A 121,896-nucleotide genomic window follows, 5' to 3' on the forward strand; every position below is an offset into this window, starting at 1 on the left:
CCATGGGGCATCAAGTCTCTACATGATTAGAGGAATCTTGTCCCACTGAGGCCAGAAAAGCTAGTCCTTTGCTACATATGTGCCAAGGGCCTCAGACCAGCCAGTGCATGTTCTTTGGTTGGTGGCTTAGTCTCTAGGAGGTCCCAAGGATCCAGTTAGTTGACCCTCTTGGTCTTCCTATGGGCTTGCCATCACCTTCAGTTCCTTCAATCCTTCCCCTAATTCTTCCATAGAGGTCCCTGACCAATGCTTGGCTGTATATGCAGCTGTCTTAGTCAACTGCTGGTAGAACCTCTTAGAGGACAGCCAAGCTAGGCTGCTGTCTGCAAGCACAACACAGCATCACAGTGTCAGGCTCTGGTGCACACCCATGGGATAGATACCTGGTTGGGGAGGTCACTAGTCAGCCATTTATCCAGTCCCAAAAGGATATGCAGGATATGTACTTACTGATAAGTAGATATTAGCTAAAAAGTACAGAATACCCATGAAACATCCAATAGACCATAAGAAGTTAAACAAGGAAGAAGGTCCAAGTGAGGATGCTTCAATCCCACTTAGAAGGGGAAACAAAATAAGCTTGGGAGGCAGGGTGAGGGAGGGACCTGGATGGAAAGAGGGGAGGGAGGAACAGGGGGACAAGATCAGGTGTAGGGGGAGACAGGAGAGAATCCTAGAGGGCTAGGAGAATGAAATATGGGGTGCTGGGGTCAGGGGTCTCTAGAAAGTCTCAGAGACCTGGGATAAGGGAGGCTCACCAGGACTCAATATGGGTGACCTTAGCTGAAATGTTCAACAGTGGGGATATGGAACCTGAGGAGACTGTCACCAGTAGTTAGACAGGGCCCTCAGTGGAGGGATGGGGACTCCAACTCACCTTCAGAATTTTTGACCCAAAATTGTTCCTGTCTAAAAGACATGCAGGAACAAAAATGGAAGAGAAACATTTTTGAGAAAACAGCAAAAAACAAAACAAACAAACAACAAAAAACAACCACCAACAACAAAACAAAACAGAAAGCAAACAAAACTGATCCTCCATCCCCTAGAAGCCATCAATTGGCAATAGCTGTTCAACTGAGACCGACATTTCAGGCTCAATTCCCCTCTCCAGGATAGGATTTGAGTTTATATCTTTATGTTGTTGTTGTTAAATTTTCAAGTATTTTGACATATTAAGAACTAAACATGAAACTCAAAGAAGAAAAGAAATGTAATAGGATAAAAATTGATAATTTTATTTTGGTTTTCTTTTTTCTGTGCTACAAAAATAACCTCAGACTTATAAGTTACTATTTTTGAAAGAAGAAATTTCTTTCACTGTGAGATATTTTGAATACTTCCTTGGTGCCCATATATTTGACTCTGAATGTGATGGTTATACATTATTTTCATCATGTTGATTAGCATTGACTAAGCTTAACAAAACCTAGACTACCAGAGTGTATTGCCAATGCTTCCCTGTTGCAAAAAGTTGTTTTTATCCAAGGACATGAACATATTCGCCAGGATAGTATGAAAACTGACAGGTTTCAGAGTTTGACAGTGTGAGTTAATCCAATGCACTTGTTCTCAACCTGTAGGTCTCAACTGCTTTGGGAATAGAATGACCTATTCACAGTGGTAATATATCAGATATCCTGTATATCAGGTATTTACATCGTGATTCACAACAGTAGCATAATTATAGTTTTGAAATAGTAATGAAATCATTTCATAGTCCAGGGTCACCACATTATGAGAAACTGTGTTAAAAGGGCATGGCATTAGTTCATTGAGAACCACTTCTCGAATGTGGTCAAGTAATATTTAAGCATTTAAGTAATTAACCATAAAAATATCAAGTTGAATCAGTACTTACCCATTCTTTCATAAACTTTTGTAATTATAATTACAAAATCATATATAAATATACTTATGATACAATAGTGGTATTGGATATATCTTATAGTTTTAAATTTTAGTAAATAATATGATTTATAACTCCATCCCAGAATGATCAGTACACTTTGGCTTAATTCCAAACACCTGTCCACCCAACTACAAGCCTTGGAAAACACTGAAAAGAACTTGTTCATTGCCCCCAATTTCTATGCTTCATAATCTACTCCCAGATTCCCATGTGTATTGAATTTCCTTCAGCATCTATTTGTTTTTTCCCACATTCTTCACTTATGAACTAATGTCAAGCAATGCTTGTATGTTGGTGCATTCCATTCATGCTTTCTGTAAGACAGATTTAATCAGCTAGTATTTGTAATGACTTTCAGAAGACTTAATAAATTTAAATACAACTTTAAAAATTTGAAATTTGATGAATTTTGGCAATGATATAGATATGGGAGAAAAGCAACTAGAAGACATTATTTTCACTTTATATAATAAACATCTTTTTTTTCACTTGTGAGATTATAAGAATTTGTCCCTTTCCTTGTCTCCCTTCAAACCTTCCCATATATGCCTCCTTTCTATCTTTCAAATTCATGACCTCTTGCTACTCATAGTTGTTACATGCATATATATTGAGCAGTTTGCATACATGTATATTTACTCCTAAATTTATTTAATATTACTCTCAGTATGTTTTCAAGTCAGACCATTTGGTATTGGGTAAGTTATTGGTGTACTCTTCTCTGGAGGGTATTATTTCTCCCGCCCCTGACCCACAGTATTCCTCAGCTCCATATAGCTCATCGTGTAGGGCTCAGTCCTTTGGAGTTCTTACCCCCATACTCTTTGTCACGTCTGTTGGTGTCATCCTGGTCTCGCTCACATTTGGGCAGTCATGTCGGTGAGGCTTTATGGCTTTAGCTTCTGATATTACCAGGAGACACAACTTCACAGCGAACTCCCCAGGCCTCTGGTTTTTACAGTCTTTCCATCCCCCCTTCTGCAATGTTTCCTGAGTCCTAGGTGCAGAAAGAGTCTAGATGTATCCATTAGAACCGTGTTCTACAAGTCTACAGTTGGATTAGCTGTGGCTTTCTATAGAAGTCTCTGTCTGCTGGAAACAGGAGAAAAATAAACACCTTTAATAGAAAAATCCAAAAAAAAATCTTAAAAAATTGTTTCAAATTTCAACATTTTCAAATGGCCCAGCACACATTTATTACTTGCTTTCTGTTTCTAACTGATGAGCACAGCCAACAAAGATATAGCAGCATAGTGAGCACCACAGGATGGATACAGTGCTGACATATTTTAATTGTTGCGGGATAATTTTAAAGGTTTATGTCGTGAATTTTAGTCTTTCTCATCTGGTCCATCTGCCATGTTCCTCTGCCTCCCACTGACATCCTTCTTCTGAAGAAGTCTACCTCGTCCTAGCCTGTGCTCTTTTTGTATATGGCCCATTACGTTTAATTAGAATTTCTTCCCTAAGTGTAGGTAGAAAGTTAATTGCTGGAATATGGGAAATCTATCTGTGGCTGTGGTATTGAAAAAAATATTACTCTTTTGTCGATCATTATGGCTAGCTAATAGTACTCAGAGATCCGTGAAATTTCACAGATCCCTCTGACTTCCATTGAGATGCTCCTGTTGCTTGACAAAACAATCCTCTCCCAGGTATGTCACCAATAACAGCAAAGAGTAGCTTCATGAAACAGCTTGATTTCTTGGTTTACTTATAGAAAAACATAATGATCTGCCAGTTTACATCACTAAAAACCCACAACAGCGTAAACAGAGATATACGAGACTGCATGTCCGTAGGGACTGCCACCATGCAGCGTCCTTCCTCCCAGCGATTGTCTACTTCCTGTTTAAACATAAGGTGGGGTCACATTAGTCTTGAATGTTCAGTGTGCTTCCTGAAGCTTCTTCATTCCCTTTCTGAGCCTTACAAAGCTTCCCTTCTCAATGTAGGCAGCAATGATTCAATTTGGAATAAATAGTTTCACAGTAGATACTACAAGTGGAAGACTTCACGCCTGACCACTTGAGATGGCCCATGGCCACAGGATGTAAATGACAGTGTTTTAGATAACTACTTTCAAGAATGTATATAAAGTTGTACATAAAGCATAATGTATTTGGTGCCTACGTTTTGATTCTGTAACTAAGATGTCTCCTTATGTACATACAAATGTTCTAAAAACTAGAGGATATTCCCTAATCCAGAATACTTTGCTTGCTTTTACTTTTGTTCTTTAAATAACAGTTTCAGTTTTAATCTTCTAAATCATCAGTGTGAAATGCTGACATATAATACACATATTCAAATTCACTAACTCAAGGTATTTGCTAGAAGCTTTGGGAATTACCTGATGGATTTTTCTTTATTCTACTTGATTACAGCTAAATTCATCTTCATTCTTTTTCTTTTTGGATATTTTTATTTACATTTCAAATGTTATTCCCTTTCCAGGTTTCCTGTCCATAAACCCACTATCACATCTTTCCTCCCTCTTCTTCTACGAGGATTTTCCCCCTCCCCAACCACTTTCCTTCCCATCCTGACATTCCACTACACTGGGGGGGGGGATTCCAGCCTTGGCAGGACAAGGGTTTCCCCTCTGATTGGTGCCCAACAAGGTCATCCTCTGCTACATATGCAGCTGGAGCCATGGGTCTGTCCATGTGTAGTATTTGGGTAGTGGTTTAGTCGTGGGAACTCTGGTTGGTTGGTATTGTTCTTACGGAGTTGCAAGCCCCTTCAACTCCTTTAAACCTTTCTCTAACTCCTTCAATGGGAACCCCCTCTCAGTTCAATATTTTGCTGCTAGCATTTGCCTCTGTATTTGTCATGCTCTGGCTGAGCCTCTCAGGAGACAGCTATATCAGGCTCCAGTCATCCAGTCAGCATACATTTTTTTGGCTTCATCAAGGTTTGGTGAGTGTGTGTGTGTGTGTGTGTGTGTGTGTGTGTGTGTGTGTGCTCCAAACTTTGTCTCCATATCTCCTCCTATGAATATTTTTTTCTCCCTCTTAAGAAGGACTGAACCATCTGTGCTTTGGTCATTCTTTTTTTTAAGCTTAATGTGGTATACCATGTGTGTTTTTCTATGATTGGGTTACCTCACACATGATGATATTTTCTAGTTCCATCCATTTGCCAATGAATTTCACGAAGTCTTTTTTTTTTTTTTTGATAGCTGATTAGCACTGCATTTTGCAGAAATACTGCACTTTCTGTATCCATTCCTCTGTTGAAGGGCATCTGGGTTCTTTCCAGATTATGGCTATCATAAATAAGGCTGGTATGAACACAGTGGAGCATGTTTCCTTTTATATGTTGGAGCATCATTTGAGTTTATGCCCAGGAGTAGTAAAGCTAAATCCTCAGGTAGTACTATATCCAATTTTCTAAGGAACCTCCAGAGTGGTTGTACCAGCTTGTAATCCCACCAACAATGGAGGAGTGTTCCTCTTTCTCGACATCCTCACCAGTATCTGTTGTCACCTGAGTTTTGGATCTTAGCCATTCTGACTGGTGTGAGGTGGAATCTCAGGATTGTTTTGATTTGCATTTCCCTGATGATTAATGATTTGAACATTTATTAAGTTCTTCAAGCCAATTCGATATTCCTCAGTTGAAATTTTTTTGTTTAGCTCTGAACCCCACTTTTAATAGGGTTATTTGACTCTTTGGAGTCTAAGTTCTTGAGTTCTTTGGATATATTGGATATTAACCCACTATCAGTTGTAGGATTGGTAAAGATCTTTTTCAATCTGTTGGTTGCTGTTTTGTCTTAATGACAGTGTCTTTTGTCTTACAGAAGCTTTGCAATTTTATAAGGTCTCATTTGTCAATTCTTGATCTTACAGCATAAGCTACTGGTGTTCTGTTCAGGAAATTTTCTCCTGCGCTTATGTGTTTGAGGCACTTCCCTACTTTCTCTTCTATTAGTTTGAGTGTATCTGGTTTGATGTGGAGGTCTTTGATCATTTGGACTTAATCTTTGTACAGGGTGATAAGAATGGATCGATCTGGGGTTGGGGATTTAGCTCAGTGGTAGAGCACTTGCCTAGCAAGCGCAAGGCCCTGGGTTTGGTCCCCAGCTCCAAAAAAAGAAAAAAGAAAAAAAAAAAAAAAAGAATGGATCGATCTGCATTCTTCTACATGCTGACCTCCAGTTGAACCAGCACCAGTTGATGAAAATGCTATATTATTTTTCACTGTATGGTTTTAGCTCCTTTGTCTTAGGTGTGTGGGTTCATTTCTGATTCGTCAGTTCTAGTCCACTGATCTATCTGTCAATACCACACAGTTTTTACCACTATTGCTCTGTAATACAGCTTGAGGTCAGGGGATGGTAATTACCCCAGAAGTCCTTTTATTGTTGAGGATATTTGTCCATATCCTGGGTTTTTTGTTATTTCAGATGAATTTGCAAATTGCTCCTTCTAACTCTATGAAGAACTTAGTTGGAATTGGATTAGGATTGCATTGAATCTGTAGACCACTTTTGGCAAAATGACCATTTTTACTATATTAATCCTGCCAATCCATTAGCATGAGAGATCATTCAATATTCTGAGGTCTTCAATTTCTTTCTTCAGAGACTTGAAGTTCTTGTCATACAGATCTTTCACTTACTTGGTTAAAGTCACACTGAGGTATTTTATATTATTTGGGACTATTGTGAATGGTGTCATTTCCCCAATTTCTTTCTCAGCGTGTTTATCCTTTGAGTAGAGGAAGGCTATTGATTTGTTTGAGTTAATTTTATACCCAGCCACTTTGCTGAAGTTGTTTATCAGGCTTAGTAGTTCTCTGGTGGAACTTTTGGGGTCACTTAAGTATACTATCATCCACAAATAGTGATATTTTGACATCTTCCTTTCCAATTTGTATCCCTTTGCCCCTCCTCCTTGGGTTGTCTGATTGCTCTGGCTAGGACTTCAAGTATTATATTATTGAATAGTAGGGAGAGAGTAGGCAGCCTTGTCTAGTCCCTGATTTTAGTGGGATTGCTTCAAGTTTCTCTCCATTTAGTATAATGTTAGTTACTGATTGGCTGTATAATGCTTTTACTATGTTTAGGTATGGCCCTTGAATTCCTGATCTTTCCAGAACTGTTATCATGAAGGGATGCTGAATTTTGTCAAATGCTTTCTCAGCATCTACTGATCGTTTCTTTGTGTTTGTTTATATAGTGGATTACATTGATGGATTTCCATATATTGAACCATTCCTGTATCCGTGGGATGAGGCCTACTTGATTATGATGGATGAGCGTTTTGATGTGTTCTTGTATTCAGTTTGATATGATAGGATGCATGGGATTATTTCAGTCTTCTAGTGTCTGTTGAGGCCTATTTTGTGACTTATTATATGGTCAGTTTTGGAGAAGATACCATGAGGTGCTGAGAAGAAGGTATATTCTTTTGTTTTATGAAATGTTCCATAAGTACTTGTTAAGTCCATTTGGTTCATAACTTCTCTTAATCTCTCCATGTCTCTTTTTAGTTTCTGTTTCCATGATCTGTCCATTGCTGACAGTGGGGTACTGAAGTCTCCCAATGTTATTGTGTTAAGTGCAATTTGTGCTTTGAGCTTTAGTAAGTTTCTTTTACAAATGTGAGTGCCTTTTCATTTGGAGCATAGATGTTCAGAATTGAGAGTTATCCTGGTGGACTTTTCCTTTGATATGTATGAAGTGTCCTTTCTTATCTTTTTGATAACTTTTGGTTGAAAGTCAATTTTATTTGATATTGGGATGGCTACTCCAGCTTGTCTCTTGGGACTGTTTGCTTGGAAAATTGTTTTCCAGCCTTTTACTCTGAGGCAGTGTCAGTCTTTGTCTCTGAGGTGTGTTTCCTTTATGCAGAAAAATACTGGGTCCTCTTTACATATCCAGTATGGTAGTCTATGTCATTTTATTGGGGAATTGAGTCCATTGATATTAAGAAATATTAAGGAATAATGACTGTTGTTTCCTATTATTTTTGTTGTTAGAGGTAGAATTGTTTGTGGGTCTATCTTCTTTGGGGTTTGTTGCAAGAAGATTATATTCTTGCTTTTTCTAGAGTGTAGTTTCCCTCCTTGTGTTGGAGTTTTCCATCTAATATCCTTTGTAGGGATGGATTTGCAGAAAGATATTGTGTAAATTCGGTTTTGTCGTGGAATATCTTGATTTCTCCATCTATGTCAAATTTTGCTGGTTATAGTAACCTGGGCTGACATTTGTGTTCTCTTTGGATCTGTATGACATCTACCCAGGACCTTCTGGCTTTCATAGTTTCTGGTGAGAAGTCTGGTGTAATTCTGATAGGTCTACCTTTATAGGTTACTTGACCTTTTTCCTTACTACTTTTAATTTTCTTTCTTCATTTTGTGGGTTTGGTGTTTTTGACTATTATGTGATGGGAGGAATGTCTTTTCTCCAATCTATTTGGAGTTCTATAGACTTATTGTATGATTATGCACATCTCTTGCTTTAGGTTAGAGAAGTTTTTTTCTATAATTTTGTTGAAGACATTTACTGGCCCTTTAATTTGGGAGTCTTTACTCTCTTCTATACCTATTATCCTTAGGTTTGACCTTCTAATTTTGTCCTGGATTTCCTGGATATTTTTGGGTTAGGATCCTTTTGCATTTTACATTTTCTTTGTCAGTTGTGTCAGTATTTTCTATGGTATCTTCTGCCCCTGAGATTCTCTCTTCTATCTTTTGTATTCTGTTGGTGATGTTTGCATCTATAACTCCTGATCTTTTTCCAAGGTTTTCTATGTCCAGGGTTGTCTCCCTTTATGATTTCTTTATTGTTTCTGTTTCCATTTTTAAATCCTGGATGGTTTTGTTCAGTTCCTTCACCTCTTTAGTTGTGTCTTTCCTGTAATTCTTTAAGGAATTTTTGTGTTTCCTCATTAAGGACTTCTACTTGTTTACCTATGTTGTCCTGTATTTCTTTAAAGGAATTATTTATGTCCTTCGTAAAGTCCTCTATCATATCATATCTCATCATGAGATAAGACTTTAATCCAAATCTTGCTTTTCAGGTGTGTTTGGATATCCAGTATTTGCTTTGGTGGGAAAAGTGGGCTCTGACGATGCCAAGTAGTCTTGGTTTCTGTTGCTTAGGTTCCTGTGCTTGCCTCTCACCATCAGGATATCCCTTGCTGTCTCTGACTGTGGTTTGACCCTCCTGTAAGCCTGTGTGTCTACACTCCTATAGACCTGTTTTCTTACACCTGGATCTGGGTACAGAGAGCTGTAGGACCAGTCCAGCTCAGGGTGCAGGCAGAAATCGGAAGGGTCCTTTCTCAAACTGCTTCTGGATTTGTGTATCCTGAGGCCTTCAGGTGGGTCCCTCTAATCATAAGAGTTGGTCTTTCCTCTGCCCTCAGATGTATCTGTGATCCTAGTGACTGACTTTCAGCTCTGGGTGCAGGCAGAAACTGAAAGTATCCTGCCCCTGACTGCTCCTAGTTTCCTGTACCCAAAGGACACTAGTCTGGTTCCTCTTGGGCCAGGAATGTGAGCAGAAGTAGAGTTCTCCCTGGGCTCTCAGGAATGTCTGCACTTCTGAGAGTCCAGCTCTCTCCCCCACAGAATTTGGATGCAGAGAGCTGTAGAACCAGTTTAGTTCCAGGCACAAGCAGAAACTCAAAGTGTCCTGTCCCAGACTGCTCCTGGATTTGTGTGATGTGAGACCTACAGGTGGGTTGCTCAGAGCAGAAGTGTTGGTCTTACCTCTTCTCTTAGGTGCATCAGTGCTCTCATCTTTAATCTTATAATTGCCATTCATCTCCGAACTATTTTTCCAATGAAATATTTTGTTCTTGTCAGTTTTCGTTTACTTTTTAAATTGTGGGATTTTTCTAATTATTAATATTTCTAAAATATTTAAGCAAAGAGGACTCTATTTTGTATGTTGTTTTTTATTTAAGTCCTATTTTAGAACAATAATACTCACTAGGAATTTACTAAATAATAAGAGTAGTGCACTGTTTCTGTGTTAGTGGTAATCGCTAGCCCACTGTCTACAATGCCTTTGAGAAGTAAATTACAGCCAGGTCACTTTATGAATCCTGTGGATCTTCATAGTGATGGTGTGTGGTCAGCATTGACAAAGGGTAACTTATTTCCAAGGAACTCACTGTCCATCTTTCCTTTTGAAGTTAAGTCCTGGTTCTGCCTCCCAGCCTCATGCTTCCAGAAATGAGACTCAAACTCAAATTACATTTACAAATACTTTAGCCATAAAGCTAGGCTCCACTCTGAGTAGATCACACCTAAAGATATCCATTTATTTTAATGTATATTTTGCCACATGGCTGGTTACCTGAGCTCAGGTACCATGTATCAATGTAACTCGATAAAGCACATTTAAAACAATCTTTGGGAGATATCAGATCCCCCTTCTGATTATAAGCATTTTCTTCAAAGTACTGTTAGACTATTTTATAATGGCTTGATCTGTAGGACTATATACTATAACCAGAATAGGCTTCCTGCCATAAAACCATAGAATTGTTGTATTTTAATAGACTTATATGTCTAAACATCATCAGCTTTGATCTGTAAAGGCACTTCCAATACAGCCATTAGCTCTAATAAATGTGCAATCTCACCTCACAACTCAAGGTAGAAATCCACTGAAACTCCAAGCATGTATCAATTGCATGATGTGTCAACACATGTACATATCTCAATTCTCCAAACACTATAAAATGAATCCTTTGTTTGACTTTGCTTTAAGTTAGCATCAATAAGCAGAATCTGGATCCTTAATTCAATATATTGCATCTCTATGGGCTGGCCTTCTAATTTCTCAAGCCCCTATGGAACCTTCCTATCTGAAATTATGCTGATTTTTTTGTTTTGTTTTGTTTTGTTTTTTGATGCTATTGTAAGTTCCAGATTGGACTCCTTTGAGAATTTCCTATTCTGACTAAAAGATTATTTCAACCTCTGTGTTATGGTCTCTAATCTCTTATCTAATTTCTCAGTGTCTTCTTCCACCATGTCTGTCTTATTCTGATCTCTCCCAAAGAGGAAATACAAAACTGTAATCATTGTAAAAATAGCCATTTGTATGCTGATAAACGAAGCGAGATCATAAAGAATCCAGATGCAGTATGTCATTGTGTTTTCCTGCAACCTAAACACACACACACACACACACACACACACACACACACACACACACACACACACACTGTTTTTCTTTTTAATTTCAAAATTTCTTCCTAAGGATTTTATTTTCTTACATTTTATTTAAATATTTCTCTCTATATTTCTTATATTTGGCCTCCCTTGTCTTTTATTATTCTTTAAATTCAATACCTTATCTATTAGGCTCTTGGGACCTTTCAGTTTGTACTTTGTGCTGTGTTAGCCACAACCCAGCTGTTCAGCTAGCTCAGAGCTCCTTGTTTGACCTTTGGCCAGTCCTGGCTAGACTTCTCCAACTTGTCCTGCTTCTGTGCAACTTTATGCCTTCATCCTCAGACATCAGTAATCTCTGGCCCATGTGTTCTGCCATGCTTGTCTCTCACCAACAGAGGGCTGTAGATTCAGTAGACCCAGACTAAGCTGCTGTTTTTCTCCATAGGCCTCAGTATAAGCAATTCTTTCCACCAAGAAGAGTGCTGGCTTTCCAAAACAGCATGCATCTCTTGGGAGAAACACAGCCTCTGTTTCTATCACCCACTGAGCAAGTTGGTCTTCACAAGCAGTAACTTGAAAGCTATGTTTTTGGGGAACGTTTTGGGTTATATCTCTACCTGGTAACTTATCGCAGATAGTTCAGTTTTATGCCTCATGTAAGGTGAGCCAAAATGAAATACAACCAATTAAAGCATGTCCTTAGCTAGCTTAAAGCTAAAGGAGACTCAGACTATGGTTATTTTATTTAGCTTTGACTGGTGGGTAGCCCCTAAGCATTAAAATGCTAGCTGTTCATCTCATTTCCTTTACACGAAAATGTGCGTTTAAAAAAGTGTATGTAAGCAAGTAGAAAGAGAACCCATCAGTAAAATGGATAAATAGCAGCAATCAATATATTAAAATGTTGCTTCCAGTCTCAACAACAGTCTCCTCTCTATAGTCTTTTCCATTTATAAAACTAAGAAAAGATCATTTTCTCTGAGTTCCATTTGCAATAGACCAAAATGCAATGTTTTTTGTCATAGAAAGTAATATCTACTGTCAGCCTTTTCTCTATGACACCAATTCTACAGCATTTTTGTTTTGAGCCCGTGACTCTCTATAGATCTGAAAGGAAATGATTTTCTAAATACTGAAGGTTAACAAAGTTAAATGAAAATGAGTAACAGAATACTTGAAAATTAATAACATCACTTCTTTATTAAAAAAATAATGGTGTGCTGCCCCAAGCCATTGCCAGTATGGCTGTTGTGTCATACTGCATCAGTAGGAGGCAGAGAGAAGAAAGGGTATGTCTACTATACTCAATGTTCTGACCTGTGAACATCTGAATGATGAGTAGCCTAATCTTCCCTGAAAAAAAGCTAGCCCGAGGCAACCATCAGCAAGCCAGAGACAAGAAGAAACATACCTGAGACCATTGGCCATGGGTAGGAAAGACCCTAAGACAGACAACCATTGCAAAGGGCCACTCAGTTGACCTGGGACAGGAGCAAGCCTGAGATGACCACCAGACTGGCACTATGGGGTCCAGAAAGGGAGCTAGCCTGAGATAATCCCCAGTCCAGTTACATGCAGGTCTTGGGGGCAGATTGTGCCAAGATGAGCCCTGCCCAGTGCCATAATGCATAAGAGAGTTATAGCACTCCTGACACCATTCCTGAGATGACCCAGACACTTGGAAACCTTGACCACCACAAAGAGAATCAAGTAAATGGTGTAGAAATGGATGAGAAAGAGAAACAGAAGGATGTGGCCACAATGAAGAAAGGCAGAATTGGAAACTCAAGAATAGTGAGAAATAGCCTGTGAGTAGCCAGTGATGTCACCTGAGACCATGACGTGTTCATGGCCCTGCAACAACAGTGGTGTGTTACCACCCCAAACCAGCCATATGCCCCTGTTCTGGGCTGCCACCAGGGACATGCTGATGTCTGAGGGCTGTGCAGAACAAGTTCCACCCCTCATAGGGGCATCATGGGAGACCTGGTCCCTGAAGCCTGAGAACAGGAGAATTGACCCAGTCCCTAGACAGCTACAGTACACAGGAGAAGGTCAGCACATTTCAGGAATTGCATGTGATCCAGACCCAAGGATATGACCATGGGAGAGCTAGCCTTACCACTTGTCTCCAGTGAGATGATGCATTGAAGGGAGAGACTTGCCACTTGCTCCCCACCCTCCGAGGCAGGCAGGAGACCTGGCTCTAGGGTCATGAGAGGAGGATAACTGATCTTGCCCCTCACCAGTTGCAGCACTTGGTTTGTGGGGATGTGGGCCAGTCTGCCATGAGGGTGTGATCATGGCAGTGCTGACCCAGCAGCTTGTCTGTAGTGCAGAGGCATGGGGAGGTAACGAAGCCCTTCTAAATCCTTGACCCTTGCCACTTATGGCAAGCAGAAGAGATGGCTCTACACCTTATCTGGGCAGCATGGTAGAGCTTGCCATGGATGTGAGGGTTGCAGATGAGTTTGTCCAAAGGCATGAGCACAAGAGCCTCTTGTCTGTTGTGAGGTGGCATGCAATAGGGTCACAAGATTGCACTGGCTAGCTCCTTTACCAGTGCAACATTCAAGAGAGAGGCCCCTGTACCTGTCCTGAGCAGTAAGGTAGAGATGGCCTTGTTTGTGGGGGTTGCTGGTGAGCCCAACCTGAGGGCATGAAAGCTGGACCAGTTCAGATACTTCTCAGGCTCAGGTTCAGAGCTGTGGATTGGACCACCCTAACATCCACCCCACTGATGACTAGCTAGAGTGCATGAAGGGTCTGGTCCTACAGATCCACAACTACAGGATCTCCATAACACAGGCCAATGTGAGGATATCTGAGAGGAGTCCCAGTAAGGTTCCAATACTGACAGAGTAGAAGAAGCCAGGGTCCTAGTACCAAACCAAAGAGTCATTGCAATGAACATTTGCAAGGAAAAGACTGAGAGCAAAATGGTACACTGTGGGACATACTGTGACACAACTCTGACAGTGAGGTTTTTGGTTTTTTTCCCCTGTTGGGAGGAACTGTTAAAAGGTGGAGGGCAGGTACAAGAGGAGGGAAAGATGAGTGTGATTGGAATGCACGGTGTGAAATTCACAAAGAACAAATAAAAAGATTTAAAAAAACTAAGAGTAGGAATGGGGTTGTCTCTGACTCTTTTGTCTGCTCTTGGGACCCTCGTCCTCCTGCTGGGTTGCCTTATCCAGTCTTGATATGAGGGTTTGTTCCTATTCTTCTTGTAACTAGTTTTGCCCTGTTTGGTTGATATTCTTGGGAGATCTGATCTTTTTTTCTTTTTTCTTTTTTTTCTTTTTTTTTTTTGGGAGCTGGGAACCGAACCCAGGGCCTTGCGGTTGCTAGGCAAGCGCTCTACCACTGAGCTAAATCCCCAACCCCGATCTGATCTTTTTTGAAGAGAAAAGGAGGAGTGGATCTGGAGGAAAGGGTATGCAGGGTTAGAGGAATTTTGAGGAATGGAGGAAGGAGAAACTGCAGTATGGGTGATAACCAAAAATGAATGAACGAATGAATGAATGAATGAATGAATGAATGAATGAATGAATGAATGCTTCTGCTGGAAACATATATAAACAACTCAGACACTGAGTCATAAGGCAGCTCCAGGGAATATCACTGGCAGCATGTATTGAGCTCTGACTGATTCCCTCCCCTTAAAGCCAGTTAGAGCACAGATTTAGGGACATCATCTCTGCATACAGTTGACCCAAGACCCACATACTGACCTCAGGATATCTTCCTCATCCATCATCTTTAAGTGCAGATCCCAGGCAATTTTCTGCTTTCTTTTAAAATCCACATCAGAGATATTTTAATTAAAAAATATAGACAGTGTATCATAAAAAATAAAGATTGTTTTTCCTGTTAGTAATCACTTTCGATTGCTTTGCTGGCAAATCTTATTAATTTTTGTCCTTTCTTTTTTCCCTTGTTGGTGGTTCTGAAGATGGAACCCAGGGCCCCGGGCATACAAGGCAAGCGCTCTAACAACTGAATCCAGCCATCTTCGTGTTTTCTTGAAGTCAATTCACCTGTAGTTTTCACTAACTTCCCTGCATTCTTTCTAGTCACTATCACACATACTTGGTGAGTGAATACAAATTTCAGAATGAAGTCATGAACCCAGTCAGAAGAGACAGCTAAGAGTTGGCTATTCCAAGGAATAGGTAATGCAAGGACTATTCATAAAAATACTCACATGGGAACCACAAGTCAGTGCTTCGGAATGCTGGAAAGAGTCCACTAGTTAATAATCAAAACCCAGGAACCCAGGCTAAGCTTGTGCAAGGTCATACTTAATTTTAAAATATGATGCCATCCCAACAGGAGAACACCAAATATAAATATCTTTTGAAACTATTCATGCTTGAAGTTGGAAAGAGCTAAGTACATTTTCAATATTCTGATAGAAGAATGTAAAAAAGCATGCACATGCAGTCTGTAGAATGATTTGAACATGTTACCACTTGTCTACCCACTTACCATTCATTAATAAAAAATTAGCTATAAGTATTGGATACTATGTTTCAAATATTAGAAACTAAAAATTAATAAAAATAAACTCTCCCTTATGTAACTAATATTTTAACAGGACTGCACAGAAAATGGATAATATCATTAAGAATGAAAGAAATTATATATTGAAATAATACAAATAAAAGGGAAGGAAACTAGGAACAAGGCGAAGAAGCATAGTGGAGTTTTGTCATTTAAATTAGGATGTTAGGATCAACAATAGTGGAGAATGGTATTTCAGTAAGGGCTTAAATAAAATATTTTGGTTTTGTACATTTAAAAATATAAATATGCAAATTCATATGTTGTAAAAGATAGATCGGAAGAAAAGTCTGAATGAACAATTCCCTAGAACTGGATTGAGTTTATTGTTGGGTTTCTATGTAGTCACTTGAGCTTAGAGCAAACATACAAGTGGAAGGTCCTTGTATCAACTGTTTCTAACAGAAAGTGTGTGAAACTCTTCCTTCCTTGGTTTTCCACTCTGCATCATGTGTTATGGGATATTGTGCAATCCAACCATAGAAAAAAGCCATCCATATAGAACAGCAGAGAACAAGGGCTCAGGCAGAATCATAGAGCTGGCTAAGATTTAGAAGCTCCACATGGGGACCACACCACAGTTTGTTATTCTAGGCATGCTTACATGAGAATTTCATTGCATAATAGCTTTGAAATTAGAATGTCAGTACAAAGGTGAAACCCTAGATGTCTGCATCTTAAAGTAAATCCATGACACCATGAGTTTACTCAGGCTGGTTCAGGTGACTATCACTGTTCCAAAATAATGCGACAGGAGAGAACGGCCAGTGTGGTTGATCTAACAGAGAAGTTCAAGGAGAAATATAATGATGCAAACCTAGCAAGACTGAGTTTAAGAGAAGTAAAAGATGGAAAGAAAATCTAGTAATGAAAGTAAGAAACAGATAAGAACACTTGCTACTCTGATGTTGAAAGTTAGAAAGATTCAAAGTAAAACGTAGAAGAGGGGGAAGGATGTAAAACAAGCAAAAATGGACAAAAGGAAGAAGAAATGGAAAAGTAACTGAAAGAAAGAGTCTTCTCTGCAAAGCCTTATAGAGGTAACTATAATCATGCCAATACAGAACTGTGAGCAAATGTAGTGATACACAGGTCTTAGGAGATGGAAGAAAGAGGATCAGGAGTCAAGGTCATCCTCTGTTACACAGCAAGTTTGAGGATAGAAAAGAAAAGGGAAAATAAATGAAATGAAAAGTAATATTATTAGACAAACACAGGCAAAATCCATAAACTTAGCGAACAATTATAGAGTATGGACTATGAGCTTCCCTCTTTGCTCTGTACTGGGGTGGTAAGTATGTGAAGACAAATACTGTATCCACGATCACGTTATCATTTAAAAATATAGGTAGCAAGCAATGTATACCACAAGAGAGAGAGAGAGAGAGAGCAATGGGAGCATCCTGCTATTCCTAGATTCAGACACCTTTAGAGGAATATTGACTGGAGAAGGGTATGCATGTCCTTGAAATGTGCATGAGAACAAATGAAGGAAGAAGATGAAGAGGAGGAAGAGAAGGAAAAACAGGACAAAGAGGAAGAAGAAGAAAAGGAAGAAGGAGGAGGAGGAGGAGGAGGAGGAGGAGGAGGAGGAGGAGGAGGAGGAGGAGGAGGAGGAGGAGGAAGAAGAAGAAGAAGAAGAAGAAGAAGAAGAAGAAGAAGAAGAAGAAGAAGAAGAAGAAGAAGAAGAAGAAGAAGAAGAAGAAGGAGAAGAAGAAGGAGAAGAAATAATTAGTGAGTAGAGGGAGGAATTAAAAGAATAAACCAAATCTAGAGAGATCCTGTAATGTACTGGAGTATCATCAATCATGAGGAACTGGGTAAAATAGGAACCCTTCCATATTTCTGAAGCGTAATGGCACATATCAATAAATATTCATGTAGCTTAATGAGCTATAGCCAGGGTAGGCACTGGGTTCTAAGCTAGAGATGAAATAATTAAGACTGTGGTTAATTAAACTACACTGCTAAATGAACTGCGTAAAATGAGAAGACCATCTTGGTGTTTTCTAAGTTGATCATAATGTATGTTCATATACATAAGTAATTTTTAAGAATTAGAGAGGAATATTTTGACCATTTCTCATCTGGTTAAAAATATTACTACTGTAGAAACAACCTTCACATCTTAAGCATTTTAGATAGGCAGATTATTAAAAAAAAGTTATATGTGCTTGCTAATTAACCATGTTGAGTTATAAATTCAACTTTAAACCTTTGAAGTTTTTAAGTTACTTTCCACAGTTAAGTCAAATGGTTTATTTAAAAATGCCTAATTTTCGATCAATTCATGAGCATTTAGCGTTCGATGTATACGACTTGAAGCTAGATGCCATTACAGATATTTCTGTTCTGAATAAATGTCATGTCACTGGTTAGATTATTTTCACATACTTTTAAAATAGGTGGTAAAAATAATAACACAACAATAAAGATGAAAGAGCTGGAGCCTTCTAGTTTGTGAAGTTATGTTTACAGAGTCATGTGCTTTTACACCTATAAATACGGAGGTAGAGCTAAAATAATTCCCTATGAATAAATCTTGCACGTCATACTTATGACTCTTCGTTTAGACTCTCCAAGCTGCTGAAACAGTGGATGTGCACTCAATTAGAAGGGTACATGAAGTCCCAGGCAGAGATACTTAGCACTTTTGTAAACAATAACTCATCTCCGTATTGACTGCGGCAGAATGCCATATCCCTGAACTTAAAATTGGCCTTAAAATAATTAAGGTCTGGTCAAATGGAATAGGAACATTATTGTTAGTAGTTTATTTGATGTAACATTCAGTTCTTATAGATAGTTTCTATTTACTACCGAATACATATTTATTTCTTAGAGGCATAAAAGAACAACCAATTTTCATAAATAGCAAGGAGTAACTTGGCACATCACCATCAAAGCCATTTTGTGTCATTGTTTCTCAATGCTAAGAAACACTATTCTCACTGTCCAGCCTCTTAATAATAGTATATTGCTCCTTCAGAACATCTCACACTTTGTAGTCCATGACTTTAAATTTTTTCAACTTGGATAATAATTTAAAATTTTTAACATCCCTTGCAATTCCATATGGAAAAATTTAGATTAAAAACTTAATAAAAACAAAGGTCAGAGAAATATACCTTTAATGAATAAATTTGATAATTCTGGTGAACATAAATAGATATTATATTTTAAATAAATGATATATCAATTGATTTTTTGCTAAGAATTTGATAATTCTTACTTCATATATAGCAGTAAACTATTTTATTTTCAATATTTAGTGATCATGCTATTCCATAGAGTGTTCTATTACTCATATCCAAATAGATATTCTAAGAGGAAAATAATGAAAACTGTGAGCGATTGCATTTTCTTTATTTGCAGAAATAAAAGAAAAGTTGGAACTTTTATTGCCCTTCTCTCTCTCTCTCTCTCTCTCTCTCTCTCTCTCTCTCTCTCACACACACACACACACACACACACACACACACACACACACACACACACACACACTCCTAAATGGAGAAAATGATTTAAAATTTGGGATTGGAAATTCCCTATCCAGTTGGTCATACTCCAGATATGTTTTCACAAACAGTTGGTGTGAGATTAAACAGTGTCCACACAGCTAGCAGCTCCTGATTTCCCTTCTACTATACTCTATGCATGTTTTCCATCCTCTTGGTTTAATCTGCATGCTTCTAATGTATAAAGAATAACCGAGTATGAAGGTTTTCCTGAGTTCTATGACTGTGTGGTCCGAAGGGAATCTTGAGGACATCAAACTTATGGGTTCGCGTGAGAACCAAAATTTCCAATGACAACATGAAATGCAGAAGGCATGGGATCAGTCTGTGTTCTTAGGTAGCTATACTGGTTCTTTGGGGGGGAAACAAAATGATTAACTTTTTCCATAGTTAAAATATTAATGTTTCTAAATTAACAAATAAAATATTTAAGTAAAGCCATTTTAAAACTATTAGAGGGGAACAAGAAACTTTGAATAATTTAAAGGAAATCCAGAATAGATAAAACAAATCAACATGGTAGTTGAAGTGTCTATAATATAAAAATGGAGAGTTGAAATATCTTTAATTGATCCTATTTCTTATAAAGATTTGTGCCAACTATTTACCAGTATGATTGTCACTCTGTCCTGTAAAAAAACAGCCTGCAAAAGACAGTCTAAAATTGGAATGTAGTGCAAAGGTAGAAAAACTTGGCAAGCAAATATCAACCAGCAGCAAAATGTTTTCTAATCAGACTTAGGACCTGTTCTACAAGGGGGACCGTTAACCTAGTACTGCAAACCTAGCCAACTATTCAGAGAGTGTGAAGTCATGGGTCTTAGAGGAGAACATAGTAGAACATAATACTGTTAGTGTTTCAAAGCAGCACAATCCCTAACTACATACTTCATATGTGTCCTTATTTCCACAGATTAGTGTAGTTCTTATTCCTCATCAAGGGGACTTCCTTTTGCAACACGTAAGAAGCATTGGAAAAAATAACAACCAATCAAAATACAGAGTTGTGGAGCCTAATAACAATGGATACATCTACAACACAACTCCTGTACTACTCCTGTACATACTACTGTTATATAAACTGACTACAAGAACAGCTGTGTAAACTGTTACGAGCTGTTATTAAGGACTATATGGAAACTCTCACATATTTTGATTACATTATTTCATACAGAGCACATATTAAATAATATAGAAAATCCTTGTTATAAAATATATTTGTGAATGTTTAAAAATATTTCTTTCCTGGAAATTACATGAGCCAAAATTTTTGAAATTATCTAGCCATTAAGTGCCAAAAATGTTGATTAATGTTTATATGACTAATTCTTTGGAAGGCAGAGAATATCTACAGAGTAAGATTTAAATATATAATTAATGAAAGTGAGAGACTAGCAAGCCCGGAAGTATAGAAGCTGTCTATTTCTCTGTTTATCCTAATGGCTAGAGTTTTGATTTCAGAGTTGAATGCATGAAATTGATTTAGGATGCAAGGCTCTGAGCTTCTGTAGAATGAGGAGCAGCAGCATCAGTAACAAGTTACATAGCTGAGAAGTCCAGTAAGCATAAGTGAACCAGAGATAGGCTAAACATATGGTTATGTCAAACATTTGGCTGAAATAATCAGAAATAATTGTATCTCTGTGTAATTCTTAAAGTAAGAACTAATGGCTTCCGACCAAACGCCACTCAGGATTGAGGTCTTGGAGAGATATCACACCACCTGTCCATTCCTGAATCTGTAATAAATTCATTAAACAGATGAAAACAGCCAACGAGGGAGTCTATCTCTAGGAATAATATTAAGGTGTCGTAATATCCCTGAGATTACTAATTAGAACTAAAGTGAACAACATAACTTCTCTTTGCGTACACACACAACTCATTTCATATGGTTTTAAAGTTCACATGTCTTTAATATAAAAACTCAAACCTCAACACTAATAAATAATGGAATAAAACCTGCTGAAAATGTTGTGCTTCATAGAGCATTTATAAGAAATTATAAATTATAAATTCTGATAATAGAAGAATAAATTACCATAAATACAGTTAAGCTTCTGCTAACAACATATTTACTATTAAAAGATCAAAAAACATAGAAAGAATAAGTTTGCCAATACTTATAAACATCAACATATCAACATGGTACTATCAAGAAAAGAATCAAATATAAAATTAGGTAATGATTAAGAAGCAAATCAAAATTAGAAACAGTTAAAAATTGTATGAAAATGGGAACATCACTATTAATAATTAAAGCAATAAACATTACCATAATGCTCAGACACAGACTTTATCATTTGAAGAGCAATGATAAGGGAAAGTTTAATAATGTATGGTTGTTGAATCTATACAGGAATGTCTTTGTTCTAGGGCAAAAATAAGATAATCTTGGGAGATTTTAATTTAATTAATATTTAAAATGCCATTCAATTGCACACACAACTTTTACCTATTTAGCTAAAAGAACTGCACCGGAGTGTGGTCACTGAGGATGGGCTTTGTACACTACTGATTTCTATGAAGAAAGATTAGTACAGCATGTATGTCTATCATATCAGGGAGTGTAGATAAATTGGTTTATCTATTATCACAAAATATTCCATAAACCAAAAAGAACAATGTTCAGCTGGCATAAAAGAGGAAAAATTGGGATTCATTGTTAGTGTGTTCTGTTACTGTTGTATAGAAAGAATTGATTTGATTCTGTACTATAGGTGGTTATATATGTACGTTTATCTTTTCATAGTTCTCTTGGAGTTTCAACACACCATCAAGCCAAACTATAAAACACATGTGTTTTCATTAATTCTTGGAGGTTCCGATTTCTTATAAGGTTTCTTGTGTCGAATTCAAAAATAATTTAATTTGTTTACTTTTCCCTTGTTAATTTTTTAAAATTAAAATTAGATTCTTTTATGCAATAATGTCTTGACTATAGTTTTCCCTCTCTCTGCCCCTTTCAGTTCCTCCCCCATCTCCTTTTTTCTCCAGATCTGCTCCCATTCTGTTTCTCCTTAGAGAATGAAATACAGTAAGATGAAGCAAAAGCTGTCATATCCAAGTCGGACATGGAATCCAACGGGAGGAAAAGAGTCCTAGGAGCAGGCTAAAGTCAAAGACCCACTATTTCTCAGTTCTCACAGTCAGGAGTCCCATAGTGCCCTTTTTTAATTTTTAATTATACTGCATTTTCTCCCCTTTAAATTTACATGTATTATTTATTAATTTATTTATTCACATTCCAAATGCCTCTCTCTTCCCTACCCCTCCCTCAGAGAGACCCTAACCCATTCCCCAACCCCTCACTTCTGGGCATTCATCCACACACAACCTGGCCCATCGATTATCTGCCAGACACGTGGTGTGAGGTGAAATCTCAGGTCATTCTCCTGATGATTAAGGATGCTGAGGATTTCCTTAAGTGCTTCCCAGCCATTGGAGATTCCTCTGTTGAGAATTCTCTGTTTAGCTCTGTACCCCATTTTCAAATTGGGTTGTTTTGTGTGTCGGAGTCTAACTCCTTGAGTTCTTTACATATTTTGGATATTAGACCTCTGGCAGATGTGAGGTTAGTGAAGTTTTTATCTGTAGGCTGCTGTTTTGTCCTCTTGGCATTGTCCTTTGCCTTACAGAAGCTTGTCAATTTCATAAGGTCTTATTAATCAATTGTTGATCTTAGAAACTACTGAGCCACTGGCATTCTGCTCAGGAAATTCTGCTCTCTTGAATCACTTCCTTCAAAGTTATTTCCTACTTTCTCTTCTATAAGACACAGTGTATCAGGTTTTATATTGAGGTCTTTGATCCCCTTGTATCTGACTTCTGTGCAGGGTGATACATATGGATCTGTTTGCATTCCTCTGCATGTAGACATCCAAATAGTTTTCTTAAAAGTCCATAGCCATGGCATCTTCTCATTCATGCTTTGGTCTCCCAAGACTGTAGATGTAAAATGTCTTCTATACTCATCTCGATGTGAACTTGAAAAGCAAACAGTATTTGCACAGCACCATTACTTTAGTTTACTTTGAAAGAAAACAATGAAGTTTGGCAAGGTGATTGAGAATCATTTTTAACAATATTTTAATAGTTAACATATATTACACACACACACATGTGCACGCACGCGCACGTGTGTGTGTATGTGTGTGTGTGTGTGTGTGTGCATGCATGCATGTAATCCCATGCAATGGTGGAAGAAGAAAAACTGTGTAGTTTCACCTTATCCATAGTAATACAGTTTAGCTTAGCTTGGTATCTGCTTGAAAATATGGTGAAGATAATCTAGAAGAACTTATCAAAAGTGGACAAAAACAGGTGATAGCTATTTCTCTTCACTGAAAATGAAGTGCATAAATATGAGGTTATTCACTAAAATGAAATGCTTCAACACGTTGGTCCGCTTACACTGTGTCATAAGCAGTGTTTGCCTCCAGAGTCAACAGTTGTTTTGAGTATAACAAAAGAATAATTGATAATTGTGTAGCTTCCTTTTTTTGTAATCTTTATGAAAATCAGATGAAACACCTAAGTGAAATGTGACTTGGAGTACTCTTGTCAGAAGCTGTGTTGTTTACTCCAGATTTTCTTTTATTTCCCATTTATAACTTCCACAATATGAAGCATTTCCCAAACGCTTTGTCATTTGTATCATATTCTTTTGAGCTGGGTGTTATTATTCCGGCTTATAAGTGAAAATAATTGAAACTTGGAATGCTCAATACCAGGACAAACAGGGGTAACTCCAAATACAAAATGCCCTATCACAAATATAGCCATTTAAATATTATTGTACTTAACTCTTGACAGAAAATTTCAAACGAAGGGGCAAGAAGCACATAGTTACTTGAAAAATCAAAAGTTTTATTGAACTCAACTATAGTAGTATTTGGAAGAACTGGAGGTTGGCTATAAAGGAATAAGAGATCTGCAAATACCAGGCACAGGAAGAAGCCACCGGTTCTAAGGGTAATGTGGATACCCTGCTGCCGTGATAAAATGAACCCACAAAAGCCACTTAAGAGAGATGGGGGTTTACATTGATTTACAGTTACAAGTTATAGTTCATCCTGCTAGATAGTGACAGCCACAGGAGCTCGAGGGAGTTGTTCACAATGCACCCACAAACAAGAAGCAGAAAGTGATAGCTGCTTGCTTTCTAGTGTCGAACTGATATTTTCTATTATATACAGTCCAGGATCACATGTTCAGGGAATGGCGCCTTCCACATATCTATCAACATAATTAAGTTTCCCTACCACCACCCCCATGGAAGATACTAATCTCTATCAGGCTGACAATTAACGTGCATAATTACATAAAATTGTGACCATCACATGCAACATATCATACACAGGAAACAGAATCTAAAATAGGACTCTCTTGTCCAGTGCCGGTGTACCAGGCATCATTGCAAAGGGCTCACTCAGTGAGACACACTGTGTGAGGAAGGGCTTGGCTGGGAGTCTGCACTGCAACCTAAGAAATCATCCTCCAGGGTCCTGAGGAGGTACCATGGAGAGCTGCCAGATGCCAGTACCACTCACTCTGCAGGGACCCTCAGGAGAAATGTTACAGAAACCAAGAGCCATTTCTCTCTAGTTTCCCTCCAGGGCCCTCTCCTATCTCCCCAAAGCTTATCACTTTTGCTTTCTCTCAAAGGAGGAATGTTCTGACATCACGGGCTTAGCGACAGTGAGTGGAATGGGGACAGATAGCGGTGGAATGACAACCAGTGCATTTGTACATTAAGAACACTTAATGGCTTTGTGCCGTCTGGTTGCCAAGCTAGAGTCTAAGAAATACAATTAAATCTTGGATGAACTCATTTAAAAATAATTTTATGTAATTAGTTCGGAAAGACAATGCAAAGCTAAATGCTTTCTCCATGGGGTCAAAGAATTATGCTGGTATTCTGATAATTAAAAGAATTGAATTTGGTGTAAGTCTATTTGGATCAAGTTTTTTGACTCTTAAACTTGGAGTAAATATATTGGTCAATATACTCAACATTCTTGTGTCTCTGCTAATTCATTAAACAAGCATAAGAAGAAAAGCCAAACCATGTATTACCACATCTGTTTCTCATGCAGGTTACATTATATGATGGTTTCAATTAGCCTAGAATATGATGGGCACATGCATGACACTCACTTCTAGAATCCTGTTTATTGTCATGGGTTACTGAGATATTTTCCTCATTAAAATACCTTAAATATCTAGAATAGTGAATTTAAAAGGTATAAGAAGTTTAGAAATAAAAGCCAGCTACTCATAAATTAACAGAGGTCAGACAGCCCTCAGAGTGTCTGCAGCTTGTGCAATACAGAGCAAGGGTGACAGATGAGGACCTGGAGAGGAGATGATTAATAAATCATTCTGTAAACAAGCTAGGCCCTTTCTTCACATGTCGAAAATACAATAGAGAAATAAGACATAAAAAATAAGAGTCCACAGTAAGTTCATCTACAGAGTACTCGCACTGTCGTATCGAGTGACAAATAACCACATATTTCCTACTTGGAAAAAAGTGTTTATTCTGCTTGTCGTGTGTCCATGGTTTTTTTTAAAAAAACCCAATAGAAACATTCTTTTTAAAAAATGGGGCCTTGGTAACAAGACCTTCCACCAATTCCAAAACCCACAGTTGCTCAGTTCATTTGTATAAAATAGAAGAGTGTTTACATGTAGTCTATGAATACCATTCTATACACTTTAATTTTCTTTAAAATCTATTTATTTTGTGTGTTTTTGAGTGTGCACCCTACAGAGCTCTAGAGAGGCCATTAAAGATTCTGAAACTGGAGTTTCTCTCAAAATATTTCTGATCTGCAGTTGTCTGACATGTAGATCCAGTCCTAGGATACAGGGCAACTGCCTATCACTTTCTATTGAAAAAATAGAGACCATTTTACACATTATCATCATCACTGATAAATCTTCCAAGGAAGAACAAAAATTCCTTCCTTCCCAGATTTTTGTTCTGTGTTAATGTGTATGTTACCGAATCTACAGTAATCTACATTGTTAACTGGTGTGAAGGCTGAAGCTGAAAAAATAATTGTTATAATCCTATACCAAAAACATGAAGACCCAAGGCCAATCCCCCTAAATCCATGGAAAGTTGGGGGAAAAAAACCATAAAGGCCGGATTTATGAACCCAGAGTAGGAAAAGGAGAAACAGGGAGATCCCTAGTGGTCACTAATTAGACATCCTAATCTATAACTTTTATGTCTGTCCCGTTGAGTGACAGTCTCAAATTTTATGGGAAATTATATACAAGGTTGACAATTGACCTCTACATGCTAATACATGCATACATATACATACAGTTACACATACATACTATAACACACACACGCGCGCAAATAATTGGTCTATGCTATACAGCTATTTTTATATCATTGTTTTTACTACATTGATATTTCTAGCCACTTTTAATTGAGATGTGAGTTAAATAGAATGATACACAAAACACCTTAACCATAAGCACCTATGTTAGCCATTTTCACCACTGCAACAGTACATGAGAAAAGCAAGTGAAAGAGGGGAAATGTATTTTACCTGACAGTTCTATGGGTTATAGCAAATTTGCATTTGACTCTATTATTTCTTAGTGAATATGGAGTAAGGTAGACCATGAGGACATGTACTTGAGCAAAGATGCCCCGACCATAGGATAGAGAAGGTGGACAAGACAAGACAGGAAGGACTAGGGACAAAAGTGATCCTATTAACTCATCCCTCCAATGACCTACTTCAGCCTCGCTGAGTTCCCTAAAAGTCCATTCAGCTTTGAATTCATCATGTAGCTATGATTAGAACCTCTATGAGCCACTTGTTACTAAGCAAGGCTTTAGCATACACCCAATTCCATGAGCATTGTCTCATTTCAGTCACATTCTTTGTCCAGAATGTTCTCTAGTGCCAACTTCCATTCAATCAACCTCAAGCCAGAAGTAATTACAATTTCATTTTAATCACATGTATCAGTTTTTTCTTATCCTAGAATTCCATATAGTTCAGTTGTCAATTTCTCCTTTCATTCTACATGCTTTTACAATTTATCTAATGTGACATATGTTTGGGTCAGCCCTCTTCCTTTTGGATGTAATTTTTTCATGAATACCCATAATTGTTATTTCACTCCCTTGACTGTTAGTGACCAGGCAGATTTTTGTTTGTCTATCATTGATAGCCAAGCTGTTTTAAACTATCTTACAGAGATCTGGGGGACCTGGATTTTCATGTCTTGAATTGGAAATATGCTCATAAAGTCCTGATTAATAGGAAACTATGGAATTCTTTTCCACCATCGCCTTTGCCATTTGCACTCTTATCAGCAAATTGAGAGAAATTCATTCCTCCTACATATTTCACATCATGTTTAGTAACTGCTGCTGGTATATAACCATCCTAGTATGAATAAGTCTTATTTTACTGTAGACTTAATTAGCATTCATTGTCCTGAGGAGTTATGTTGTAAATACTTTCCATAGGTTATGATGTACATTTACTTTGCTTTTTTATTCTTGTTTTTAGAATGTTTGATTGTTTTACATTTTTGTGGGGTTTTTTTGTGAAGCATTATTTTTTCTTTTCTTTTCTTTTTTTAGAGAGACACTAAATCTTGGTATCTAGATGAACTTCAATTTTTTCACCTCAAATCTTTCTTCAGCTCAAAACCTTTCTCTTTTCCTTGGGGCTTAATTATGTATTTGCTTGCTATTTCTTTCTTCCTTGGAAACTGTTACTTTTCTTTGATCAGATATCTGTCCTTCATGCCCACCATTGTCTAAGTGATATTTCTCATTGTTGACTTTAATCCTGCAATATAGAATTTAATATTTTCCCACATTTCTTTGAGTGGAATTAATTTTTACATCTATTCTCTACTAGCTCAAATATCTTTCAACTCTGTCACTGGACTTTACATTTTCCTAGTGTGTTTTACTTCTATCCTTTTATTTTTCATGTTTTCAGTTCATCCTATTCTTTTCATAGAAACATCTATTCTAGTTTCTAAGAAGCAGATCTGCTGGATCTTCCTGTAGGTCAGGTTTATAAAAACTATCAGATATTTGACAGTGTCTTAATTTTTAGACTGTTTGCCTCTCTCAAGAAAACTAAAATTATATTGATACATTCTTATGTTTTCATGCACATAATATTTTCATGCAGGCTAAAATGCATTATATAATTTTTAAATTTCATCTAACATTACTTCTTGAAATATTATTTATGATGATACTTTCAATGTACCTTCTCTATATTTTTCAAAGTGCATTATTATCCTCTGTAGTGAGAACTTTGTTTTCTTAAAAAAAAAAAACAAAACAAAACAGTTACATTATATGAATATGTTTTTATTTTAATCCTAAGGGTGAGATTTGGGGCTGCTTTAGTTTGTCCGCAGTCATTAACTATGGTTCTCTCATGCTCTAGGCAGGGTATGATTGGTTTTGCCATCTACAGATATTTAATTCTGGATACTGTGGAGAGGGCATAAGTTCAAGAGCCCAGAGGAGGGCTTGTAGCAGCTGCGGCTCAACACTGTTGCTGCCTCTGCAGTTGCATTTGCTGCTGTGTTTGCTGTTGCTGGACTGCTAGACTGTTGACTTGCTCATTTGCTGGACTGCAGGATATTCTAACCACAAAGATTGGACTAGCCGGAAAAAACTGGACTACCCTAATCAGCAGGAAGTGTCCTATAGAGAGGTTCATTCCTCCTTTCCCCCTCTAACCATTTTTCTATCCTACCTAGGGTTGGGCAGTTGGAAGAAATTAGGATAGATTAAGAGTCAAAAGGTAGGTAGGAGTATAAGAACCCAATGATAAACAAATATGCCGATAGTCATCTGTAACCAATTGATTGTGCAGTCTCATACATCTGGCTGTTGTTAGTAAACTTTGACACCCATTTTTGTCATGATAGGCACATATCTATAGACTGCCTACGTTCTCCATCCATTCTACTCCCAACTTCTATGAGATCAATTTTCCAGTTATTTCAAGATAATGTAATTTAAAGAACTATACTATTGACTTCCCTCATCAAGCAGACAAATTGGTATCTGAATTTTTTGATTTATTAGCTAAAATTGGTCATTGTGGCATTTATCTCTGACAAGATATATCAGTTTGTCTTATTCTGTCACTAAATACACCCTACAACTTCAATATACCTATTTTCTTTGCTTTACTTTCAGTTACACCCAATTCTTTAATATTTGAGGCTCTAAAATTTTGGTAATAGGTCTTGAAATATCTATTCCATATCATACAGCCTTGCTTTATGTCAAAAGACTCGGTAAGCAGTCTTCCCTTTGAAAAGTATGTAACAAGAACTATTATTGAGTTCTATTGTGCACACTCTGAAGTGATTTCTTGAAAAACTAGCAACCAAGCACTAAATTTCTGTTCAGAGGGAAGTAGATGTTAACAAGAGAGTTGTGATATGGATTTATTATAACTTGTAATAGTCCAGAAATTATATTGTACAGGTTTGTGGAAAAAACACTTAGTTTAGGCCTAGCAACACAGAGTGGTCTAAAGCTTTTTCTTCACTTTGGGAAAACTGTCCTCCTCGGACTGTGAGGGTGCTCTATATCTTATCCAAAGTGTTACTTGCATTTATTGCTCTTACTGATAACCAGTACTGAAAATTCTATAGAAACTTCAGCATATCTCACTTATCACGCCCATCTTTGCATTGGTTAAATACAGTAAAGAGAGCCTTGAAGACAACAAAATATGTCAGCATAACATTAAGGAATAAAATTTCATCACTTTCCCTTGGATTAATATAACCAAGAGTAAACCCAAGTTAAAATCCTCTACTTCTCTCCCAAAGACTTCCATATGTCTGTAGTTTGTGGTTTCTGGCTTGTCCTGAGTCTTTCTGTTGTATGAATATGATATGTCCCCATTCCCTGTGCATCCACAGTGGCCTCATATCTAACTATCCCTATGTCTATTATTGATGCCTTTTACAAAGAATTCTGTTCTATATTTATTTAAAAGTATAAAAAAACATCTTGTAGGGAAGGAATGAGAGATAGTTTATAAAATATTTCACAGAATTTTTACAAAGAATTAAATTATTTACTCCAATTGATCCCAAAGCACTTGATAATGCGAACATAGCCTTTCAAGTCCCATCTATATGCTATTTTAAACATTTGTGACAGATGCATGTTGTAAAAGATTGTTCTCAACCCGCTTGTTTTTTTAACAAGTGATTACCATAATACACACACACACACACACACACACACACACACACACACACACACACACACACACACCATTCACACATGGCTGTCTAGATCAGGGTATGAAAGAGTACATAAAAACTAAAGCTATATTTTAGCTTGGTTTATAAAGGGTTATTATGGAAAATCCCAGGCAAGTAAAAAGTAAGTTTGGTTGTTATATTGTTTGCTTTATTAAGTAATTATTTTACTGATTTACATTCCAAATGCTGCCCCCTCCCATAGCGCCGTCCCTGAGTTCTTTGTTTATTTGCTCCCCTTGGCCTCTGAAACGGTGCTGCTCCCTTAGCACCTACTCCCCATCATGCTCTTTCACAGGAGCATATACTCTACAGAATTAGGTACATCCTCCCTGCTGAGGCCAGACAAGACAGTCTGTGCTACATATGTGCCAGTTTGTGTATGCTCTTTGGTTGGTCGCTTGGTCTCTGGGAGTTCCCAGGGGTCCAGGTTAGTTAACACTGTTGTTCTTCCTATGGGGTTGCAATCCCCTTCAGCTCCTTTAATTCTTCCCCTAATTCTTCCATAGAGGTCTCTGACCTCAGTCCCATGGTTGGCTGTAAGTATCTGCATATGTTTCAGTCAGCTGCTGGAAGAACCTCTCAGAGGACAGCTTTCTTGCCTTCCATCTGCAAGCACAAAATAGCATAGGAAATAGTGTCAGGGGTTGGTGCCTGTTAAAGGCAGGGTAAATGATTATACTGAGTTCACAACAGGATAGCAGTTAAGACTTGGGTGGTTTTAAGATACACTGTGAACTAGAATGTGAGATCCAGGAAAAGTTCAATTATCTTTTTTTTTTCTTGTTGAATTATTTTTTTTTCCATCATTATTAAATTGGGAATTTCTTATTTACATTTCAAATATTATTCCCTTTCCCGGTTTCCAGGCCAACGTGCCCTTTACACCTACCCTACCCCTACTAGATGGGTGTTTCCCCTCCCAATCCTCTCCCCAGTATCATCCTCCCCACAAGAATCCCGTTCACTGGGGGTGCAGCCTTTGCAGGACCAAAGGCTTCCCCTTCCACTGGTGCCCTTACTAGGCTATTCATTGCTACCTATGCAGTTGGAGCCCACAGTCAGTCCATGTACAGTCTTTGTTGTTCATATGGGCTCTCAAGCCCCTTCAGCTCTTTCAGTTCTTTCTCTGATTCCTTCAACGGGGGTCCCAGGGTCAGTTTAGTGGTTCGCTGCTGGCATTCGCCTATGTATTTGCCATATTCTGGCTGTGTCTCCCAGGAGAGATTTACATCCAGTTCCTGTCAGCCTGCACTTCTTTGCTTCATCCATCTTATCTAGTTGGGTGGCTGTATATGTATGGCCCACATGTGCGGCAGGCTCTGAATGAGTGTTCCTTCAGCCTCTGTTCTAAACTTTGCCTCCATATACCCGCTTAAGGGTATTCTTGTTCCCCTTTTAAAGAAGGAGTGAAGCATCTGCATTTTGGTCATCCTTGAGTTTCATGTGTTTTGTGCATCTAGGGTAATTCCAGCATTTGGGCTAATAGCCACTTATCAATGAGTGCATACCATATGTGTTTTTCTGTGATTGGGTTACCTCACTCAGGATGATATTTTCCAGTTCCATCCATTTGCCTATCAATTTCATAAATTCACTGTTTTTGATAGCTGAGTAATATTCCATTATGTAGACGTACCACATTTTCTGTATCCATTCCTCTGTTGAAGGGCATCTGGGTTCTTTCCAGCTTCTGACTATTATAAATAATTATGACTGCTGTGAACATAGTGGAGCATGTGTCTTTGTTATACATTGGGGCATCTTTTGGGTATAAGCCCAAGAGAGGTATAGCTGGGTCCTCAGGTAGTTCAATGTCCAATTTTCTGAGGAACCTCCAGACTGATTTCCAGAATGGTTGTACAAGTCTGCAATCCCACCAACAATGGAAGAGTGTTCCTCTTTCTCCACATCCTCGCCAGCATCTGCTGTCACCTGAGGTTTTGATCTTAGCCATTCTGAATGGTGTGAGGTAGAATCTCAGGGTTGTTTTGATTTGCATTTCCCTTATGACTAAAGATGTTGAACATTTCTTTAGGTGTTTCTCAGCCATTCGGCATTCCTCAGCTGTGAATTCTTTGTTTGCTCTGAACCCCATTTTTAATAGGGTTATTTGTCTCCCTGCAGTCTAACTTCGTGAGTTCTTTGTATATTTTGGATATAAGCCCTCTATCAGTTGTAGGATTGGTAAAGATCTTTTCCCAATCTCTTGGTTGCCGTTTGTTGATATAGTAGATTATGTTGATGGTTTTCCATATATTGAACCATCCCTGCATACCTGTCATGAAGCCTACTTGATCATGATGGAAGATAATTTTGATATGCTCTTAGAATCGGTTTGCCAGAATTTTATTGAGTATTTTTGCATCAATATTCATAAGGAAATTGGTCTGAAGTTCTCTTTCTTTGATGGGTCTTTGTGTAGTTTAGGTATAAGAGTAATTGTGGCTTCATAGAAGAAATTCAGTAGCACTTCATCTGTTTCCATTTTGTGGAATAGTTTGGATAGTATTGGTATGAGGTCTTCTATGAAGGTCTGATAGAATTCTACCCTGAACCCAGACCTGGTTCTTTTTGGTTTGTAGACTTTTAATGACTGCTTCTATTTCTGTAGGAGTTATGGGGTCATTTAAATGCTTTATGTGTTCCTGATTTAACTTCGGTACCAGGTATCTGTCTAGGAAATTGTTCATTTCCTCCAGATTTTCAAGTTTTGTTGAATATAGGCTTTTGTAGTAGGATCTGATGGTTTTTTGAATTTCCTCTGATTCTGTTGTTATGTCTCCCTTTCATTTCTAATTTTGTTAATTTGGACACACTCTCTGTGTCCTCTGGTTAGTCTGGCTAAGGGTTTATCTATCTTGTTGATTTTCTCAGAGAACTAGCTTTTGGTTCTGTTGATTCTTTGTATAGTCCTTTTGGTTTCTACTTGGTTGACTTCAGCTCTGAGTTTGATTATTTCCTGCCTTCTACTCCTCCTGGGTGTACTTGCTTCTTTTGTTCTATAACTTTATGTGTGCTGTCAAGCTGCTGATATATGCTCTCTCTTGTTTCTTTCTGCAGGCACTCAGAGTTATGAGTTTTCCTCTTAGCACAGCTTTCATTGTGTCCCATAAGTTTGGGTATGTTGTACCTTCATTTTCATTGAATTCTAAGAAGCCTTTAATTTCTTTCTTTATTTCTTCCTTGACCAGGTTATCATTGAGTAGAGCATTGTTCAACTTCCATATATTTGTGGGCATTCTTTCCTTATTGTTATTGAAGACCAGCTTTAGCCTGTGGTGGTCTGATAGGACACATGGGATTATTTCTATCTTTCTGTATCTATTGAGGCCTGTTTTGTGCCAGATTGTGTGGTCAATTTTGGAGAAAGTACCATGAGGTGGTGAAAAGAAGGTATATTCTTTTGTTTTACGATAGAATGTTCTATAAATATCTGTTAAGTCTACTTGGTTCATGACTTCTGTTAGTCTGTCTATGTCTCTGTTTAATTTCTCTTTCCATGATCTGTACATTTATGAGGGTGGGGTGTTGAAATCTCCTATTTTTATTGTGTGAGGTGCAATGTGTACTTTGAGGTTTAGTAACATTTCTTTTAATTATGTAGGTGCCCTTGTATTTGGAGCATAGACATTTAGGATTGAGAGTTCATCCTGGTGGATTTTTCCTTTGATGAATATGAAAACTTTTCCTTATCTTTTTTGATGACTTTTGGTTGAAAATCAATTTTATTCGATATTAGAATGTCTACTCCAGCTTGCTTCTTCAGACCATTTGATTGGAAAGTTGTTTTCCAGTCTTTTATTCTGAGGTAATGTCTGTCTTTGTATCTGAGGTGTGTTTCCTGTAGGCAGCAAAATGCTCGGTCCTCATTATGTATTCAGTTTGTTAATTTGTGTCTTTTAATTGGGGAATTGAGACCATTGATGTTGAGAGGTATTAAGGAATAGTGATTGTTGCTTCCTGTTATATTCATATTTGGATGTGAGATTATGTTTGTGTGCTTGTCTTTTTTTTGTTTTGTTGCAAACTGATTAGTTTCTTGCTTTTTCTAGGGTGTAGCTTGCCTCCTTGTGTTGGGCTTTACCATTTATTATCCTTTGTAGGGCTGGATTTGTAGAAAGATATTGTGTAAATTTGGTTTTGTCATGGAATATCTTGGTTTCTCCATCTATGTTAATTGAGAGTTTTGCGGGATACAGTAACCTGGGCTGGCATTTGTGTTCTCGTAGGGTCTGTATGACATCTGTCCAGGATCTTCTGGCTTTCATAGTCTCTGGTGAGAAGTCAGGTGTAATTCTGATAGGTGTGCCTGTGTATGTTACTTGACCTTTTTCCCTTACTGCTTTTAATATTCTTTCTTTGTTTTGTTCATTTGGTGTTTTGTCTATTATTTGATGGGAGGAGTATCTTTTCTGGTCCATTCTATTTGGAATTTTGTAGGCTTCTTGTATGTTTATGAGCATCTCTTTCTTTAGGTTAGGGAAGTTTTCTTCTATCTATGTTGAAGATATTTACTGGTCCTTTGAGTTGGGAGTCTTCACTCTCTTCTGTTGCCACACCTCTTTTTGTACCCACTGTCTCTGCCTCTGTCTCATGCAATTCATTGTATTATATATGTCTTTTTTTCTATTTTAATTGACTGTTAATAAAAACATACCCAGCATGTGTGTCCCTTCCCATTTTTAACTAAGAACATTTCTCATCATAGTATTTCTTTTCATGGATCGAATTAAAATATTCACTAGGCTTATTTCATCCATTCATTCTTTATTAGAATATTTACATGTGATCAAATTTAAAGTATAGAAATGATCTACAGGAAGTGCTCAGGAAGAAAGCTATGTTTTTTTCTTAGTGAGTGTTAGATCATTTGCAAATCTTTCAATGTGTACTAACAGTGTGAGTCAAGAGGGTCCACATTTGGCTTATTAGTCAAGTGTTTACAAATGTCTTTGTCCCAGACAGCCCCAGCTTACACTGTGTGTTGGCATAGTTATTAATAGTGCTGATTTAATTCTCTGAAGTTCTCTAGTTTGTATTTTCAAATACATCACCACTCTACATAGATTATGAGATACAATTTAAATGAATCATATAAACATGATCACCTTATCTTGCTTCCCTAGAATCATGACACACTTTTAATGTGACTGAATTGAGCAGGTAAAGATGATAATTAATCAACTTCAGCCACAATTCATTTTTACTAAGACTTTGTTCCTGCTTTTAAAAAAAATGCCTAAATGGATCAACATGGCACGTATGGTGTTAAAAACCGATTGCTTTGTTGTAACTGGTATGCAAGTATATTATATGTGCTGGTAATAAATTACATATTTTAATTATAAAACTGATAGATGGACCCCTTTGGTCCAGAGGTTTCAGATATAGTAACTGAAATATAGTTGTCCCAAGTGTAAAACAGAGTCCTCCTGTCTGTATAAGGTCCCAATAGCTTTCCTGCTGCCCTGCACAGACAGCATAGCTATTGCAGGCATACACTAAGCCTTCACCTCACCTTCTATTAATATGAGGAAGACTCTGTTCCTCACAAAGCTTATTACCGTGATGTATAATAATGTTTGGAACTTTTAAATTACAGTCAGTACGAATAATGTTCCTCAAAATGTGTACCTAAGGAGTCAGCAGAATTAAGATCAATGCCCATTGTTTTTGCTTATTATTAACGTTTATCTTTGAAAAAGTTATTTAATTTTCCTAATCTTCAGTTTTATTAGAAATAATAAAAGCATCAATTTCTTGTTTTCTTCTGAGAGTAAGATGAAATAAATGTAAATAACACAAATCAAATCTATAACGTAATCCCACGTAGTTCAGATGTTATTTTTAAGGGAAAAATTACAGATATAAGAACTTACATTAAATTTCTTGTAAGGTACTCTTTCTAGGATTTTAGATTCTTAACAAAACTGAAGAGAATGTACAAAATTTTCCATCTACCTCCCCATACATAAACCACATCATCAATGTCCTTAAGCAGAGTAGAAAATTTCTTATAATTTTGATGAATCCACACTGACACAATTTGATCACATAGCTCTATACATTAATATTGATGTTGTTCATTCACTGGGATAGAAAGGTGTTTAATACCGCACCTCCCTAGTACAGTGTCATTCAGAAAGAGCCTCTATTCCAGCCTCATCACCCCCCTTCCACTTAAAAACTTTTAGTTTTCCATAGTTTTGTCTTTCCCAGAATTCCCTAACATTGAATCCATATATAATGCAGATTTTTGCACTACATTTAATATTTTATTTTCCTCAATGTCTTTCTTTAGCACTGAGTAGAATTCTAATTTCATTTTTAAATATGACATCTTATTTTATTCAAAAGGATTGTTTAGGATGTCTGTTCTGTCATGCAATCAAATGTGCAGTTTTGTCTACCTTATTTCAAAGGTAAAGAAAGGGGCTCAGAGGGAGTAGAGCATTCTAATTTCTAACTGTACAAGATTGTATTGATCAGTGAAGGACAGATAAGTTTGTTTCAAATTTTGGTAAATATCTCTTAAAACATTATCTCGATTTGCAGGCTTTTGGGTAGAAGTGTCACTTTAACTTCAAGTTGGCATATAAGGAAGGAAACATTAGTCATATGAGCGACCACCAATGATCTCCCACAATGGCTCTTCCTTTTACTGTGTTACTGGGAATGGTGAAGGTTCCAGTGCACTCAATCTTTGGAGATATTTGCTATTTCCGTGTACTGGCTGTATCAATCTTCTTAACAGTTAGGCAGTCATACCTCACTGCTGTTACTTGCATTTTTCTGATGATAAATGGTGTGAAGTCTTATTCACATGCTTATCTGCCATCTATAACCACTTCAGGGGATGTATGTTAACTTCCTTGACTCACTTTAAAATTTTTAATTCAACGATCTTAACTAATGTATATAATTATAAAAGTTCTACATATGAATGGATACTGGGTAATGCCTCAATACATATATACATTGTAGAGTGTTTAAATCAGGCTAAATATATTTATTTTAATCATTGGTTTTTCATGGGTTGTATAAATCAGAAACGTTGTATGAAACCTGAGGATTCAAGTCAAGAAAGTAGTCATTAAAATACAAAAGATTTCATTTGAGAAGGAGATGACAAAGGCTGATATCAGATATTTGAGCAATTTACCTTATTGCAAAACAGTATCATTAATAACCAAATAAAAGAATGAAAAAATAAAAATAAAGTTAACCTCATTTATATATTAGAATCTGCCTCATAACTTATAATATTAGATATACTATCTATTTCTTATGAACACAGTGTATTAACATGATTTCCTGAGAAATATTATTTTGGAGTAGTAATATTGTAAATGCGATAATTAACTTGCTGTCTCATTTAATCCTGGTAACAACCATATAAAGACTCTTGAACTTACTCTTAATTTAATCAAAGACGAATGCATCAGAATGTGTATGAATGTTCAACTTATCCAGGTAACAGAACACAATTTGTATAAACCTGTGCTAAGACCCTCTGTGACATGAGCAATGGTCAGTGGGAACTTCCAAGTGATAAAAACATTCTCAATACAGAAACACATGTCACAGGTGTGGACTGGGTACTTGAAATGTAGTTAGTACTAGTGAGAAACTGAAATTTTAAAATCTCACTAAATATTAGTAATTTAAATTTCAGATTGCGTCATGCCTAGCAGTGGCCATACATACTGGTCAGTAAACCTTGAAATAGATGACACTGGAAAATCCTGTGGAACATTCAGGACCATTAAATAAACTTTTTTGTAGAGATAATAAGCTGCAATATCACTAGTTGTACTACTTTTAAATAAAAACTAATATTGTATTTGAAAGGTCATATATGCTTATCTTCCTTGGGTATAATATGATTATAAGCTCACTTGCATTTTGGAAGAAATTAACAGTATAAAAGCAAGATGCTTTCTTCAAGTTGCAGGACAATTTCCTTTGTTTGGGTTTGTTGTGAGTCCAGTTACTCACACATAGGACACGACTCTAGGGAAGTTATGGAAGAGGTGTTAGGTGAGTGAGTAGGGTCCTCATATTTATTTAGAATGTGTTAGATGGGGGCAGAATGAAGCTTAAGGATAACATTAGTTAACTTCTATCTGTCTCCATTTGAACTAGCAGGGTGTGCTGCGAAAGTGCTACAGTGGCAATGGTATGTAATAGAATTCTCTCAGGAGCATGTAAGATGACTTCTTGCCTGCCTACTCTATCTTGTGCCAAATAATTTAAGGCTAATATTAATATATGTGGTTTTTATTTTCTCCACAGAGTCTCTTATCCCCTTCTTCCTTTCCCTCTGCTGCTAATTAATTAATTAGTTAATTAATTAACAAAATACTCCTTTCCCTTCTAAACCCTACAGCATGGCTTTGCTTTATGATAGAAGACTTGAAAAAGCAATCATTCTTTTACATATCAAGAATGTGAAAACTGTAAATTAAAAATATCTATGTTGATCCCAGGGTTATCCTCCTATATTCCAGCTTATACAATCTGATGTAGGAGGATCCCAAATTCCTTGCCAGCACATTGCACACAGGGAATACCTACCTCCTTTATAAAAGAAAATAAAACAAAAATCAAAGTTCCCTTCCAAAGATTCCAAGTTAATTACCTGTATCCCAACAGAATAAATAAGATTTACTTTTTTATACGTTTTTTTCAAATCCTTTACTCTTAAATGAGTAAAAGTATCTTTTAATTACAAGCAATTGAAGGCTTTAATAACCCCACTTCCTCCATAATTTACTTCTCAGACTATGTTGGGAAGTCGGTAGTGGCTGTGGAAGGGAGTTCGAGTGACCGGACATGTGTAAGAGCCCGGCATACATGCTCAGGGCAGTACTAAGCAGTATGACCTCAGAGACTCACTTCTGAAAAGAGTGGTTGACTCAAGCCCCACCTATACAGAGCTCAGCTCCTAAAAATAGATGCTAGGTTGCATCCTTTGGACACAGGGCTAAAATAAATTCAGCAGCGCTGTCTACTTGCTTCATAGACTCTTCGGTGGAGCTGGTCTCCACTCTGTTGGTTGCTTTCAGGGGACTGGGAAACTTGCTGTATCTCAAACAGGGAGGAGCCTTCCGAGTGAAGAGTTGCAAATCCATAGAGCATTTCTACGGAGATAGGGTCAATTCTGGTACAAAGGTATGTGTAACATAGTCGTGTGCGTGCCAAGGTTATAAAACATTCTACTCTTACTGAGGAGCAGAGGAGATCGAAAGTCAATTGTCATCATATGAGGGAAGACGATTGGGTTGGATCTGTTCTTAGGGTTGTGCTTAGCATTGTTGGATATGAAATTTAGGGCCTCAAATGTCAATCCCTTTCCAATAAATTAGTCTTACGTTTAATATTAAAGAATAATGAACTTAATAACCAGGCACAGCTTAAAAGTTATCCTACAATTTACAGCCAGAAGCGAAACTGACAATTCTTTGTCTCTCATGTGCACAAAGTTAAAACAATACAGATTAAGAAGTGTGAATGATATTCCATGAAATTTGATGAGGAACAGGAGGGGTCTGAAATATTTTCAAATATTTCAGCGTACTCAGAGAAATGCAGGAAAGGTATTGCTTCTTGGCTATAGTTTGATTTTGTAGTTCTTGCTCCAGGTGCTTCCGTCCTCTGGGAATCTTACAGGAGTTAAGGAGTAAAGAATCCGGTTCTTGTGTGTTTTCCAGAATTAAAGTACTGTCGGTTGGATCTGTCAGCCCTAATTATGGTAACTGCAAACTCAAATAGAAGATACTGAGATAGCTCTGTGACGGTGTCACGCCCTATATACACTTTCAAATGGATTTTTTTCTGCCTTCAATTGCCCGCGAACACATTAATTTGGTCCTGTTGTTCTGTGTTTGGATGTTAAGAGATTGGAGTGATTTGGGAGTGACAGTGTGAGAGATTCTCCTGAGGGACGGTGGAAAAGCAAGGACACTTTAAGATTGCATAATGCAAGGTTTAAATTTAGCCAGCTGGTGCCGAAGTGAAGGATATTTTATTTTTACCAGAGCTCAATTTGGTCACTGACGAGCTGTTGGTTGTTTGAAACGTTTTAAAATTTTTGAGTTAAAGTGTCAAAAGGCAAGTAAAATATTTACTTCAACTGTATCCAGAGTTATGGATTTTTTTAAATAAAAGGATACCTGTTGATAGTTTTAGATAATATAAAAGGGAGTGGAAAAATGTTGGGGCAGAAATCAGAACCTCTGCATTGTGTGTTTAAATATCGCTCTGCTTCTTCACTTGGTATTTGAATATTTTCCCTTCTTGGTATCAGCGCAGCAGCTAAGATCCGTTTCTAAATATCACTCCGAGCTTCTCGGGGCAGTGTGCCACACGGCACGCTGCTTAGAGTGAAGACGCGGTCTGGCTTTTAGATGGAATGGGGTTTCTTTCTTTCATCCAGGATTGGGCATCTTTTAGGTGCAGCTTCCCTTGAGTCTCTGAAAAATAAAAGTCGACATTCTCTAATGATCATGAGAGCCACGGCTTCAGAATAAGTTCCCGAAAACCATGTCAGCACAGGTGCCTGCTGTCTCCTGTGATTACAGGGAACGGCAGTGCTGCCTGTGTGCTGGGCTGCGTTCGCTGAGAAAGTCCACCAGCTTCATAGATAACCTGCTGCTATTTACAAAAGTTCTGTCCCTGCTGTTTAATCCGTTCCAGAATTCCAACTCTGACTCTGGATTTGCTAAATTTGAAAAAAATTAAAACTTCTACAGAACAGCTTTGTTTCTTCCTACTAGAAAACCATTAGGCTTAATGGAAGAATTTCAAGTCTGAGTTTGATGGTCTCTCCCCTCCATATCTCTCCTCCATCTCTCTCTCTCTCTCTCTCTCTCTCTCTCTCTCTCTCTCTCTCTCTCTCTCTCGGACACGCACACACACAGCACATACACAACACACAAACACACAACACAGAAACACACACACACACACACACACCACATGTACACACAGAGAGACTCATCAGTTTATGTATTAGAGGAGTCCACTGGTAAGGTCTATTTGATAGCAGGGAGCCTACACTTTATGAGGCAGGGTTGGCAATAAGTAGATACCAATATAGTTCTAAGATTTTTGATTAACAATCTGTGTGAGATAGGACTTAATATAATTACCATGTCCTTTTTTATTTGCCTCTCCTCCAGTCTTTTGAAAATATTCAAGTTACCCTTTCAAATTTAATTAAGTTGTAATTTGCTTTTTTCTCATTTCTTAAAAAGAAATTGGGTCATTCAACTGATGCACTTATCCTGTGCAGAGGATTGACAAACTTCACCCTTTTCAGATCCAAGAAACCCCTGCCTAAATCAATGACCTATTCCAGAGGAATACGTGGTCTCTATATGGTTGCATTAGGTGTTTTGTTTTCTATTTCCTGATGCTGTTTTACAAGACATACACTGCATCCTTTCCAATTACACACAGTTCTTCTATTACCCTAACTCCACCGGGCATCCCACAGACTCGACCCAATTCTGACACTACTGCTTCACTTAGGAAGTTCCCCCAGAAGCTGCAGACTGGACCAGAGTAATCCGCCTCAGATAACACCTGAAACCGAGAGTCCAGCCTTCTGGCCCTTTCTCCTCACAAAACTAGACCCTCTTCTTGTCTGATAATTAATAAAAACGGTCATAGCGCAGTCTTCCCACTACAGTGATGTTGTAAAGGGCACAATTACTCTACTATAACATGGCAGAGATGCCCATGGCAAAGCAATGGGAGAAAGGTGATGTCATAGTCCCTTACCCAGGCCGCTCCTGAAACTAAGGGGTCTCTGGAGTCAGAGGAGGACCAAGCTCTGGCACAAGTTCCACAGCCACCAGCAGCAAGGGTGGGTGGAATGTCTGTGGAAACTAGAGCAGAGAAAGACTTTCAAGAAAAATCTTGGGGAAAGGGAAGTATGTGTTTTTCTAATCAGCCTACACTGGTGTTAGTTACTGGAGGAAGTTTTGAGACAGAACAGGCCACAAAAAGAAGTATCTACTTATTCTGGAAAGGGTGGATGGAGTACTAAGTGGGCTCCTTAAAGGATTTGTAATCAGGCTATTTACTGATTTATTATTATTATTATTATTATTATTATTATTATTATTAAACAGATAACTATATTAGCATGATTGTTGAAATTTAACTTAAGTATTAAATATATTATGCATTCAATATAATCATATATTAAATATATATGGGGACATGGAGTATATTTCATTGGTATATCTCAAAGGTATTAACTGGTTAACTGCCCTTATCTTGACTATTTTACATCCTCCATGTGTGCAATTAAACTTAGGACTCTCACAGTTTTTCTCCTATTATTTAGCCCTGAAACTACTCAGTAGGGTTTCTGTGGCAGAACTCAGCTTCCAGCTCATGCAGAGGGCCGGAACAAAGGGGCTGGAATATATTCATCTTTCTATTCCTTGATTGCATTTCTGACCAAGCTCCTATCGTCTTGAAGAAAGGTACTGCTCTCCGATCCAGATTCTTAGGCAATGCCATAAACAACATCACCAAGTATGTTCCAAAAAGCTTGCAATGCCAAGAGCCAAGAAAAAAGAACAGGTATTTGTTCCAAAGTATATGATAAATGTCCACAGTCAGTCCTTCTACTGCAAATCAAAGGTTTAAAAACATTATCTGTCCCCCTTGGAATCTAACTCTTGCTAATTTTACTCCCCAGAGACGTTTTCCATTTGTAACCGTAAAAACGTAATGCACAAGAATAATTAGGACATGAACGTAGCAAGCATTGCGTTTTCTTAAAATCGGCAAATATAATCCTTGGCAAAAGTTTTGATACATGAAGTGGCAGTGAGTTCATATTTAATGGCATTTAAAATTTGGAGAAACCACCAATTATGACTTGAAAACAGTTTAGGGCAGTGGTCCCAACCTACATAACGCTGCAGCCCTCTAACACACTTCCTCGCGCTGTGGTCACCCTCAACCTAAAATTATTTTCGCTCTTACTTTGTAACTGTAATTTCGCTGCCATTATTAATCATATTGCAAATATTCTTGGTGATGGGGTTTTGTCAAAAGGGTCAGGGCCCACGGGTTGAGAACCGCTACTCGAGGAAAAGCACAATAAATAAGTCAAAGTCCCACTACTGTAGTTGTACCACCTAAAATATTGCCAAAATAATGAAAAGTTACCATGTTGATAAACAGCCTGGTGGCTGTTTGGTTCAACATCTTAAAGTCCTAAAGTACAGAACAGAGACCCTGGAATGAGTTACCCATACAAAGTCTCAAGACAAAACCCTAGGAACCCCCTCCCTTGAGCTGAGCTTAATCCCAGTGTTAACTTCTCTTTCTTGGAGTCTTTGAAGCATGGTAGCCCTGCACTATGCAACTCCACAATAGGACGTGCATTCAGAAACACATCTTGGTAAATCCTTGGCTGTTTTGTAGAGATAGACAGACAGACAGACAGACAGATCGATAGAGATAGATAGATAGATAGATAGATAGATAGATAGATAGATAGATAGATAGATAGATAGAGATAGATGATAGATAGATAGATAGATAGATAGATAGATAGATAGATAGATAGATAGATAGATAGATAGATAGATAGATAGAGATTGATAGATAGATAGATGATAAATTGTAGATAGACAGACACAGATGATAGATAGATAGATAGATAGATAGATAGATAGATAGATAGATATAGATAGATGATAGACACAGATAGACACAGACAGACAGACAGATAGATAGATAGACTTTTGTTTCTTTTCATACTGTGTTTCATGTTTTTCCTAAAATTAAAACAAATTACCTAAAAGAGAACATGATCACATATGCTATAAACACTCAAAAAGTAGCAGGTACCTTATGCTCGGTTTTTACCCAGTGTTTGTGTGTCTTCTCTGTAGATGAGGTCTGCTCCCTCACCGTGGATGGTTTCTCTTTGCAAACATGCTTTGCAAAAGAGCATTTCTCATTGCTCTTTCTGGCAAGCTCTCAAGTCCATCTTTTCCTTTCCTGTTTTACTAATTGGACAGAAATATTTCGGCATTGCCTGGATGTATCTGATTGTTGAAAGGTATATAATTCCGTAGTGTGTCGGGTGTGCACGGAATATAAAATAAGCAGAGCACGAGAATTCACTTTGGGAACTTTCACTCTTTTGGGAAGATCCAGTGGCATATTTTCTCATGTTGGAATGAATTGTCATAGATAGTCTTACATGGTAATTACTAGATTTAATAGTAATGCCTCATGTCTCGTGTGCTTTAAGACATGAATTAGTATCACACCTTCCAACCACATGTTTGGGGGTTGTCAGAAGTTTAATAAGGTTAGATTGAATATAAAATGTTTTCAGACGGCAATTGTTATTTTTGTTTTTAATTTACAAATTAAATACTTAACGGTGTTGAATTTAGGTGCAGGTAGATTTCATATTTTGATGTACCTAGGGTTTAGAGGAACAGAGTCATGATTAAAGGACTAACTGCATTATAACTACAACAGCAGCAGGATTTGGGTTTCGCTTCTTTTAAGTCAGTACTGACATAAGAATTCAGATTTGTGTTAGCTAGTTTCTAAGACATTTACATAGACAATGAAAAGCATATGGACAACCAACTATATGATTAAATGTGTCCAGGAAGCAATGAAAAATATTTTTGTAAAGTTAAAGCTCCCCTAATGATGTGTGTTTGATATTTTTGAAGTCTATCCAATTGTTCTAGTGAAGCGAGTCCATTTGCAGACATAGAAAGATTATAGTGAGTTCCTTCTTATTAGCAAAGGTTCTCAATGGTGTCTGCAAACTCCTTTTAGCTCTTTTTCCTAGCTTTGTTTATGTTTCTGTTGCATAAAGACACATGTCCCTGCATAAATCAGAGGGCAACGGGTAGAAGGTAGGTGTTTCTCTGCTAGGCAAAATCCAGCAGGAGTCACCTTTGGAACACAAACAGTGCAGCAGATAATACCAGAAATCCACCAGCAAAACAGTGTGTAGAATTTTCTCTGTGTTGCTCCTTCCCAAGGTGTACATTAAAAATGCAAGAGAGCCACAACTTCTTTAATAAGTGGCATCCACTGCGTCCTGCAGGAATGCAAGACATTTATTTTTAGGGATGAAGTTGTGTGAACATGTCCACTTTCAGTCACTCACTCATTCCGGAGTTGAAATAATCCCAAGATTCATCATCACTCCATCATACAGAACTGAGCAACGGTTAACCCTTTGGCTCCAAAATTTCAGAGAAATGAAATTCCGAAGGCATATGTCTGCATCTAAGAAATGTCTTCTTTCTCAAAAAGAAATCTAATCCATCACTAGCTGTTTTTAATTCAAAACAAGTATTTATAGTTCCCAGAGTCCAGCTTCTAAATATAAGCAATAAGCCACCTCTTCAACATTACTCCTTTTGCCTTTCATTTACTTTGTCGCCCAGTCTAACTGACCACAGCTTCCTGGCCCTGTCTTTGTGGTTAACTATTTCCTTTCTCTCAGTGAAGCTCGGTTATCCTTCACGTGTACACAGCATATGTGTTTTGTATTTTGTTTACATTCCCTTCTGTAAAATCCAATAGGACCTGTGTGCCCACATTTCTCTGTATTTTTTTTCATATTCTTGATTAAGAATAATTTGGCTGTTCAAAGAGCCATGGGTAGTGCTCAAATAATAGCCAGTATCTATAATACCATAATGATATATCCTATTATTTTGGTGTAATAATAAGTAAGTGTGACTAACATCCATGCAAATATTTGTGTTAAGACTTAAATACAAATGATAGCAAGACAATTGCTACAGAATTATTCTTCTAGGGTATATGTGAAAAGGAATTCTAGGGTAGGTACATAAAATTGCATTTATGAATTCAATCTTAGCATTTGGTCATTTGAAGTTAGAAAATGATTATAGGAATTAGAAAATGTAAATGATTTTCTAATCTCTCTCTTTCTCTCTTCCTCTTCTTTCCAACCTAATCTCTCACAAATGTATGAAAGACCTCTGAAATATGTTGCTTTACTCTAAAACTCTGACCACTCTTGATGTATGTAAGGTTCCTTCAGTTGATCAGAGTCACATAAGCTTTATGACTGAAGCCATGTGAAGTCCACATCACATTGCTCTGGAAATGAGAAATGCTAATGGGCTTACCCTCATGGGTCAACCCATGAACTTTAGCACCAGTTCTGTGGACTACCATTCTGCTTCTTGCCTTTACAAAGTATTGACATTGAGCCAATGGGCAGCTCTAGCCATTACCTGATGAAAATTAGACGCTGGTAGAGTTCTTCTCACAGCATTGCTCTGAGAATAGATTTACCCATATTTGTAAGGTGACCACATTTGTAATGGCCACATATTAAGTGCTACATAAGAACTGGTCTTTCGGGGGTTGGGGATTTGGCTCAGTGGTAGAGCACTTGCCTAGGAAGCGCAAGGTCCTGGGTTCGGTCCCCAGCCCCGGGGAAAAAAAAAAGAAAAAAAAAAGAAAAAAAAAAAAGAACTGGTCTTTCATATCATAATTAGTGTTTGATAGTGATATTATTGTAGCATAGTAATTACTGCGATTATGTTCCCAGAGAGCAAGGTAAGAAGATCAAAGTCTTAGGTTTCTCTGTGTGCTTAACTTTCAAAATAGCAATGTTCCAGGAACCTGTCTATGAGAGAGAATTGTCTACCTGGTGGAGTACGTTGTTCTGTTGTTAACACCATCCTCACTTTTCACAGGCATACTCTTCAGTTCAAATTAAATTTCTGTGCTCTCCGGAGCTGCAGAAAGCTATTAAGTGCCCTCTTTCCTTTATAATTATCCCAGTGCTTTAGATGAAAAGCCTTCTGTCATTCTTGGTGTCAGCATCACATTCCTGCAAGAAACTAAGATCTGCACCAATCTTAACCCCAGTGACTCCAATCTTCCCTCTAGAGGAACTTCAGTCTTAGTTAATGTTCTATGGCTGTCAAGACACACCACGACCATGGCAGCTTCTGTAAAGGGAAGCATTTAATTGGGGCTTGATTACAGTTTGGTCCATTGTCGTCATGGTGGGGAGCATGGCAGCGTGCAGGCAGACATGGCGCCATAGAAGTTACTGAGAATTCTACATCTGGATCTATGGGCAAGAGGAAGAAAGAGACTCTGGTGTAGGCTTGAGCTTTTGAAAATCTAAACGCTCACCTCCACTGAACACTCCCTCTAACAAGACCACACCTCCTAATCCTTGCAAAGCGTTCGACTTCCCAGTGGCAAAATGGTCAAATCTATGAGCCTTATGGGAACCAATCTCATTCAAACCACCACAACCACCCATGGCCACATGGGACCTTGTCAACATGTTGATCTAATTGTTGTGCTGCCAACATGTTCTGAGAAAATGTTTTCGATCTCATGGCACCTTCGACTCTTCAGTCACAATGGAATCTGACAGCAACTCCCAGGTCGTTCTACTCCCAGTGCACCTCCTGCCATTTTGCTGGTCTCTGTTTCTCTGTCTTAGCTCCACTCACATTAAGTGAAAGACAGGACTTCTCACTCGGGAATGAGGAACTAATAAATAAAGCTGGAGACCACATTGCTTGCTTTCAAACTAGGCAAGGCAGAGTCCAGTCAACTTGTTAAGAGAAAGCAAAAGACAGTGAGCTCGTGAAATGGTGCAAGACATCATAAGTAAGTCAAGAAAATCAAGAAGAGTAAAACAGATAAAAGGGGAAGAAGCAAATGGGGTGCCTGGTACAGTTGTCCACATCTGTAATGCTAACACTTAGAAGGCTGAGGTGATATGGAAATGTAAGGTTCCTTCAGAAAGCCAGTTGTGTCAGAGGGTGATTTCCTGGGGCAAGCACACGAAGTAGTGCTTTCCTGAAGGGAACATGAATGAAATGATATTTTAGTGAAGCAGACACATGAAGAAACGTTTCACTAGAGCAGACATAGGTGAGAGGATGTTTTGCTTTGGAAAACATGTGAAAGGACACGTGATGAAGGATTCTTCGCTAATGACACGCATGCATTGATCCACCTTACATGAATACTTGAGTTCCATTTGTCGTGATTCCACAGAGAGAAATGCACCAAAAACTCCTGGTGGTGTGCTAGTGGCTTCTTGCTGCTTCCACAGACTCGGGCAGATTGGCAGAGTGATGTCAGCTGATGCAGACTCTTGTGGAATTCAGCTAAATCAGACTCACATGCTCAGGAAAAACATGTGGCGAGACAAGACCCTGTGGAGGACACATGATGTTAGGAGGGAGTATAAAGAGGACCCAATAGACTGTGAGAAGGGCTGGTAGAGCTTTCAGTGCAACGCTTCTTGGTCTCTCTCTTCCTTGTACTTCGCTTCCTTGATAGAAGCACAGCAGAGAACTTCTCCTGATGTTCTTCCTGCTGGCCCAAATCCTTCCGGCTGACTTGTGCTAATTCAGTCGAGGTTTGGCTGTTCCCACTGGATCTTGCCACTCCTGCTGCTATCCCAACACTACTGAACTGGACTGCTGGTGTATCAACAAAGTATTTTAGAGTGATTCGAGCTGCTACTGCTGACCCATGAACTGAACTGCAGATTTTCTGACAACGCAGATGGGATTTGCTCCAAAGAACCATTTCTAAACAGGTCCACTCCCCCTGTATCATAATAACCTTTCTTTTCCACTGCCTCTGGTGGGTGATGAGCTTGGAGGGAGGTTAAGAACTATCATTAAAAGTAGCCCTTGAAAGAATTAAAGTTACACTGAGGCAAGGAGACCATCAAATGTTGAGGACCTGTGTGAATTACAAAGAGAACTCCATGCCAGCCTCTGTACAAAGTCAGACATGATGGAAGATTTCCAAGGGAAATTAGACAGGGAAGAGTTGGGACTGGATTTGATGAAGGTACATTGAATATGCATGTGAAATTTTCAATTAAAAACAATCAAAATTAAAGAGACAAACATAAATAAGAATTAAGAGGACAAGATGTGATGGACACTCAGATCAATGCCCTAATGGCATGTGCTTCTTGATAAAGGCCAAGATCAACTCAGGAGTCTTGGAAGACCCCGCTTCCTGTTTCGGAAGTAGTTGTCAGTGCTTAAAGTAGCCATGCTAGACCTAGTCCCCACCCACCCAACCTGGACCTGCTGTCAGCTACCCTCCCCTTCACATGTCTCACCTGGCCCCACAGCATTATACTGTCTGCCTCACGGAAAGTAAGTTCAACTACATCCAGTCAACATGTCCTGAGTACATTTCCATTCCCAAGATCATGCTTGTGTGTGCATATGCATATGTGAGGGCCCTTAACGTTAAATAAAAGATCACATGACTATATGCATGCTGATTGTAGAAGAAAAACTTTCCTCAGGTTTTGTTGAATTCTTACTGTATTTAGCATTATTTCTGACAATTCCACAACTGGAAAACTTGAAACTAGAAACAGATTTGTGAGAAATAAAAAATAAAAGGGAAAGAAAGAAAAAAAAGCAAGCCCTGCTGGCTTTTTATAGTTTTGGTAACATAGAAGAATTAAGGTATTGGTTAATTTTAATTGATGGGAAAAAAGAGCATGACCAAGGCAACTTATAGAAAACAAAGTTTATTTGGGGCTTATGGTTGCAGTGAATTAGAGTCCATGTCTGGAGCCCTGGGAACTCCCACCCTCAACAATAGCAGGAACCGGAGAAATCTAGCAGAAATTGGTGCGTGTCTTTAGAAACCGCAAGGCTGCCTCCATCAACATTCTTCTTCCAGCAAAGCCAGGCCTTCTAATCCTCCCTCAAAGAGCACTTACAGAACACGTATTCAGATGGCCATACTTATAAAAGACCTCTCATCTGAGCCACCACAATATATGAATACAAATGGTCTACTTTAGGAGTAACATGGGCAAAATTGAAAAAGATAGAAAGAATGGAGCCTTATAGATTATCTATTTGGGTGCCACGTCTATGTGTGTATGCATGTGTGTGTGTGTGTGTGTGTGTGTGTGTGTGTGTGTGTGTGTGTGTGGTGTTTAGATACTAGTATAAGTGTTTTATTTGTGTTCAGTATAAGTCTCTCAGTAACTATATGCTCAAGCCTGAAATTATATAAAATTTGATATATAATATAATCTAATCTGATGCTTTAAATTTCTCCTGTGATCCTTTCTCTTAGGCAGTTGAATTCATGGGGTTTATCACAAAGGATTCATACCTTGCACTGATAATGAGTGTGATGTTTGGGACCGGTAGCCACAAATCTATTGGGGGCTTTGGCTAGTAACAGGACCTGGTACCTGGGAACAGGCGAAATGCTTACCATCCCACCATCCCTTTTAGGGTCACTGGGGTTTCTAGCCTTAGCTCAATCAGGAGCCAGGCTGCCTTTCACAGTCCCACAACTTAGCAAGCATGCTCTTTTAGTGTATCCTGGGACATCCCTCAAACCCAAAACTCACAGACCAAGGAGATCCATGGTGCACCATGGAAAGACGGGTGTAAGCCTACATGAGCAGCATGCATAGGCACACGTATTAGCTTTGCATCTCCTCTCAGTACTTAACCCTCAGGACACGGAGCTGAGAGTGGTGATGAAGACATGGCTGTGTTGGAACAAGAAAAAAAAAGCTGGCAAAACTTAACTTTGGCAGGAAGCCCAACATTTCCTGGGTTTAGTTTCCCAGCAAACTTTTTTTTTCATTTTTAATTTTCACCTGCTCATGTGGTGTACACATTTCCCCCATACTTGGCCATGCCAAATTTTGATTGAAAAATTGAATTTTATTGTGGGAGACTCGTGTTTTTGCACAACTGACATTTGTTTTTATTTTCTCTACAAACTTTAATTTTACCTAACTTTCCTGATTTTCTTAATAACTTCCATTGCAGAATTTAAGACTTACTTTCTGAAAAGAAAAACCCAGCAAAAATAGAAAAGAAACGATAAAAGCCATTGAACTGAAGGCATTGGATTTTATAATGTTATGTCAAGGTAATTCAGAGTATTCACTGTAGATGTCTGCAAACATTTTAAATAGTTGTAAACTGGCTATTTTAATCTGAAGTATCAGTTTGCTTCTTGGGGGAATTTTAGTTCCAGGTAATAATAAAAATTTAATAACCCACTCTACAAAACTCTTTGGATAACGTTGCCACTCACTGTTAGAAAAACACCTGCCTCTGCTTTCTAGAAATAGTCTTTATTTACTCAGTGCTCACAGAAATACTAGTAAAGAGCATTTCCAGTCACTGTCAGCCATTGTAATTAAAAATATGTGCTGCTGTTTTTAAAACAGATGAAATTGATATTATTGATATGAAACTGTGGCAGAGATGATTAACCTACAGGTCAGTGATTTATGAGAGAGGCGATATTGTGTTGGCAAGCAGTTAAAAGACACAGTTCTTATTAAGTATCTTAAACATTAAAAATAGCTTTGAAAAAGAAAGCAAAACAGAGGCTTAGCTTGATAGAATAAGTCCCCCTTTACGGGCACTGCCCTAATACAGTGGGAAAGCAATCCAAATCGAAGAGATCCACTCAAGTTTTTGATGGAAAAAATCAATACATATTAGTCAAAATACACAAAGTTGTAAACTTATGAAGACTTTACATGGAAATGTATGAAGTCCAATACATGATAACTTTTGCTGCTTCGTATATTTATCCTCCATTTCTTAACTTTTCTTCCTGTGTCCTCTACTGCACATGAGTTTAAATACCATGAATCCAGAAAGCCTTTACTTGAATGTGTTAATTAAATAAGGTGTTTATGAGTGGAGCTGTGTGAATCTGCATGGCAGACAGCAGGTTTCAATTAGATGGTGTCTAAATGCTAGCTTTAATACTTTTTTCCTTTAAAAGCAGGGTGAATGAAGCCACAAATACTGAGTCCCCCAAGTTACTGCCTACTTAAAGGGTTAGGCTTTGAGTAAGAAGAAATCCTAAATGCCATAGTTTTAATAACAAGTAACTATACATAAATTTAGGGCAGGTGAGAATTAGTAACTTTGTATTCCATGTGTATCCTAAGCAGGGGAGACTATCAACTCATTTCCACTCCTTAGACTGTGGCTAATACCACCATAGCATTAGGGATCTGACATCACAGATTTTTGTTGAAATTACAAACTGCAGTTGGATATAAAGGGTATTTAGGTCATGGTAAGTGTGTCAGGGGAGGTTTATCCAGCACCTGATTAATTGGAAGTTGATACATTGGAGTTATTGTAACTTTATCTGCAATTTGATACATGCTAACAAAGGAAATAGCATTTTTTTCCCAATTAAGTGTCACAGTGTATATCAACTATACCCTAGGGCAGGCCTGATAGCCAGAAGTAGTTTAATTATACAAAATAAACTCTAAGGTATGTTTATGAATTTTTGGGGCTTGTGCTTTTTCCTTTCCTTTGTTTTGGTTTTGTTTTTTTATTTGGTTTGCTTCATTTGGTATGGGGTGGGGTGGGGTGGTGTGTGTGTGTGTGTGTGTGTGTGTGTGTGTGTGTGTGTCTCATAGGACTTTTACCTGTTTAGTTGGTTTTTCAATTTTGTATTTTGTGGTTTTGTGGGGTTTGTGTTTTCTACTTTGTTCTACTCTGGTTTGGTTTTGTATTCTTTTTTTCTTTTTTAAAGAGAAAAAGAGAGAAAGAATATAAAATTGGGTGGGGAGGGAAGTGAGTAAGATCTGGGAAGAGTTTGCAAAGGGGTAAATGCTATCAAAATATATTGTATAAAATTTTAATTAAAAATAAAATAAACTATCATTTCTTTAATTTATAAACATTTTTAAGTTAAAAATAATCTAGTCTTTATTTTATACATCTTGTTTCTTTTACCAAGTGGGGACAATAATCAGAATGCAATCTTGGCAATACGCACACTGGACCAGGATGTCAATTACCTCTTCTTTTGTTATTACAACCTACGGCTTTTAAGAAGTTCTATTCCACAAGGGATTCTGTATACTTCTGCTTTCCATTCGCAGCTTTATCCTCCTATCCAAGAGGAGCTAATGTAATAGCCATATTGTGTTGGATGTGTTCAATGCTTTGTGTAGAGTTTTCCTGAGCACATTAGTGCTTTCAAAGAGTGAAATGACTTCCAGAATAACAGGGCGTTTAAAAGCAATACTGTATTTTTAAGTGTGTGTTGTGTGTGTGTGTGTGTGTGTGTGTGTGTGTGTGTGTGAATTTTCTCTTCATTTCCTAGCTGTTCCAAATAATGTACAACAAAAAAAATCAGAGGGATCAGTATGGTTTTCCTGCTTTGACTAAGTCTATCAGTCATTAAGTTCAAAAGGTTAGAATATCAAAGTACAGTGAAGTTTGAGGACTTGACAGAGAAAATATTTTTAGATTAAAACTTCTAATCATTAAAAAGTTTCCTCAGATTAAGAGACTGGACTTCTCTAAGACAAAATCGGATTGATTTAAGTACATTTTACTTTTCAAATGAAGTGTGTTATTCTTTGAAGAAAAAGCTATTTAGTTAACAGCTAAGTTAATGAGACATACTATTTGGGGACTTGGAACCTCCTTATTGTGCTTCAACAGACTACATTTCATATTCTCTTCTTAACAGAGAGGTGAAAGTTAAAGGAGAATAAAGAATTGGGAAATTTATGAGAAGGGATGAGATTCCTATTGGTCCTACATGCTCTTAACACAAGCATTGCTCAAGGTACTAGAGAGTAAATAACTAGTCTGCTAATTTCTGCCTATATTCAGCAACTTTAAGCATGGACTTTTCAGGAAGATGTTCATACACACTCCAAATTATTCAAGTCTCATCTCTATTACATAACAACTGCTTGTTTCTCATCTCTGAATGCTTTTGTAGTTCATCGTGTCAATTTGAATGAACTGAGAGCAGATTTGTAAAATATAACTCTGAGTTCTGTCACAGAGCTTCGTGACCAATTAGATCACAAAGGTTCTAAGCTAATGGATGGATCAATCCCTTGACAGAGTCTTCACATGATCAGAGGAGATTAAAAACTGGGAAGTAGAGTCTAGTAACAGAAATAGATCCATGGAAATGTGAGTGACAACTGTCTTGCCGTGAGCCCTTCTTGTAGACCATTTTTCCATTTCCTGATGCTGATATGAACTACTCAGTTTTACCAAGTTTCCCGCACCATGATGGACAGAGACATTGAAACTACAAGCAAAATAAACAGTGCCTCTTTATAAGCTATTCTTTAATTTGGCCACAAGATCAAACATAATACAGATCAATACAAATGCTGATGGTGTTCTTGACACCAAAACAAAACAGCTCCATGCAAATGGTCTGTAAGGTTTCCCAAGCCTGTAATAAATGCTTGTTTGTTCAAGGAAAAGATATATTTTATGATAATATGTAGAGGTCATTCCACCTACCAATGATCTATGTTTGACAACAATGTCATTTTCTCTATATTCTAGAAATCCCAAACACACTAGGGGTACAGAGAGATAGTTTGACGTATTTAAAAGACATAACATTTTCTTTTCATCATCTTTTCCCATGATCCCTTTATGGTTCAGATGAGCATATTGGCTTCCTCTTTCTTGAGACTTAATTTCTAGCCATGAGAAATACTAAGACAAAGCCTTCTCAGAAGACACACGAACATACAAGAGGCATTATTTGAAGAGATAAGACTCTGAAAATTTTAGGAGAATCATAATGAAGTAGCAGTTTGAGAAATATTTCAGAAACAAAGTGGGGAAGAAGTTTCCTCTAAAGGCAGAAACACGGTAAGAAATATAAATGTAGAATGATATGAATTCTAAGATTTTTTTCTAGAACATAGAACGTAAGGAAAACAAGATAAAAGTCAATTTAAATTGAAGAAATTCATAGATAGAAATAATGTTTATAACCAAACTAATCATACACAGCAACATCTTTTTACTTAGGATATACTTTCTTCACAATGTAACATTTGAAGCACATGATTACTTAACGGATAACAACACAAACAATATATGATGAATTGTATATAAAGAATGACATACACTTCTCTTTAGTAGGTAGTTACAGGTCAAATAGAGTTGAGTAGGAATCCATGTAGTGACATCTGATCTAGTTCAGGACAAAGGTACAAAGTTCCCTGCTTGTGGGACTTTGTAAATTAAAGCACACAAACAACCCTTTTGCACTATTGTAGTGATCGTTTATAGTTCTTAAAATGCATAAGAGCAGAGAGAACATGAATAGTCATTTGGAGGAAAGCATGACCCATCAAGTGTGACATCCTTGTTGTCTCTGTGAATCTATTTTCATATGACTCTTGGAATGCTTGCTTCTACCAACTTGGTTCCTTATCTAGTGCCAACACCCCAATTTTTGAATATCACATACATTTACCAAATAATTTTCCCTTTTATATTTTTCTGCAACGTAGTAGTTTTTCTGTATGTGTAGTATTTTCCCTTGCTGCAAACCTAACTCTAAGTTACCTAATATTTTATGTCTGTGTCCTCTTTGGTTTGGACATCATGTTAGATATAAGGATAGGATACATTCCTTAAGAAATGAAATGAAATGAAAATATGAACTGTAGAAGTCAGGACCAACTCCTATATTTGCTACATATTGATGTTGGTGTTTATAACTTTTCTTATTTACCACCCTAGATCTATGTATCTATATACCTTTTATAAGTCTATGAATCCACATATCTTTATGTGGGGTATACAATAATACTTGGATAGTTGGAAGACAGAAAAAGCATTTAGTTTACTCTATTAAAGACACTTACTACATTGAACACTTTCATTTTATAAGATTACATATAGTCTCCACAGGCAGTTATTAGGTCTCACTGTATAGGTAAAAAAAAAAAGAGTTTTAAAAAACATTAAGCAATTGATTTAAGGTCAAACTAGAAATCACAAATTATGGACGGAAAGAAGATGGCTACTCTCCTAGTGCTCCACCTTTTCAAAGTAGGTCCAACCAAGACTGTTAGAGACAGATTTATAAATTTTTTCTAGAATGAATTATATGCTGATGCAAGATGAAAAAACTGGAAATAAACGTGCTCTAACACAGACTCCATAAGGAATCTCATATGTATATAGAAGGTATAAAATATATGTATATATATATATATGTAAAAAAATTCCATAATGTATCTTAGGTATCAGAACCAAGGGTTTTCTAATTCAACCTCCCAAACACTTGATTTAACATGTTCCGTCATGTCTGACTAAAGTATAATATAAGACCCATTATCTGAGTTAAGTGGGAAAAAATTGAGCTGCCATTAGACTATCTATGATATTTTAATTTCTTTACCATATTGGACTGTATTCATTTTCATCTATTTTTATGTACAGATCAGTGTAGTTTGGGGTGTTGGCAAAGATGTACAGTATATGCCACCAATTTCCTAAAGATAACTTATATAATGATTACTGCATGTGGAATATCTTCAGACAAGCTGGTTTCTTCAGCAGGACGGCCATCTGGGCTTTTTTTTTTTTTTTCTTAATTCAGGAGCCAACAATAAAATGGCACAAATTGTTTTATTTCTAGTTTTAGAAATAAGGTCAGATTAACACTTCTTAGAAGAACATATTTCTTGAGAATTTTTCAAGCATTTTTCTTTCCTTCTCTTTCCAAGAAAAGCATGACTAAGTACAATGATTATTAATTTGTCCCCATAATGCTGACTAGCTAACGACTGCCTACCCTGTAAGGACAGAGTACCAGATTCCCTCAATAGGTAGGAGAGAGCAGATTCAAGCCAAAGGAAAAGAGAAGCGTCATTCCACCCTTCATCCAGGGAGCAGAATAAATCACCAGGAAATGAAAGCCATGACTTCTGCTCCGCATTTTCTCCGCCTTACAGTCAAGCCCATGCATTTCCCTGCTCTCTTGGTTCCATCCCTAACCTTTCATTGGTGCGATCTCTGTAATCACCAAAGCAATGCAAGTGAACAGCCTCCTGTGGGTTCCACTTCTAGACACAAGCTTATACGAAAGAAAAGGGAGCCAGTCATCGCTGCAGAAGCTCAATGCACTGTTTTCCCTCTGATCTACCTCAGACTAGACTAAAATCAATATCTAGAAGGGGTTAATATGCAGATATAGGTGAAGAAGGAAGAATTCATATCCTTAAATAGAAAATCTTCTTGGGAAGAAACATAACACTTCAGAACAACTCTCTTTACGTGAAAGCATTGCAGACAGGAAGAAGTACATACGCAGAAATGTAAGGAGGTTTCAGTCACTTTGTATTTGGTTCTATTGGATACACACACGTGTGTCTGTATGTAGAGCATGTGTATGAGTGCAAGCTTCAGTGCGTGCATGTATGTATGATGGCCTACATGTATGTGAATGCCAGAGGTCATCATCAGGTGACTTATTGCTGCTTGTTTGGAGAAATATCTCCACAGGAAGCCAGAGCTCGCTGACGTGCTTAGTCCGCTGGCTAATCATCTGGAGGGGTTCACCTATCTGCCCCTTCATTGTGTGGATTATAATTGTGAATACTCAAGATTTTAAGAATATTTTCACTTTCACATGTGTGCAGTGTGTTTTGATCAAATCCACCCCTTCGAGACACACACACACACACACACACACACACACACACACATGCACGCACGCAGGCATGCATGCACTCAGGCATGCACGCACACACGCACTACCTTCACTCAAACTCACACCAGAACAGCCCTATCATTTCTTCCTCTCAACATCCCAACAGCATTATCTCTTTGGTAAAAACACTGAGTCCATTAGCACTGCCATGGGTCTATATAGGACCATCCCCTGGAAGACAGACAATCTACAAAAGGCCATATCCTGAAGAGAAACTAGCTATGAACCCCCATACCTCCTCAGCTGTGGGCAGGGCTTCAGGAGGCCTTCACTCATGCCAGCATTCTGACTGATTGGGTTTTGCACAGGTCTTGTGCACGCAATCATAGTCACTATGAGATCTTGTGAGCAATGGCCTTGGCAATTCTAGAAATCATTGTTTCACGCAGTCCTCCAAAACCTTGACTCTTACACACTCTTATGTGTGTTTGAGTAATGAAAAGGCGGGTCTTCAGTCTTACACAAAAGGCACTTAACCACTGAAATGTTTTCCCCAGCACTTGATTTTAATCTTTTGTTCATTACTTCATCAGGAAAACAGGAATGAAGTCCCTACCAACTATGGGAATCAATGTATAATGCAAGGAAAATGATGCGCATTTAGTCACTCATTAACGGACAGTTTATCGTGGTGTGAGATTTCTCTAGAAAAGAAAAATATAACACCGAAACTCATGCTAAGAATTATAAACCATCCACAAGCATTTAATGGTTCAACTTATTTGAACTTTTCATTGAAACTTAAATCATTTCATCCAATTATTGATTTTTTTTAAATGGGCCAATTCTCTAAGCTAAGGAATTAATTTGAAATATTTAATAGGAGTGTAATTAAATTCTCAAATATGCCCAAATTCGCAGTATTTTCACTCTAATGATTATCACATTTCTTCTTAAATTCTGTTCATTCACAACTGCTTTCCTACCGGAAGTCATGGAAAATCTTTACAGCAATTTATTGCATACAGGCATACAGGACAGATTGAATTGGCATGACCCAAGCAAGCTCTCTCTCCCTCTCATCCTTCCCCCTCTCCCTCTTTCTCACTGTGCTCTTCCTAGACAGCTATCTATACGTGTACAATGAATGATTGTGTTTGTTTCTGTCATAGTTAATGTTTATATTGCTGGATAATCACCTTAACCAAATGCAACTTGGGGAGGAAAGGATTTGTTTCATCTTATGCCTTGTAGTCCATCATCCAGCAAAATCAGGGCAAGAACCTGGAAGCAAAACAGGATGCAGAGCCCATGGAGGAATACTACTCACTAGGTTGCTTCACAAGTCTGCTTTCTTCTATACCCCAGGACTAACTGTCCAGGGCTGACACCACCCATAGTAAGCTGGCGGCTTCCATATCCATTACCAATTAAGAAAATGCACCAAAGGTTTGCCCACAGGACAAGCTTATGGGGGCATTTTCTCCATAGAGGTTCCCTACTCCTAAAAATCTCCAGGCTGTGTCAAGTTGACATAATTTTCTGAAGGGAAAAGGCAAGAGTGGATCTGGGGAAGTGGGAAGTAGTGGGTGTTTGATTATGAGGAACGAAAGGAGGAGAAACTGTGGTTGCAATGAAATGTATTAGAGAAGAATTTTAAAACAAGGCACACAATTTCCTATTGTTTTGTCAGAAATGACCACGAGCTTCAGGAAAATTTTATCATGTAGTTGTAAGAGTTCTGCATCCCAAGGAGACTCATTGTGCAGAAGTCACGGTGCCTTCTAGGAGAAGCTCCTACAAGCAGCTTTACAAGAGGATGTATCCCCTGCTTTTTCTGGCTTCCGGAATACAGATCCGTCCTATATCACTTTTACCTCCAACAGTACAAAACCAAACTCTCTCTCTCTTCTCCTCCTTCTCCTTCACACACTCTTCCTTCCCTCTAACACTCCTCTCCTTCTTTTTCCTCCCACCATCTTCTCTGCCCTCCTCTCTATTATCTGTCATCTATCTATCTATCTATCTATCTATCTATCTATCTATCTATCTATCTCCACTCTCTTCTCTTGCTTCTCTTCTGTTCTTACTCTGTTAATACCTTGTACCTCTCTTTCACATATGAAGTTCATGGGGACTGCAATTTAACCATATGAAGAATCTAGGGAAATCATCCCATATCAAGATCATTAGATCCATAGCATCAGCAAAAAAATCTTCTGTTTTTTATATAAGTTAATATATCACAGTTTCTAAAGGCTGGCATATAAACATCTTAGATTTAGTTTGTGCAATTTAGGCTGCCTCTTCTCTTCTTCCTCTCCTGGGCTACTTCATGTATCAGATGCCATCTGGTATATGGTAAAAAAGAATTCTAATTACAGAAGACCTGATAAAGAGAACAGAGCTTATCCTCTACAATGAAGTGAAGAGACACACCCTCACGGGCAAAAAAAAAAAAATTCAATACAATTGGATGCAGGAGTGGAATCAGGGAAAGTTACAAGTACACAGTCAACAGCATGATGCATTTGGTGATGGTAAGGTGATGGGGTGAAGGATCTAAGAGGCAGTCTGCTCCTATGCTAGACGGACGCCACAGAATCATTTTTATGCTGCCGTGGCTTCCACTGGCACTCATTTCATTCCCTTGCCCTCCCTCATTGAGATAGGAATTGTGATTTATGCAAGATTGAATTGGATACCTGCTCATTCGTTTTATTATCTATTTCTTGGTTTTATAATACTCAAATACAGACAAGAATATAAAAAGACTCAAATTGGTTACATATTTGGCATGACAGGTGCACTTTAAATGCTTGGAGAGGTGAGTTTTTCTTATTAGCTGAAATATATGCAAATATTAAAATTATAGAAAAATGTATTCCTGCTAATGGGTCTGAGCCTATGCTATGTCTAATGGTATCATTTTCTGCATGCAAATCCAAACTTGGTTATAGGTCATATATTTAGATTTGATAGAATTTAGCTCAGCACTTTCCCAACTCAATTCTAAATCAATTTCCCGAGTACTAAACAGTTGACTTCTTTATAACACATCCAGAATAAATAGCAGGGCGGCTGCTCTGTCAGTATGAAAGAACTTGCCTTCTTGAAAGTGGTGGGCAAAGGAGAGGGGGATGGGGTGGGGAGTTCGTGGAGGAGAGACCTGGAAGGAGGAAAACATTTGAAGTGTAAACAAATAAAATGATTGATAAAGAAATAAAAAGAGAAAGTGGTATCTAAGACTCTTTTGGCCTTACAGAGATCCATGGGACACACCATCACATTCTTCGAACTAAATTGAAGCCTTTAGTGTTGACACTGTAGAAATTTCAGAAAAAATAGTTCAGGTTGTTTTCCTTCTATAAAGTTTAACTTGCTATTGAACCTTGGGTCTCTTTGAGTCATAATCACCAAGGTATTAGCCATCTAAGAGTCTGTTTGTTATATCTGGATATGAACTAGTTCACAACAAGTTCAATATATCAGTGTTCCACAGAAGAACAGAGCTGATAGAATGAATTTTTATGTATCTAAAGGGAATTTATTAGATAAATTGACAGGCTGTAATCTGGCTAGTTCAACAGTGTCTGTCTCCTTCATGAAATGTCAGGAATCTAACATTATTCAGGCCATGAGGCTGGATGTGTCAGTTGCTCTTCAGTGTATGTCAGAATCGCAAAGAATTGGGTTCTCATACCAGAGAAGAAACGTCTGGGTGGAAGAATATGTGAACACGCCATTGAAACCGAAAGCAAGCAAAGAAGCAAACTCTCCCTCCTTCTACGTCTTTTTATCTCGGCTGCCACCAGATGGTGCAACCCAGATGTGGAGTGGGTCCTCCTACCTCAAATGACCCAATCAAGAAAAAAATTCCTCAATATTTCCCAAGCTTCTTGGGTTTTAGTTGATTCCAAATAAAGTCAATCTGACTACTGATATTAGCCATCAAAGTCCTGTCCTTGACTTTCCCTTCAAGTGCTAACTAAGAAAACCACTAGTTGCCTGGTCTGGGCACACGGGCTTCCTGACATATGACTGAGAAGTGTGACTAAGCCAGGGAACTGGACACAGAGCACCAAGCCACTCCTCCAGGGGGGCAGCTCATGAGCCACGTGACAAGGAGAAAGTTTTAAATCTTTCTGTATCTCTACTTCCTTGCCCTGAAAAAAACAAAGTTTTTTTTTTCCCTGCTCTTATTTTCACTTGTAAAGCATTTCCAGTTCTTTTTCTCATAGTTCAATGGCGTTAACATTTGGCTGGCTTGTCGGTTATCTTTATCAAAATTGAATACTTAAACCCATCAGTTATTCTCCATCACTAATTTGCCTTCCTCCTGCAAACAGTCTAAAATATTTGATCCTGAATTTTTGTTTCCCACATCCAATCCCAGTTTTGTTCCTGCTATAAACTTTGTATAGTTGTATTGTTGTTGCCCTTGTTGTTATTGTTCTTCTTGCTGTTTGAGGTGGTTTTGTTTGTTTGTTTGTTTGTTTAATATCAGGACATTCTATTGAAACCATTTTAAGATGCACCCATGGTCTTCTAAAGATTCCCATCATCTTAAAAATATTTAACTCTTCAACCTGTACTTTATTTCCAGTGTAGTGAGGGGTGAAGATCTCCTAAGGGTGTCCTCAAAGTCACCGCCCAACCTCTCCCACACAATCGCTTGGCCTTGCTGCTGTTACATCCTCTCTGCATCTCCTCCTTGCACACAGGCTTTTCAGATGCCATCCCTGACAAGGCCACGTTGACATCACAGACGGCTTATGTGCTGCCTGCAAGCTCCAATGTACCTTGTACATGCATGCTACCATTTGGGACTATAAATGTCTTCCTCCCAGGAGGCGAGAGCTCTGGAGCATAATGGAGACACACTGTGATTTTTGTAGATAACCTGAAGTAAGCCCTGTTAGCTACCTTATTAAAATCATGTCTTCTTAATTTAGTCTTACAAAAATGATAGGTGGAAATTGCGGACACCCTTCTTCCCTGCTCTTGTTCTGGCTGCTGCTGGTGTTGTACTTCTGTCCAATGATAATGAGCATACAGGTCCACGGTTATTACATAGGTATTGTATTTCCTCAATAGATTGCTTCCGTATCTTATTCTGGATAATTTGTCCCCATGAAGACATTGCCTGCAAAGAATAGAGCTTAGGAAGTTTTTCTTTATTAGTATTTAATCTATTTCAGCCAGCCTTTCTTTCTAAATGGTTTTAGATGTATTGCCTATTTCTTATGAGTTTACTTTTATCTCTGTTTTCCAATATTAAGTTTGTTATTAATTCAAGAACTACCACATTGGCTTTTACATCTATCTTCATGTGGAAGTACTATTTAAAGTGCGTTTCCTTGGTTTTGCCTGTTTTTTGTTTTGTTTTGTTTTGTTTTTTCTTAACATGACTAATATAGATGGTTTTATTCTTTCCCTCATAGTTTTCTGTTTAAATTCACATTGGTTTTTTTTTTGGGGGGGGGTCACACAACTAATTTTCATTAGTTAATAATTGGTTCTCTAGTTCCTCATGATATTCAGTATATAAAATATATAAACACAAATATAAATATATAAATACATATGTATATACATATATATGTATATAAATTCAGTCACTAAAAGTGTCTGAAGGTTGTTCTTTAATCACAGAAACTCTTCCTGTCCCTGGACAATTAGAAATTTCTGATTGCATCATAAACTTGAAATTTTCACTTGAATTGTTACTAATATATTGGTTACTAATATATTTGATTAAGTTAACTTTTGGGTTGCATTAACTATCTCCATTTACATTGAAACTTCATTTTTAACCATGTATTTCCCCTACTATATCTTACAGTGTGATGTGTGCAGCTTAGATTTCCCTCTGATCTCTGTGTCTGCCATCTGCTTTCATGCTATTGCTAATATGTCACTCATTCTCAGTCTGTAACCTGCCATAGTGCCTTCCTACTGCTCACGTTTTCCTCAAGACTCTGAGAAGCTTTCTTTCCCTTTGATTTCACCTTGATCTCTCTGCTAACAGGTTTTCGAGATTAAAAAGTGCATATATTTTCCATCTCACTCTATAGGGTTTTTGTTCTCTCAAGACATGCTTTTTGCATTAGTGAATATTGATACCCATTGTCTTCAACGTCGGTTTTCATTGTGACATTTAAATATAGTATATAGCTTTCCATAGTCCATTGTGGATAGGAAAACAGGGAGATATAAGCCAAATAAGTTTCAGTTATATGTAAATAAGCCAGTTTAACAGTGTCTAATGTCTAGTGCTTTTATTTCAACCCATCGAATCTACTGTTTTATTATGCACTCCTCCTTGCTGTAATACTTTTTCCGGAGCTACGGTTTGGGAATATGCCTGCCACATTTCAAAAGCAATAAGAAGTATTACATTTAGAAAACATGCTGACAAGAAGTCTGGCTTTATAAAAGAGACAGTGACAAAGCACTTGTCCCTGTGAACCCTGCCACATTGGGCATTTTATGTGTGGACATTTTATGATTCTGGCGGCATTACGGAGTGACACATTGACCCTGAATTTATGTATCAGGCGGCTGGCCTTTAATTCACATTGCTACTGTATAAAGATATTAGGACTGAATTTGCAACTTTTAATATTATGAAAGTAATTGTCGATGAGACGTGCTTGCCACTTTTTGCTTTTATGTAACGTATATAAACTGTTTAACCCCAAACTGGAAACTCTCTGAACAGCTAAGCAACAACAGTTCATACTAGCTTTAGAGATGACCCTTTGGGGACAGTTGTTAATGAGAGTAGCTTCACACTGCTATGTGCTCTACCTTTGACCACAGACTCAGGAAAGTAGGAGAAACCCCAGGCTGAAATAATTTCATCCATTGTTCCTTACTATATTTAGCATCTGGCAGCTGAGACTCATTATTGTGTCCAAAGAACCCAAGACTGGTAAACACACAATCTTCCTTAATCCCTTGTTCGGATGTGACTAATTGGTCAAGAATGCTCTGAGCACAAACATTGTATCAGTGTACTTTAAAAACCGCTGTAAACATGAATTCTCCAGAGAGGCAGGTATAATGAATTTCTGTGGCCTGGGAACAAAATGTCAACTGGGTTTGTTTATTTGTAGAAGTTGTAGAAGCAAAGCGTATGTGTAAATTCAAGCCCCATGATGTTTTGCGAGATAATAAAGCAAGAAAGGACATGGTGACTTGAATTTTCCGTATTATGGAATGCATTATGTTACAGAGGTGATCACTGACGTCTTCTCCTAAGACAAATAGAACAATGAACGAAAGGCCTTCCTGTCTTCAGTGTCTGAAACTTGCCTTCATGACACTTTTTATTTTTTTAGTATTTAATTTTCTTTCAGAGTTATTCTGTGTGTTAGTTCTTTTTATGTGGTTTATTATGTCACATAAAGAATTAATGTTTTAATGAATTGGCAATCGCGTTGGTATAAGCAATAAAAGAAACTCGGTGTACTTAGGGTATGATGGATTCTAAACAGAGTGGCGCCATTAGCTCTGGGAACAGCAGAGGACCCTCTGTCCTCCTTTGGATGGAGCTTTACTAGTCTGTACAGTGAATTAGCTGGAAGGCCAATGGACAGAAAACATCTAACAATTGTGTGTGCATGTGTGTGCATGCATGTGTGTGTGTGTGTGTGTGTGTGTGTGTGTGTGTGTGTGTGTGTGAGAGAGAGAGAGAGAGAGAGAGAGAGAGAGAGAGAGAGAGACCTTAGTACTTATGAGGCTTCCTGACAGGGCTTGTTTAAATATTTGGGGTTTCCTCTTCTCCACCTAAACCTTTCGGCTTGTTCTCCGACATATTTACAACAATTGTTATCTTTTTTTTTTACTTTTCCACAGACACTATGTGATGAAGAACTTATTTATCTGTTCTCTCATTACCTTCTACTTTGAAAAACATTCTAAACTCATTGAGCTCTTCTCCAGACTCTGTCTCACTCACTCAGGGTCCTTGCAGCTCACTGTCCCCTCTTCCTCCCTATGCATCCCAATGGAAACAGATGTCTGGTCAAGGTTGAAGGGCTGTGTTAGATATGACCAGACCAGCACCATGGTAAGAGTCCCTGGTGCCTTGCAAGAGAATAAGGAAAGGAGCATCACTCAGTTGCGCTGTGAGGAAACTGGCAGGTGTTGACTTAGAAGACTGACAGGCAGTGTGGCTTCCTGTTAGTTCACTGTGATTATTATACCATGCCCAGAGCTGAATATGCAGTTGCTTACGAGTGATGGACAGGAAGATTGGAGAGCTCATCAAAAATGCAGCAGCATCCTCACTGCCAAAAAGGCCACTGGGCAATGAGGTCCAAATCTCAGAGCACTCAAGCCACTGATTGCTTTAATAATAACTTTGGACATCTTTCTCAGAGCTTAAATATGATAAGAGTTGAATATTTCATATGTAAACACTATCTGTAAATTTTAGCAAAAATAAGCATGCTAGGTTAGGCCAAGATGAACCACAAAGGGGTGAAATTTGTGACTTTTATACAAAATATTCATATTCGTTATGAAGAACATTTAGCAAGTCATATGTGTGGGTATGTATGTATAATCTCACATGAAGTGAGACCAGTGAAATTGAAGATAACCGAATCTATCTGTGCAAATGAATTAAACACTCAAAAAAATAGGATATATCTATTTTAGGATGGTGATTTGTGGGGATCATTTTTCTCAGAAACATTGTACACTTGTATAAATCAAACTTTGGGATGGCAGTTGAATTTCAAATAGCTGATCTTTGAGAATACATCAGTGTACTATAGTCAATCGCAGTATTTATAGAATACAACCTCTTGAAACTCTATAACTTGTACCTTATAACATGGCAAATAAAGTACCTTTATTAAAATATAAAATATTTACTTGAATAGAAAGTCACGAACACTTAGACAGGGAGCTGAAATGTAAGTTATTTTAACTACCTCTGAGTCACAGAAACTGTTCTTATCAGCCATTGTGTAAATAAATCTCAAAGACACCCAAAAATTAAAAGTGAACAAGCCAATAAAATGTTTTAATGTGGAGGCTGAGGGCTGAAGGGAAAGAAGGAAATGGGATGGCATGTCATTGCTGGAGTGATTTAGGCCTTGGTCCAAAGTGGTTATATTAAACCAACCTACATAATAAAATACACCAAGCAAATATACATTCTTTGTCCCAGAAGCTACAGGCTCTAAGAGGGAGAAGCTTGGGGAATATGCTTAAGTGGTGAATATATACACATTCATACACACACACACACACACACACACACACACACACACACGAGCACGTATGTGTGTACACATGCACATGTTTGTGTGAACACACACAGACACACATTATCTTTATTTTTAAGATTTATTTATTTATGTTGTGTATATTAGCATGCTGCTGTTGTCTTCAGACACAGCAGAAGGTGGCATCGGATCCAGTTACAGATGGTTGTGAGCCACCATGTGGTTGCTGGAATTTCACTCAAGACCTCTGTAAGAGCAGCCAGTGCCCTTAACCACTGAGACATTTCTCCAGCCCAACCCCCATCAGACACACATTTTCAAAAGAATAGTAAACCATATAGCAAAATGCTAGCAGGAAGGCACTAGATTAAATAAAAAACGTGGCTTTGAAACCGGTTCTAGCATATGTGATCTAACGGGGTCCAGACACATAACTGTGAGATCTCTTATGTTCCTTCCATTGCAAGGTAATATTGAGACATATGTCGTCTTTTGTCTAAGGATGTGCTTAGATTGGGTTAGTCACGAGAATCCTTCGGCTTAAGGCTGCCATCGTTCTGTAAACTAGCAAGCAGTCCTTTGCTCTGGTACCCGGTGTCCAAGTCTTCCATGGTGGGCAAATGGTTCAGTAGGAAAAAAGGCCAAACTCTGATGAAGTTGTTTCTAGTGATTCTGTTGTTGTTTCTTCCATAACATCTGCCTCCAAATGAAACGAAAGCATCTATAATCTGCAGCCTTTCATTTTAGCTATGTGTATCTTCTTCATGGTTGAGCCTAAGGAAAGATAAAAAGAACGATTTTTTACTTGCAAATACTCCAACTATATTGAAACCCTGCTGCTTAGGAATTTTGAGATCCTGGGAAGTTTTGTGTTGGTGTTTGTCATTGATGCTGTTGTTGTTTTAATTACTATGCAATTCTCTTTCCACCCATGTAAAGTTTAGAAAATAGCATCTATCCACAAGGTTGTGAGAGAAACCATTTGGACGTTTATTCAGTATTTAGCATAAAGGCAACATATAATGATTGAAGAATGTTAATTGTTAGACTACGTATGTGTTAATAAGTCATCATTTCTCATCATACTAACCTCAGAAGTAGAAGAGATGGGCAATAACGTTTCTTTGAGGATATCTTCTTGTATGTATATTTTTTAACCTTGCCCTGAAACTCTGGAGAAAAGAAATTGTCAGAGAAACTTGAAAGAACCATAATACTTTGCAGTCCGGGTTAGGAGACCAAGTACTCTAGAAGCCATCACTGTTCATAAGTTGATGCTATTTTCTTCTCTTGCTGACACCTATCTGAAAATGCTACATTTGTTTTCAGAGACCTTCAACCTTACTAAGCCGGGAGACGTGAGTACTGCTGGGACTGAGGACCAGTCGGATCTCCTAGAGGCGCTGTCCCTGAAGGAGAGGATGGCTAGGTACCAGGCAGCTGTTTCACGGGGCGACACCCGCAGCTTCTCGGCTAATGTAAGCAGCTCTGTAGAATTTTGTGGGAGTGATATGCATGCTGTCTGTCCATACTTCTCCATTACTTCTGAAAAACAAGAATAGCACTAGTTGAAAAACAAAATAGTTGAAAAACTAAAACAAGTACTAGGTAGGCACTGGGACAATTTTGGCGGCACCAAAAAAAAAAAAAAAAAAAAAAAAAACATTAAAACGGAAATCTAGTTCAGAACGTCTGACTTGAAGCCCGGATGTGCTGTTTGACGGTTGCATGAACTGGAGCTATTCTCTTGACCACTACCAGAGCTTCAGTTTTCTGCACTGAGGAATGGGAATAATATTTGAACATATAGGGGTCTTAGGGAAGAACCAAGGAGCTAATTTATGTGGAAGGCAGGAGGCACTCTGTAAATGTGTTAAAATTGTCATCATTGCCAATTAACCCATAGCTACTATCCTCGGGAAGGTTGAGAATTAATTTCACATCTTAATAATATGGGCTTATGTGTGGCCTTCCTTGGTCTTGTGTATCATTCATTTAAATTCTCTCACAGTATAATTTCTTTTGCTTTTCTCGGGATGCACCAAATCCATTAGGTGAAGCTTAATCAACATAGAAATGAGAGAGATTATCGATGCAGGCACTTCTACTGAACCAATTATGATTCTGAGAAACTCTGAGATTCAGAAAGATCGTCAGTTTGAGAGACAATCCGTAATGAGTGATGTTCAAAAGAATTTGTAGAATTCTGTAATCTGTGTCGTTCAACTTAATGAAATATAAGAACGTTCTTTTATAATTATAATCCCCAAATTAGCCATGTGTATGAGAGAGAGACAGACAGACAGAGACAGAGAGATGGAGAGACAGAGAGACAGACAGAGAGGGAGAAAGACAGAGAGGAAGAAAGACAAAGAGATGGAGAGATGGAGAGACAGGGAGACAGGGAGGATCCCAAAGGTAGGATTTAAAAATAGCTACTCAACATTTACAAATTATTTAGAAGCAAGGCTGACTGTGCCAAACTCATTAGCAGCCCTGCAATTGCAGATGACATTTAAGTTTTTTACATAGTCATTAAAGTACATTTTAGATACTGCATAGATTTGAAATGAGTGCAGAGAAGTGACAGGAGTAACTAGACCACTTCCCAAACCCCATCAGCTCAACACCATTCGGCGCGCCCCCTGCTGGGGATTTTAAACCATGACTACAGGGAGTTTTGTTTTGTTTTGTTTTGTTTTACTATATATTTCTTTACTTACATTTCAAAGGTTATTCCCCTTCCCGGTTTCCTGTCCATAAGCCCTGTTCCCCTTTTCTCCCCCTCCATCATACGGGTATTCCCCCCATACATCCCCCTTATTGCCCCCCCCATATTCCCCTGCACTGGGGGTCCAACCTTGGCAGGACCAAGGGCTTTCCCTTCCACTGGTGCCCCAATAAGGCTATTCTCTGCTACATATGCAGTTGGAGCCCTGGGTCAGTCCATGTATCGTCTTTCGGTAGTGGTTTAGTTCCTGAAAGCTCTGGTTGGTTGACATTGTTGTTTTGATGGAGTTGCAAGCCCCTTCACCTTTTTCAATCCTTCCTCTAATTCCCTCCAAGGGGGTCCTGTTCTCAGTTCAGTGGTTTGCTGCTAGCATTGACCTCTGTATTGGACATGCTCTGGATGTGTCTCTCAGGAGAGATCTATATCCAGTCCCTTTCTGCATGCATTTTTTAGCTTCATCAATCTTATCTAGTAGTTTTGGTGGAGATACATATATATATATATATATATATATATATGCCACATGTGTGTCAGGCTCTGAATGGCTATTCCTTGAATCGCTGCTCTAAACTTTGCTTCCATATCCCCTCCTATGAATATTTTCCCCCTTTTAAGAAGGAGTGGGAGGGAGCATCTGAATTTTGGTCATCCTTCTTCTTGAGCTTCCCATGGTTTGTGGATTACATCTTGGGTAATTTGAGCTTTTTGGCTAATATCCATTTATCAATGAGTGCATACCAAGTGTGTTTTTCTGTGATTGGGTTACCTCACTCAGGATGATATTTTCTAATTCATTCCATTTGCCTATGAATTTCATGAAGTCATTGTTTTTGACAGCTGAGTAGTACTCCATTGTGTAGATGTACCACATTTTTTGAATCCATTCCTCTGTTGAAGGACATCTGGGTATACATGGTAGTTTTACAGTGCTAGGAAAACAGTCGATATCATGAGGTATAAAATAAAAACAACAACAAGAAAAATTATTAATTTGCAAGTTAACAGACTGTTTCTAAGACCGGAAGATGCCTCATTCAACACTAGCTATTTGGTAAACAATGGTTTTACTTAGGAAGACTCAGATTGTTTCCCATAAACGGATGCCATAAAATCATGGTATGATTTGTATTTCTAAAGTGCTTAACAAAAGTAACTGTTTTAAATAGGCACACAGCCCGTTTGAAAGGCAAAATGTTTCTAGTAATCAGCAATAGTCCTATAAAAGATGTTAACTCTGTTTAGTCATTATTGAACTCTGCTATGTTTCTGCTGCCGGCTTCCCCTTTAGCTGTGAGGAATGCCGACATTGCCCTGGTGTCCTCAGTGTGCGATTACCCTCTGTTCATTGACGGGTTTGCATCTTCAAATCGGCAAACTACAAAATACTACAAAGGAAAAAGTGCTGTGACCTTTAAAAACTAACAAGAATAAAAAAAACTTTTTTTTTGTAGTAGTAAACCAACTGTTTCTTTTCAGAAAACAATCCTATCAAGAATGTAGTGGGATGAAGAATATTTCTATCATTTTTGATGCTTTGTTACTGTTTCCAAACAAAATGCTTTGAACCAGAATCATTTCTCATGCTTCATAGGCATCTGACGGTCTTTACCACAGTGATCACAAATGAGGTGTAACAGCCCAGCCTGCCTTCAAGATTTAACTCAGATCTCATTGTAAGCTGAAAGTGGCCCTGCCCTAATTCATAAATTGTGAAGAATGCACTTTTGGATTTGATTCACTCCCCATGGACTATGGTGTGTTGTATCCGGAGGCTATCGAATGTCTTACTAAATCTTTATTCTTTGATACAAAATAAATAAATAAAATGGATATGGATAAGTTAAATAATCCTATTCAATAAATAACAGAAATTAAGGCTGGTGTGAAAATGTTTTATATAAAGGCCCAAATTATAGGTAGAAAATTCAGTGAAATTATTTTTAAAGGATTGCACAATTATGAAATCAAATCGCCAGATTCATGATGCCAGTGCTCTTGTAACTATAAAGTTCCTTTGTCATACAAGAGAGTATTATGGCCCTCGGACTACCATACTCAATTTGCCTCAAATGTTATGACCACAGAAATACAGCAACACAGAACATTGATGAGCTCACAAAACTCCCAATAAATATAGGGGGGGGAGTAAATTAACAGTTTTGTTTGTCGGTGGTGTCAAATGCTTCGTCGCTTAGCCCAATGCGGCCACTTGTGACTCTACACAGCTGCTGCAAACATTGCAAATGGAAAATCTGGAAGTCACAGGTTCAGCCCAAACTGACTCCAACGTGTCTCAAACTTGCTTGAACACCTATCAGTGACCAGCGGTGTCCCCTTGTGTTAACTGCCAGCTGGTAATGGCGGCTCTCCATGCACGCAGTGCTCAGGAACAGGGGCAGCCTGTGGGTGGCCCTAAAAGAGAGAGGGGTGTAAGGCGTACAGAACAACCAATTAAATGCCAGATCCTACGCTGCGACTCTTTATCTTTTCTAACACAGACCATACATTTGTAACAAAAAAAAATATTTCTCTGTCTAGTTTATAGAATAGAAGCTTCGGGAACTTTAGCTAAGCTTTTATTGGAGATAGGATTAAAATTGCCATGTGTCCAGCTTCCCAAACTATGTTGTTTCTTGTTAGTCTTGCCCGCCCCCCAAAAAAACCAACATTCTATGTCATTGATTAGGACTTACATCTTAAACTGACAGCCGTGTGATATATTTACCTAGGTCTAACTGCTGAGCATTTAAATTAACTCATTATTATCGACATATCCATTAAATTCCAGATCTTATTTCCCAGTCGAAACCCGAGAAACAGAATCCAAGTAAATATAAAAAGATTTAACACAAACAAGTCTAGTTATGAGGTCATTAAAAACAACACAGATTACTTGCAGCGTTCAGAGCACGGTGCTAAACAAAGCGAGAGCACTAGAGTGATCCTGTGAGCAGGTGTCACTCCAGCAATGGCCTCAAACTGCATATCCAGTAGTCTCACTTGGGTAGACCTTCTCTACAAGACTACTTCAAGGCTATTTAAGAATCATTTTTGTCCTCCACTGGGGAAATCTATCTGACTGGGTTTGGCAAACGGCTAGAGTGTGTCACAGTAGGGCCAACACTAGCTAAGGTAGCAATGTTTACGTTTATGAAATCCAGCAGCTGTATGTGCTTGTGTATGTGTAATGTGTCTACTCCCAAAGTAGATGTCAACGGAAAGGGATGGATATAGCTGTATTTCAATCCACATGGTAGGTAAGAAGCAAGCTGTACAGTTCTTTGAATTAATGATTATTGTACGAGTATCCAGTTTTTGACACAGTAAATGGGGCTTAAAAATTAATTTGCAAATGATTTTGCATATTGAATAGGTTTTTAGATATGAAAGTTCTTGACAATAATTACAGTAATTCCTGTAATTTAAAACTTATATTTTATTTGCATATGATCTTCCAAGGAGAACATTTATTCCAGATAAATTTGGAATAAATTTAGGGTTAAAGGAAATAATGTGGTCTTAATTTACCCTTCTGTTTCTTTACTTTTTTAAACTTCAAAACGGATCTAACTTTCTCACATCCTTAACAGATAGCAAATATCAGTAACTGGGTAAGAATTATATTTAACGTTTTAAACAATTGCAGAGTACCTATGGGATACATAGAAAGTAGACAACTGTATCTCTTCCCATTGAGCAAACACTCACATTGTGAAATGACTGAGAACGCATGAAGCTAGAGAGAAAGTTGCTATGGCAATGCGAGCACTTCACTGTCTGACAGGAACTCATACAACTCTGCATGAGTTCAGACTAGTACTTACATATCATTTCCTAAGATATTTTCACAACCTTTCAAGAATCTCCCATAGTTTGGTTGAAGATTTCAGGCCCCTGGGCACCCAGATTCTGACAGATGTGACTCTATTGGTCAGGACACCTGTGACTTATATAGTATTGCACTCCCTGGGCTATTTATATCAGCACTGGTGCAGACCTCAGGAGTCCTCCTGGGGTATGAAATGTCACCGAATCTCCATCCACTCTCATGTAGAACTAGAAGTTTCCCAGGCAAAGGGCTGGCATGGGCTCAGGTTGCTTGTCCCTTGGCATCGCATCTGGGTTTGCCTGCCTGCTGGGCTAAGGAAGTTGTGGTGTCATCAAAACCAAAGCCCTAGGCTCTTTTGCACTTCTCTGTGAGTCCTGTGATCTGACAAGGTTCCTGGGTGCCCTGCAAGTTCTTTCCCAAACTATGTGCTGAGATCAGTTTTCTTGTCTAAAAATATGTCCTTCTATTCAAATCTCCTGTTCCTGCCACTTGGTCCTGACATGCCAGTGCTCAGAGCAAAATTGAGACGTGCCAGTTCTGGTGAACAGTTACCTGCCTATCCTGTTGAACTAGCAATTGAGACAGACAGGTGCCATTCAGATTAAGATTCAGACAGACAGATTTAATACCTTCCCTTAATGGCCTGCATATAAGGACATAAGATGTTTCACATCTCTAAATCTCAGGTTCTTTAGATTGAAATGTAGAAATGGATGTCTGTGACTCACAGGATAGGAGGAAGCACGATTTGATAGAGTATGTATGAATGTATGTCAAAGCCCCTGCCACCGTACCTCCATAAGTGGCTGTCTTTACTGACAGTTTCAAGCAGTTTTACATAAGCCCCTTTATTTGGTGTATCCAAAATAGTTGAAATAAAGTTTGCTGTTACTAAAAACGATTCTTTTATAATTATCTGTGATAACGTGTCTGCTGCCTGTACAGATGTTGGAAACTTCATTGACAGTTTTACTTTGAGTTATAACTGATTTCGTTATTTTTATACCCACCAGTCATCCCCTATATTATTGGAGGAATACAGTACCCAGTCTAATCTAGATACCAAAATGCATCTGAAACACAGTGGTTTTGCTCAGTCACGGTTTTGGAGGCACAATATAGAAAATGTCAGGTAAAAAGGAAAACAACTGGACGGTTTCATTTCAGGGGAAAGGCTATGGCAATCGTTTTGTGTAAATATCTCTCTTCTGGGGTTCTACCCACCAATCATGGCCAAGTATAGTGAAAAAGTAACCCAAGAACACTATATATATGCAGACAAAACCCTGAGTTACCTTCTTAAATCATCATAGGTCATGGAAGAATCAGACTTGTGCACCGTGCCTGGTGGTTTAGCCAAGATGAAGAGACAATTTGAAAAGGATGAAATGACTTCAACCTGCAATGCCTTCTCTGAGTATCAATACCGACACGAGAGCAGATCTGAGCAGGTAATGCCATCGTGGGTGATATGCAGATCATTTAGAGCTGAATATGCTTTCACCAATGCAGAAATACTCCCTCTGTGGTGATAGAATTATTTTCACTGCTCATTTTAAAAAAAATGATCATTTAGAAAATCGTTTAAGCATATTGATGTGTTGGTTTACTTACTTAGAATATTTTGCCATGTGAGCGATGCTAGAATGTTCTCTTTCAGAGTCGTACATTTCAGACAGAAATGAAAGTTAAATAGTGTAACTTACTCCACAAGCAAACAGAAATGCTGAGAGCAATGTTTGCACGGAGCGTCTACTGGTTGTGATTCATGATAAACTATTTGCTAGCTGTGTGCATCATTGGAATATGTAGCAATATTCAGAGTTTGTTGTGGGGAGTTTTATCTTGTTTTCTTTAATCATCAAACGTCAAGCAGTAGACCCCAGATGTTACATAAAAGCACGTAATTTGACTTCTGTTGCATAAAACTTTCCCATTTCATTACCTCGGGTATCATAGATCATCAAATATTTTCATGAGATATAATGGTTTTTAAATGTGAAAACCCAAGTCATAAAATGCATCAGACAGGCCTTGGCACTCAAAAAAATTCACAACTTCATTGTGAACAGCTGCACTGTAGGCCTTTGTCTCCCATGAGGAAGGAGGGAAGTGGGATGCGAAATTTTGCGGTAAGAAACAAAGAGGGTGTGTTTTATTTTCTAAACCCTGAAGAAGATGCGGAGTTAAATAAATTTTATAAATACAAACCAGTTGGGTGCTGTGTGGCAAGTAGCTAAGGCGTCAGGTGAAATGGTTGAAAGTCCAATACCTTAACAGCAGTTTTCCAGTTCTAGCTTTATCTGGAGGGTAAAACTGTGTAATATACTTAACTAACTATGTTTATGGGAGTAATTCTTTCTAATGATGCCTAAGAGCATAGAATGTGAGCAAGATAGTAAGACATGATGTACCTGTGATTTCATGGATAACTATCAGAACACAGGAAACAGAGTGGGCCAAGTGTAGACCATGCATTTAACTGAAAGATATCAAGACATAAAATATAACTATGTTAATAACTTAAACAACTAACTCCTAATAGAAGCAATAATACTTCTGTAGTTACTTTACTATTGGGTAAATCACATTACATGTCCAGATTTGTGGTTCGTATGTCAGAGTTCAGTCCAGCCTCTACCACTCACCTATTTGAATGGCATGGGCTTAGAGGCCTCTTCCTTGGTATTTGCGCTTTGCAGTCGCATAAAGCTTTTCCACTCTAGTTGGAAGGGCCCTGGGCTTAGTTTAACACTATATTCTCTATTCTGAAATTCTCAATAGCTTTTGAACAAATAACTCCAAGTTTTCGTTTTATCTGAATATCTACATCATTGTGGAGTTACACTCACATCTGGAAGCACAAAACGAATCTATGGTTCACCCAAATCTCACTCACAGATTAGTAATTGTTTTTAGCTCCTGTGGTGTATGAACACCGACTTGGACTGTTCGCTAATCATTAAGTTTTGAGAAAGTTTGCAAACAGACGATGTTTATTAGTAGCTGGAAAGTTGGCAAAGTGTGGCCTCTTTATGGTAGTCAGGGCACAGATAGGGGTCCAAGCTCCTATTCCTTTAGTTATCTGTGTGACAGCAGGGTCTTTAACTTCTTGGCAACTTAGTTTCCTTATTTATAAAATCAAGATTATTATAAGCATATAGCTCCTGGGTTTATTTACAAAAATAAATTGGTATTCATACAGATTGAAACAAAGCCGAGAGCTTGAAGTGGGGTCGATCAGTGTTGGAAAGTATATACTGTTTTTACATCGACATCACGATGCAGTCATGTGATCCTTGACTTTGCAGTTCCTTGGGCCTATCCTCTTTTGGCTTCCATAGGCACTGCACACACATGAAGAGACCTACACAGACAGACAGACAGGCGCACACACACACACACACACACACACACACACACACAAACACACACACACACACACACACACAATTAAAATAAAAACGAAAACTGTAAATGGCAAGCCAATGCCTAGACCACTGTATGAACTACGTGATTCTTTTGTGCTGTGAAACACTGAAGCACATTGAAGCAATGAAAACCATGCACAGAATATTTAGATTTAGTGACCTGTCTAAGCTTCAGTTTTATCATTCTACATTTAGCTATAGTAAAAATGTCTGACAATTCCCCAAGGATAAACACATCTAAGCCACTACAATGCACTTCACAATATATGGCAATCACAAATAGATTAAACTTGTAAGCAGCATTGATTGCCCACTGCATGTAGAATCCTGTGAAATAAATCACTTCTGCCTTTAAAAAAAAAAAGAAGGCATTAATTTAAATCTTGATTAGAAATATGAGATAAATGTCAAGTTTGGTTTTAGAGGAGAGAAAGTGAAACCTGTCTTAGATATCCACTTAAGCTTTTCAAATGGCCCAAATGCATCCAAAACGTGTGTCCTTTTATCCACAGGGATGGAAGAAAATAAACAGAGCGTTAATTCTGCCCGTACCCAAGACATCGTTGGCTCGGTTAGCATTTGCAATACTTTGGCTTTACTGAAAGTACTTGGTACCTAGCTCCCTGATCAGTCCTCCTTTGGTCAAACATATTTAATTGGGTGACATGCAGTAACTAATATTAATTGAGAGACGGATTTAATTAGGGTGGAAAATAAAGAACATTGGTGTTGGATTTCTGACAATATTTAATGTCACTGTTAGTAATGTTTTCATTAGTTGCAATAATTAAGTCCAATCTGCCCCTTTCCTTCTTGTTGTATTGAAGTCAGAGGGTTCAAGGTAATTGGCTCTTTGGTAGCCATTTGTCTTAGAGATGGGGTTTGAAAAAGGAGCTCTCCGAGAAAGGTTAAGTCCTCTATATTCGCTTTACACCTGCTGGAAGGAGAACTGTTGGTGGCTTTTCATGTGACAAAATGCCTGATGGTAGAGAAGGTCCGGTTTATTTGGACTGACAGTCTCAGGGGATTCAGTCTCTTAAGGTGGAGAAGGCAACTGGTGTGGCTTGGTCTGTGTCAGAAGACTGTTGCTTCTCACGTTCTAGAAGATCAGGAAGCAGACAGTTCAGGGCTGCAGCCAGAGTGAGAGATGAGCAGTAGCCCTCCGACTGCCAGCATCCGCAGCCTTCCTTTGCTAACAAGCCAACAAACCAAAGATTTCAAAACCTCCCAGAACAGCGCCAAAACTGGCTAGGAAGGAAGTGTTCGAACCCATGAGCCTGCATGTCGCTCAGTGAACCAAGACACCAGAACATTCATTGATGCCAGAAGTGTGAAGCAAGATAATGCCTCATTGGCATATGTAGTGATGCCCAGGATAGTTATTAAAGGAAGGAAGTCACCTCAAGACCTGAGAGAAGAGAGTAGTAGTAGGGCAAAATTGGCTTTGGGGTGGGGGTAGAGTATACCAGCAATTCCAGCACTCGGGAGATGGCAACAGAAATAGCCCAAGTTTGAGGCCAGCCTAGTCTATTGGCAAGTCGCCAGCCCATGCTGCATAATGAGACTGCTTATATACACACACACACACACACATACAAACACACACACATACATACACACACACACACACACACACACACACACACATACATATACACATACATATACACATACACATAGAAATCTTCATAGGGTTGCCCTGCTGGCTATTACTGGTTTTTAACAGCACTCACGGAGACGGCCATTAAAAAAAAATTGTTTTTCCTTCTACCAGGGATGATTGACATATGTCTCTCTCCAAGGATAATGAGCCACTCAGAATACCTCCAGTTTATTTGTGTCAGATTCACCCTATCAGCCCTTTAATCTTTTCCACTTCTGAAGAATGAGTTTTCAGCATTCTACACTAGAAAAGACAGTTGATCCTTCATGCTAAGAGCCAAATACCACTCAAAGGAACACTTTTTGACTTTTAATTTTTATGGTTTAGATGTGTTCATTTCTATGAGCGTCTTGCCTACATGTATGTACATGGACTTTATATGTGCCTAGTTTCTACAGAGGTCAGAAAAGGGCACCAGATCCCCTATAATCTTAAAAATTCAGCTCTCTCAACCTCAGATGTGGACCTCATAATGTGTGTGGAGCAGAGGGTGGCACGGACGTGTAATGGAAAAGAAACCGTCGTTGTCTCCCCAAGTTCATGACCGTGTGCCAGTCTGGTGTTCTTAGGGCTTTTATCCTGTTCTTTCCTTCCTTGTTTAGAAGCTTCATTAACATATGATTTGCATACCATGCTATCCACCCACTTTATGGGTACAGTTCATTGACCGTTTTATACACTTGTGGAGTTATTTTATGTCACTGTAGCCTAGTTCTAAAATATGCCCAGCCCCTCCAAAAGAATCCTCAGACCCCATGGAGCTAGCCTGGCGCTCTGGGCCCTCTTCTCAGGCTCAGTATTTACCTTGAGTATTTTTACCTAAATGTCGTCATTCTCTTGCCCCATCTTTGCGGAGAGCTGAGGAGCCCTCTAATTGTTGCGCCCCAGAAGCCTCTTCCTTTTGGAAATTGCTTGGTTTCTTTCAGTTTCTCGTCTCACTCTGTGGCTTAAGGGAGAAGGAACAGATGGGGCTCCAAATGTTTTGGAAGTGCTCACCGTGGTGGAGCACCCAGGAAATGGTTTCCCTGTGGATCTCATGCCCTGAGCCTCAGCATGAGCTGAAAGCCTCTGAGTCCCTGTCCCTGACGCCATCTCAGAGGTGCCGAGTGGTGGCGCGGGCTTTTCACATTCATCTGCTGCTGCAGAACCGCAAAGGTAAACAGAAGTCCTCTGAAAGACTTCATGGCTCTGACGGATCCCTGGACAACGTTAGGTCTTAGAACAACAAGAAAGGTGTTTCCGTCAGCTCCAGATAGATGCGGGCTGGGGATTTAGCTCAGTGGTAGAGCGCTTGCCTAGCAAGCACAAGGCCTTGGGTTGGTCCCCAGCTCCGGAAAAAAAAAAAAAAAAAAAAAAAGAACCAGATAGATGCAATCTGACGTGCATGCATTTGGGTTCTATAAAGGTGACCTGTAATTATTTTCAAGCAAGCAAGCTAACTGTATTTTTATCAGTTTCTTGTGCCCATGGCCAAGTTACTCAGACTTAAAATTACCTTTAGTGTATTCCACAAATATCACTTTTCAAGGTCATAAATTTGCCCTGAACTGGATCACTATTGAAACAACAAGTGTCTTGTATTATAGTTCATTTGTATGCACTACTTTAAATGAATATTATAACTAAAAATGATAACACTCAAAATAAGGCAATCTGGAGTATGTTAAGCCTCTGGCTCCGGAGTCAGACAACTTGGGTTATAATTTCTCAGGGTCAGCCACCTGTCCTGTGCTATATTGCGCTGCTAAATGCAATGCTACAAACTCTCTTATTTATAAGGATTTAAATGCAGAGCTCACCAGTTCTGGCTGCTGGTATCTAACATCAAGGCCCAGTAAGGGGTTTTTTTACACCTTAACAGAAATACAAGAGCGAGAGAGAGAGAGAGAGAGAGAGAGAGAGAGAGAGAGAGAGAGAGAGAGAGAGAGAGAGGAGGAGGAGGAGGAGGAGGAGGAGGAGGAGGAGGAGGAGGGGAGGAGGAGGAGGAGGAGGAGGAAGGAGGAGGAAGAGGGAAGAGGAAGAGGAGGGAGGGGGATGTGGAGGGGAGGGAGATGTAGAGGGAAGAGGGAGGGGGAGAGGCAGAGGCAGAGGGAGAGGTTGAGAAGAGTATGTGTGGTAGAAGACAGGAATAATTGAGCAGTTCATATATGTTAGGCACTTTACTTTGGATAATCATTCTTTACTTAAAACATGACTTTTTAAAAATCTTTATGTGAGCGTAAGGGCACAAAGAAGCCTTTTGTTACACCTTAACATTCTTGCGGGCTCTTTGTGTAGCTCTAGGTAACAACTGTTTCTTGGGAACTCCGGAAATAATTGGGAATTAGCTTAAAATGAGCATGCCTGTCTGTGCTTTGGGCAAATGTTGTTCTGGAATCGTCAGAAACACTGCTGAGTGCACATTTTGAAAAATTAGAGTAGTAAGCAGGTCTTCCTCTGAGGAAAAGTGCCTAGCCCTCATCTAAGAAATGAAAAAGATGAGGAGTCAAACTGCTCAGAAGACAAAGGAGAGGGGAGAGGGTAAAGCCTCCTTTGTGCAGGCATTGCATGGCTCCACCGTGCCGCCGTGAATAGAGTTTGGTTTTTATGTGGAAGCCATTGAATAGGCTAGCATTGGCTTTGGAGACCACTTTGTTCACAGTATTGTGACAAGACATATGAGAAAAGAAGATGATTTAGTTAGTGTATGAATGGAACCAGGCAGAAGACCAAAAGCTCTACTACTTGCAGAAATGAAGAAAACAGGAGGACTCACAGAGGTGGTTTGCCCGTTTCTACTTAGACTGAAACCACGGCACTGTAAGGTGCGATTCACAGCACATTTCAGCTGTCGGGTGGAAGGGAAGAATGTAACCTGTGGCACTCTATGGTTTGTGTAGTTGGGACAGTGACAGAGGTATTGCCACATTAACAGAGTTCGTATACAGGTTGCCTGTAACAGCGATGCTTAGCTAAAAATTAAAACAAAGGATGAAGCTTTCACTGTTGCTATCTTTTTGTTTGTTTTGCTTTTGTTTTGTTTTAGGTTTGGTTTTTTTTTTTTTTTTTTTTTTTTTTTTGTTTTCCAAAACCACCCCTTTAAGTTGTTTATCCTCTATAGCTTTCCCTCGTTGTCCCTGGCTTAAGTGGCAAAGCATTGCCTAGTGCTGACTCCGAATGAGAAGCCCAAGTGTTTGCTAAATGGTGCTCCTGGCCTCACCAGTTCCCATCTGTAATACTCGCGTAGCTGATCTGCAGGAGCTGCTCTGGGCAGACTTCAGTGGACTGATTATTATGAGAACATCCGGTTGCTGACTATGCCTTAGGCAATCATTATAACTCTACACAGTTCTTCTATAGTTCCTTCAGTTTAGAGAAGAATAAAGGTGTGGACTCCAAACCTGTTGTGGTCTTAGAGGTACAAATTTTAGGAATCAACTGCTTATCTCTACCCTTGCGTTCAGAACTTTTTCCCAGGCTCGTGAGTAACCACTTCCTTGGTGCCTTTCCTCGTCCAGTGTCAACACCCATGGCACTTTTGCTGTATCATATACAGCTGGTCGACACCAGTTGTCTCTTTCACTGACCTTCCCCCGCCCTCCTGCCCCCATACCCAACTTTCTGTATCTCCATAGGTCATGATACAGTCACAATCTATTTTTAATTGAAATTGAATCTCATGAGATTATAGTCTAAGAAAAGCTCCTTTGCTCGAGTTGGGAAGTGCATTAACCACATTTTGTGCTTGCTACCAAAGTGCAATAGGAACTTTATTTCTAAAGATGGAAGATAGGGCCATCTTTTCTATAAGCCTGCCTTACTACTGCCTGGACTTAGTTACAGGATACAGTGGTGGGTTTGTAGGAATCTGATGTCTGCTATTTCCATAAACCTCTAAGCCTGAAGCAGGCTACCTATTCAGCCATTCAGACATCCTGAAAAAGCACTTCCTAATCTTACACCTAAACCTAGTATATAAGAATTAAATCAAAGCATCCTCCTTGTTGGTCTGGGTCTGAGAATCTCAGTAGGAATTTTGGCATTGAAGCCCATTTCCCTTGGGCCAATACAGTGGAATTTCCTGGAAACTCTGTGCTGGTTCCAATTAATTCATTGGATAGATCAAGGATTGGAAGGATATGTCTCTCTGAATCATTCTTTTGTCTGAGTATTTGGTTGTTTATTTATTTGTGAACAACGAAGTCTTGTGTAGTCCAGACTGGCCTTGAACTCTCTACATAACCATGTTTACCTCTTGATTCTTTCACCCCACTTTCCAAATCCTGGGGCTACGGACTCCTGGTACATGCCTGGCTTTCTCGGTCATTCTAGTCTGTAACAATGAACTTGGGGCAATTCTACTACAAAATCCATTGCTTCAAAACTAATCCTTCTTTTTCTCTCCCCCTTCTCCCTCTCCCTCTCCTCCCTCCATCCCTCCTCCCTCTCCCTGTCTGTCTTTCTCCCTTTCCCCTTTCCCCTTTCTCTTCCTCTGCCACCAGAGGAGGCTTCCTGCTTAGCTGCCTCTCCTGAAGATAGAGCCTTCTCTCCTTTAGTCCTCTCTCTTGAGATGTTTATTACAGTCAAGAACAGAACATGAGGCTATGAAAATGGAAGAAAAGAAAACTTTAAAGAATCTATGGCAAAATGTAGAAACTGTGGTTAGAGAGCCAAACAGACAGTCATGAGGACCCCAAACCACGTTAATAGTTTTCTTAGTGACAAACTACATTGAAAGTACTGTTTTTCATTAGAATTACATTAGAATTTTATGACGCGTTAGAATTTTGAAGCATGTGGACTAGCATGATGTAAATTAAGACATGCTAAAATATTAAGCAAAACTAAAACAGTTCTTTCTTTAACTCCTCCAATGGGGACCCAGTTCTCCGTCCAATGGTTGGCTGTGAGCATCTGCCTCTGTATTTGTCAGACTCTGGCAGAGTCTCTCAGGAGACAGCTATATCAGGCTCCTGTCAGCAAGCACTTCTTGGCATCTGCAATAGCGTCTGGGTTTGGTGTCTGTGTATGGGATGGATCCCCATGTGGGGCAGTCTCTGGATGGCCTTTCCTTCAGTCTCTGCTCCAAAGTTTGTCTCTGTATTTCCTCCTGTGAGTATTTTGTTTCCTCTTCAAAGAAGTACTGAAGCATCCAGACTTTGGCCTTCCTTCTTCTTGAGCTTCATGTGGTCTGTAAACTGTATCTTGGGTATTCAGAGCTTTTCAGTTGATATCCACTTATCAGTGAGTGCATATCATGTGTGTTCTTTTGTGACTGGGTTACCTCACTCAGGATGGTATTTTCTAGTTTCATCCATTTGCCTAAGAATTTTATGAAGTCATTATTTTTAATAGCTGAGTAGTACTCCATTGTGTAAATGTACCACACTTTCTGTGTTGAAGGACATCTAGGATCTTTCCAGATTGTGGCTATTATAACTAAGTCTGCTATGAACATAGTGGAGCATGTGTCTTTGTTATATGTTGGATCATCTTTTGGGTATATGCCCACTAGTGGTATAGCTGCGTCATCAGATAGTACTATGTCCAAATTCTGAGGAACCACCAGACTGATTTCCAGAGTGGTTGTACCAACTTGTAATCCCACCAAAAATGGAGGAGTGTTCCTCTTTCTCACATCCTCGCCAGCATCTGTTGTCACCTGAGTTTTTGATCTTAGCCATTCTGATTGGTGTGAGGTAGAATCTCAGGGTTGTTTTGATTTGCATTTCCCTAATGACTAAGGATGTTGAACTTTTCTTTAGGTGCTTCAAGGTCATTTGACATTCCACAGTTGAGAATTCTTTGTTTAGTTCCGGAGCTCATTTTTTAAATAGGGTTCTTGAGTTCTTTGTATATATTGGATATTAACCTTCTATCATATGTAAAGATCTTTCCCCAATCTGTTGGTTGCCATTTGGTCCTATTGACAGCGTCCTTTGCCTTACAGAAGCTTTGTAATTTTATCAGGTCCCATTTGTCTATTGTTGATCTTAGAGCATAAGCCATTGGTGTTCTGTTCAGGAAATTTTCCCCAGTGCCCATGTGTTCGAGGCTCTTCCCCACTTTCTACTCTATTAGTTTGAGTGCATCTAGTTTTATGTGGAGGTCCTTGATCCACTTGGACTTAAGCTTTGAACAAGGAAATAAGATTAGATTGATTTGCATTCTTCTACATGCTGACCTTCAGTTGAACCAGCACTATTTGTTGAAAATGCTGTCTTTTTCCACTGGATGGTTTTCATTCCTTTGTCAAAGATCAAGTGCCCATAGGTGTGTGGGTTCATTTCTGGGTCTTCAATTCTGTTCCATTGGTCTATCTGTCTGTCTCTGTACCAATACCATACAGTTTTTATCACTATTGCTCTGCAATACTGCTTGAGTTCAGGGATAGTGATTCCCCCAGAAGTTCTTTTATTGTTGAGAATAGTTTTTGCTAGCCCATAGGAACAACAATATCAACCAACCAGACACCCCAAACCTCCCAGGGAATAAAGTACAAACCAAAGAGTATACTGGATCAGGTGTTTCCAGAGGGAAAACTGGGAAAGGGGATAGCATTTGAAACATAAATAATGAAATTATCCAATAAAAAAATAAAAACTCCCACACAAAGAAAACCTGAAACAACAATAATTCAAAGGAATAAATAAATTTGTTGGCTTATTAAATTAGTGTTCAATGAATTTATTAAAACTTAAATTTAATTCTTGCTCTTCTTCCCTTCTTGCTCCTGCTCTGTCCCCTTACCCTTTACCCCCTCTATGCTCATTCCCTTTCTCCCTCTCTCTCCACGTGCTCAAGGCCAGCCTCACCTCCTCTACTTCTCTATTTTCTTGCTCTTTCTGCCTTTCTCTGCCTCTACTCCCTCTCAACTCCCCTCCCCATGCTCTAAATAAACTATTCTATACTAAAGAAAACCCTTAGATTTATATAATGCAGTGAGTATATTTTTTTCACTACAGATGACAATAATTAACTTAGCGGCACTTAACAGGGAACTTTGATATTTCCATACCAGTAATAATGTTTTGTGAATGGCACAGAGCTTTACTTAATGAAAAATGTAAAACGTCATTAAGTAGTTGTAGAAAAGGTGCCTATAGATGCTTAGATCTTCCCATGACTAAACCGACATGTAATCTTTCCCTAGGATGCAAAGGGTAACTCATAAAATAGGGTAAGATGTGCTGTACTAACGTCAATCACATTACTCTACAGTCAGGCACAATAATCTGCAACCTCTGCTGTCCCTAAATGCAGGCAACGGTAATTGCTAACTGTCTGCTGAGGCATGACTGTATTGCTTCAGTCATGGTTCCTTCACAATTTGCCTTTTAGCTTTGTGAGGTGGAACCTGTTGGTAGATGAGTTATCCTGCTGAAGCACAGAGGGCTTGTCTCCTCCCTCCTCTTGGCCACACAGCAGCACATTCTGCTATCTCATTATACAGAGACTCTCATCCCCACCTGCACTGTGCAGAACGTTGGCCTGAGTCTGTTATGGACTACATCTTCCTGGTAAAATAACACCATCTGCATGAACATCCATTCAGAGTCAGTTGCTCTACTGCTAAATGAGGCGGGGAAAGGAAGAAAAATAAATGAACTGATCTTGGTGGTTTCAAGGGGTCTAAAGTATTTAATATATGAGGGATGTGAAGGAAGGGGCAAATAGGCTTAAGGAAAACTGCTACAAAAACAGAAAATCTTGAATTGGTTGCTTTTCTTTCTGAAACTTTCATTATTCATTCTCCCAAATAGAATTTATAGGAGCAAGTCCACACCCTAATTTTTGGTGCCTCCCTGATACAGCAGCTCTGGTTCTTAATGGTATTGTGGGTTTCTGTTTCTATAGACCTATTTGTGGTTAGAGAATACAGTTTCAGTTCCATTTGCAGAAGACAAACACACTTACATTTATATCTCTCCCTCTTTTAAAGTTAAATGAGTCTGAATTGCTTTATCAGGGTACCACGGAGACATTCTCCCGGTGCCTGAACCAGACAAACAACACTCGAGTCTTCCCACTAAAGACAAAAAAATCTTAGCCCAATGGCCTCTCCACACTTCACTGGATGCTTTCAAAAGTGTTTGATGTTGCTAATCATGGAAAATACTTGAAATTTTACGGCTCCTATGAGAGCTAATGGACATTTAGGAAAAGTTAAAATAGTATTATACTGTTTCTTCTACCAGAAAACTCGGAGTAACTTAGAAATATGGGTTATCTTTTTGTGTAATTATAGTAAACGTAGTTCGCATGTATGTGGATGATGCTTCCTAATAAACTAGTTAAATCTGCTGTGCTTTCAGCTGTTTCATTTTAATGAAGTAGCAAGCTATACCATTTTTTAGGCTTTTGCATTTGGGTATGCTGTAGGAAGTAAGGAAAACATAACAACAAAAGAAAACATTCGCATGGCAGAATCATTGCAATTGTAGAACTTAGTGAAATCTGCAAAATGTGCTTTTTTTCACATGGTTACTTGTATAAAAAATAGGTGTTTGTTGTAAGCAATTGAAATCAGAGGCTATTATTAGCTGATTCTGGTGTACTTCTCAGTCCTGTAGCTCTCAAACTCTTCCTCGTGGGTCTTTGAAAATCATTGGATTGAGTCAAGCTTGTCTATTCTCTGGATGTTCATTTAGTTATTCATTTGCATAATTACATATAAATTATCATGCTAAAAAGAACTTGGAGAACACCAAGGCCTGAGAAAAGGAAGAGGCACTAAGTGGTTCTGTCCTTAAAACAATGCCATTGCACAAATATGTCAAGGATATCTTTCATTTCTCTAGTTTCTTCATTAATCTCAGCATTACGGAGTAGAGACGAAGACTGTCTTCTAATGGATTTTCTTTGGATTTTTCTCCTTACCTTTCTCTCCTGAGTAATCTACCTATACTAAAGAGAAAGTTGTTCATCTCATTAGTAACAAAGGATAAATGGAGGCTACTTACGCCCCCTCCCCATTGACAGAATAGGGCATAAAATATACCAGCCACCCGTCAATATCGACAAGGAAAGTCAAGTCCACTGGATCTGGCTTGTCCTTGAGTAAATACCAGTGCCCTCTAGAGATTCAAGTATACCATGCTAAAGTGTCTGAAATGTATTCCCCATCCTCAGCACACAAACTGTAAAACATACTGTAACATATCAGAGCCTTTGAAGGCAATATTGCAGGCTTCAATAACATCATTATTATGGTGAGGCCTTCTGTCTAGGAGTCTTTTATCATAAAGACTAGATCACCCATTACTATTCAAAAGGCTTCATAAACCACCTAAAGCTTAATTTTCTTCTTTAATTGTCAACTAAGATGTTCGTTTCCCCTGTAGTCTTTTTTGTTTTTGGTTCACTATTCTATAGGGATTGTCATAGGAAGACATTTTAACAGCAACTCTGTACTTTAAGAAGGTTGCAAAGAAGAAGAAGAAGAAGAAGAAGAAGAAGAAGAAGAAGAAGAAGAAGAAGAAGAAGAAGAAGAAGAAGGAAGGAGGAGGAGGAGGAGGAGGAGGAGGAGGAGGAGGAGGAGGAGGAGGAGGAGGAGGAGGAGGAGGAGGAGGAAGAAGGTTGCAAGGTTGCAACATAGTGGTTACTTTACTTACTGTGTTTGAGTATAAAAAAGCGTACTGGGCTGCTTGATGCACTATAATCATAGTATTTCTACAGATTTTTCCAGTTGATTGCTTAATACATTTTTCGTTTTAAAAAAAAAAAAAAAAGACTGTTACAGCCAGGACCGACCTCAAACACATGGCCATCTTGCTTTAATCTTCAGGCATTTGTTATCACCCAGATCCTTTTGTATTTTTTAAAATTGCTTATTTCATTTCTCCTTTAACTCCATTTTCTTGTTAATCTGATGTATAATCAAGTTGCCTAAAATGTTTTGTGAAATTGTACATTTTATAGCACAATGGGCCTTCTGCATTTCATGATATGTGCCAGCATGCTCTCAAAACAATCTTGTCTCCTTCAGCCTTTCCACAACCTATGCCTCAAAAGCTTAGCAACAAGGATTCTGTGTGAAGTAGAAATTAATTTTGACTCTTTTACCTCATTCCTCAGTTCATCTGATGGTGAGCTCCAGGTATAATCCAGAAGTTCTGCCTATCACTGTACACTTCTTCTCTCCTTGGGAGCCACCAGTGGGTACAGTCACCATGGAATCACAGACAATCACATTTGCCATCTCCTTCATTTTAAAGGAACCCTAAGTGATTCACCTAACTCATCTTTAATTGTAATTAGCCTTTACAGTGAAATGCCTTGTTTGCACAGACAACCTACGGTACTTATGTGAAAGCCAAATCTACTTTCTCAGTCATCTTTCTTGTTAAGATTTTTAAGTAAGGATTAAAATGTCATTTCATTTAGAAAAGGGCTGATGGCCATATAGACTCAGAAGGGGTACAGTAGGCAGGTCTGTGTAGGAGGAACTCTTTTTTTTGCATATTTATCTATTTTATTTGATAGACAGACATGTACATGTAGTTGTATACATTGTTGCTGGTTCAATTTTGAACAAATTGTTTGATGCTAGGTCAACTAAGACAAGTGAGAGTTCTTATTTTTTCTTCACCTTCTCCTTCATTATTTTACATGGTTCTGAGTTCCTGGCTGTATTGTATAGTTTTCCTTCCTTCTGAAGAACTTTCCTAACTTTTCTTACAAGGCAGAGCTACTTGCAAAAAGAAAACTCTCTCATTTTTGAAAGATCATTTAGTAGAAGACAGAATTCCAGGTTGCCATTCCTCTCCCTCTTTGATTCTTGCTTGCATGCTGTCTGAAGAGAACTTCACTGTAATCCTCATCCTTTATCCTTTTTTTTTAAAAAAAGAATTACTTATTTTATGTATATGAGTGCACTGTTGCTGTCTTCAGACACACCAGGAGAGGGCATCAGACCCCATTTCAGATGGTTGTGAGCCATGTAGTTTCTGGGAATTGAACTCAGGACCTTTGGAAAAGTAGCCGGTGCTCTTAACCACTGAGCCATCTCTCCAGCCCTCATCCTTCATCTTTTAGAGGTAAACATGACTTTTGCCTCTGACAGCTTTCAGGTTTTCATTTGTCTTTGGTAGGAGGAACTCTTAATGACATCCTTAGCAAGCAAGTTGTGCTGTCAACGTCTGAAGGCAGTTCTTATAAAATGATACCAAATCCATTGCAAATAAATAAGGCAAATCAACTCTTCACAGATTTGAGTATGCTATTTACTGTGCTGTCTAATATCAGAAGGGAGTGCTATGACTCTCTTTTGTCTTTCAGCAGTTTCCATTTGGTTAAGGATGCTTCAGAAATCATGATTAATGAGTTTCAAAGGAGAAATGAATAACCACGTGTTTAGACAAACTTCTTTTGATTTTACTTCTCAATAAAAACAAAACCTATCTCCCCTAGGAGACACATTCACTAACCTTCCTAAAGTCCAGGATCTGTGTCTCTGAACCTGTATTGATCAGACCTCCAGCTGAGAACTGGCAGAAGAAGTTAATGAACTAACCTGCAGGATAGGTCACCATAATGTATGGCAAATATCGTCTCCATTGTTACTGGGTACAGACTCGTTCCTGCTGTCCTAGAGACCCCTGAGATGCATACCACACTCCTATCAGCTCTTTGCTAATTCGTTTCTGTTTATGCCATGAGGCAGACCCCTGTAATTGAAAGTGAGAGGTATAAATGCTATAAATTAAATATTTAAAAATATACTACTGTTTATAGTCAAGATAAAAGTCATACAACAATGGCTTTTATTAAAAAGGTGAAGTGTGGAAATCAGTCTCTAAATAATATGCTGTGAACTGACAGTTCACTATAATAGTAATTCATGTAAAACTAAAACAATAGTTCCACTGGCTACATGGGCAACCCTCTGCCCATGTCTTTAGACATTGTTTCCATGTATAAGGGATCATGATTGTTTGGAAAAATGAAAATATAAACAATTTGTCCCTCTCTTTTGAAGAACATGCCCCAACCCACTACTTCTCTACAGGGAAATAAGTGTGTGTTGAAATTTGACTTAATTATTCTTGTGTTTCTGGACTTGTTTAAAAAAAAAAAAAAAGCTCAAGCAATAGAAGATTAAAGATGCCTGAAGGCCGAAGAGACTCAGTTGAAACTAAGTTGGAATAACTTAGACTGAGGGACAACTAATGCAACATGAAACGTGAATGTATTCTTTGTAAAATGGGAAATAGCTTACACATGATACTGGAAGCACAATCTAAAAATGGAAGATATTAGAAAAATTGGTATGTCGCATGTAAGAATTGTCACCTTGTTCTCAAGCCACCTGAAACATTAGCAGGGGTGTAGGATGAACGGACATGCTTTTCAGAAAGATAATTAGGACTGCAAAGATTGATTTACGGTTAGATGGAATAGGATGAGTACTAATGTTGACACAGTTCAAATTCTGCAGAGTTAAGTGGACCAGAAAAGAGAGCTCCGGCTGAAGAGGAATTGATGTACTGCTAGCTACCTTGTACCTGAGAGAGCTAAGTGGGGATTGCAGAGTAAGGCATAGAATTTTCCCATCTGCCTTACATTGACTATTATAGGGAAAACTCTCCTTGCTTGACTAGCTTTTCTTAGACATTTTTAATCTTTTTTTAACATTTTTAATGGATAATGTTACTGCATTTACAGTTTTGTCCATTTCCTTTTATTGTATTATATCATATTTATATATTTATTTATTTATTTATTTATTTATTTATACTTCTAGTTTCTTTTTGATTGTAAGATATTTTAGTTTATGTGGGTCTGAAATAATATATTAACACAATTGTACAAAATGTCTGTAGAGAGGATTTTTAGTTTATTGTAAGTTGAATGTTTATAGTAAGCTGCTTTTTCCATTTGCCAAGTAAATATTGTTACTTACGTAACTAATATGTTCGAAGGCCCAGTTGAGAGTGCATATTTTATAGGCTGTTTTTAATAGATCTTCAGCTCTTCTAGACCCAGACTTGATGGCTCTTTAAGTAACGTGCTTAAAGAGGAGGAGAGCCAGTGTTCCAGCCCTTAAACTTAGCACTGAGAATCCACCCTGAGAAGGACACACATACCTTTTCAGTTTTAACCTAAGCATCTTTTATTTAAACTTACTGCTGATATAATACGCAAATGTAACCAAAATCTTCTTGGATGAAAGAGTTAAATTAATTGCATAATAGTTCTCTTCAAGAGTCTTGCAATAAACTTTCATAATCACACACACACACACACACACACAACACACACACAGCTTGTAAGTATTTAGTATTTTGTCTCAACCCAAGAACTTTTATAAATATAACAATAAATATGAATGTGTATATTTGCATATACATTTGAAAGTCAAATATCCACAGAGAAGAAATATCAAAATATATAGGTTATGGATAGTTATATATAGATGAATGGATGATAGACAGATACATACATGATAGATGATAGACATATGATCAAAATAGGAGCTCAGGAACTATAATAATGTCACCAATGCTTAGCACAAAGTCATGGAGATATTCTTGCAACACAATGCTTGAGCAAATAAATGTATGTGTTGTCATCTGAGAAAGCAATATTTTTTAAAAAGAATGTCACTATCTCAACTTTTTAAATATTTTAAATTCTCAGCCCCTTAAAAACATAATAATCTTTGTGGCAAAGTCTCATAATTTTAGACGTAATTATTACTGCAACAAGTAAAACTTTGCTTCTGAGTGTATTGAGTCATAAAACAATCAGGATTTACAGTTGACTTAACACTTGTTTTTTTAAATAATTTATACAAATTTAAAATTAAACAAAGCATTTTTCCATTGTTACAACTACCATAATCTGCTTTTCATATCACAATAACTCCATCAGAGCATCCTATCACTGTTTATATGTAGTACTTGGCAGCTACAGGAGCTCTGTGAGTAATAGATGTTCAGTTAAAAAAATGACCATGGACCAGTTTTTTTTTTTCTTTTTTTTTTAGCACATTTTAAAATGATGGTTAAGAATGTGTTTTCTTGGTTCAAAGATTCTTTACCTTCATTTGGTTCCTGGTTTTGTATTTGTTGTTTCTTGGTACAGCTACTCTTCCCTCTGATGACGTTCTTACTACTGCTCTGTCCCTACTGTTCCACAGACAGTCTGGTCATCTGACTCAAGCACCTTTCTCTGAGTAAACTTCGTGAACTAATTGTCATCTTAATATCATATGCATTAACTCCAGTAGCTTCACCTACCAATCATGCCTGTTAACGATAGCTGTGAAGTATACCAGCTAAAAAGATGTACGTAGAACAAGAAATGCAAGAATATCTGACAATATGAGGAAATGTTGGAAATGCCCAAAAAATAAATAAATAAATAAACTCGAGTTGAGCCTTCAAAGAATATAATAATGAAAAAAACATCAAACCATTAACCCAACTGGTATATTTCAGGCAGTATGTTATGACTCTTAGCAGATTTTTTAAAAAATATTTGTTTAAAAAGAGAGCAAGAAGAAACATTTTTACTTGAATGCATGCGATCAAAACAATATCTGACTCAAGCATAGGTTTTGAAACTCAGCCATGAAAATAAAGAGCCCTTTGCTCTATCAGTCTTGAACCTTGACGTTTTCTTCTCCTTGGGATAACTGGCATGTTTTCGTTTCATTTATGTCTGCTTGACAGAAATGCAGCTAAGTTAACACAGCATAGCCCTTTCTACTTCCATTACAAATGAGATAGGTTTATGCAAAATGTCTCAACTGACACAGAACATGAACTATTTTTCACTTTGAGAGAATTTTTGCCCCAATTGCCTTAAAATGAATATGCATTTTTTGTGGGTAAAAATCAATGGTGCCTTTTCCTGTAATGACCAAAACAAATTGAATAGTCAGAGTACGAACATTTTCTGTGCTAGAAAAACTTCCTAAAAGATTGTATGCAATACACCTGGTTATTAGATGAGCTGACATCAAATGCATGTAAGCCATGCATTTACCTTAATAATGTTTGACAATTGTGCTTAAATCTGTCTTTCAGCTTTCAGATATAGATCCTCTTCTTCTCCCTTTTAACGGTAACGTGAAATGAAAAACCTGAATTGAAGTGTGATTTAGTGGTTTGCCAAAGATTACAATGTATCCAGTCCAGGAGGAAGTTAAGATTGACTCTTCTTTCCTAGCTATGGGCCAATCTACCTAGGAACAAAACAGCATGTTTTTCTCATTCAGCCTGGTCTCTAGTTGAATTTAATTTCAGCAACCAATTTCATGTATCGTTTCATGTGAATATGTGTGCAGTGTTCTGACTAGAATTCTTTATTATATTTTATTTGTGTAATTTGAGTTCCGCCTGTGCATTATAATGATGTATCCTTACGCGATAATCCAAAACTCTAGACAACAAAAAATTAGAAAGAGTCAAATTTAAAATTCAAATTAAATACTTGCAAAATGGAAACCAGAATAAATGACAGGAACACAATCTTGGAATATTTTAAGAAAGACTTGGTGTAAGTTATGGCAACCGGGGGACAGTAAAATTCATGCACTGATGCTCCCATATCCAACTAGTGTGGCAATTACAATTCTACTTAGCAATGGCACATAAATGCTGAAGTTAAAAACTGCGACTATAAATACAATTTATGTGCATTTGCATTGCCTCTGTTGTTCCATCTCCTACAAGAAAATGGATTTGGAGGTGATAAACACTGGCTAGTTTTTCTTGAATATGTACATGCTAACTATACGTTTTTTCCTCTGAAAAGGGATAAATTTTGAGCTATATCTTAAATGCATTCATGTCTAGGCTTATTTCCCCTGGAACAAATGGCATTATTTGCTATCTCAAGTATTTTGATTTTGTCTTTCATGCAAGAGAATTTTGTCACTTTACTCTTTCAGAATAATAATTGGTGGCAAGTATCAGAAACTAAGATTTCTATGGTTACCGGAATAAAAGCGTATCTTAAATATCATCATCACAACTGTTAGAAAATAATAAGGATATTGGCTTGAGGGTATGTGTCTCATCCAAGAAGATTGGCCACTGCTTTATGTTAGTCATATACTGTAGTGTTAAAATATAAACCAGTTATCATCAGGTATTCACCTTTCAAAGTCAGAAAAAGGCATTAATTTTTGTAATGTGAACTGATCCAAAATGTTAAAAACCACTAAGTGGGACAAGTGTGGTGTGTTTAAAGGCCAGTGCTAGCACATGGGCTTCTGGACAGAGATCTGCCTCAGTGAAAGTGGTCACATTGCACCTCAGCTAAGATCTTCCTGAGTTCATATAAGCTTTGTTCTTTTGATTTAGAGGGACTTGTCCTCCTCAAGGCCCCCTTCCCCTGGCTCTCCTGGTGTTCTCAATCCCCCCTGCTCTTTCACTGTCTAATTGATATTAGAACATTAAAGGATGCTCTCATTCTTTCTCTAGAGATGGAAAGCTCTGCCACTGGTCGAAAGTCACCCTTTGTTTCCATGCATTTTCTGCTGTCTTGGGTGACTCTTACCTTTCCACTCTGTACAATGCTTCCAATACCATTAGGTAAAGCCTGACTATCCTAAGGCATTTTGTCCCATGAGATTCTGTATCTTTGAACTTACAGGAAGCAACGTGGATCATCTCGTTTCTTCATTCTTCCTAGAAGAAATAGTATTTTTTTAGTTCCTTCTCATTGTTCTGTCCCTTAGTTATCAACAACAACCGGACAAATAGGAGTTCAAATAGAATTAATGTATTGATGGGAATTTGCTATGCTATTCCTTCTTTCTGCTCTGGTTCATTCATCATGTGAAGTTGTCTTTAATGAAATTTATACGTCATTTGAGTACACAAGTCCTTAACTAGGAATTGGGAACTATTTTCTTCAGGAAAAAAAAACATATTCAATGATCTGCTCCAGCTTAATAAAACATAACTTTTAAAATATAAGCCCCAGATTTTCCATTATATTTTGTTGATTTCTGGGGCAACATTTTAAAATTTTCCTTCCTGGGAAACTATATTGGAATTAGATTATCCTACTTATATTTAAATCAGTGAACACCTGCTGCTTAGTGTATCAGCTGTCTCACCTGGCGTGCAAACACCCCTGTGAGAAGCCACATAAGTTACACCCTGTATATATAATATAAATTACAAGAGATAAAGTCAAAAGCAAGCTGCCATGAATTAATTTTATTAATTAAGGTTATAAAGCAATACTTTAAAACTAACTCATTGTAAATATATACTTTAATTCTTAGCTATTTTCTTACTTAACAAAAGCAATGTACCTAGGCTCACTGGATTACGCTCACTATTAGCAAATAATTTTTTAAAAAATATATCTCAAAAGTAGTACTAATCACTTAGGCATAAATAAAAATGTGAAAGTCCAATTTTACATAATTCCAAACACATGCATTCTTGGAAAGTCAGCTGTGCACATCCCTGTTTTCCATATTTTTTCACAAATCCATATGATTCTATTAATGTATGCCTAAATCTTTAAATCACAGGTTTCTAAACTTTTATTTTTTTAATAATTTTCCCTTTTATTTAAAATAATTCCTTTCTCATACACTGTCTCCTGATTAGTCTTCCCTCTATTTCTCCTAATTCCCCCACCCCAACCTCCACTCCCATCTGGATCCACTCCCTTCTGTCTCTTATTAGAGAAGAACAGCCTCGCAAGAGATAACAGCAAAGTGTAACAAAATATAATAATGAGAGAAAGCAAGCACAATCTCATAATAATTGGATAAGGCAAACAAACCAAAGAAAAAGAACTCAAGAGAAAGTCCAAGAGTCAGAGACTCACTTGTCCACACGTTCACAAGTGCCATAAAAATACTAAACAGAAAACAATAATATATGTGTAATGAATGCCCAGTGAGCCTGGACAAAGGCCCGTCTAGGCCCTTAGTGCCTCAGTCTCTGTGACTTCATATGAGTGTTGCTCATTTGATTTAAAGGGACTTACTCTCCTGCCATCCTCAATGCCTAAACCACACCACACCCACAAACACACACACACACACACACACACACACACACACACACACACACACACACACACAGCTATATTACACACTTCTGCCTCCTCCTTCCTGGGATTCCCTGAGGTCTGATGAGAAGAATTTGATGGAGACATCCCACTTAGAACTGTGGGTTCCAAGGTGTCTCTGTCTCTAGGTATAAATCTGTGTGCGAGTCTCTGTATTTGTACTCAGCTGCTGCAGAAGGAAGTTTCTCTGATGTTGGCTCATTAAGACGCTGATCTATGAGTATAACAGAATAGCATTAGGTGTCATTTTATTACTATGTTTTAAAAGACCCATTGTATTTGGTTTTACCTTAGGGCTCTGAGCTATCCAGTCTCTGGTTTGTGGTCATATACAGTGTGGGATATGGGCGACATCTCAAGGAGTGAGCCTTAAGCCAAACCAGATGTTGGCTGGTCACTCCCACAAGACTTTCTGCCACCATTGTTCTAGCATATTTTGTGGGAAGGGAAGCATTTTAGATCAAAGGGTTTGTGGAATAGTTTGGCATTTATGTTTTATTTTGGTAGTCTGCAAAGTACCTTACTTTATCAAAGACACTGAACTTAGGTGTGAATGCTCTATGTAGGCACCAGCTCACCATTTCAAATGAGTTGTATGGAGGTTATCTTCAGCTACATGGCCAGCTACAGTTTACGGAGAGCAATGTATTGTCTTGGCAACAGCCTGAGTTGTTTGACAATTTCTATCAGACCCCTTTGGCCAACTGCTCCATTGTATATAACCGAGTACCAATATTGAAATCATTGTTTGGTGACAATAGATGGCCATTTGGGACTCTGTCTCCTCCATTATTTGGAGTCTTCATTAGGATTTATATATTCAAGGAGGTTTCCACTGAACTAGGTTTCCATACTACCTCTCAAATGTTCCTCAGTTGTCTCTTCCATCATTGTCTCCCTAAACCCTAGCTTCCCTCCTATGTCCCACCTTCCCTTTCTAATCCCATATTTCCCCCACAGACACATGCAATCCACCCATAAAATCTATTCTATCCATGTGTCTTGCCCTAGTCCCTTCCTCTATACCTAACCTCTTTCTGTCTACAGATTGTAGTAGCTTCCTTATAATTTACTTAATGCTTAGTACTCATATATGAACAAATGCATATCATATTTATCTTTCTGAGTCTCAGAAAGCTATCTCAGCCAAAATGAGTTATCTCAGCTGGAATAACTGTTTCTAGTTCTGTCCAGTTGCCTGCAAATTTCAAGATGTCATTTTTCAACAGCGGGAATAATACTCCATTGTGTACACGTACCACTTTTCCTTTATTCACACTTCTGTTGTTGCTTCTAATTTCTAGCTATTATGAATAGATCAACAATAAACATGGTTGTTTCAGTTAGGGTTCATTGCTGTGAAGAAACACCATCACCTAGGTAACTCTTAGAAAGGATATTTAATTGGGGCTAGCTTACAAGTTCACAGGTTCAAGTCAGTATTATCAAGGCAGGAAGGATGGCAGTGTCTAGGCAGTCATGGTGCTGGAGGAGTCAAAAGGTCTATATCCTGAGTGGAAGGCAGCCAGGAGATGACTCTCTCCAATGTAGCTAGGAGAAAGTTCTTAAAACTCACCCCAACAATGACATCCTTCCTCCAACAAGGCCACACCTATTCCAACAAGGCTGTGGCACTCCCAATAGTGTCTCATTGTACAGGGTAGTCAGTGTAAATATTATAATAGGTCATGAACATATGATAACATATCTAATAAAAAACAAAAATATATTTTTCTTTATGATTTGCATATTTCTCATCTTCATTCACACATTGGGCACAAGCTACTTACAAGAGGAAGCAGATAGGACAATGACTTCTAAAGATATTTATATCTTCACCTCTAGAATTTTTGAATGAGTTAAATTACTTTACAAATTAGAATTAAGGTCGCAAATTAAATAAAGCTATGAGGTGATTGGGGGGGGAGAAGGACCTTAGCTAGACAAAAGAGAAAGCCTTGACCAAAGGAGATTGGCAGCTTCTAAAAGCTTCCAAAGACAAAGGAAGGAGTTCTCCCATAGGGCCTGTAGAAAGGAGTTGATGTCATTTCATACCTGTCAACACCCAGTTACTCATAGTCAGAATTTTAAATAACTATATTTACAGCACTACATTTTGGTAGCCACTGGTGTCATGGATCCCGATCCTGCTTTTCCTCCTTCTCCTCTTGCTCCTCATCCACTTCCCCCTCTTCTTCTTCTTCCTTCTCTTTCCCCTCCCTTCTCTTTTCAGAATTATCTATTACTGAAACTACACTAATAAAATAGTTCATTTTTCAAATGTGTCTTAAGAATTGCCAGTCTGTTTACATGTCCAACTGCTCATTTTCAGGAGGCAATCCACAGCAGGCAAGAAATAAGAAGGAATGAAGAAGAAGTTTCTAAAGGACACAGAACCGATGTCTTCAAAGCGGAAATGGTAATTGCCTAAGAGCACAGTAACTTTCAAACGGTCTTCAGAACTGTGTAGAATTTCTGACTTTCCTCTAAACATATGCTTTTGTACATGTTTTTAGTGTAAATATATAGCAGTGTGTCTAACCCCACTTTCCAGCTAGAAATATTTTTTTAAGACGAAACAAGCATCCTAAAAATATGCCCACAGTTAGGTACTGTTCACATATGTTCTGTTATAACTTGCATACACATGAAAATAAACAATAGGAATGGTAGCTAGCATCCGTTGACACATACAAAATTCTCAGAGGAAAAACACTGTAAAATAGAGATTACATTCCCTGCTCAAATCACTAACTTCCTCAAAACAATTATTCTTTTTAAATTGTCTTTAAACACAGATGTCACATCTTGAAAAGCACACGGAGGAAACAAACCAAGCTTCGCAGTTTCGTCAATATGTTCAAGAAACAGGTAACAGTCTGGAAGTATTGGTCCAGCTCTATCCTTGTCCTTTGGGTGTGTCTGGGTTTGGAGGGCTTTCAAAAACCAGTCCTCCCCACCAAGTAACTTTAGTAGCTATGACTCATGTTCCCAGAGAGGGCAAGATAGCATTTCTGCATATAATTAGATTTTGACTCTGGTAGTACATGTAATATTTTTTAAATAGCTCATTGCCCATCAGAGCTATGATAAATTCACCTAAACGCCAAACAGTTGATAAGGTAAGAGCTACTGAATTTTTTTTTTTACCTTGAGACCTAGAATAAAACTTATTGTTTGTAAAGCACCCTGACAATAAAATTACCTACATTATGTTAATATTAATAATTAATTTAGGAATTAATACGTTTCGATTCAAAACATAAATAAGAGTTGAGATTTCAAAGAAATTTCTAGATGTTTGCAGAATATAAAGTGCAACTGAGCACTTGTACAAGAGTTGCTTCTCTGATGAGATGAAAGGAAAGATTTAACCATTCTGTGTCCTAAATATTCCTTGAGTCTTGCTACATAAGAAAGGCAGCATTCTACTTGCCAAGTTTGATGACTCACACCCTGTCATTTAGTAATCCTGACATTTAGGAGGTTCAAGCAAGGGAATGGCTGCAGGTTCAAGGCCCACCAGTGCTATACAATGAGATATAGGCTAGCCTAAACTATAGAATGAGAATTCTCAAAATATCCAAAAAGAAACAAACAATAAGAAGAGTAGGCCTCCATTACTCATTTTGTTCTTTAGGATGTTTTATTTTTACTGAGTGCAGAATTAGAGCACAGTTGCAGAAATTTTGAAACTATCACGAGCCACCAGAAATAATCACTCCAAATTTTTAAGGTTTATTTTTATTTTTGTATAGTGTGTGTGTATAGAGAAAAAAAAGAGACTGAGACACAGGCAGAGATAGAGGAAAAGAGACAGAGATATAGAGACACAGATAGACAGAGACATAGAGAAAGGGACAGAAGGACAAAGACACAGAGAGACAGAGAGAGACTGAGTGACAGAGAGAGACACAGACTGAGAGATAGGGAACTCTAGGATGCCAGAAGAGGGCATCTGATCCACTACAGTTGAATTTCCAAGCTGTTGTGATCTGACAACATGAGTGTTGTGAGGTAAACTTAGGTTCCCTGCAAGAGCAGCAAACTATCCCAGCTGCTACCCCAACTTTCCTGCACCCAACTCCTACAGAAATTTTTCTGTTTCTTACTTAGTATTTCTTGCTTCACTTCTCTATTTCTAGCTTAAGTGATGCTCTGTGCATAAATCTGTCCTTTGGTTCTTATTCCTTAATTTCCATTATAGGAAGTTTAACGCAACATAGCATTTTCTTCTCAAATGCCATTTTATTCATTAAAGAGTATCACTGTTACCTACTTCTCTTTGTAGTCATTGATACACCAGAAGACGAAGAGATTCCTAAGGTTTCCACTAGGATTTTAAAAGAGCAATTTGAAAAGTCTGCCCAGGAAAACTTCCTCTACTCTGATAAAGAAACAACAGCCCCAGCCAAGTGTATAAAGGTAAGGTAATTTCTCTATACATGAAACCATTAGGTATTAGTATCAGACTTAAATACACTAAAATCTAATGGCATTTTCTTCACAGAAAATTTTGAACTAGCTTTCATAAAAAGAGTATTGATCTATGAGGTAGAATAAGATCTCTCCAACCACTGGCACACATGAATGAAGAAAATCATGTGTTTTAAAGTTTCTAACATCAAATAAATTAAGTTGGTTTTAAATGCCAGATTGACACATGCTCTGTTTTAAATGCCACAAAGCAAAAACAAAAACAAAAACAAAAATCTCCACAAAAGTATTATAAGACTTTTTCTCTTTTTCTGAATATTACTCTTCTTATCAAGTAAAGAGGGAAATTTTAAGAATATTTATAAATGTTAAGCCAAGCATAGTGGCATACACCTTTAAGCTCAGCACTTGAGAGGCAGATGCAGGAAGAGTCCTGTGAGTTCCAGGCTTCTCAAGGGTACAAAGAACGATTCTGTCTCCAAAAAAATGTATTAATAATAAAATACTGAGTTACTGGTTGAAAAAATATATATTAATGTTGAAATGCTGAGTCACTGGTTGATGGAAAAGCATTGTTATTATTTAAAATAGAATGATATTTATTAACACACATTGACTGTTTTTCCAAGTAGGATTAGACACAATGCATGCCTATTTCCCAAGGAAGGCATAACAGCAGAATCCTGGTGTAAAGTAGGGCTCAGGAAATCTCCATACTACAGTCATCGTTTTAAGCTTTGATTTTCTCTCTTAAAGATTGAAAATGACAGTGAAGAAACCTTAAAGCCATCATCGGCTATGGGTACCTCTTCTTATACTTCAGCCAGGCAAAGCAAGGAAACTTCAACCTCAAGTTATAGTAATCACAGTCTGACTTCAACAACCCTGGCACAAGAAAAGGGCACTCCTTCAGGAAAGATGGAAGAATTTCCTCCTCCCCCACCTGATGTTTTTCAAACACCAATGGATGTGACAGCATTTTCCCAGTCCCCTGAATTCCCCAGCCCTCCTAGAAAACTGCCAATGCCCAGAGATGTATATTCCAAGCAACGAAATTTGTATGAATTAAACCGTTTATATAGGCATATCCATCCTGAGTTAAGAAAAAACTTAGAAAAAGATTATATCAGTGAGGTTTCTGAAATTGTTTCTAGCCACATAAACTCAGGGAACTCGATATCAGCAGATGTACAACAAGCTCGGTATGTTTTCGAAAATACGAATGACAGTTCTCAGAAAGATTTGAGCTCAGAAAGAGAAAACCTGGAGTGGGATGAAATTCTGAAAGGAGAGGTGCAGTCAATTCGATGGATTTTTGAGAATCAGCCATTAGATTCTATCAACCAAGGTTGTACAGATGAAGGGTACACTTCCAAAGGCATTGCTGACCAAGAACTCATTGCTGGGGGTGACGTGAAATATACGACTTGGATGTTTGAAACTCAGCCAATAGATGCATTGGGAGTTCCTTCTGCTGGCACTGAAGAAAACACTGAGAAAGTTCCTGAGCTAGCTAAAGGAGATGTTTGCACAGCAAGGTGGATGTTTGAAACAAGGCCTTTAGACTCAATGAACAAAATGCATGAACGGGAAGATGAAACAGCATCTACTTTTATAAAAGACATAACTGGGGGAGATGTCAAGACTGTGAGATACATGTTTGAAACTCAACAACTGGATCAACTTGGACAGCTTCACTCAGTGGATGAAATGAACTTATTACAACTCAGATCAGAGCTCAAAGAAATTAAAGGAAATGTTAAGAGAAGCATAAAATGTTTCGAAACTCAACCATTGTATGTCATTAGAGATGGCTCAGGCCAAATGCTAGAAATTAAAACTGTGCAGAGAGAAGACATTGAAAAGGGAGATGTAAGAACAGCACGCTGGATGTTTGAAACGCAGCCTTTGGACACAATAAAACAAGACATCACGGAAATTAAAGTTGTTCGAGGAATATCCATGGAGGAAAATGTCAAAGGCGAGGTGGGTAGAGCAAGGTGGTTATTTGAAACTCAACCACTGGAGAAAATCAAAGAAGAGTCAGGTGAGGCTGTCCTGAAAACAGAAGCAGTTGTAGGGATAGATGTGTCTAAAAAGTGTTGGATGTTTGAAACGCAGCCATTAGACACTCTAAAACAATCTCCTGATACAGAGAGTGTATCACCTGAAGAGAGGATAGGAGGTGACGTAAAAACCACCAAACATCTGTTTGAAACACTCCCAATAGAGGCCTTAAAAGACAGCCCAGATGTTGGAAAGCTTCAAAAAATCACCGCCTCTGAGGAAGAAAAGGGCGAGGTTAAGCACCAAAAATGGGTTTTTGAAACTCAACGTTTAGAAGATATTAGAGAAGAAAAGAAGGAATATACCCGGACAGTGAAGCTAGAAGCAGTGGACAGAGGGCATGTGAAGAACTATACACATATCTTCGAATCCAATAATCTAATTAAGGTTGATGCATCACATCAAATTGAGGTGGAAGGAGTCACAAGAGGCACTGTGGAGTTGAATAAATCTCTCTTCGAGACAACCCCACTGTATGCCATTCAAGACCATCTTGGAAAATACCACCAAGTAAAGACAGTCCAGCAAGAAGAAATAGTAAGGGGTGACGTAAGAAGCTGTAGATGGCTTTTTGAAACAAGGCCCATTGACCAATTTGATGAAAGCCTTCATAAATTTCAGATAATTAGAGGAATATCTGCTCAAGAAATACAGGCAGGGAATGTGAAATCAGCTAGGTGGCTGTTTGAGACCCAACCTCTTGATTCAATTAAATATTTTAGCAACGTGGAAGAAACAGAGAGCAAAACTGAACAGAGTACTGATATTGTTAAGGGGGATGTCAAAACCTGTAAATGGCTATTTGAAACCCAGCCAATGGAGTCTCTTTATGAAAAAGCTTCCTTGATGACGAACTCAGAAGATATTCATAAAGGTGATGTTAGAACTTGTATGTGGCTATTTGAAACTCAGCCACTTGATGCCATAAAAAATGACTCTGAAGCCACAATAAAACTGCAAACTGTGAAACAGGAGGAGATACAAGGTGGGGATGTCCGGACAGCATGTCTTCTTTTTGAGACAGAAAATCTGGACAACATACAGGGCGGTGAAGGGAAAGAAACTAAGCCCGTGGAGATGGATATAGAATCTGGGGATGTCTCTGGCATGAAGCATAAGTTTGAAAATCAGTCCTTAGACTCTATAAGTTGCAGTTCGGAGAATGTTTTGAATAAGATCAAATCCCTAAAAATCGAAGACATTCAGAAAGGCAATGTTTTAAATTGTAGGTGGCTATTTGAAAATCAACCTATTGATATGATAAAAGAAAATCAAGAAGGTGACGGATTGGTTAAGACAGTGACAGACATACAAGGTGGAGATGTGAGAAAGGGATGCTTCATTTTTGAGACGTTTTCTTTAGATGAGATTAAAGATGAATCTGATGTCATCAGCACCAGACAAACAAATACCGAGGAAGTAATAAAAGGTGATGTAAAAAGCTACAAAATGCTTTTTGAAACACAACCACTCTATGCGATTCAAGACCAAGAAGGGTTTTATCATGAAGTGACAACAGTTAAAAAAGAAGAAACAATTCATGGAGATGTACGAGGAACAAGGTGGCTCTTTGAAACAAAACCGTTAGACTCAATTAACACATCAGAAGATGTATACATTATTAAATCTGTCACTCAGGAAGACATTCAGAAGGGGGATGTGAGTTCTGTCAGATACCGATTTGAAACACAACCACTGGATATGATTTCAGACAAATCACATAATATTATGCCCACTGTTGACCATATTCAAGGAGGCAATGTGCAGATGAATAAACAATTATTCGAGTCTGAAGGTGGTGACAAGAAGAATTATGTAAGAACGGTGAGCATCAATGAAATACAAAAGGGCAATGTTAAGACTTCTACTTGGCTCTTTGAAACTCACAGCATAGATGAGCTGGGAGAAGTGTCCACCTATGAAAATATCAAGACAGTCACCCAGGAGGACGTGCAGAAAGGTGACGTGAAGCAAGCAGTGTGGCTTTTTGAAAATCAGACATTGGATTCCATTAAGGAACTTGATGAAAGTGACACCAAAATAATCAAAGAAGAAATTCCTCCGTCAGATGTCAAGACAACAACATGGCTCTTTGAAACGACACCTATTCACGAATTTAATGAAACTAGAATAGAAAAGGAAGAAATTATTGGTAAAAGCATTAAAGAAACCTTGGAAGACCTCTACTCTCAAAGAGTGGTTGAAGCTCCCGGAATCATCATTGAAGCTGATGAAGTTGGGGATGTCAGAATGGCCAAATACAAGCTCATGAACCAAAGGACTCCTGAGATCCAGAAGGAAGAAGTTATCAGAGCTGACCTCGGGAACATAATGATGAACTTGCTTTCCCAAAGAGACTGCACAAAAAAGGAGATATTTATCAGTGAAGAGGAGAAGGGAAATATCAACCTTACTAAAACCCAGTTATTGAACAGATCAATGGAATTCCATGCTGAAAAGGAAGAGATAGTAAGAGGGGATGTAAAACAAGCAATCCAAAAGCTGTTCTCTGAGGAAAGGTGTGCAAAGAGAGGCATATTAATTCAAGAAGATGAAAAGGGAGATGTTAACATGACTATCTATTGTCTTCTTCACGAGAATGCTGGCGACAAGACTAAGCGTGAAGACATCCTGGGAGGTGACGTGAGGCGCACTATCCATAACCTGTTGTCTTCCGCATCAAATGATAAAATATCTGAAAGGACAAAAATCGATGCATCGGAGAGGGGAAATGTTCAGTTCTTCACAACATGCATAGAAACTGGAGCTTTGAATTACCTCAAGCAACTCCAAACAGGGTCAAATGAAACACTCACAGCTAGAAAGCAAGAAGGGGAGGAAGAGATAATTGGTGGTGATGTTGAGGGAACAAAATTCTTACTAAAGAAAAGGCAGTCTTCCATTGAACGCACTGTTAGTGAAACTGATATCATCCCAGGAGATGTGCGTAATACGGTTAAAGTCTTCATGACGGAGCCCCAGAGTGCATCCTTTAAGGCAGCGAAAGAAGAGATCGTAAAAGGTGATTTGAAATCAACCCTGAGTTCTCTCAACCAGGCCATGAATCAGAAAGCAGTGGCTAAAACAGAAGATATTATGAAAGATGACAAGGCAGCTGTACTCCAGTCACTTAAGGAGTCAGGTGGCAGACAGAAAGAACATGAACAATCTGATAGCATCTCTAGTGATATTGGGCAAGCTATTGAGTGCCTTGAAAAGGCCACAAATACAAGGACGGAAATATTGAAAAAGGAGCTGATATTAGATGATCTTAAAACATCATTAAGGTCTTTGAAAGAAGAACAATATAGTTTCAAAGAGGTTGGTAAACATGGAATGGTCAAAGATGTACTAGGATTCTCAGAGAGACAAGAACTACGGATTCATCCAGCAGCTGTCCAGAGGGAGAAAAAAAGCCTTCTTCAACCAGTGCCAGGACCATTTGAGCCAGCAATCAGGCAGCAAGCAAGACCAGGCACTCTTGATGAAGCTACACAGAAATCCTGCCATCGGTCTTTAATAGAAGAAAGAACTGAGGCTAATCTTCCCAAAGCCCCTAAGGGCACTGTAAAGATTGTCATTGATCGAGAACAAAACAACGATGCTCTTGAGAAAAGCCTTAGGAAAATGTCTAATTCAGAACATAGAGCTATGAAAAATGTTTTAGACATGGGTGACAGAAGGGGTGTCTGGACAGAGAGCAAAGAGTGTCTGTGTAGTGACGACCATATGAACGAACATGTAAGTGCAAGCATGTCAAGGAAGAAAAGTCTAAAAACCAAGGAATCAGAGAATGTGAGAGAATCGAAGGATGATGTGAGCTCCACCCAGTCTGTGGATAAAATATTTAGGAAGCAACAGACTCAAAACTGTGAACTGGGGAAGGGTCACCGGAAGGCTCAGTTCCAGGATTCCTATGCAAAGAATCAGAAAGATACCCAAAACATTAGTGTGTCAGCAGAAATGCAAAGTTACAGACCAGATCCTACCCAACATCCAGTCAGCAATCCAGCTGGAGAAACGCTTGAGATGACAAGGGACTTTCAGAAGCAAGCCTTGATAAGTCAGGAAAAGCAGAATTCTAATAAAGGTATGAGGAAAAATGACACAGGCCTTCAACCTCTGCCTGTAGGGAAGGACGTACACAGTGCACCAGGAGTGACAGTCTCTGGGAAAAACCACAAAAGAACTCAGGCAACTGACAAGAAACAGAGAATTGATGTTTGTCTAGAAAGCCAGGACTTTCTAATGAAGACAAATACTTCCAAGGAGTTAAAAATGGCAATGGAGAGGTCCTTTAATCCAGTCAACCTTCACCCTGACTGTGGTGTAAAAGAAAATGAGGACTCCCTTCCTCCTCCATCTCCACCACCTCCTCCACCTTCCAATGCATCATCTGAAATTGAATTTCCTCTCCCTCCTCCACCACCTTTAATGCTGTTGCCTGAAAAAAATGAGTTTCCTCCCTCATCACCCACAGAGAAGTCAAGGGCTGAACTTGAGAGCCTCCCAACCCTGCCTCTTCCTCCACCACCAGGAGATGAGAAATCTGATCAAGAATGTCTACCAACATCCCTACCTCCTCCCCCTCCTGCAACTCCATCCCAACCGGCACATCTTCTTTCCTCCTCTGTTCTAGAACATCACAGTGAAGCATTTTTACAACAGTACTCCCAAAAAGAAACCTTGGATTCTCATCGGCTTCACTCACAGGCTAAAATCCTAACAGGAAAATCACCACCTCCTACACTCCCCAAACCCAAACTTCCCAAGAGAATCAAAGCTAAGATGAGCCAGGATTCACCAAGCAGTGAATTGGAAAGATCTCTGTCAGATGTGGAAATTAAAGCTACCCTCTCTAAGGATCAGAAAAGTTCGCTGGTGGCAGAAAGCCGTGAGCACACAGAGGTCAAGCAAGAAGTATTCAGAAAAAGCCTTGGAAGAAAACAGCTGTCCATTAGCTCTGCAAACTCCCTCTCTCAGACAGTTCCAGAAATCCCAGCACCCAAGGAAAAACAGACAGCACCCCTTGTTAAATCCCACTCATTCCCATCAGGTTCAGAACAACAAAGTCCTAAGCCTTACATGAGAAAATTTAAGACACCCTTAATGATTGCGGAAGAAAAATACAGACAGCAAAGGGAAGAGCTTGAGAAACAGAGACGGGAGAGTTCTTGCCATAGCATCATCAAAACAGAAACCCAGCACCGCAGCTTATCAGAGAAGGAGAAAGAAACAGAGTTACAAAAAGCAGCTGAGGCAATGTCCACTCCCAGAAAGGATTCAGACTTCACTAGGGCACAGCCCAACCTGGAACCTAAAAGCAGGGCTGTGATCACCAGTGAATGCTCTGAAAGCCAGCTCTCTACAGCTTCCGCATTGACAGTCGCTACCGAGAGGCTCCAGCATGTTCTAGCCGCTTCAGACGATAAGCTTACCCTGCGACAGGAAGGCACACAGAACTCAAGTGACACCCTACAGTCGAAAACAGCTTGTGAGATTAACCAGAGTCACAAAGAATGTAAGACAGAGCAAACATTTGAGCAACACGTGGAGAAGTTGCCCTTTCCCCAAACCAAACCCATTTCCCCGAGTTTCAAAGTGAAAACTATCAGGCTTCCAGCTCTCGATCAAACGCTGACTGAAACAGATCTCAGTTCTGAACGCCGCGTAAAGCAATCCGAAATTGACGTTCAAACCAGTACTAAAGAAATGAATAAGGAAATTAAGAAAACCCAAGTGAGCACACAGTGTGATAATAAGCAATCTGTGGCTGAAAAATATTTTCAATTACCTAAAACAGAGAAACGGGTGACCGTACAAATGCCCAAAGACTATGCAGAGAAAAGTCATCAAAGCAAGCTCCAAACAGTTCCCAAGAAGCATGGAGGATTGGGGGAGTTTGACAGAGGGAATGTCCTGGGGAGGGAAGGAAAAAATCAGGACCATTCCATGAGCAGTTCAAAAGAAAGCAGGGTAATAGTTGAAAGAAAGCAAGAACATCTGCAGGACCAGAGCGTACCAAGGTTAGTCCAACAAAAGATTATCGGTGAGAGCCTGGACTCACGGGTTCAGAATTTTCAGCAGACACAAACACAAACTTCTAGGATTGAGCATAAAGAACTGTCCCAGCCTTACAATGCTATGCAAGAGAAAAAATGTCTTAGAGACAAGGACAAACAACAAAAACAGGTCTCCTCTAACACTGACGATTCAAAGCAAGAGATAACACAAAAACACTCTTCATTTTCCTCTGTGAGAGAATCCCAGCAGGATGGGGAAAAATGTGCCATAAATATACTGGAATTCTTGAGAAAACGTGAAGAACTACAGCAGATTTTGTCTAGAGTAAAACAGTTTGAAGCAGAGTCAAATAAAAGTGGCCTGAAAACATTTCAGACACTGTTAAATATTGCTCCGGTGTGGCTGATAAGTGAGGAGAAAAGAGAATATGGAGTTCGTGTTGCCATGGAGAATAATTTAGAAAAAGTCAAAGAAGAAATAATACATATTAAAACTCAAGCGGAGGAGATGCTCGTTCACTGTGAACGTGTAATTCGAACAGCCATGATGGCTTCCCAAACAGGAAAGCAGAGAGAGAAACCTACCAATCTTAATGAAATGCCACTGAAAGTGTCTAGTGTTAATCTCAGCTCTCATAAAGGCACTGAACAGAAAGAAAGTAAAATTGTAGAAGAAAAATTAGCACCCCGCCAAGTAGCAACCCATCCTGAGGCAGCAACTCATAAGCCTGCTAAAACATACCAGGAGGCTAAGGGGGACGATAGTAAGATGGCTCCTCCCTCTTTGAAAACTCGCCCACCGTCACCAACTTTCATCACCATAGAATCCACTGCCCGCCGAGCAGAAACATCCACTAAGAGTGAGCTTTCTCAGTCCCCTAAAAATAACAGTTGTGTTGAACCTCTACCCAGAAGACCCGTGGAGCATACATCTAGGCTTCCCAGAACAAGTACATCACCTTCCCCACCAAGGAGTCGTTCAGAACAACTTGTCAGACTCAAAGACACCACGGCCAGGTTAGCCAAAGGCACTGTCCCTTGTCCACCAGGAACCCCGGTTCCAGTTGTCGAGAAGAGATCTGAAGTTGTCATGTCTCCAGCCACACTCCGCAGGCAAATCAAGATAGAAAGCCGTGGCGGGGACTCCCCACCCACCATCACAATACCTGTGAGTGTAAACCACCATGTGGTCAGTGGTTCCCTCAGAGAATCAGTAGACGCTCAAGAGGCAGTGAAGAAAACAGAGAAAACAGAGCCGTACGTTCATAAAGACAAAAAGAATTCTGCCAGTAGCGCAATGCCGGAGACTGAAAGCTACGACGCAGTCGAAATCATCCGCAAGGTGGAAGGGCCCCACCTATCAGAACACAGGGAGAGATTTGAAGCCACCAATCAAACTGTTCAAATGGCTGAACATTTTCTGAATGGCCACGAAAATGAAGTAAACAGATGGTTTAGGGAATTCGAGAATGGCCCAGTTTTCGGAGCAAAGACAGAGAGAAGAGCTTATGCAAATGGCGAAATAAACCACAACATGAAACAAGAGAGTCATACGTTTTGCAAGGAGGAATTTGGATTAGAATCTTCTGAAACTGCTAATTTTACAGGCTTTTCTTACAGACATCCTAGAGAGCATCGAGCAAAAGCCCCTGCAACGCAGCCCAGGGTTCACTCTGAAGCCAGAGCTCTCAATGAGCATTTTTTGAGCGTGGATGCGTTCGACAGTCAGATTGTCGGGTCACAGGTAGCAACCTCATCATCACGGAGCTCAGAGGCCGGCAGATCTGGATTTGATTTTAAGCATGCCCCACCGACCTATGAAGATGTCATCGCTGGCCACATCCTAGATATTGCAGATTCGCCTACAAACCTCAGACGGAATTTTCAAAAGACATGGCAGGAGAGTGAAAGAGTTTTTAAGAGCATGGGATATGAAACCTCGGATGCACGTGCGACAGAAATGAGCAGGGCCTTCCAGGAGGAGTCTGCCTTTTTGAGTGGTAAATGAGATTGGAGAGTGCGAAAGGAGATTAAGAAAGCATGCGTGTCAAAGCCAGATGATTTGCAATTAAAACAGTGTGTGGAAATAACCAAGTAACAAGCTAGAACTAACGGCTGACCACGAGGGCTTCTGATTCTCTACTGGCCTTGCTTTCTTTACTTGCTTTTGTATAATAACATCTAATATAATCTTCAGTATGCATTTCTGAAACCTGTTCTTCAAACTCCAGTTAAATAAGAGTTTGAAAGAAACCATAAGACATAATAACAATAGTACTGCCTTCAGTAACTGTGGAACTGGTGATTTGCTACAGAACAAAGCAATTATTAAAAATTCCCTAATAAAATTGACTTCATTAAATAGTTTATGGAGGTATCAGATCAAAACCTTCATCCTGGTATTGCTATATTTCAACTGCATACTTAAATAGCTTCTACATTAAATTCAATACACGTAAGTGATGACCCCAGACAGAACTCACAGTATGCATACGTGCAGAATGGATTTTCATCAATCTGATAAAGATGTAGTGTAACAATAGACATTTTAGCTGTTATTACTGAGTTGGAGAGATTCTAGCCACAGAACCTAATATTTTCTAGAACTGATATTTTCACCTTTATGAACGTAAACTCTAAATGGCAACTCAGTTGGCCCCATTCGGATGAGGATAAGCCATACGTATTAAAACTTGATTATGTTTGTAAGATGAGGACTTTCACTCATTTGAACATAGTACATGACATTTTTAACATCAGAAGATAGCTCATTCCATTTTATTCTCCACACTTTTTACAATTAATGAGGCTTCCTGATCAAAAGGATTGGATGTACTAAATAGGCATCATTAATACAGTCCACTCTTAGATGGAAAGAAATAGCAAACTTAAAAATAAAAACCACTGAAATTGATAATTATGCCTCTCATATTTACAACGCATGTGTCTAGTTTATCAAGTTAATATGGTTTCTTAATGCACTTGCTTCTGGCATAATTAAGCAAAGCTGTCTAATTAATTTCAAATGTTCAGTTTTTGTTAAGACAATCCAAAACCATAGACAACACAAAAAAAGCTGGTGTTAAGCATAGAAATATGTCCCTACAGAAATCAAAAGGGCGAAGGAGTCCTCTCTTCTTTCGATGTATTTATTTTGTGTATGTGAATACACTGTCCCTGTCTTCAGACACACCTGAAGAGGGAGGGCATCAGATCTCATTACAGATGGTTGCGAGCCACCATGTGGTTGCTGGGATTTGAACTCAGAACCTCGGGAAGAGCAGTCAGGGAGTGCTCTTAACCGCTGAGCCGTCTCTGCAGCCCAGGAGTCCTCTCCATCACAGAGGTGCAGAGTGTGAGCACTGAAGTAGTTTCCGTATGAAGGACCTTTGACCTACTTGCTTTCGTAGGTAACAAACACAAATGCTGTGCTAGTCTCAGAAGAGCGTGGTGAAAATTAAAACCCATATTTAATCAATATATCTCTGTCCACTGTAAGCCACCACAGAAACCCTGGCTAGTGAGGTAACTACTGTGATTTATAAGGGCTATCCTTCACAGGGGAGCGATGGGAAGTGACTAAGTCCTGAGACAGAGAAGCAGAGAACACAGAAAGAGCAGATTCAAGGATCCAGAAGGCTATAAAAATCTAAAGCCAGTTAGGTAACAGCAGAGGCCCCTGCCTGCACATTTTATATATGGAGGCGTATCGTTGCAGAGAAGTTAATGGTTGGTGCCATTAGGCAAACCTAGAACTGCTGAGAAAATATTTAATCAAATATCATACAATATTTTTGCTTATAAAACTGTATGTACTTTAGAACGATTTCTCTATACTGTTTTAAAAATTGAATTTTGTGTAAAAATTCATATGTATGGTAGCTTAGTTGCTTGAAATGATGCACTTTCTCAAGGTTCCTCATAAATTTAGTGTATATGTCTAATATATTAACATAAGTAAGCATAACCCACATTTATGTGTTTGTTATATAATTAGCCAAGGTATTCATAAGGAATACATGGTAAAGGCATTAAATCTTTGTTCCAGATCCCGACACTCTATGCTAATATATCCTGCTCAGAGAAAGGAGACAAAAGATTATTGTTAGAGCGGTTTCCCTTGATCTGCATGGCCAGTTAGTGTATTATTTGTTTTCTTATGCTTTTACAGTTGCGACTGAAAATAGAAATATATGAGCCTTTATACGTTTTTATTTTTAGAAACTGTTGGTCCAAGACAAGGAAATCTGCATAATTTGTCAAAAGACGGTTTATCCAATGGAGTGCCTCGTAGCAGACCAGCAGAATTTTCATAAATCTTGCTTCAGATGCCACCATTGCAGCAGTAAACTGAGGTAAAATGTCTTGTTGACTGTGCCACATAGATTGAATAACCTTGTAGCATACGCCTAATATCTAGACTCTACAGCAGTGGTTCTTAACCTTCCTAATACTACAACCTTTCACTGTGAGTGGTGTTGTGATGACCCCCCAACCATAACATTATTTTCACTGCTACTTTATAACTGGTTTTTTTTTGTTTTGTTTTGTTTTTTTGCTAGTTATGCATTGGTAGTGTGAATATCTGATCTTTCCAATGGTCTTAGGTGACCCCTGTGAAAGGCTCATTTGACAACCCCCCCCCAAGGCTATAACCCACAGGTTGAGAACCACTGGTATAGAGAGTAGGATTTTCCATATCTTGCCCCTCCCTCCAGTGACTATAGTCACTCGGGTGTTGGGGGGTGGGATGGTGTTCCTGTTCTATTGTGCATTGGTCAGGTTGGTTGTCCACCCTTCCCTTTCCCAAGATGCCTTTCTTGTGGTAGAAACCATGTGGGTGAGAGGGCGTCCTGAGTTAGTGAGCAAGTCAGGATGTTTAAGTTGGTCCTATGACTGGAAATATGAGCTTTAGATTAGAAGCTGTGAACTCTTTCTGTAAAGGGCTGGTAACGAATATTGATATGTGGCTGGCTATTCTCTTCCTATCAGGACTCCTATGTCATTTCCATCCAAGAATGGTTGTTTACCCAGAACAGGTGGAAGTAGCTGTAAATGAATTGGCCTGGGTGTGCTCCAGGGAAACTTTGTATCCCCACGCAGGGGATGGAAAGATCTTGCCTGTTTGAGCAACAGTCTCTAAGTTAAGAAATAGAGTTGGGAATATTAGTGACAGGTCAGGGGAAAGCTGTTTATTTCTGAAGCAAAAGAAGCACGCTAGTCAAGAGAGTGGTAGGAGCTTTCCTCTTCCACATCTCTCAAAGTTCGTGCGTCTAAATGAAGGTGACACTTGGTAAGGCTGTAGTTTGCAATGCTGAAGGGGAATCTATTTTGCTGAATCTAATGTGCACCTTTCAGACTAGCACTTTCCCGGCATTAATTGGCAGTGTCAAATATTCCTCGTTGCAAAGTTATTCTCCCTTGGTTTCTATGACGACACAACCTAACGATGCTCCTCCACTCCCAGGAGCACAGGCAGCTGGGAGGGCGACTCTTTCTGACCATCAGTGAGGTGCTAGAGCTCTTCAGAAGCCAGCAGTGTGGTTATATTCTCATTGTTTCTTTTTCCTTCTGGTGAATCCCATACAGTCTTGTAACTTAAACAATCTTCCGCAGGGGGATGACTCTGAAATGTGGACTGCTGGGCCAGATTGCACCTTTGCTCATTAAATGCTTATATCCAATAATGGATATATCTGCAAGCCTAGTGACATCAATGTCTCTGCCTAACAACATCAATGGGACCCTTTTTCTTCTCACTGTTGATGTTCATTCTGAGTTTAATCTCTGTCAATGCCATGAACTTTAACTGTGACCTACTCATGAAGTTACCATTCACTTACCATTCTCCTTCACCCCTTGTACCCAAGCCATCCCCCACTTTTTATTTTAGGACTCATACACTTCCCTCCTAAGCTGTGCACATTTGGTCATCCCCATAACCCAACTATCATCCCAGTCGCTATTGTCTCTCACTTGGGTGAATACCACAGCCAGCATAGCAGAGATTTGGCCTCCCCGTGTTCATATCTCTTACCAGCACCACCATCAAAAATCTGTCCTAAGACTGTGTTCTATAATATAGTGAAAGGATCTTTCTAATGAACAAATCTGAAGTCACTTCTCTGTTTAAAACATAAACTAGCTTCTCCTGTCCATTAAAAAAAATATCTAACATGCAGTTCAAATGAAGCCCTTGTTCCTTACCAGTTCAAGCATCCCTAATCCTTCCCAGTTATATGTTACTTTCCATGCAGAATTATTTCCTTCCAGCTCCAATTCATGGCAATTTTTCTCCTTGATTCTAGCAAGTACCATGTGCTATCCCTACTCCTTCTAAGGGTTTTTCATATCCACCTGCCAGATCTCTATCAGGGTAATGTTTATTCATTCTTCAGACCTTAGCTAAAGCTATCCCATCCATGAAGAGTCATGTGTCTCTCATGGACAGGTCAGATATCCTTCCCAAGTATTCCTCAAAGCATTTCTTGCACTTTTCCCTGCTGTGAACACAACGTAATATAATTCTCTTTGCTTTCCAACACCTAGTCAAGGCCGACATTCAACAAAGACTCAAAATTACATAATCAAAGACTAATATTTTTTAAGCAATCAATCAAAAATACAAAGAAAGTCAAACAAGCCAAAAGCAAGGTATCATGAATCATTACATCATGACCACTTTGTAAACTAGGTAAAGAAATAGAATTCTTCGAGCTGAATTCGGGAAGACTCTTGTGTATTCTGCTTTTAAACACGAGATGCACTCATTCCCATGACTAAAAGTGACTCATGTGAATATGTCTTTTCACTTAATCGTTCCTGCTCTGTGTATTTTCTAGTACTGTATTTTATTTTTTTTATTTTGTTGTATATCATAATTATTTTTATCTCCCACTGCATTCCCTTCTTGCCTCACAACATGTTTAGAGCACAGAACATTTGGCCTGTGGAGTGGTCCAGTCTGAAGTGGCTGATTGCACACTCACCAAGCAGTTCAGGCTTCTTGCTCTGCGAACTTCCAAACTGACAGAACTAGATTCTGCGTTAGACCTACAGGTGTACACTCTACTTGGCCAAGTGACTACTTTTTAGGGAAGGAAAAGGGTGGTCTTCACAAACTTAATAAACCTGTGTGTGTGGTTGGCAGTGGTCGATTGCCTTCAGTCAAGTACATTGACAGGTCCTCACCTCTTCTTCCCCTGGACAGAGAAATCTCTTCCTTGCAGTTATCTGCAGAGTGCTTTTGTCATGACTGTAATAGACTTTAGGGACTTCCTCTTTATCTGACAGTTGCAGCCTAGCTTTACATTTCCTGTGCAAGGGCTGATTCCATAATTTCTGTAAGGCATCTTTGACTCAACATATTGGTCTCGACCCCCTTGGGTGTCAAAGGACCCTTTCACAAGGGTAGCCTAAGACCACGAGAAAACAGATATTTACATTAGTTATGAAGTGGCAAGGAGAATAATTTCATGGCTGGAGTCACCATGACATGAAGAACTGAGTTAAAGGGTCGCTGCATTAGGAAAGTTGGAAGCCTCTGCTCTAATGACTTGTGTGACTTTATGTTAACGCTCTTGATGCCCATTCTACTCTTTCAGGTTTGTTTCTATGCCTTTTTAGTGGGAAGAACTAATAGAGGTTTACATATATTATACGAGATGTGTGTGTGTGTGTGTGTGTGTGTGTGTGTGTGTCCTTTCCTTCATTCCTCAAACATAAAGAAGATGGGGCCAGACCAAATGCTCTGTGCCCTTAACAAATAGACCGTGAGGAAAGAAGAAATGTAGAAGACATTTAAAGATTTAAACAGGATTTACCATTCACAACAAACTAAGCCTTGTTCTTGTTCTAAGCCGCCCAAGACCGCTTTGGGGAAACCCGAATGACACCCTACCTGACAATAACATGTGAAAAGTGGGACTGATGTATGCCTCAGTATCAGAGCACATGTCTAGCACATGGATGGCCCTCGACTCAATGCCAAGTACTATTAAAGCATCATAACCGACTTAGAATTAGAGTGCCTTATATTCATTCACTTAGCCGTGGATTGGAGCTTGGAATGCCGTTAAGATGGTAGAGTATTTATGTAACATGCACAAGGCCCTGGGTTTATAACAGAGTCCTGCATCATTAAGAATGTCATTAGTACACGCCTGTAATCCTGGCCCTTAGGTTCAAGTTATCCCACAGTTCATGGCCAGCCTAAAGGACATGAGGCCAGCAATCACATGGCTGCTCATACCTGTTCTGGATACCGGTTCCAGTGGGCCTGACTCCCTCTTCTGGCCTCCTCCTATACCAGGCACTCACCTAGTGAACATGCATACAACTAATATATATATATATATATATTAAAGTTTAAAGTCATTGAGCAATTAAAATGTACTAATAATGCCAATCTATTGACCAGATTTTTATAAAGTTTACATGTGATTTCATTCACCTACTCTCTATTTTTTAAAAAAGAAAAAGTTACCGATGGTCCATGCCAGGTCATTTAGACGCTGACTACACACAGTTCCCTCTCTGCCCTCTTAACCTTTCATTTCATGCTCCAAGTGTCGTGATATTTATGAGTGCCAAGTCTAACACTGGTGCTACTCTAGGCATTCTAGTTATTCAGGCGTATTTGCTATGGCACTCATCAGAAAGTGATTTGGTAGAGGCAGTATTCCTTAAATTCTATTATGCTGGTAACATTCAGCCTGTGCCCTCTGTGGTAAAAAGGCATTTTTGCTCACATTGATATCTTAAAATCTTCGAGTAATATTTATTTTCACTGACTATATCAAATGCCTCAAATGATTTATTTCATTTCCTTCTGGTATAAAGTATTGGAACAGTCTGCTAACCCAATTTTCTCATCTATATGACACATTCTCTTTTCAAAGATACAAACTCTTTGTTGTTGCTGTTGTTGTTGTTGATTGTGGTGGTGGCGATGGTGGTGGTGGTTTTGTTTGGTTGGAGTTAAAAATCTCACTGTGTATCTCTGACTATCCTAGAGCACACTATGTAGACCAAACTGCCCTCAAACTCACAGAGATGCACCCGCCTCTGTCCCCCAAGTATTGGTATTAAAGGTTCACAAAGAGTTCTTTTCTGTCTTTATATTTTATTAAATGTTTGGTAGTGTTAGCAGAACAGTCCTTGGCACAGGTCATTCTGGGTCTGGACTCTAGGCCCAGAGGTCATAGTGTTACACAGGTTTGGGCCCATCAGTCTAATGGCATGCACAGACTCTGACAACACCGATTACAGCCCTGGTGATATACGGGTTGAGATTCTCAGTACTGAAAGTCATACATCACAGCACGTACTAATAACAACTCATCTAACAGGAATTTCAATTAGCCGGACCATTCCTTTGGGTCGCACATGGGTTTTACTGAATCGCTGACTCATTACTACAATACTTCTGCAATTCTCTGTGAATTTACAATAAATATACAAAACACTGAATAACGTTTCTTTTCTTTTGGCAGTTTGGGAAATTATGCATCACTTCACGGACAAATATACTGCAAGCCTCACTTTAAACAACTTTTCAAGTCTAAAGGAAATTATGATGAAGGTTTTGGACACAAGCAACATAAAGACCGGTGGAATTGCAAAAACCAAAGCAGCTTAGTTGATTCTATTCCCAGCGGAGAGCCCGATGCTCGGGAAAACCCTACAGCAGATATCCTCTTGCTTGGGGATCTTGCTGTACATGCAGACGCTTGTAACAGCAAGCGGCAAGACAATGATTTGAGAAAATGGGGGGAGAGAGGGAAATTAAAAATTGTTTGGCCTCCCTGTCAGGAGATGCCTAAGAAAAACTCTCCCCCTGAGGAAGAACTCAAAGTGAATAAAGCTAAATGGCCACCTGAGTTGACCATCCCTGTTCCCTCAGAATTTAAAAGGGAGTCACTGACCGAACACATGAAAATGTTGGAGAGTCAGGGGCAAGAACAAGATCGCCTCCCTGACTTGCAACCCTGCCAACGCATTTGTCAGAAAGAGGACATTACAGGCATCAAAGAAATAAAAGGGTACGAAGAAAGAAACGATGAGAAAGAAGCGAAGGGAAAGGCGCAGGAAACACTGAAAGATGCGGAGGGCTTGAGTAAGAGAAAAAGTGGGATGGAGCTTAACGACCATAATGCGCATGCTCAGAGTGATGGAAAGGAAAAGAATGCCCGTGCTAATGAACCTGACAGTGCAGACATTTTACAAGTTACAAACACCGATGATGACGATGAGGTGGGGCCAGAAAATCATAGGGAGAACTTCAATAACAATAACAATAACAATTCTGTAGCTGTCTCATCCTTGAATAATGGCAGGCAGCAGACATCTATTTCGGAATGTCCTCATCTATTACAGACAGCCAGTGAAGCAAACTATTGCACAAATGAATACCAAACTAAAAAGTTTAACAACGCCTCTAGAATCTCAGAGTTACTGGGTATATTTGAGTCTCAAAAGTCGTCCTCCAAGAATGACCTAGCCTTGGCTCTGGAGGGCACGGCTGACAGAGGGACTGCAGGCAGTCCCATGCAGCTGGCATTGGAGCCAGGCTTCCAGCAGGGCTTATCAGTTAAAGGGGAAAGCCTTGCAGCCTCTAACGAAGTAAACCCCTTACACATTAAAGGAAACCATAAAAATAACAAGAATGTACACCTTTTCTTCTCTAACACTGTGAAAATCACTTCTTTTTCCAAGAAACATAACATCCTTGGGTGTGATTTAATAGATTCTGTTGATCAACTTAAAAATATGTCATGCTTGTATTTAAGAGAACTCGGAAAAAATGTCAAATGCTGGCATGGTGAAACCGCAGGAGCGGCTCGGCGTGGTGGAAAAATGTGTTTTGATGCTCAGAGCCAAGAGAGTGCGGCTAAGCCTGTGTTTCCCAGCATGCAGTGCCAGGCTCAACATCTGACTGTGGAAGAGCAGATTAAACGGGACAGGTGCTACAGCGACAGTGAGGCTGACTGAAAAGTCTTTGGCCACTTGCAGTTCCCGCTCGGGCACTCTGGGAGAATGTTCTCGGAGAAGACCTCGGGATCATCGCTAACCTTTTGATGAGTTTGTAAAGACCACGTTTCATAATCTCACCCTTCACAGCACATTATTTCTTGTATCGCACTCCATAACTCTTTTCCACCATTCACTTGAGACTAGTTTGGATCTTAATGAAATGCTGAGATGAAACATGGTGACCGTGTTTTCTTCTCAAATGGCGCATGGGCTACGGTTTTCCTGTATCTTAAAGTGGGAGAGAGTCTGCACCGCTGGTGTTCATCGCCACTCTTATACCTTCTCTATAGTTTCTGATGAAATAAAATTTTGTCAACTGAGATGCAAACTCCTGTGAATCCGGCTCTTTTTTTCCCTCTGTCTCTATATATTACCATAATATTTGAAAAATATTTAAGAGGCTGGCAGAAGTGGTTGCTCACACCTTTAATCCCAGTGCTCATGGAAGCAGAGGCAGGCAGATCTCTGTAGATAAACTATTTGGCAGGTAAACATGAGGCCTGGTATCCAGATTGTCTAGGACGCATGTCAAAAGCCAAGGAACGCTGGAGGCAACACCCCCCATGAACGCTCATCAACAATGCTTCCAGAACATAAGCCAATCAGAAACAACCCCAGTAAGCATGCTGACGCGAAAATGGAAAAGCTCACGAGACCTCAGCCCTACTTGCTGAGCTACAGAGCGCTAAGGAGTGCTGACATTGGAGAAAATAGTCCTCTCCAAGGAACCGCACACCGAGTAGTCAGTCAGTCCTGGAAACTGTAACATGATACAACCTATGCTTGTATTACTCTATTTAGGAATAAATACATCCATTCACATGTGCATACACAAGTGTGTGTGTAGCAATAATTAGCAACAGCAAAGCAAGGCCAGGAATATTAAACAGAGCAAGGAGGGGTATTGGGAAGTTTGGAGGGAGGAAATGGAAGGGAGAAATGATGTAATTTCGGTCATATCAAGAAATTAAAAACAACAGTTTTAGAAACACAAATCAAGGCAAACACAAGAAAGAGAAGCTGGGGTTGGGGATTTAGCTCAGTGGTAGAGCGCTTGCCTAGCAATCTCAAGGCCCTGGGTTCGGTCCCCAGCTCCAAAAAAGAAAAAAGAAAAAGAAAAAAGAAAGAGAAGCTATTCTCATTCCTTAGGATAAAAATTATGTTTCAATTTCTTTTTTTCTTTTTTTTCTATTTTTTTTTTCTATTTTTCGGAGCTGGGGACCGAACCCAGGGCCTTGTGTTTGCTAGGCAAGCACTCTACCCCTGAGCTAAATCCCCAGCCCATGTTTCAATTTCTTAAGAAAGAAGAAAAAACTGCCTCTGACTTTATAAAACTGTTAAGAAAGAAAAAATATAAAAGAGAGACAGAGACAAAGACAGAGAGAAACAGACAGTAAGTGCTAAGAATCTGGTTGAGCATTAACCGCCTAGCAAGCCATC

At 38.7% G+C, this 121,896-nt stretch overlaps 1 protein-coding gene and 1 non-coding gene across 4 annotated transcripts; both read left to right on the plus strand.

Annotated features, from left to right (window-relative positions):
* Window positions 1-12,278: 12,278 nt before the first annotated feature.
* Window positions 12,279-12,410, plus strand: LOC116902598. The gene has a single exon (XR_004388187.1). It is a non-coding gene; the product is annotated as a small nucleolar RNA SNORA17 (small nucleolar RNA).
* Window positions 12,411-39,484: 27,074 nt separating this feature from the next.
* On the plus strand, window positions 39,485-120,784 carry LOC116900187 (xin actin-binding repeat-containing protein 2). 3 transcript variants are annotated; one of them, XM_032901946.1, is made up of 9 exons: window positions 39,485-39,621; window positions 68,541-68,689; window positions 75,085-75,222; window positions 99,228-99,314; window positions 99,694-99,766; window positions 101,187-101,320; window positions 102,089-111,422; window positions 113,644-113,777; window positions 118,917-120,784. In XM_032901946.1, the coding sequence occupies exons 2-8, from the start codon at window positions 68,633-68,635 to the stop codon at window positions 113,736-113,738; spliced, it is 9,918 nt and encodes a 3,305-aa protein (XP_032757837.1). In that variant the 5' UTR covers window positions 39,485-39,621; window positions 68,541-68,632; the 3' UTR covers window positions 113,739-113,777; window positions 118,917-120,784. The 3 variants fall into 3 exon arrangements, with proteins under 3 accessions (XP_032757837.1, XP_032757838.1, XP_032757836.1); XM_032901947.1 differs by lacking the exons at window positions 39,485-39,621; window positions 102,089-111,422 and having other exon boundaries at window positions 68,497-68,689; XM_032901945.1 differs by lacking the exons at window positions 39,485-39,621; window positions 118,917-120,784 and having other exon boundaries at window positions 68,497-68,689; window positions 113,644-113,738.
* The last annotated feature ends 1,112 nt before the right edge of the window (window positions 120,785-121,896 follow it).

This window comes from Rattus rattus, chromosome 5 (genome assembly GCF_011064425.1).
Source record: "Rattus rattus isolate New Zealand chromosome 5, Rrattus_CSIRO_v1, whole genome shotgun sequence".
Classification (NCBI taxonomy): domain Eukaryota; kingdom Metazoa; phylum Chordata; class Mammalia; order Rodentia; family Muridae; genus Rattus; species Rattus rattus.

Coding starts and splice junctions, on each gene's coding strand:
- LOC116900187 (XM_032901945.1), top strand. CDS start 68,522: ATGCTACATTTGTTTTCAGAGACCTTCAACCTTACTAAGCCGGGAGAC. Junction 99,315..99,693: donor ATGTCTTCAAAGCGGAAATG/GTAATTGCCTAA, acceptor CTTTAAACACAG/ATGTCACATCTTGAAAAGCA. Junction 101,321..102,088: donor CCCCAGCCAAGTGTATAAAG/GTAAGGTAATTT, acceptor TCTCTCTTAAAG/ATTGAAAATGACAGTGAAGA.